Consider the following 142,680-nt stretch of genomic DNA (forward strand, 5'->3'; position numbering starts at 1 on the left):
GAGACCCAACAAAGCCTGACCCAACAAGGGGCTCTGGAGCTCAGTGGTTCTTCAGAGTTGTCCTGTTGGACTAAGATGGCCAGGTCTTTGGATGCCTACATAGATCAGTCATTGGGTGTGGACCACCCCAGAAAGGGGTACCACTTGGGCCAGGGCATCTCTTCAGCTGAAATTATGCCCAGAGTTGTTGCTGTGGTGTCTGTGCTCTCAGCAGCTGGGAGATACTTCACATCTGGTGGGCTTCTCTATCAACATGAGAGGCAGTGTTAGTGCCTACAATATTTTGGGGTCCCAGAAATATTTTGTTTCCAAAATTGGAAAAACAGATATAGCCCATCCTGGATTATTTTAGTCTTTATGAAAGCATATGATTATATATTTTTTATATCTATATGTTTTATGGAGGAAGAGGCCCATGAAGACAACAATAACTGGCCATCATGAAAGTCCTAATGTAGCTCCAATCATGAAAGCTCCTAATGTAGTCTTTCATAAAGGACAGTATTCTTCACAATCATTGAAGGCAGCATTTGCTTTTGGCCATTCTTGTTATCCTTTTAAGATAATTTCTTCTTCTTCATTTTACTAAATCTTTTGATATGTGATATGGTCAACTTCTATTTTGACATATATCAATATGCTCACACTGTTTTTTTGCTTCTGTCTATCTAGTATTATAAATTATAGTTCCAAGTTTCCCAATGTTAAACAACCCTTGAATAACCCAGTTGGTCAAAGGATTTTGCTCTTTTTTCTTCTGTATTTTATTTTCATTAATCACTGTGAAATTGATTCATAGCACAGATGTAGACTGCTAAAAAAAAACCCAGCCAAATGTATGTTTCTGTGTCTTTGTGAAAATAGTTTATATCTTTAATATAAAAATTTCTTATGAATCAACAGTGATAGCCAAGCAGGAAAGTACAAAAACGAGTGAAGGATGAGAACGGGCAACCCAGAAAGAATCAATAAACCTAAGGACTAGCCATCAAATATTGTATATTAAAATAGTCCTACCTATTAAGCTATGAATTGTTAAAATCAAATCCTAGATTCCCAAGCTAGTTATGGATCATAAGAGGGATGTGTGAACAAAGGAATTTACTGTCTCCTGTTTCTACAATCTGGAAGTCAGAGATCAAGATGGCGGCAGCATTGATTCCTCCTGAGACCTCTGAGGGAGATTCTGTTCATGCCTCTCTTCCAACATCTGGAGGTTCATAGAGTATCACCCAAGAATCTGTGGCTCATAGAAATATCACCCAAGTTCTGCCTTCATCTGCATGCCAAGGTTTCCCTGTGTATGTCTGTCTCCAAATCTCGGCTTTTTGTTAAGAACACCAGTCATTTTGGATTAGGGTCCACTTTAGTCCAGCACAATTCTCTCTTAACTAATTACCTGCGACCACCCTGTTTCACATTCTGGGGTCACATTCTGAGGTAATAGAAGGTAGGAGACTTAGAAAGATTGATGTCTAGACAGCTGGACTCCACCTGGATATTCTGCTGTCATTGGTCTTGGGTGGTGTATTAGTTGGGCTTCTCCAGAGACAGAGAACCAATAGTCTGTCTGTCTGTCTGTCTGTCTACCTAGAATACTGTCCCAAGGGGATTGAGTTGTATGATTATGCAGGCCATCTGCAGTCTGGAGACTCTAGGATGCTGATAGTATGGCCCAATCCAAGTCCCCAAACCTCAGAAACAGGGAAGCCAATGGTGTAATTCTGAGCCCAAAGTCAGAGGCCTGGAGTCCAAAGACTGGAGGATGTGGAGTTCTGATGTTTAGGATCAGGAGGAGGGTCCCAGCTCCAAAAGAGAGGGGGGAAACTCTGTACCTCTCCTTTTATCTGCTCTTTTGTTCTACCTAGGCCCCCGGTAGACTGGGTGATGCCTGTCCACCCCAAGGGTGGACCTCCTCTGCTCAGTCAACCAGCTGGAATGCTGATCTCTCTGGAAACACCCCACAGACACAGCCAGAAGTCATGCTTTACCAGTTCTCAAGGTTTTCCTTAATCTAATCACGTTGACACCTAAAAACCATCACAGGTGGCCTGATACTAGTGTTTGTTTGTTACTTTTTAAAGCTCTCCAATGACTGCAATATATAGCCTTGTTTTAGAATCATACATTAACTCATTTTATACTTCACAATAGAAAAGTCAAGTACCATTTTAATTTTATTGGTGAGGCTACTGAGGCAGAGATGCAGCTTGCCTGGGGTTCACAGCAAGACCGTGAGGGACTTAAAGCCAGACTAGGAAGTCTGGTTCCCATCACACAGCGTCCCTCATGGTCTGGGAACCAGACTTCCTAGTCTGGCTTTAAGGCTGACCTCTTGGGCAAGATCTGCCCAGAAGTGTGTACCTGTGCAATGCCAGCTCCCTGGGTTTAGTTTTTATCTACTGTAGCATTTAACTGAAACATGGGTGAATAAAGGGCATTCATATTCAAAAGTACTTTGTTACTGACAAGGAACTATGTAAATATGAGAAATTATTATTTTTAGTCTTACTAAGTCCCATTTGCAATCTTGTTCTCTTGCTAAAGGAATGAGTCTATGACCAACATCATTTGCTTCATCCCTTTTTTAAAAAATAAATTAGGTTTTCAGTCCTATTTTTTTTTCAGGCTATTATTAATATTGCTACCAACTAGCTAAGTTTGACATGAAACTACATTTGTTAGAAAATTTGGGAAAGGAGTCTAGTGTGAATCATTTGGAGAAAAAGAGTTCACACCCCAGGATTTGAGGCCAGCAAGGCATGTGTGAGCTTGTCCTCAGGTAGGGCCTTCTCCCAGGGCCCTCCAGGAGTTGTTTTCTAGCTCTCAGTGATGTACATTAATTACACTACACATACCAAGCACTTTCTCTGTGACTCTCTGCAAATACCAGGATGCACAAGACATTGTTTAAACCCTACCAGTCGTGACACAGTGGGAGAGCCTGAGGGTGACATGGCAGTTACTGTCACCAGGATGCATGGCCCAGGGAAATAAAAGATGGGAAGAGACAGGGGCCATCTGAGAAAAATTCTCAAAATAGGAAGTGCTCACGATGGAGATAGACCCACCAGGACTGAGTGAGAGATGGCCAGGCAGAGAGGAGAGAGAGTGCTGGGGAGAGAGCAACCACATCAAGAGCATGGAGGAGGGAAGATTCCAGGCGAGGGGAGTCCTGGGGTTCCGCTCCCTGAGTCAGGTTCCAGGCCACAGTGAAGGGAGAAGGCACTGGTCATCAGTGAGTGGGTCAGGGTCAATGCAGCAGGGAGGTTGGGGGAGCTTGTCAGGTGGTTGAGCCAGTGGGGGGCTTGTCCCCTTGGTGGCCCAGGAAGTCAGCTCGTCTTGAGGTCATACGAATGCCCCTGTTGCTGCACATGCCATTCCTGCTGTCTTGGCACCACCATCTCCATCTCGAATGTTTTTCTTAATTCTTCTTCCCTGGAATTCAGGAAGTTTCTGTTCAACATACAGCTGTCACTTTTTTTTTTTTTTAATCATTAGACTCAAGAACAGAAAACAGCACAATAGTAGCAAGAGTAAGACAGCAGGAAGTTAACTATCGCCAACCAGATCTGAGTTTTGAGTTTTCGTGTTGTTGGTGCTGAGGACCCACTACCACCCCCTGTTTTGGTGGCTAGATGTCATGAAGAAGCCTGGGAAAGATCATCTTATGTTGATGGGTGTGGCCAGGGCACCCAGTGGGTCATCTAATCAGCCATATGTCTGAGTCAGGACTGTTCCTACCTTGTCCATCATTTGTGTCCATCAATGTTCTCAAGAATGTTCTCAAGAACAGCATCATCTGTGCAGTCAGAGAAGCTAATGGCAAAAACATTGTAAAAACTCACGCCATAACTTTAGGGGGCGAAAGCTGGGGAAAATAACTTTGTTTTAAGAATCTGATTGGTTTTTTTTATCTTAAATGCTGATTCTTTCTTTGCATGTCAGTCATAGGAAGAAAAAAAAAATCTTGAAGTGGAATCTATAATCTGTCCCTTTAAAGAACACGTTTCAGCGCCCAGTCCTAAGTGGTTCTAAGCACACAGCAGCACAGGGCTTGATTAATAATTGATATAAATTAATGGCCAATGAAAGAGACACAGCCAGCCACACTGATCTGTAATTACTGGAAGCAGCCTCATATATTTTTCATTAAAGTGTCATTTCATGGGTTTCTTTTTCTCTAAATTCCAGTGTATTTAGACTTTAAATGGCTTTCAATAATTGCTTTCAACTGCTTTCAGAGGCAGAGCTCTTCTCCATGTGGGCATCTGAGGAGCCTGGGATTCGGTGGTCCGTCCTTACCTTCTCTTCCTGCCTTTCTAAATGGGTTGGTGACACCAGAGAAGAAGCAGGGGATGGCCAGGAGGCCCTGGGGCACCCTTCAGTGGACTGTCACTCCCAGGAGGCTCCCACTGAGCCTCCACAGAAGGTTGTTGCCTCAGAAACCTGCAGAGCACAAGCCAGCACCGACTGGCTCGGGGCCAGTGGACAGCCCAGACAGTGTGGTCCGCCGGGGAGGCCTGGACCAGGGTTCCATAGGGAGTGAGGCTTTGGCATGTTTTGGATTCAATGAGATAGTCATCGGAAGAACAATACGACGTGCAGGCAAGTGGTAGCAGCAGTAATGGCCACCTGGTCCTGATCAAAAAACAGATTTTTTTTTTCATCAGAAGCACAGTGTCTAGAGCATCAGGCAAACTGTGGTTCCATTGTTTTGGCTCTGACACTTGCCAGCAAGCTGAGACTTGGGAAAGTTATGTTATATGTTTGAGTCCTGATTTCCTCATCTGTGAACTAGAGTCATGATACCTGCTTCACAGGGCGATCCAGAGAATTCCATGAACTGAAATCTAGGGCCTTGGTACATTCCTATGAGCATTTGAAAATTAATCAGGACAACCTACACTGGAAGTAAGAGAAAAGATCTGAACCCAGGGTGTGCCACCTGGCCCTTTGGTCCGTATGTATCATATAGGGACAGTAATAATGAGCAGAGGCTCTCTGGACAGTTAATGAGTCATCCCAAAACTACAAAGCTTTAGAAATCAAACTAACCCATGAAGACTAGTTTGGAAAACACAAATTACAGGTTTCCTTTCAAGCATTATGTGTTAGTTTTCCATTTCTGGGACAAAATGCCCAGTGAACAACTGACCAGAAGGAAAGGTTTATTTTGGCTCATGGTTTCAGAACTCAGACCTGTTGCTTTGGCCTGTGGTGGCACAGTACCCCATGGTGGGAACACGTGGCTGAGGAGGCTCGTCACCTCATGGCAGCCAGGAGGCAAAGAGGAACAGGAAGGGCTGGGCCCCCAAGGACACACTCCCAGTGACCTAGCCCCACGTTCAGAGGGCTCACCACACCCAAGAGGCTGGAGCACACCTTTGCCACACAGGCGTGGGAGGACACGCAAACCCAAAATATAGCAGATCATGCTAGACAATTCCATTTTCTGCTACCCAAAATAATTCCTTATCCTCTCCTAGGCAACTTCCAACATTATAACCTTAGCCCGAGGATTTGACTATTCCTAATGTGAACAGGAATTCCAGGAGACAAGTGTTTGAGCAATAAATTGTGTTTTTTATTCTTATTTTATTTCTTTTTCTTCCTTCATGATTGGCCTGGGAAAGTGAATCCTTGGTATCTAAAGAGGAATTTGTCCTAATGCTGATTTTTCCATGAATGGCGGCTGTCATATTGAGGCCACCGAGGCACAGATGTGGAGCCTGGAACCACTTGCTTTCTGGCTCTGGGTGGAGACCAGCTAGTGGATGGTGAATCCCGTGTCCCTTTCTTCCTGTTGACTCAGCAGAACTACGTTTCCCGGCCTCTCTTCCAGGTAGGTGTGGACATGGGCTGATTTGCGGCCAGTGTGGTAGAGTTAGGAGTGATGGCTGCCCCTTCTAGGCCCACCTCCTCAATTTCCAGCTCCTCCTCCTTGTCTGCTGGGTGTATATGACCTTACAGGGGCCTCTAAGGTCCTGGGGGTGCCAGAGCCTCAGAATGGAGGATTCTGCATCCTTGAGCACCCTGTGCACAGATGCCTGCCAGACACTCACATTCACCTGGGACGTGAGTGAGAAACAAACTTTTTTTGTGTCACTCTTCAGAAATAAGGATTGATGTCACAGCAATGAGCCCTCACTGACAATTACAGAAGGGCCTCCAGGTTCTTGTAGGCCCACAGGCCTGTATCCTCCTGAGGTTCAGAGCCTTGCCCAAGCCCTGTGATTGATGTTTTGCTAAACTAAAGCCAATCCCCACGTCCCGTGGACCCTCTGAGAAGGTTCCTTCCATTTGTTGACTGGTAGAAAAGGATAGTTCAATACGCATTTTTGTATGTCCCCTTTATGTGAAATACTCTGCTAGGAATGGGGACATAGCAGAATATGTCCCCAAAGATATTTAGTTCAGCTACACTGAATTCTTGACGTCTAACTACAATAGTGTCCAAAATCAAATATCTGCCAGGACCAGAGTGGTATCCGTTTGTAAATCAAACTAAGCAAAAGAAAGAGGTCTTGCTGAGACTGGGGAGTGGAGGAACCAGCCGAAGGTGTTAGACGTTACAAGTAGACATCTCACACACCACACTGACCTAAGAGGACACATCTCTGGGCTGGATTCAGTCCTTTGGCTCCCAGTTGGTGACCCCTGTTCAACAACATCCCACAGGGAGGGCTCGGGGTATTTGAGTTGCAATAGACACATGACTCCGGCTGGGCTGACAGAACCCTAAAGAAGTCAAGTCCAAGCCTTCTGTTTGTGTGGTCATAGGTGGACACTCTTCTCCCTGGTTTTTTTGTTTGTCTCTGAGATGATGTTAGACCTTAGCTGATTTGGCCATCTTGCAGCTACGAGTGGAAAGTTTATCTGAAAATGAACCAGAGAGACAAGACTGGAGCCAGGAGAGAGAAACCAGGCCCAGAGGTTGGCAGCTGCTTCTTCAGACACCAAGCCTGTGTACTCAAGCTAACTTGGATGGGCAGGTTGTTTGTTTACTTGGACACGGATGTGCTGCTTTCTTGAGAAGATGTAGTGAATATAAGGTCTTCACTCCTTAAATACAATAGATACGCCACAGAGGGGCCAACGAGTCTGAGATGAATGTTGGCTCAGTGGTCATACTGAGGTTGACAAGAATTCCGACACATTGATGCAAGTGAGAGGAGAACAGGAACAGTAGGGAATGCTGGGAGGCAGAGGGGACAGGGATCATGCTGGTTGCAGAACTTATTGGAGCCTAGGTTATTTACTCCATTGCAGATGAGCCCAGGTTACTTGCCCCTTTATAGATTAGGAAAAAATTGATCAGGGGTTCCAAAGTAAAACACACATGAATGCAGCTACTGTCCCCAAGACTCCATGTTGATGTGATTTCTGTGTTGGATGTCAGCAGGGCTGTGACCTGTCTGGTGTAAAGGCTAAAGGTGGGTAAGCTGGAGCCGATTCTTAATCCACAACCTGCAATTGGCCAAAGATGATGTATTCAATGTTCTGTGGTCTTGTGGTCTCTGTTCTGAAGGACTCTGGAGTGGCTTCAGGTCATGCTGGCCCTCTTCCTGTGTCCTCCCATGAATGCTGGGAGAGTCCTGCTTGCGCTTCAGCTGAGCTTGGCCGAGCATCTCCCACCCCCCATGACAGGTGCTGTGCTGGGTCTTTGCAGGGACATGATCTTGGGAGCATAGAGACATCCCAGGGAACAAAGAGAGACCGAGTGAAACAGTATTTCCCTACATGCAAAACTGACCCAGTCCAGTCACACCTGTGAAGGAGCAGGTGTCACTGCTTCTGCTCTGCAGGGGACAGCATGGGTTCCTGGAGCGCTCCTGGGCCACCCAGAGCCAGCATCGGGGCAGGGGTGCTCAGGCTGCCATCCTGTGACCCTGCTTTGTTGACTTCCTTCAACCAAGCACACAGCTGGCAACAAATGTACTGCCTGCCGTTTGTACATTTTCCATCTTTTCTCGGTTATCACGATTAATGCAGTGATGGCAATCAAGGGGAACTGGCAGAATTAATGAATTCATTTCACAGAAGCAGTGTTGTTAATTGGCCTCCACTTAGCGAGTCACCAGATGTGATACACTCTGCAGAGGTTGGCCCATAAAGCCCTAAACCTTGGTTGCTACTAGTCGCTCTCCAGAAAGCCTTTGAGCTCTAACCACTTAAAGGGTCTGAGGAAGCAAGAGGCAGATATGTTGCTTCCGAATGTCTGTTTCTGCCAGCTTTATTTGATGTTATAGTGATGTAAATTAATTAAATACTCCAGAAATAGATGAAAAATGAATGTGGGAATGAAAGCCTGCTGCTTCTATGAAACTATATTAATTTCATGTTGCTGCTCTAACAAATGGCCACGAATTTGGTGGCTTAGAATATCACACATTTCTTTTTCTTCTTTAAATTCAGTTGGTAAGTATGTACTGAGCATCAACTGTGTGCCAGGTTCTGTTTCGGGCACTGCAAATTCAGTGGTGAACACAAGGGACAGGCTCCTGCTCCAGAGAGCTTGCTCTTGGTGGCGACAGGACGTGGACGGCAGCAGAGTAGTGTGGGTGGTGGTCAGTGTCGTGAGGAGCTCCTGGGCTCTGGGGCCTGCACAGGCCTAATGGCCACAAGTTTCTTTGTGATCCAGTATCGCCCTTCACACTTCAGAGGGGAGAACCTGAAGCCTGTGGCTCTTCGTAGCCTCCACCTTGCCTGATGCCATCACCTCTGTGTGTGCTTCAGGAAGGGAGGAGGAAGGGGAAGGTGAGAGTTTGGAACACACTGCGTTCTCTCACCAGCAGTGGCCCTGCCTCGCTCTTTGCTTGTCAAATGCAGAACTAAATTAAGAGGACACCCTCACGTTGCATCTGTCAGCCTTGTGATCCCTGGAAGTGGCCTTGAGCATGAGAAGGTCACTCGAAACAGGTGAGGCGACGGGGAGCAGGAAGGGCTCTGTGCAGACCAGGACTCGGTCCTGCTCCACCAGGTCTCGTGGGGAGGTTTGGAGGAGGTCTTGTCACTTCCTTATTTGCGAAACGTGAGATGAGAACTGCTCCCGGAGTGAGGAGACCAAAGAAGGTGGTGCTGTGGTTTGGATGTATGTAGTGTCCCTGGTCCTCAGGGCGGTGCTATTGGGTGGTACCATGGATTGCAGGGGAGGTCCTCGGGTCACTGGGAGTCCCCTCAAAAGAGGTTCTATGTGGGATCCCCGTCTTTCCTCTATGTTCCCTGCTTGAGATATGACGCTCCTCTGACATGTGCTCCTGCCATCAGCTCACGAGGGGTCCAGGGACTTGAAGCCTCCAATGCTGTGAGCTATTTCTCCATAAGAAGCCTGACTCAGAGATTCTGTTTAGTAATGTGAAGACGACTAATTAGGTAACGTGAGAAACCTTCATTAACTGTAAAACAAAGGATCCCACCATCATGAAACTGACTCAGTGTGAATTTCCCACTGTACAGTTCTACCTGCTGTTAGAAGTCCAACATGGGTCTGGTCGGGATAAAACCAAGGCTCTGGCGGGCTGTGCCATTCTAGAGGCCCTGGGGTGAGTCCATGTCCTCGCCTTCCCAGCTTCTCAAGGCCACCTGGGTTCCTGGGCTCTCGGCCCCTCCTCCTCCTCAGAGCAGCCCTGTAGCATGTGGGCGCTGCCAGCTCCCGGGCCACTGTCTCCTGCGTCCCTTCTCACTGTGGTTCCGTTGGATCTACCCAGGTTATCCAGGTCATCTCCCAACTTTAATATCAGCAGATTAGGAACCTTAATCCCATCTGCCACTTTAATCCCCCTTTACACCTGAGGACAGGTAGCACCACAGTGAACACGGTGATCAAGGCAGTGACGAAGATTGAGACAGGCAACAGGCTGCTCTGACCAAGAGCAACAGAGGTAGGAGGCTGGGGGGACTCTCATTAATGGTCGACACCTAGAGGAGGAGAATGATGTGGAGAGTGTGATATTGACCATGACAAACATTTCTGAATGCTTGCTGGGAACCAAGCTTTTTAGTGCTTTCCATGTATTAACTAATAAAATCCTCACAAAATACCTAGGGAATGTGTAAATTATCTGCATTTTATAACTGGGAAAACTGGACACAGAGAGGTAAGTAACTTGTCCAGAACCACACAGCTAGTAGTGAACAATAGTCTGAACCTTCAGAGTCCAAGGTCATAATCAATCAAAATGATGATGATGATGATGTGATGATGATGATGATGATGAATGATTCTAATAGCAACAGCAAACATTGCTTCAGAAAATCATTGCTCTAAGTGTGTAATGGAGTTGAGAGGAGCTGAGAAAAACATCTGAGACAGCTTTGACTTTTATTTGAGTTTCAGCAGGACCAGCCTGCCCCGGTGTCTTACTTTGAGTAACTCTGCATGCAAGTGTCTATCTGTGTGTGCCTGCATGTGCCTCTGATGGTTCAGCAAAGGGATTAAGCAAAAGCTCCCTGGAAACAGACAGCCTGCATTCCACCCCTGCTGGTCATGTGACCTTGGGTAAGTCACTCAATGTCTCTGTGCCTCAGTTGCATCTCTGTGCACAGGGCTGGCGGTGCCGGGGGCACCCACCTGGGGGGTTGTCGGAGTTTCTGTGACTCAGCTCATGTGCAACACTGAGAGCTGCCTGGCACTTACTAGACACTCAGCAAGTGTCAGTGACTGTCACAGAGAGTGTGCCCAGTGTCAAGAGACCAGAGAGCCTGTGGCTGAAGGCTTGTTTGAACAGGAACTCTGGTGAAGTACGAGTGTGTGTGTGTATACCCTTAACCGAAGCCTGCCCTTGGTCGTTGGATGGGATGTCCCCACATAAGAGACCAGGATCTTTTAACGCAGGCACCTGTTTCTTCCTCCCTATCGGTTTGGCCTGAGTTCCCTGTGTGTGGGCTTCCTGCAGGTCTGTCTGAATCTGCAGCCCCCAGCCCAGAGCCTGCACCAGTCCATATTGAGCTGATGAATGGGGACAGGGCTGTGAGGGCCGGTGGACCCGATGCCCCTTCTCCTCTTGGAAAGTGTCTTTCCCGTCAGGTTACTTTGGGGCATGTGTTCAATCACCGTCTGGGGTCGCTTGGCTATTTTTGTCTCTGGCATTTGAACCTTCTGTGCCCAGAGACCACTCTGTGGGCTGGTAATACTTCTAATAATCCTAATTGTCCATAGCTCTCCTGTGCCCTTCCCATTACCCTCGCCACCAGCCGGCAGGCTTTTAAGCAGCCATCGGCCTCTGCTGAGTGGGAATGGGTTTCTCGTGGCCCGGCTCGGAAGACAGACGCAGCAGTGCCGCTGTCGGAGCTGGCCTGGCCGCGCCATGACCACACAGGAGTGGTCAGAAGTTGCTCAGAACTTACTTCACCTTCTACAGCCAAGTTTCGGTCATTTGGATAAAAGGGAAGAATGTGCTCTTATTGCATGGGGCTCTAAAGTGGGACCTGCAGGTCAGATAGGCCGAATTGACCACGAGTGAATTTTTAATACACAAAGTAGTTTCGTTTTCTGTCCCACTAAGAGCACTTGGGCTGGAAGCAGGGCAAAATTAGTTCCCCAAAAGCCGGCTCCCCACACCCCCTTGGCTTTGCCTATTTGAAGCAGGTATCTGGACGCCATTTCCTCTGAAGTCCCTGTTGTTGGGCATCTCTATTTTCTCTCTCTGTGTCTCTGTCCCTCTCTCTTCCTTTCTCTCCTGGGTTTCTGTCCACATCCCCTCCTGTTCCTTCTCATGTCAGTTTCCAACCCGGGCTCACAGGAAAACCACTGAGAACTGTGTGGGCCCCGGGTCTGGCGGACCTGGGGAAGAGTCCCCGGGAACATGGCAGCTGGAAGCTCCTGCTTCTCACTGTGGACTTCTGCCCCCGACTCTGCTTTCATGCTGCTCCTCTTCTGGGCTTTCCCAGCTGCACCTCCACCCACAAGCCCCCAGTGTCCCTCCCCAGCCTATGAGCACACTGTGCCGGCTCTCTGCCTTCACCATAGTCCTGACCTGAGGACATCACATGCCACATGACCCCACCCTTGGAGGTCCAAGACCCTCTCCTCTGGAGCCGGGACCACTGCAGTAGCACAGAGCCCTGTGAGCACCCCCCTAGTCACCTGTGCATCCTGCAGGCAGAGGGCTCTTTTAAAAACTAATCAGATCACTCTTTCTCTAATTAGAAGTCCCCAGGGGCTACTGATGTTTATCAGAATAAAAGAAAAATCTTTCTAAGGATCTATCATGTTCCACACAATGACCGTATTTATTCTATCGTGATGTGTGTATTTGTGTATTTTTTTTCTCTCAGAGAACAAGTGAGTGGGTGAGAGATCAGCTTTCCTTTGTGCTTGTTGAAGGAAGGAAACAAACTCCAAGTTTGTTTTAAAAAAGGGTTTAGAAATAGAACAGCATTGAGTTAAAATGAGAGGACAGGGGCGAGGGGACACTTCTGTGGGTGCAGTCATAGAATTCAGGTACATTCTGAAGAGTAAATCAAATTTGTCAAGCTTGGATAGAGAGTAGGAGCTGGAAGACGTTGTTACACTCCCACTTGAAAGAAGAAATTGTGAAAAGCTCATTAAAATGACAGCCATTCTACAAGAATAAAAGGACCCGTCTCCATGTGCAAGTTAGAATGCCATACTTTATCCTTCAGACTCACGGAGAGGGCTTTAAAAAAAAAAAAAAAATATATATATATATATATATATATATTTATTTATTTATTTATTTATTTATTTTAGTTGGACACAATACCTTCTTTTTAATTTATTTTTTATGTGGTGCTGAGATCAAAGCCAGGGCCTCGCACGTGCTCGGCGAGTGCTCTGCTCTACTGCTGAGCCACCCCCCACCCCCTGAGTGCTTTGGTTTTGTGGCACAGGTAGAAGTATATTTCCGGTCAAGGTTCCCAAATCACACAGTGCAATCTATAGAGAGACGCTGCCCCTACGACCCCTGGTCTTACCCACGACGGACTTGGCAAGGGGCAGAGTTTAAATAAGGGGTGGGGGAAACCCAGGGCGAGGCTGGTGATGGTCATCTCACCCTGAACCTGAGTCAGCACTGGAACAGGACCATCCTGCTGGAGCCCAGCAGGGACTAGAGAAGGGGCCTGAAGCCTAAACTTGAATTTCTCAGGGAAAGCTCAGTTCCTGGGGTTGGGGAGGCCTCTGAAGGGCCCCAGAACCCAAGGAGCCTCTTTTCCCCTGGGCACAGAGGGTTCTGCTTCACCAGCAGCTTTCTCTGACCACTGTCCTGGCTCCTGCCTTTCTCCTTGCTGCTGGCCTGGGAGCTGGCCATGGTGCTGGCAGGAATAGGACGCTTTCCCATCCTTACTGTTGAGCGTGTTCTGTGACCAGCAGCTCCAACTGGCCTGCGAAGAGGCTGTGGAATATGCAGCCTTCTCTGTCCCCCTTCACACCTGCTGGGCCCACATCTGTATCCACCAGATTCTCAAGGGATTGCAAGAGAGGTTGAGAAGCACTGCTCTATTACTCCTCTGCAGAAGCCCTGGGCTTCAAGGGAGGGCTGAGGGCACGGGGTGTGGAGTTGATTTTGCTCGGATTGATCCCGAGGGGCCTGGTGTGGAGGGTCCTACGGATCTGCGTTGGCTAGAAATTTATCCAGGTTCAAAATCAATGCGTTTCAGAGGAGGAGTTGGGATGGAAGCTACCGTTTCTATGGGATGGTGATTTTGGTGGTGAATTTGCCTAAATCATAAACGATTCTGAGCTGGTGAGATCTGCCATATTGATCTCGGGAGCAGGGCTAAGAATCTGGCTTCTTTTCTCTTAGCCATCATTGAAGGGATCTTGGGTGGAAAAGGGAGGAGCACTTTCTGGGACCCAGATGGTGAGGGCTGTGCTCAGCATGTCTCTCAGGGTTTACTACACCTTTTACTGGGGACCATGAAAGGGATTGAGGAGCTGCGACTTGGGGACTGAAACAAGCAAAGAATATGAGAAGCTTGGCCACCAGGGGACATAGAGGGTGTTGTTGCCGTGGGAGGGAGGAGCTCCGAGATGGGACACAAGAGCACCCTCAGGCTATGCGCAGAGAACCTCAGGGTGCTGGGATGGGTGATGCTGCCAGCCTCCTGCACTGTGGCCAAGCTTGGGGACCAGTCTAGTCCCCGCCAGTGCAGTAGTCTAGCACTTGTGTTCGGCTCTCTCAGCCAGCCCCCTTGGGGGAGCAGATGCCTATGCTTCCTGCCCTCAGGGTCACGCTGAGACGTCAAGGTTAGCCACAGGTTGTGAGTGAATACACTCACCGGGAGGGACTGCTGGCCCCACATCTGTTGGATGTTTGCGCTTCTGGTGCCATGGTCACCTTTCTCCTTCCTCAGGAGTCACACCTCCTTCAGAGGTCGCAGAGGGTCAGTGGCTGGAGGACGCAGGTGGGCCAAGCCTGGCAGCTTGCAAAGTGACAGCCACACTGCTACCCATCCTGGAGAAGGCAGGATCTTGTGTCTCCTGCCTGAAGATGGCTGAGGACAGCACCACTCACCCTTGTCTAGGGGATGGGTGGATCTGTGGGTCAGTGGGCTCCACAGTTGGTGTGCTCGTCGGCTGCGCCTGTTCTCCCTGGAAGTCAGTTTGCAGCAGGTGAGAATCCATGCCTCTTGAGCAAGGTGACCTGTTATCACCAGTGTGCAAAATCCTCTCCTGTGTTTGGCCAGAACTAAGATTCAGTGGGAGAAGCAGAATGGGCAGGTCCTCCCTCTGTCACCAGACTGTGGTCTTCCACCAGTGGGAAGCAGCCTCTGGGCCACAGGCCTGCTCAACTAGACCTGAGGCTTCGTTCCTTGACAAAGCCTCCGGGGGGCAGGAAGCCTGGGCTCCTGGGAAGGGCTGGGCCAGGGCCCATAGGGACCTGGATGGAGAGAGTGACATAGCTCATGGGAAGTCACAAGTGTGACCTCTACATGAAGGACAGACTTTTCACGTGACCACCAAGGGGAGCTTCCCTGCCCAGGACCAGAGGGCCACGTCCTTTCAACCAGCTCCCATGGAGCGAGCTCAGCCAGAGGGTAGGAAGGCTGTGCTGACCGTGGGCCATCTCCATGGTGGGGAGGAGTCCGGCCTGGGTGCCTGGGGCAGCGGGGAGCCAGCAGACCCAGAATCCAGGGCTGCAGTGGGAGGTAAAATCCAGAGGAGCAGTCTGGGGAGTGGGAGGGGACCCCAGTGAGCATCTTGATCCCTGCTTGTGTCTGGCTCCTTCAGGGCCTGTGTCCCCTACAGGGCTAGTGGCGTGGGAGGCCCCTGGCTCTGAACTGCCCATTCAGCAGAACCGGAGAGGCCATCTGATGCTATCTAGAGGGGTTCTGGGGGTGTACAAGTGGCCTAAGAACATTTCCTGTGACCCAGGGGTTTCAATGTTGAGACGTATCGTGCAGAAGAACTCCAAGCTCGGGTGAATCACCCATGTTGACCTTTTGGTTCTCTTCTCTCCTCTTTATCTTGGCCTCCCCAGACCTCGAGTCTTGGGGTGGAATTGTGGTCACTTCTCTGTCACTGCCCTGTTCCTTCCCGCTCTGCCCTTATCCCAGGAAGTGGGCGGAGCTTTGCCTTCTTCCCTCTGAGTGACAGCCTTTCTCCTGATGGCCTCTGTCTCAGAGCTATGGGTCTTGGACCCTGCTGAACCTGAGCTTCATGGGGTCCCTCAGGCCACCCCCTCCCCAGAGGTCCTGCTCGGCACGTCCAGGGTGAGCCCCGGGGTTTCGTTTTCAGCCCACGTTCCCCGAGGTACTGGTGGAGGTTGGCCGTGGGCTGCCTGATGACATGCACCACTTGGGGCTCACAGATGATGGCAGGTGGATTCCTCACTGTCTCAGAGTGGTGCTGGGCAGCCAGAAGGAAGGCCGCTCTCCCTGCTACCCTCTGCAAAACAAAACCCCAGCACACAGACACGGAATTGCAGGGGACAACAGAAATCAGGGGGAGGAGGGATTCTAATTCAGAGTTTCACACAAAATCTTAACCTGGCCTGAGACACAGGTGACAGGGTCCCCTCTTATTGAGCTCTAAGTTACTGACTATGAGTAAGTCCTGGAGGTACGCAAGTGTCAGAGCCCAATTCAAATTGAGAGCTGATTTCGTTCAACCTTAGAAAATGTTATTTTTAGCTGGGTGTGGTGGCACATGCCTGTCATCCCAGTGACCCAGGAGGCTGAGGTAGGAGTACCTCAAATTTGAGGCCAGCCTCAGCAACTTAGCAAGGCCCTAATCAACTTAGCAAGACCCTGTCTTAAAATAAAAAAATAAAATAAAAAGGGCTGGAGATATGGCTCAGTGCTTAAGTACCCCTAGGTTTAATCCCCAGTATAAGCAAACAAACAGATTTATTTTCATTGTAGTAAAACATGCATAGCTTTGGCTAAGTGTGTAGCTCGGCAGGATCCCGTGTGCTCTCATTGTTCTGCCATCTCCAGTTCATGCAATGTTGACAGGTGTCCTCATGGCACAAACACAGGGGAAGCGAATGCAGAGTCTGGCTCTAGAAAGTTGGCAGGGAGCAAGCTGAAGGCTCGGCTGGTCTCAGAGGGGGAACGGGCTCGAGAGAGCCAGGCCAGTACCTTCCCGCCTCTGAGAGCTGCTTTGAGGATGTCGGGGGTGAAAATGGCTCTCTCCACTGACTTCCCTGGGAGCAGCTGCCTCCTGGCATTGGAAGGTAGCACATTGAAAACCTCTCCTGTCTGCCCTGCTGGGTGGAGCTGGGCTTTCTGTTCACTGCTGGGTGAAATGGCAAATCTGTAGGTGACCTGCCTGCACCTCCCCTCTCTGCCTCTCTCCTCCGTCTCCCACTCTCCTGCTCTGCAGATGCTTGCTGGCTGCTGGGATCCCCTCACACACCACTCTCGGGTTTGCTAGAGACCCTTGGTTGGACCTTGTTCAGGCCAGAGCATCTTGTATTTGTTGTAGAAAAAACAAGTTTGGAATTAGACTGAAACCTGGGATAGAACAAAGAGCTTGACTGTTCAGAACCCAAAAATGAACGAGAAAAGCCCACCCTAGCTTAGCTAATTCCACTTTGAGAACAACAGGGTGTCGCTTGGCTCCTGATATTTCTGTGGCTACGGTGAAAGGCCACATCTCTGTTCTCAGGAGGAGCTGCCCCCTGTGAAGAGGTGGCAGGGGATGGTGCCAAAGCTCCCATTGTGATTCTTTGCCTTTCTCAGGCACCTCTGGGGGTCCTGGCTGTCCCACGGATAGGCTTGGTCAAGTAACCTACACTTGACCTTGGAGCCGTATTAGTTTGCTAGGGCTGCCATAACAAAACACCACAGACGGGTGCTTCAAGACAGAAGTTTTCTTTCTCACCCTTCTGGAAGTTGGAAGTCTGAGATCAGGTTGTGGTCAGGGTTGGTTCTGCTGAGACTCTCCCCGTGGCTTGCAGATGTCTGTCTTCTCCCCGTGTCCTCACAGGGTCTGTCTGGGTCAGTCTGCCCAGAGGGTCTCTTCTATAAAGATACAAGCCGTCTTCCATCAGGACCCAAGCTCATGGCCTTAGGGATCCTCAGTCAGCTCTTTGAAAATCTTGTCTATAAATACAGTCACAGCCCCAGGTTCTGTGTCGGGCTGGGTCCTCACCGTGTGACTCTCAGAGGACACAGTTCATACCATTCGGGGGCCACTCCAGCGTTCTGGGGAGCAATGAAGCTGAGCTACATTTGCAGGAAGCGTGAGGCAGGTGTGTCACCCAGGCCTCGGGTTGATTTGACACACCTTCCTGACTTGCAGTGTGGACCCTCCAGCTCATCTCCAGGTAACCGTCGGTGTACACCCCCCCCCCCAAATCAAATCCAAGTCCGCAATCTAGTCTCCAAGTTCCCGTCAGCCTTTGATTCCTCAGAGCCACGACAGCCTCCAGACGGCGCTCCAGAGCCCCCAGCAGAGCCCCCATGTTGCAGACCCCAGGGACAATCTCCTTTTCTTTCTCTCTGCATTATTTTAAACCCAAGGGGAAATTGTGCACCCTGTGTCGTGACCTGCACCTCCCACTGGGCACCTTCCTTTGAATCTGTCCTGGAAATGCAGCTGCAGATCAGTGTGCTCCGCCTTGCCTCAAGCAGGGGTCGTTCTTTGGCCATTTCTCTCATGCACACCTCCCTGTTCACTCCCTTCCCACCACCCTGGGACCGTTGCTTACTGGGAGTGTTCCTTGGTCATTTTAACCTGATTTTGTTTTCATGGTACCTGAGCCTGCAGTGTAGACGCAGGGCCTATTTGTCTTTCTTTCTCATCCTTTCTGGCTCATTGGTTTGTTTTTCAGACTGGGATTTGGGTTCTGCCTTCTGAATCCTAGGCAGGATACCCGAGGATACCTGGTGGGCACCGGCACACTGCAGGCCAGGGAAGAGAGGCCCGGTCCACTGCCTGGTCAGAGCATGCATGTGCAAGAGGGTGTGGAGGTGTGGGAAATCAGGGGGCCATGGGAGCTTTGGGGCCGAGGGTCTACTTTGAGGCTGATGTAGAGATTTGCTGATTCTCTCTCCCCGTCTCTGGCAGGACCTTTTCTCACACGGGTCTTCATTAGAGTGTGGCACCACTGGTTCCTGATCGGCACTGTCCCCACCCTGACCTGCTGGCCTTGCACATGGCCATGGCCTTCACCTCCATGACCTGGAGCACGTGATTGCAGACCTCTGTCCTAAGTCCTTCCTCTGTCGTCAGTGAGGGGTGAATTGGAGAACTTCCTGGAGGGGTTAACACCAACATCCCACCCTTCCTTTCGGCCCCTGCTCAAATCTCTCTTCACTAGAATATCCCCTGACACTCATCCTGCTTAACCTGTCATGTTTTTGCAGCTGGATTCCCTGTGTCATTGACTTTTAAATTACACCGTCCTTTGTGAACCTGGTATAGTGTCTGCTTCACAGCGTGAGAGAAGTAACAGCCGACACTCTAGAAATGGTAGCCAACACTCTAGAGATAATAGCCAACACTAGGGCCATTAATTAGAGCCAAACTATTATGTTCATACTGCATCATTTAATCTGAAAGTCACCAGTGGCAATTATTTCTTCTCTTCTGGAAGAGTTTTTACAAAGAAAATAGTTTAAAGGGGACCTAGAAATAACTATGAATTAATAAAGCCAATCATGGCCTCCTCTCAAGCCCTGCCCAGCTAGCCCCATGCTGAATATATGTTGCTGTAGAGAAAGTTAACAAAATCTGGAAAAAAAAAAAGAAGTCAATGTTGTTATATTTCCTCTACTTAAGGATTTTTTTCCTAACCTGTTAAGATTTTTTTAATGTATTAATTAATCTTGTCATTGCTTTCCAAAATGAGCATTTTCCATTTCATTTGCGGTTTTTAAAATATGCCATAACTGTAGAAACTAAAACGTGGTATGATTTAATACTATGGTGCTACCGGCAAGCCAGGGTGGGGGGTGTCACTGCCTTATTAAGCATTTAAAATGCCACCTTCTGTGACTGTGCTGCGTACTGTGGCTGTAAGAATCCTCTCTTAGAGTGTTCAGTTTTTTTTCTTCTCTTTAGAGAACCTCAGAGGAGAAGGCGGGGCAGAGAAGGCTCCAGTTATAAAAGCCTCCCTCCTCCTGAGAGGGAGCAGACAGCAGGCTCCTTGGGGTGAAAGGAAATCCTGCCTGAAGCCACCACTGATGGTAGGTTGTCAACTTTCGCTTTTCTTCTTTCCATAAGCATTACCCTCCCTGTTACTTGCAGCATTGATTCATGTTTAATGTCTCTGGGAAGGATGTCACTTAGTTTTCCTGTGAAGATTTGAAACGATTTAAAATTCCTTAGAGATGGGGGCATAAGCAAACTGCAGCTGGCAGACACCTCTCCTCATTTGGACTTCTTTAGAAGTACCTAAGTCTCTGCTAGATTTATGAATGATTTTAAATATGGCTACAGAGTCCTTCTTCTGATTGACAGAGTTTGATATTTCCTCAAGTGAGCTCTAGTACAAAATTCACCGTCAGCTTGGCGACTGACCACCTCTCAGTCTATGTTCTCACATCAACTGGGGTCAGAGTTTAACTTTTTCTTAAATCAAGACCACGGTGAAACATAGTGACCTTTTTGATGACCCAGGAGAGGGGCATGTGCACCTGGCTCTCACGTGCTGTGGTTCCTGGAGTCACTTTTGTGATATTTAGAAACAAGACCGAAGCACTTGCTTGGGTGAATAATCAAAGGTTTCTTTCTCGGTGTGTCTCAAGAGCTCTGTGGCTGTGCTCGCTCTTTTGGTGTTAAGCTTCTTAAGCCGAAGGTAGAGCTTGTTCCTGAAGTCTCTTCTCTCTGCTAATAGAAACAGACCTGCGTGCTGGGCGGTTCAGCTGATCAGATCTTGAGTGGGAAGAGCTTCCTTTCAAGGTTGTGGCTTTGGGTTGATGATTCTTTAAAGTCTGGAACCATGTTGTTACCCTTGGTGATTAATTTTCCATCTTGCCTAAGGATTGATGTCATTCTCAGCTCCCGTGGAGGTTGGAGGGTCCAGGCTCCTTGGGGCCCCTGCCTTTCCCCTTGTTCCAGGAGGCTGAGGCCTCCTGAGCTTCATCTGCCGTCTGTCCCCCTCCTGTCCCCTGCCTCTCTCTTTGGAGCAGGGCCTCTTGGGGTCAGTGACCTTAGGAGCCTCCACGGGCTCTGGCCTTTCTCCAGGTTCCACCTGTTTATTCAAACCTCAGAATTCTGGCTGCCAGAGGTAAGCGGAAAGCCAGGTTCTCCTCCTGCCGGGGGACAGAGGAGGAGGCCAGGTACACGTCCACCCTGCGGGTCCCTGTTTCACACCACCACCATGTGTTGGGATGGGGAGGAGGACAGCTCCAGAGGGTGTCATTGTATTTGAAATTCTGCAAGTGTCCCATTCCCTGTCAGCATGAGTAACAGAAGGGAGTGGAGGAGGAGAAGGCGCGGTTTGGTGCTGGGCCCTTTGGAACACCCTCCCCTGAGCTCTGTTCAGCACTATGTAAGGACGCCTTTCTTACAAAGGGACTGTGTGCTTCTTGCTTGAAAGTGGCATCTTGGGACTGGTTTGGTCCCTGTGAGGGATGAGATAAAAGGCAGTTTTAAAAACATGCCAAATCCTATTTCATTCTGGGACAGTAACAAACCAGACTAATTTTTCCCTGGGCTTAAAGAATGCAAGAGTCTGCTGTTAATGGTGACTTCTAGATTATTGAACATTATTTGTGAGCACCAATAAAAAAAGCAGCAGTGGCCAACCTTTGCTCCAGCAAACAAATGAGGTTCCTAATTATTTAGAGTTTGGTAATATATTAATACAAACGAAATCACAATATATTCCTTCCAAAAGAATCATGGAAGTGGAACAAAGTGACTTAAAGTTTAAAGGTTGGGCCCTCAGGTCAGCCTGCATGGATATGAATCCTGTGCTGGATTTGAATCCTGTGACTTTGAGAAAGTCACTAGCCTCTCTGTTTTGTTTTTGAGATGACAATTCATTTGACTCACAGGGAGATTGGAAGAACTGGTGCATGAAGAGAGAGCACAGGGCTTGGCACACGGAGGGCGTTATGGTGGGGGGGGGCGGCACATGGAGGGCGTTACAGGGCACAGCTGCTGTTGGTGCCTGAGGTCTGGACATGCTCCTGTCCCGGTGGAGGTGTGGTTTTCCGTGCTAGCAGAACCAATTGCATTGTTCATAGATCCAGGCTGTGATTGCAGAAGGCCCCTGTGCTGAAGTTTGCCCAAGGCTGCCTCTTCTGCAACCCTTTAGTTTCGTGCTTGTGTTTCTGAAATATCTGATCATGAGTCATGAGAGCTTTTCATGGCAGTCCTACAATGAGGGGGTGGCTGGCATTACTTGTAGCACCCTGCTGTGGACCATGGTTCTCTACGTGGGGCCCTGAGACCAGTGTCCTCGTCAGTGCCTGCAAACATGTGTAGATGCTGACCTGGGCCAAGCCCAGAGCTCCCGAGCACAGAGGGGGCCCAGCCATGGGGTTCAGTGAGCCTGGGGAGTGAGCCTGATGCACTTACCTGCGTCCTGGGTGGAGGTTGGGCACATCTTCAGCATCTGTGATGAAGCTGTGAAGACCGTGGATGGTGTTTCAAGAGCCCATTTGATGGCATTTTGACTGAGGGCACCCACCTTGGTGGTGGGTGATCAGATTCCGCTAAATGCATTAGACACATCTGTGGTCCTTGAGACCAAAGGTGATAGCAGAACTAACAGAGGTGTGGGTGAAAACAGGAAAGCAGAGGTTTCACATGGTTCGATAAGTCCCAGGACTGGTGGGACTCTCAGGTCTCTCCCTGGGGGCCCCCTGCTTGGGCCTGATATTGGGAGGCACCCACTGAGTGTGTGTCGGTGAAGCCGCTTCAGCCTGCACTCAGGGTGTTAGAAAAGACGGCCTCACTCTAGGTAACCCACGGTGGGGCCTAGGACGTTTCTCACCAGGAGACCCAGTGTGTTGGACAAGCATAATTTCCTTCCAATTTCTTATTTTGAAATCATAATAGCTTCACAGGAAGTTGAAAAGAGAGTGCACTGGCGTTCCCTGGACCCTTCACCCAGCAGTAACATCCCGCAAAACCACAGTATTGTGCCAGGACCCAGGGTTGTGCGACTGGCACCACATAGTCCCAGACAGTTCCTCACGTGCTCATGGTGTGAGCAGCGTTTTGCCCACAGGAGGAGGAGGTATGGGTCATCACCTCTGCAGGCCTGAGTGGCGTTTGCCCATCACTCAGAGCCCCCGTGTCACCCCTGTGTCACCCCTGTGTGCTCCCCAAGCACCTGGCCCCAGCTGCAGGTCTTCCCAGCTGGCCTCTCCAGTGGCCAATGTGGGTTTCGTGTTCCTTTACAGGGGCCCTGAAACTTGGCAGTTGACCATGTCTGTCCCTTTGTTTTGGCCACCAGCCAGGTTAACATACAATTTCTAGCACCTTCTCCTCCCCAGGTCCTTAAAACAGGCTTCCCATGTGGCTGGGTGAGCCCTCACTTTCCTGGTCTCTTATTTTACGCTCTGCTCATTTCTTTCCCTCTGGTTCACTGCAGGCCAATGAAAATTAATGTGAAGATAGCTTTACTCTCAAAGGCAAAGATATGTTTTTTTAATCATATGTTAATAAAATATAATTTTAATAATATATTTAAAATATAATTTTAATCATGTGTTTAATAAGAATAGCTTAATAGTACCAACATGGGTCTAGTCCCAGATGAACTGACCACTGTAGGGATGTTGGGTGACAGGAATCAGAGACCATGACAAGCAAGCACTGACTCAGCCTCGGGGGCATGCAGTGAGATGAGCTTGGGGCCTTTGGAACACAATGTGCTGTGTGAAAAAGATACTCAGGTCAGACAAGACAAGAGCCCTGGAAATCCACTGAAGATAAAAGGCGAGGTGGCTTCCAAGATGGCTCCAGGGACGCCAGTGGGGTCCTCTCCTTGAGTGCAGGCTCTATCTAGTGACTTCCCTCTAATCAGGAGGCTAAGGCAAGGCAATGGCTTTGTGGCTGTGTCTTGCTGGCACACTCTCTGGGCCTTCTCAGTGCTGGGCTTTGACAACCCCCTGTAGCCAAAACCCCCGGGAAGCCTCAGGCCCACAGCTGGTGAGGTCTGAGGAGGCCCCCAGCCCTCCAGGAGCCGTGTCCTGGGAAGCACCGTGGTCTTCATCAATCTGTGCTCCGGCCTCTCCCTCCCACTCACAAAGCTCTTGTGCTCACGGGCCCCTTCCTCTCTCACCACCTCCTTCCCCCTCCACACTTCTCCTATGACTGCTTTTGCTCCTCAGGGAGCAAATCTACTTGGCTTCTCTACATAACTGACACCTCTTCATTCTGAGGTCAGACAAGACAAAAGCCCTGGAAATCCACGGAAGGTAAAAAGCCAGGTGGCTTCCAAGATGGCCCTGGGCGTGGAGAGGGTAAAGAGCAGTCTTTGAGGTCTGCTGCTATGAATTTCCCCAACCCCTGGCTTTCCCCAGACACCTTACTTACTGTCTCAAGTCCTAATACTAGTAGAGCAGTAATGCCAGAGCTCTGACTTTCCTGCCGTTCAATCCCTGGGCCAGGTCTGTGCAAGCTGCTCCCTCGGCTCATGGGAAGCTGCCGGGTTACATGGGGAGACTCTAAGAGATCAGGAAACCAAGACCCCAAGAGATTCAGCTGGGGGCTGGTTGGCCGTGGAGCGCAGCCTCCCCAGCTGATGGAGTAAGTCCATCAGCTTTAACCTCTGGAGCCCCCTTCTAAGGAAGCCACTGACCAGCTTTTTTTTCCTGGTGGTTCTCTTATTTATTCCAAGAGACTGGAGCTGCAGGAGTCCCCCTGACTGCCTGGTCAATTAGGTGACCGAGTGGACCAAAGGCTCCAGAGCAGAGGTCCTTCTCCAGGAAGAACCTTCTAGAACCACAGATGCATAGCCTGATAGACACAGCACTGCTCCTGTGGTGGGGTAGGGGTCTGTGAGTCCCCAGCAGTGGGGTGGGGGCTGAGAAGCTCCTTTTAAACTGCTGCTCTAGTCCTGGCTGATGACCGAGGCCCCCAGACCTTGTAGTGCTCCATCACGCCTCTGCTATGGGCAGACTTGCGGTTCTCTGGAGTAAGAGTTGGATGGTCCAGAGGAAGGTGTGGAAGGAAAGTATTTTCCACGTCCAGGTGAGATTTCAAAGAATATGATGGGAAAAATTCAGAGTTTCCCCTCAGTCATGACTGTGCGAGTGTTGACCGTCTTTCCCTTCATCTTCACTTTCTTTTAGCTCCCTGCTCCCGTCCACCCTCATGGACTCCTCCTCTATGCTCTGCCCTTTGCCCAGTTATTTTATGATGTCTCCCCTCCTTGGTCTCTCCCTCTGCTAACATTCAGACACCTCTTCACAGCAGACAGAGCAGCCTCGACCCTCAGCACCCCAGCTCCACCCCGCCGTTGCCCTGGGGAACGAGCCACCTAGGACATCAGGGCGTCCATGTGTTATCCCCATCCTCTCACCTGCTGAGACGGACACTGTGAGGTCACTGGTTAACTCCACCTGGCCCAGCCTCTAGATATACTTCCTACTTATTCATTGTATTTTCCAGATACAAGAGATTGAGAAAAAAAACATAAAAAGTAAAAGGATAAAGTTAAAACCACTCGTGGTCTCACTCGCCCCGTGTAGCGGTGGGTGACCTTTCAATGCGCTGGCTCCACGTATCTGGAGCTTCTTGTCTACATTTGCTTTGGCGTAGTAACGATGGCAGGGGTGCCTCCTGGGTAAGGAGCTTCTTGCTCAAGGTTGAACCCCAAGCTCCAAAGTCAGAGCCTTCACGTACCAAGATTTCTTGCTTCCGTGTCCTCCTATGGCCACTGCGATACTTGCTGTGACTTACTCATCACAGTCATCTTTCCACATCATTTTACCTCTTGGGTAGAATCCTCTCCTACTGATAGAAATTTAGATCATTTCCAATTTTCCCTTGTACAAATGTCTCAGCAGCAATCATCTTCTGGGTGACCCGTCTATGTGTTTCTTCTGCTGGATTCTCCACAGCCAGTCACTGGGGCGACATGATCACGTCGCAGTGTCTCCCTGCATCACTGGCAAAAGGCCCTGCACGGAGTGAAGCAGCTCTCCTGGCCTCCCATCCGATCACATGACCGCTCATGGTCTCCACAGTGTGCCCATTACCTGCCCCGACAGCAAATGCTGGCATCCGGACCCTCCTTGGTGTTCACTGCTCACTGGGAGGGTCTTCATGTGGACTGGAGATCTGTGTTCCCTTGTCTGGTGGACCTGGACTCTGGCCCTCTGCCTGTCTTTCCCGAGGGGTTAGGGTCCTGACCTGCGGGGGCTTCTGTTCCTTGGCACAGACAGGTTGCTGGGCTCCTTCCCAGAGCGGCTTCCTCTGCTCTCCTGCCTCCTGGCTCCAGCCTTTCCAGCTCTCTCCTTCAGGGAGTTTCGTCCTCTGCTCACCCTCTCCGGCGCCCTGGGGCCCTCTCTTCTCACTCCCCCTCATCTTTTCCCTTGGGCCTTGGGCCTTATGGCTCTTCTTCCAAAGGCCTGGCTTCCCTCACTCCAGGGTCTAAATCCTGGCAGAATGTGTTGGGAAGAGAAATAGCCTGTGCACCTAGAAGCCTGCTGTGGAGGGCGTGGTGCAGGGTGCCCAGACCCCAGGGCAGCAGGCACCAGCTGGCCTCTGAGAGCCGGTGAGAGGCTCGTGCCTGGGAGATGTCAGGCCAGGGCTGCGGCTGCAAGTCTTATGTGTCTTATGTGGGCTTTCCCATTTCTCGTTGGCAGAAATGTGATTCAAAGGCCAGAACACACTTTTGCCTTTGTAACAAAATAAGCAGTTTTTCATTGTGAGGCAGATGAAATCACTTTCTAAACCTTGGCATTCCGCTTAGGAGCAATTTGCTGTATGGGAGTCACTGTGAACAGATACCTTGCAGGATTGATTTGTGGTTTTACCATAATGTATGTAAAGTACCAATTAATACTCAAGTCTCTTGGAAATGCCTGGGGAGAGAAGTAAAAGAATCACTCAGGGATTTAAACAGTCGGGACCGCCCATCATGAGTGGGTTTTAAAGAAGTGTCCAATCTCTGTGGCTCAGGAGAGTTTGCACCTGGTCTGGCACCTGCGATCTGCATGAGGAGTCAGGCTTACGGGCCCAGAGGAGAGGAACAGAGTGTGGGTGAAGATGCTTCCTGACGGTCCTCACTGTTCCCACACAAGGACACTCTTTTTTTTTTTTTATTGGTTGTTCACAACATTACAAAGCTCTTGACATATCATATTTCATACATTAGATTGAAGTGGGTTATGAACTCCCAATTTTACCCCAAATGCAGATTGCAGAATCACGTCGGTTACACATCCACAATTTTACATACTGCCCTATTAGTAATTGTTGTATTCTGCTGAATACAACCAGGACACTCTTGTGGGCAGGTGTGCTCTGCACCTGGAGGTTATGGGAGGCAACGTGAGGATAGTTCACAGACCAGAGGAGGATTTTCGAGGGGGTGTTGACTTGTTCAAATGATTCATGCAATAAATGGTGTGCGGATTTACCTCCTAAGCTGTGCTGGGCTCTCAGAGTCTATGCTGAGCCAGGTGGACATGGTTTTGGCCTCTGCAAGATAATAGGGTCAGACAGATCACTGAACAAGTCTTGATGCTAAGGGCATGCTGTCTGCCCAGCATGCACAACCTGGGGCGTCTCCCTGGAGGGAGGACGGGTGAGCCTAGATATGGAGGATGGGTGGGAGATGGAGCCATGGAGGAGTGTGGGCCACAGATGGGGATGAGGGGCTCTGGGGAGAGGCGGTGTGTGGTTTCAGGCTGGGGAAGCAGCCAGACCCCTAGCTGCATCTGTGGGCAATCAGAGAGGCCTAGGGTGGGCTGAGTGTGGTGGGGACAGACAGGGAGGAATGTGGTCCTTGGAGGAGGGGATGCAGGGCGGGTGTACAGGAAGGATGATGATTTTGTTCTAGAAATGTTCTGTTGACCGCATCTGGTGGACAATTTGGGGAAGTCTGGTCAGAAGGTTTTTTCTGGAGCTTGGGATGCAGGTCCAAGTTGGAGCTCAGGAGACAAGGGGGTCTCCGGAGCTTGGACAAGAGTGTCCTGGTGTGGGAAGAGTGAGGACAGTCAGGAAGCATGTTCAGGACACATGAGGTTCCCTGGCCTGTCCCTGAGCACAGGAGAAAGTGCCGGCCTCCTGGGGCCCATCCAGCTACTTCAGAGTCTCAGGTCGTCCTGGGGCACATATCCTCAGGCCCTCTCTGGCGCCCTCTCTCAAGGTCCCTTTCCCTCTTTGCTTGACTGGATCAGATCCAGGATTCTCCTGGCCCAGTGGTCATGTCCTCTGTCCATGCAATCTGCTAGGTACATCACATCCATCGACCTAGCAGGTAGCTTGTGTGAGTCCTGTGAGGTGCTCCAGGAACGAACCAGACAGTCTGTTCCCCAGAGCGCCCAGGCTGGAGGGAGTTGCAATGTGGTACCATGTGCTCTGCCACTCTGGGGGCTCACCCAGGGGAAGACGTGCCAAAGGGCAGAAAGGCCAGCTGGGTCTCAGAGCCTGAATAGGAATTGGGCCAGGGGTACAATTTCCCTGGTGGGTTGGCCAGAGTGTGGGATGCATGGCAAGGGGTGGATGAATGGAAGGGGTGTCGGGGCTAAGCTCTGAGGGAGACCCTTTTGCTGGGTAACCCACACTAATCCCCAAATCTTCCCAGGCAAGATGTCCTTCGAGGGCGCCAGGTTCAGCATGAGGAGCAGGAGGAACGGCACTCTGGGCAGCACGCGGACCCTCTACTCCAGCGTGTCTCGGAGCACGGACGTGTCTTACAGTGAAAGCGTAAGTTGGAGCGCCCGGCCCCTTGCCCAGAGCTTGGGCAGTTAGGATCATTTGGTGACTTGTCTGCCTTCTTTACAAAGAGCCTCTCACTGTCCTCAGGGCGCCATGCCAGCAGGACGCCATCTCCCAACATAGCTCCCTCCCGCAGCCTCTTATACTCTCTGGCCATCTCAGATGCTCTCACTCGCCAGGAAGTAAAGATAACCCTCCAGGCTGATGTCCAGTTCCCTCTGACTAGAGTTAAAGTCAGGATGTTGGCTGGCTTCGCAGACTGGGAGGAGCAGGAATGGGGAGGGCGGGGTGCTGGTCAGATCAGTTTGCTCTGCCTGGTGGTTACTCAGGCCTGGCTCTGTGCACAGCTAAAGCCTCTGCCCTCCTCCTCCGGCTGGGGCCCGCCAGGGCGAGTGCGATGCTCAGGTGTGAAACGAGGGAGGCGCTGTCCTGGGTTGCCGCCCTGCACTTGCAGCCCCCAGTACTGAGCACCTCTTTAGTGCCTGCCCACATCTCGACTTGGTCCTGCTCTATGAGAAGTCCAGTATACAGAGGCTGCGGTGGCTTCCCCGCTGCTCCTACCCCTTGCTCTTCTTCTCTGACCCCAAACAAAGAAGTACCCCAGAGGAAGGGCCCTGGCTGGGTCCACTCAGCCTCAGGCATTGGTGCCCTGAGAGCTGGACCAGGGCTGTCTCCTCACCATGCTCCTGTTGCCCCTGAGGGTGGCCCTTCCCGGGTGCAGGCAGCCCTGGCAGGTGGGATTGCTGAGGCCGCCCAGGAGATTCTCAGTTCTGGGAGCTCCTGTTTGCCTCTAAGCAGACACATATACCTCTGCAGAGTGCATTTACAGAGGAAATGATCAGAACCAGGCCATTTTTATCATCCGCCCTCTGCTGTGAGCCTGATTCCACAGCTCGCAGGGCTGTTGACTGTTCACATCGTGGGAGGTAGTCTCAATTATTTAAGTAAATAAAAAAATATTACGAGGAAAAATGGACATCACAGATTTTCAAAATTCTTCCATATAGATGAGCATTGGAACTATTTTTCTGTGAAATCCACATGAAATTTCCAGCCTAGAGGTCACTGGTAATGCCCGGTACCCACTACCAGCTTGAGATATGGGATGTGGCCAGTGTTTCGGACGCTCCCCTGTGCCCTCCCTGTGGGAGGTCAGGCCTTCGCCTCAGAAGTCATAACCACTGTCCTGAATGTTGGGTTACGGTTGCTGGTTCCTGGCCTTTTTAGGGACACTTTTTGTATTCATGGGATTGTATTGTAAAGATTTTTTGGTGAGTTCTTTACATTGGTTTTGAGATTAGTGCACACTGATTCCAGCTGCTGCTGCTGATTCATTTCCCCGCTGTGCAGAGTTCTGCCACGTGCATGTGTCTGTCCAGCTGGAGGGCTGGACTTCCGGGTTTCTAGCCTTTGCTATGAGGATTGACACTACTCTTAACACCCTTGGGTGTGTTCCCAGGTCTCCTGAGGCATGTCCTTTGGTTTGAGACCAGTGAGTGGAAGGTGTCTATTTCTCCTTCATGGCGTTTGGGTTTAAGAAACAGAATTTGTGGGGGAACTTAGGTTCAAAGGATGGGAAGAGGAAGATGTGGTGCCCATTCTCTATTCCTCAGGACTTGCCTGGGCAGGGGATGGGGTGTGAGGAGGGACCTCCAGGAGAGGGCCCCCATCCTTGTGTACTGCTGGTGAAGGCCTTGCCGTGGGGAGGAGCCAGGCCTGGCTTTGCTGCCGGCCCCTCTGTGAGGTGACTGTGCAGGAAGCAGCCTGAGCTCTCTGACAGTCAGCACGGGTGCTCTGCAGGGCGTGGATTTGGAAGAGAAACCCCAGCAGCTCTAGCTCCCAAGGTCAAGATGATCTCTGAAGCCACAACCCCATCACCAGGCATCCAGAGTTTATGGGTCACTGTGGGAACCCCTGCCTCTCTCCACAAGGGCCTGCTCCCCAGGGAAATGACTTGATAGGCAACAGTGGACCATTTTCTGCCAAGTTTGTACCAGTTTTTCCACCCTGAGACCCACAGCTCTCCCCTTCACCCTGCTGGGGTTTAATGTCTTTTTCACTGGGTGCATGAAATGAGATCCCACTGTGGTTTACTTCACATTTGTTTCATTAGTAATAAGATCCAGCTCTGTGTGTTCATGGGTTATTTGTGTTCTCTTTCATTCAGCGTCTGCTCTTGTCTCTTGCCATTTTCCCCACAGGATTATCTGACGTTCTCTTACTGAATTATTATCCTTATATATTCTGATCACCAATCATATGATGACCAACATATGTTGCAGATATCTTCATTCATTTTTTTCATCTGTTTTCAAATAGCTTGCTTCTGCCAACTTAAAGGCAATTTTTTGTTTATAAAGGCTTTGGTGTTTATCAGAATTAGCCCCAGATATGCCTAACCACCTTGCCCACAGGGGAATAAATACAACCATGGAAGGAGGTTTTGAAACATCTTTTAAAAAGCAAGCAGAAGATTAATGGAAACCTGTGCTGATACTATTTTTTTTTTTTAAATGCTAGACTATTATGCAGTGCTTACTCTTCCTGGTAGCCTTAGAGACAGAAAAACATGATTCCTAGGTACAAGATAACTCTAAGTAACATTTGGAAACATTTGCATTTAGTTATAAAAATTTAAATGTATGCTCCCTTTAAAACACCACCACCACCACCAACAAAATCCTGGTGTAGTCCAAAGCATGAGCAAACGTTGGCTGCCTGGGGGGAGTTGTTATAACCTTTGAAGTAGCTTGGATGTATTTAGTATTCATTCATCTCATCAGGAGGCATGAATAAAGCAGTAATGTGTCATCCAATGTTTTTCTCCAAAGGACCTGGTGAATTTTATTCAAGCGAATTTTAAGAAGCGGGAATGTGTCTTCTTTACCAAAGATTCCAAGGCCACGTAAGCTACTGTTTCCCTCCATTTTTGCTTCCGTGTTTAAAAATTAATTATTAGCCACCATTACAACAAACAAATAAAAGCCCATTAGTGCATTATAAAGGTTGTTTTCATCTTGTAATTCCCAGAAAGGGTGTGTGATCAAGAGGATCTGGCAAGTATCTTATAGTTCTTCCCTAATTATATCATTTCCTGTGTATTTTTAGCTTTGATGATACAGCAGCTGTTAAGGTTGCTGAGAGGGGCCATCACCCCCTGCAGTACTCCCAGGAGCCTGGGAGCCCACCCTGGGGGCCTTGGCAACAGACATGGCTCAACCGCAGTTGCCAGGCAACGACACATTTGTGCACATGTGTCAATCCGAGTGGCCCTTGTTCCCAGCTGTGGTCTTTGCGCCTTCCCTTTTTACTGGGCTTTCATCTACTCTGAGTTTGGGCACATCAAGGCTGGGTTACAAAAGGCACCCTGGAGCCCAACACCCATGAGCGAGGGAGTGAATGCATGGGTGCAAAGCTGCTGGAAGACGTACCTGGATCTCATTAAACCATTCCAAGCCTAAACCTGCTCTTCTTGTTTCTCTCTGCTCCTTCTCTTTTGCTAGAGGGTAGCTGGTAATGGACTGGAAGCCAAGGCTGCAGTTAACTGGAGGATTGGTCCTCTGTGAATGGAGGCAGTGAGCAGAGCAGCGATGTAGGAATGGCAGAAGCTTTAGAATCAGCTTTGGTTCCAAACTTGACTTGGCTGCCCCTCACTGTGTGACCTTGAGCCCATTGTATTTTTCCTGAATTAAATTCTCTCATCCTAAAATCCTAGCAAAAACAAACCTCAGGGGTTTTGGTAAGGATTCAATGAGGTAGCACATAAAATACCTACCATGAGCCTAATAGGTTTCAATAGGATGTGTTTTCTGACTAGGTTTGAGTTAGAAAATGAACATCAAAGAAACTGGGAGATCTCTGCTTTGTCGTTGGTATAAATTTGCTCCTAAGGAATCATTCTGATGAGTGTAAATTCCGCCAGCCAGCTATCTGTTCTTCAAATGCTTCCCTGAAGGACTCTGCTGTCAATCTATTCATTTGACTGGTAGAGAACATAGTTTCATTCATTCAACATGTATTTTCTGAGCATAGGCTATGTCTTAGGAGTATATCTACATGATTTATAACATCACAATGCCCCTGCAAGGTAGCTGTGATTATCATTTGACAGATGAGTCAAGTGGGTTCAGTATTCTTCCATGATCATATGGAAGATGGATAGTGATTTGAACTTAGGCTCTCTGATTCCAAGATTGTACCTTTTCTTTTCTCCCCAGCTGCCTCTGTTTTTAATAATGGCAGTGCTTCAGGCAGGTCAAATTCATCAACACAGTCTCAGTTCCAGATGTCCAGTCTCATGAGCTTCCATGGATATAGAGGGTCTGTGGGGTATGATACTGGTGTCTTATGGCTGAAAAGCCCAGCTAGATCCAGGGCTCCCATGATGTCACCCTGTCCCTAGTATCCCCACCTGTAGATTTTGTCCTTCTATGGTGAGTAGGCTCTTCACACATGGTGGATAAATGGTCTCCATTCTATGGCTTATATGTTTATAGCTTCCCATTGTATTAGCTGGGGGAAAGGACCTAGAGGTTCTTCCAGTATCCTACACATATGCTCATGGCTTTTATTGTCCTAGCTTGGGCCTTATGTCCATTTCTCAGCTAACTCCTGGGGCTGGAATATGAAATATGCTGATTCCAAGTTGAGCTTGGGTGATGTGACCTCAATGACTCAGTGTAGAAAGGGAGGCTTCCTCAGATGAAAATCAGGGTGCACTTGCTAGCGGAAGAGGAAGTCGATGTAAGTGAAGGACACGTATCACTGTCCACCTTACAGGGCTGGATTACATCTCAAGGCTGGGTCAGAATGATGGTAGGTGTGCTAAGCTGTCGCAGATCTCAGCAACACAAGCAGAGAGCAGGGATACCCAGGGCCTACAGTTCCCATTGTACAAGGAATGCAGAGTATCCAGGGGAAAGACTCTATAAGCTTTGAAGTTCCCCCTATTTATTATTTCTAACTCTCCCTAGGTAATGTGAATATGCCATCAGACAAGTGAATCAAGGGAAGTGATTGTAAATATTGACACCCCTATTTAGCTGCAATTTTCCATACTAGCTGACCAGCTGCCTAAAGTCTCCCCAAAGAGACCCTGGGGTTGTCACATATGTGCCAAGTCCAGTCAACTCTAACCCCTTGTGGGTACCTGTTTCTCGAGAGGTCATTGGAGGGTGATGCTGGACCATTGCCCCTGCTGGGTATGCTCTGAGACATGCCACCTAGTGCTGGCACTCTTGAGGTGGTATCTCCTGGATCTGGTTGCTCCCCTCAGTTCTCACTACCTCAGCCATGCTGGGTTCCAGGCAGAAACAGAAGGTATGCCACTCTCATGGCACTGTGCAGCAGAACTTTCCAAGGTAATGGAAGTATTCTTTATCTGTGCTGTCCAGTGTGGAAGCCAGTCATTGTGGCTACTGATCATTTTAAATGTGGACATTACAACCTAGGAACTGGATTCTCTAATTTTATTAAATTCCAATGCAAAATTAACCACATGTGGTTACTGGCTGCCATATTGCCATATTGGATAGCATAGCTCTGTAGGACTCAGCCTTCTTCATCTGAGAGCTAGACCTAGGGTCCTGATGCTCACTGTCCTCTTCAACTCTTCTTTCCCATCCCTATTCCTCCTTCAGATAATGTGCAAACCATCTTCTTCATCTGTATCCAATTCATACAAATTGGTGCTGAAAGCCAATAAACCAGACAACTCTCATGGTTAAAGTCACCTGAGACTCACTCCGACCTTTAACAGAGAAAAGGAGTCAAGAGTCTGTCTTCAGTTGTGGCAAAGACAGGAGGGAAGGAATCTCTTCCCATCCTGCAATGAAGTTGGGTGGGTGAGGACACATCTAAAAGGATGGAGACAGGAAAGGAGAGTTGGGTGTCAGCCACAGCTTGGGAAGTCCCCAGGGACTTTGTAAGAGAAAGGGCTGAACAAACCGTGCTCAATTCTGTGTGACGTTTTTCTTGGCCAAATGGAGTGGTGCCCTTGGGAGCTGTTCTGGTTGGAGGACAGGGTGCTGCTGGAGAGGCAATTTGGGAATCTGGTCTCTAGCCCAATCTTTATAGCTCTAGCAAATATTTAATATTTTGACAAATATTTTGAATAAAGGTAATTTCCATACTCTATAGTAATTAAGGTTTTTGGTTACAAAAAACTCAACTAGTTTAGCCATAAAGAAGGGATCTGCTAAGGAGACAGGAATGCCACGTAAGAGAAGAGTGACTGTGAAACTGGGCCTCTAGGATGGCTGGGGACCATGACTGTACATGTGGGGATTCCATAAGTTCTGTCTGTCCATCTCTCATCTCCACCTCCTGGGCACCTACAGATTGATGCTGTATTGCCTGGTCTTCCCTGTGCCAAGCCTCGTCCTGAAGGGAGGTGGGAGCAGTTCTTTTAGTCCCATATTCCCAAGGAAAGAACTACTTTTCTTGGGAACATCCCGGAGGAATGTTCTGTTCCTGGGCCTATCCATTGTGGACAGTTCACAGGATTCAGAAGCTGATGGCATAGAAGAGGCTGTGAGTTATTTCAACACCCCCAGGATCCACGTCAAATGGGTAATCTCCACTAGGAGCCCCCACTGACCTATCAGTGACAGCCTTCCCCTAGCCATTTCCCTTAGGGGAGCCTGTGACTTGTAGGACCCCTGCTGAGATGATTTTCCCCCCCGTTGCTGTATCTCTTCAAGGATGGCTTTGGTAGTGACCCTGGGCAAGTTTTATGATCACACTCTTGTTGTCCTCCTCTACTGGCCCTGGTCCCTCAAATTCCTACTATTCTTCTGAATCCTGTCCAAAGATTGATGAGAGAAAGACCAGGAGAGACAGAACCAAGGGGTGGGACAGGCAGAAAAAAAAACAGGAGGAGGATGAACAGTTGTTTCTTTGTTGCCAAATTAGAACTTCTTTTGTTACTGTCCAACTCTTTGGGAATCCAAAACTAAAGAAGTAACTAGCTCTGGACAGAGGTGTCAAGTAATCATAAATGTGTTTTGGATGTTTTGACTGCATTTTTTGCTTCTTTTGGGTTGCTGCTTCCTTTGTTACTTCTTGGCTTGCATGCTTGGCACCCCCAACAGCTGAGGGTCACCTGTACAGAGCACACACTATGAACCAGGCCAGCTACACACCTGGCCTTGTTTCCAGCCCTCAAGTCAGCCCCACAGGGATGGGATTATGCCAGGATCAAAGGAAGTGTTTTTCCTGTTCCTCGATACACTTGGCCAGGTCTGTGCTCGGCTGTTCCCAAGGGATCATGAGCATCTTGAAGACAGGAATTGCATCTGGTTCATTCTGGAATGTCACAAAGTGCAGTCCGGGTCTGACTCAGAGTGCAGTTTCAGTTAATATTTGTTGAGTGATTACAGTACATTGTGGAAGGAGAAGAGGAAGAGGAGTTATCACTATTTTTCTGTACTCTTCCAATTTCCTGTGATGCGTGTGTCATTTAATGGACAATTATACTTAGTTTTGTTGTTCTAATGGGGAGAGCTAGTGTTTATTGCAATACTCTCTGTCTCACCCAAATTACTGAAAGTCTCCCAAGTAGCTAACATCTGCTATAGAAGGTGGGTCTCTCTGAACTCTGGAACACTTGGGCCCCTTCTAGGGGACTGTGTAAGCCCAGTGAGTACAGCCCTTGGGAAGGACTGCTCACCTCACTTTGGCAGAGCAGGACCGGCCAGAAAAGTGGTGGGGTTGGGGCTGAGGCCTGCCCCAGGGCTCCTGGGTGTTATGACCTAGAGGAGAAGCTGAATAAATCGACCCCTGGTTTCAGAGACCAATCCCACATTAGCCCCACGCCTGCTTGCATGGTCATTGGGTTCCCTGAGGGCTGGGCTCTGCTCTCCTACCCCAGCTCCTGGCACAGGGCCAGTTTGTTGGCAAATGGAAAATCAACAGGAATTAGACATCAAAAATAGTTTCTGTACAAACAACATAGATAAGGAAATGGTCTGAAAATAAAACATGATGGTAGAATTTCTTTCTGTGTTTAAGTTAATAATGCATGGTTATTCCATGATGTGATACTTAAGTAGATTGAATGAAATCTGCTCCTTCCTATCAATATCATTGGTTCAGGGAAAACGTGTGCAGATGTGGCTACACACAGAGCCACCACATGGAAGGCACCCAGATCAACCAGAGTGAGAAATGGAATTACAAGAAACACACCAAGGAGTTTCCCACAGATGCCTTTGGGGATATCCAGTTTGAGACGCTGGGGAAGAAAGGCAAGGTAAGTGTGGTCTTCTATGTAGCTAGCTAATTAGAATGCTGAGACAACTTGAGCTACCTTGAAGTACTGCTAATTGTCTAATGGTATGGAGGAGGAGTGTCCAGAAATGGCAGCAGAAAAAGATACTTTTTGCAAAAGTCACAAAGTAGTGACCAGATTATGCTCAGCTGGACTAGGTGGTCACCCAGCTGTCCCTGCACACACACTGTGGGTTTCTTTATAACACCCATGTTGGATCTCATGCCACAAAAGGTCAGGGAATACTTTTGTAAACTGTCCACTTAGCTTGGGTGTGAGAATACATGTGTCCTGACAAGGTGACATGCCCCTCTACCTGCTCCCGTTGTAAGCTCTCAAACAGAGTTTTGCACAGGTGTCCAATGGTTAGATGAGGTTGCTCCCTGTCTCCATGACAGTGCTGTCCTCAGACTGCTCTGGCTAGAAGCCTGGGCCTTGGAACCCTCTCGGTCCCAAGCCCGGTCCTGGTGGCCCTGAAGGCCACGGGCTCCCTCCACTGCTCTCTTCCATGGCCTGTGCCCAGGATGGCCCAGCATGGTCTCCTGCCTGCGCACAGCTCTGCCCACCCCAGCCTGGCCCCTTGATGTGTACCCCACACTGCAGCGGGACTACGAGCATCTGCCGCAGGTACCCTGCTCCGGACACCTCCCGGCGGGGGTGGAGGCCCCGGGGTGCACCGGGTTCGGCCTCAGGGCCCAACTGGTGCCCTCCACCGCACAGCCCCGGGGTCCAGACACCATCCTGACGCTTTCCCTCCCGCACAGTACATCCGTTTGTCCTGCGACACGGACCCGGAAACCCTCTACGAGCTGCTGACCCAGCACTGGCACCTGAAAACGCCCAACCTGGTCATTTCCGTGACGGGAGGCGCCAAAAACTTCGCCCTGAAGCCGCGCATGCGCAAGATCTTCAGCCGGCTCATCTACATCGCGCAGTCCAAAGGTGCCACCCGCTGGGGACGGGTGTGGGTCTGGGTGTCGCGCTGTGTGGTGGGCTCCCAGGATGAATCCTCCGTGCAGCCACGCGATTAACCACCGCTTTAGTACTAGTAGCATTCTCAAATGGACAGACAGGGGCTTCACCAGGTAACCCTTTCTATCCCCCTTAAGGGGCTTCCTCAGGATGATTTTATTTTATTTAAATCTAAAGGTTTCATTTTATTATTTACACATATAATTTTTTACCCAGAATATTCTGGTGCACCCAAAAGGAAAACGTGATTGTCTTTTAATTTTCGAGATCAATGATACACTTTTGGAAGAAGAGAGAGTGCAAATTCTAAGTACCATGTAAGCATTTGAGATAAAACCATGGTGACTTTGTTACTTGAAATATTCAACTTAATATTATCGTCCTTCTTTTTAGCTTTATTTTGAAAATTTTCAAATCTACAGAGAATCTGCAAAAATGATCCGATGAACATCCTCACAAGCTCCTCCTAGACCCCCTAGTTGTTAACATTTCCCCACGTGTCTGTTCTTATTTCACAAATATCTACATGTTATGTTTTTGGGGGGGCAGGATCTGAAGTAAGTTGCAGGCTGGTGGCCTTAGCCCCCAGTTCTTCAGCATGCCTCTCTCAAGAGCAGGCACCTCCCTCACCCCGGTGTGGCCTTCAAGCCCTGGACAGTCAACACTGACTGGTGCTCTTATCGGATAACAGCCATCCCTCACATTCCTACAGTGTCTTTTAGATCAAAAGTTGCCTTTCGTCCATCTGCACTCCAGATCCATGGAGCTTTCAACCAATGTCTTTTCAGTTTTCCTACGTCTTGCATAGGTCCTCAGCCCTTCTCTGACCTCCATTGCATTTTGCAGAGTAAGTGCCAACAGCTCGGGGGATTGACCTTCAGTTCAGGCTTGGACAGTGTTTTCTTATAAGCAGGCTAAGTTTCTCTGAGTTCAACATTTTGCATTTTCTTTTATGAAGATAATTTGACCGACAGAACTAAGGAGTCTTATTTAGATGTGAATTTTTCTGTAATGTAGAAAAGAAATTGTGATCCCCCCATTTATTCTTCTCAATTTCTTCACCAATTTGAGTGGTCACTGTGTCAGACACTTTGTTAAGGAATTAAGCAGTTTAGCTTCCTTCCTACTAAATCCTGAAAATACACACACACACACACACACACACACACACACACACACAACATTCATTCATTCAACAAACATTTATTAAGTGCCAACTCTGTGCCAGAATCATTTTAGGTGCTGAGAATGTAGCAGAAGAAAACAGAAAAAATCCCTGTCAAGGATGAGGGCCTGTTTCACTTTAGGTTACTGAAGTGGCCAAAGTCTCTTCAGGTTAGTGAGGTGACCAATAGTCTCCTGGTCCTCCATGTTGGTCATTTAGGGGGAACGTCAGCCCTATGAGAATTAGCTGAAGGAAGTGGGTAGAAGACTTGTAAGGGCCACAGCAAAGTTATCTTAAAATACCGAAAGGACTCCGAAGGGGAAGGGACTGAGCTTGTCCCTCTTTGCTGATTAGATCCTGGAGGCAAATGGTAAACAAAATACCTTCTAACAGCCAGAGGAGAGGCTGCCTTGGAGAGCCCCTTCTGGGGCTTCCATTGCTAGGGCTAGCCCCCAGAGGCCGGTCACTACTCTCGGTGGATTCCTGTTCGAGCTGCAGATTAGACCAGTGTCAATTCCATTATGCTAAATAATATTTTGTAGGTATTTTAGGTACTTCAGTTTTGAACACACACACATGCATCCTTTTGCAAATCCCTTGCCATTGTGATTATCAAATACAGACCTGACCCATGTGCAAAATTATAATTATTATATAATTATAAAGCAAAGCAAAATTGCAGACACTAGGGCCATTCCTGGATGATCCCACTCCAATCTGACCTGCAGGTTCTTCGAGCAGAGTAAAACTGCTGTCCTTGGCAGAACCACCTAGCTCACTGGAAGGCTCAGGCCAGGCTTTTACTGCTGGTAAAGATTCCCCTGGACACTGATTGCAGATGCAGACTTGCTGACCCTACGCCCCAGAGAGGCTGATGACACAGATTTAGAGTGGGACCCGAATCTGTTTCCTGAGGAATGCTTCTCAGGAGCCTGGGGGACGTCCCTCACCCATCCCATGGCCTGGCTGCCAGGGCTGCATCCTGGTACTCGCCAGGGTCTGGGAGCACAGCCTGGAAACCTCCCCTGGTACCAGCAGAACAGTTGCTTTCCCCTCGTTGACAGGTGCTTGGATTCTCACGGGCGGCACCCATTACGGCCTGATGAAGTATATCGGTGAGGTGGTGAGAGACAACACCATCAGCAGGAATTCGGAAGAGAACATTGTGGCCATTGGCATAGCAGCGTGGGGCATGGTCTCCAACCGGGACACCCTCATCCGCAACTGTGATACAGAGGTATGGGTGGGATGGGGAGGTGTTGTGGGAGAGAGCTGAGGACATGGGGCTGTGGCCTGGATACCAGGGCTCTGGGGTGCCCAGGGCAGCCTTTGGAGGCCTGCCTTACAGGGATGGCCTGTGGGTCTCTGGATTGCGCACAAGCATGGCATGCTTCAGGAACTCCCCAGAACCGCCTGACGGTGGATGAGCTTTATTGGTTACAGTTCATTCCCAGCAACCTCATGTTAGGGTTGGCTCCTTCATTCTTTATAACCAGGACCTGAATCCACCCCAAAATACTGCAAATGTTGGTGTCATACCTTCATTGCTCGGCTACACCCACAGGCATGCAAGCCAATTACTGTGCTCCCTACTTAGTTTGGCATTGAGAAGGCTGTGAGACCCACCTGGCTAATGTTTCCTGTGAATGTATCCGGGAGGAATCAAGGCACCTTTCAGGTTCAAAATACAAGGAGGCCGCATGGGGTCTTTATCAAGTGTGGAATTTTTCAGACAGTATTTCTGGTGAGTTGAGGACCTTAAGCAATGGGTGGTCCCTGCCAGAAGCTGTTTAGAATGTTTAGAAACCTTCATTTAGTCTCCACCTTCTTCCACCGAGGGCTCTGTAGAAGTTCACGCAGTAAATATTAGGGAGTTTCAGGATCACTATGGTGCACCAAGGAGAGTGGTGCACCAAGCGTCCCCACGAGGCAGCGTGGTAGAGTGGAGGAGGGTGGAGAGGAGTCTGTGTGTTGCTCCTTTCCCAGGACACAGTCTTGAGCCAGGTCCCTCTGTGACTTGTTCAAATCACAGCCTGCATAGTCACGGGGTAAATTTATCTAAATGTCTCAGTGAATGGTGGTTTCTATTATTACTAGATGCTCAATAAGCAATGGCAAAATGGCCTCACAGTAAATGGTACCCTCAGGGGTGGGGGCCTTGGATCAGGGTTTGAAGGTGGCAGCAGGCTGGGTGGGACTAAGTGCCATCTTCTATCAGCATCGCTTGTCATGCGCAAGGAGCCACCTTAGAGTGGGTAATTATCCCCATGGTGAATACAGTACAGATGTTAATTTGTAACATCTCAAAACATCTCTGAAGTTTGTGGTTTTACCCTTGAATTAGAATGAAAAGACTTCAGGGTTTCCCTGGAGGCTGTGTAGGGGGCCCTTCTCCCTGGAGGCCGGTCAGGGGGTTCTTTTCAGTCTACAAGTAAAACATGAGATGACGTGTAAGGATTTAATGGAAATGTCCATCACTCAGAAATGAATAGACAAACAACCAGCCATCTGGAAAATAAATACTGGGTCAATAATTTACTTTCCAGAATATAATTTAAGGAACAAATGGAGCTGAGAAATTAGACATAATATTTAATATTGAGAAAAATTCCGAGAATGCCACATCTAGTTGTATATCAATAAATCTAAAAAATCTCATGAAAATTGATATTTTTTCTATAAAACTATAGTTTTCCAAAGTTGATTTAAGAAGAATGAGAAAATACAAATAGAGGAATTATCCCTGAGTGATAGGTAAAGGGCAAGGAAAATTTACCTCCCATATCACGCTGAGTCGGGTGGTTTAAGCCAGTGAATGATGATGCAAGTCTAGCCATTGCTGATTTAGAAAATGTTTAGAGCCTTCCATTACATACAGAAACATGGGGTCTTCATAAAATTTTGGATAAAGAGCAAACCTATGCTATCTGTATCTAGAGCATAAAACTCTTCATATAATAGGTCCAGCAATCAGACTTGTGAATGTATCACTAGAGAATATAATACTTGGGCAAAGATGTTCACTGAAACATTTCTTATAAGGCAAGGGTTGGCATAAACCTAAATATCAAGCAATTCTTATTTCTCAATTTCTATTATTATATTTTTATTATCTGATAACATTTATTATTAGATGGGGAAATCTTTAGGTGGGTACTTTGCAAATATGAGGGAAAAATCATGGAACTATTAAAATATATTATTTCCAAAGGTATTCTGATAGTTTAAGAAGTATAATTTTTTTTAAGAGAGAGTGAGAGAGGAGAGAGAGAGAGAGAGAGAGAGAGAGAGAGAGAGAGAGAGAGATAATTTTTAATATTTATTTTTTTAGTTCTCGGCGGACACAACATCTTTTGTTGGTATGTGGTGCTGAAGATCGAACCCGGGCCGCACGCATGCCAGGCGAGCGCGCTACCGCTTGAGCCACATCCCCAGCCCCAAGAAGTATAATTTTTTAGTATGAAATTATGAAATATATTTATACATATAAAACATAAATATACATTAGTTACCTAGAATAATACCTGTTATAAATATGTGTTATATCTAGAAAGAACTGAACATACTAAGCTATTGATGTGTGGGTCATGGAATTAAGCATAATTATAATTTCCCTCTTTCTTCCTTTATTTCATTTCTATGATAAATGTGTTGCTCTTAGAGCCGTGGGGTGCTAGCTCTGTTAATGACACTCTTTGGTGATGTCATGTGGATTCACAGCACGTCCCACGATCCTGGGGCTGGTTTCCTGGTTTCTTTCCTCTTCCCCTGGGTTGCAGTGATTGGTCTTTGGTGTCCTTGGACCACCTGTTTGTAATAGCTTGGTGGCCACTCATCCTCTGGTTTCTACTCAAGGCTCCATGGCAGAACCCACCACCCGACGTCCAGCTGACCTAAACAATGCGACGCCTCACAAACAGGATCTCTTTCAGTACTCGCCCCCTCATCCACAGCATCTGCTTTTCCTGAGGCAGTGCTGCACTTTAAAAATCATTGTGGCACTGTGTGTGTGTGCGCATTAAAAAAGATGCACAGGCATCTCCTGATTATTCTTGTTCTGCAAATTTTTCTTTCCTATTCATTACCATGCTTTTTTCCATATAAGTTTGGGAAGAACTTTGTCAGATACAGTCATAGGACAAAACAAGAATAATAATGCACTCGCTGAGTGTGATCATGTTAAACCTTAAATTGATACTGGAAAAGTTGAAATTATTATAATACCCCTTCTTATTCCAGTAATATATGTCTTTAAGCTTTTGCAAGTCTGAGTCTTGGAAAATACTTCTGCAGATTTCTTTGTCAGGTTCTATGTTATTTCTAGGGATTTTATATTTTTATGGTTATTTAGTGTAATTTTTGAAGTAATTTTTTGCAGGTACATATGAAAGTATTGATTTGCTTATTGTAGTTTTGAATCAAGAGACTTACTGGACTCTTCCTACTTCTAATAATTTTTCAGCAGATTCTCTGACTGTTCTATGTTTACAACCACATTATTGTAAGTAAGTTAAAAATTAAAACAACTCTTTCATTTAATCTTGCCCTATGTCTTTTGCTTATCATCTTGCATTGGCTAGAATTTTCAGAATAGTGGTAGTTATGAAATCAGGGACCACAAGAGGCATCCAGCATGCTGGTCTCATAACGAGGGGCAAGGGTTCTAGTATTTTACTGATCGACATGATTTGGCTAAGGTTCAATATGCACCTACTTAACACAGTCATAAGAATCATCTTTTATTTCTAGTTTATAATTTCTTAAATCAAGAATGAGAGCTGAGTTTGGAAGATCTTTTGTGTTTATGGGTTATGAACTCATAATTGAAGAGGCTGACTGCCTTTAATTAGCCAGTGATTTTTTTGGTGGGGGAGGTTGTTTGTATCCTTATACATCAGATAAATGTATGTATAAGGTCTTTGGCTTTTTCTTCTGATTCTTTTCCAGTCATGGTTTTGGAATCAGGGTGTATTCTGGAAGAGCGTAAAGGAAATGGGAATTATTTGTTCCATGAAAGTTTGTGGGACTTCTGTTCAAACTCATGGATGTGCCCGTTTTGAAAATATCATCTCACCTGTCACAGTCAGGAGTTTCCTGCTTGGAGTTTCTAACTGGACAAGGGCCACTTAGAGAAGAGATTATGCCATTGGAATTTTACTTTCTTTCTGTTTTAGCTAGGATAGAAATATAAAAAACTGACCCACTAATTTTGTTCTGATTTCATACACATCATTAGTAGAATCAATAGCTTTGCTTTCCACATTGGGTTTCCAACTCACAGTCCATTCTTGGAGTCAAGGTCGTAACACCTTTTACTACAGCCCTGACAACTTGGGTGGACTAGAGAGTCAGGAATGCTCTTGGCAAGGATTCTTCTCCTGTTTTTTCCTCTGGTACTATTGGGAAAAAGTATCTATTTAGTTACTTTTTAAGGGTCTTGTTACTGAGCGCTTCTCAAGTGCAAAGACTTTTATCCATTTCCCAATCCCTTGACCCTGGCCAAGGTGCCAGTATATGGTAGATTCCAGACAAACAGGTATGTGCGCTTAACAGTGTCTGCCTCTGCTTGTGTATCCAGACACGTAGACATGTGTGCACGTGTGCATGTGCACACGCTTACACAGTCACACACACATGGGTATGTAATTTTTTGAATGCTATGCACTCTAGTGAATTTATACAAAGGAGCCCAGGGCAACGGACCAAGAACTGGATTGGGAATCTGATCTTTATAGTGCCACTGGTCATATATGTGACAGTGGGTAAGTTGGCCCAGCCATTTCGAGCCTTTATTTTCCTCTGTTTATAAGGAAGCCTGCACCACCAGATACTCATGACTCTTCTGAACCTAGGGATCTGGGAGGAGGCATCAGTGTAGTTGAGCCAAAGGATTAGCTTTACTGTGACCATAAGATGTCGTCATGCATCTCGGTCAATGAATAAAATCTCAGAGACAAGTCCCCTGCACTTTCCAGGGGTGTTTTTCAGCTCAGTACATCATGGATGACTTCACGAGGGACCCTCTGTATATCCTGGACAACAATCACACCCACCTGCTGCTTGTGGACAATGGATGTCACGGACACCCCACAGTTGAAGCCAAGCTCCGGAATCAGCTGGAGAAGTACATCTCTGAGCGCACGAGTCCAGGTCAGTGCTCAGGAAGTGTGAGTCTCGATGTCCATGGTAATAGGGCGGCACCAACAATCGTGTCTGCCAGCTGTGGAGTGAACCTGAAGACCCCTCCTGGGTGCCTAGGAGGAGCCACGAGGTCTCACAAGGGGAGGCTCTGCCTGGGTCCTTGTGAATTATGCCCTTTGACATGCTGAAGGCATATCTAGTGCTGTCTCCTCCACTCTCCTTTGTCAATATAGAATGTCTGCCATCTTTTCTTCCACTGGACAGCACTTAAGAACAAATAAAACCCATGATGGCAAATATAGTTTTAAAAGCAATGCCTTTAGTTAGGATAGAAATGATAAAAATCTGACCCACTTATTTAACAGTTGGATGGTTTGAATCTTAGCTCTTTCTGTGAACGCAACCACTTAAACATCAGTCTTGAGGGGACAATGCAGGGAAAGCCTTTATCTGATGTCATAAGTGACATCCACTTTCTCTTCTTGTAGACAAGGTGTTGAGATGTGTCCTGCCATGGAACCAGATTACCTGGTGACTTAGTGACAGACCCTACCACAAGGACATCTTGGAGATGTTCCCACTTGTTTTCCTTTCACAATGGGATATATTTACATGTACATTAAACTCTATTGAGAGAACACCCCACTGGGCAAATGAGAATCATTATTGTAAGATAAACTTGAACCTACTCTAATTATATCAGCCAAAGCAAACAAGCACAGACTTTAGCATTTTAAATATCAGTAACAGATTGCAAAATGGCTCCAAGTCATACTATTCCTAGTTTGGTGCACCTAAATTCACCATTGTGGTCAACAAGTCGTGTCAAGGTCAAGTCCATGGGCTGAGCATCTACTGCCCACATCCTTCCCTGGGCTCACAGGGAAGAAGCTCTGGGTGCACCTGCTCCTCAGGTAAGGGAGCATTTCTACTGAGTCCAAAGTAAAGTTTACTTTTTATGTTTTGCAGATTCCAACTATGGTGGCAAGATCCCCATTGTGTGTTTTGCCCAAGGAGGTGGAAGAGAGACTTTGAAAGTGAGTCCTCGTTTAGTTTTCAAGAAGATTGGTTATCAAGCTTACTAAATATTTGTATTTTGAGGGCTTTTGGGTTTATCCAGTCTCTCCTGACTAGTTTCTTCTGTGACTACAAGAGGGAAGTGTCTTGTACCATATGCTGTCTCCTTAACAGACACAGGTTGTTCCTCAGCAGAGGAGACTTGGGAGGAAGATTGGAAGTGACATGAGTAGGCTGTGTGTTTAGCATCAGCCTTGACAGTCAGCCTGCCAAAGAGGACAGGTGCCACTCACTCAGAAAACTGAAGGATGGCAACTCGTGTGTGTTTTGGAAAACCGACTTGCGTGGAGAGGAGCTATCACACCCCCACGGCCACCAAGTCAGATATCCCCAGACCACCTGTAGCCCTTCCCATGAAGGGACAGGGCACCTATAACACTGAGCTCCTGAGCAAATCTCAGCTTCTCAGCCCCCACGTAGGCTCTGCATATGGCTGAGCTCCTCTTGCCTGCAGCTGGGCTTCAGTTGGTCTTTATAAGAGAGCATCAGGCTGACTGTATTTGAGTCAGTGTTTGAAGAGATCATTTTTCTAGAAATAGGACATTGTGTGAAAGTCCTGTTTAACTCCTCTGATTAAGTAATTTCCATGTTGATTTGCATATAGCCCTTCTCCATCCAATTTGTACCCTGATCTTGGGTTAGATTGAAAATAACTCTAGTCGTTCACCTGCTCCCCTCCTTTGGCCAGAGAACATCCCGTTGCAGGAACTTGCTGGCAGAGTTATCTGGAATCCTAGTCCAGCTCCTCTCTCTATGCTTTTCTAGAACAGTGGTCTTTTCACTCCTTCGTTCAACAGGTATTTAACAAGTACCCACTGTGAGATCTGCTCTTGAGACCATTGTTGAACAAAGGTCCTTCAGGGAAAGACTTCTCAGGAAATAATTAAAACAGACTTTTTTCCCAGTGTGAACTGGTCACCAGTGAATACTAAAGAGCAGGAATACTAAAAAGAGGAAGAGGTGGAGAGAGAGTTACTGAAAGGTGGCTGCATGTATTATGCTTCGCTCACATTTTAGATTTGGAATGAAGATTTCTTGGCTTTGGATGGAGGGGAAGATCAGAGAGCCCCTGCAGGTCTAGGGTGGCATTTCCATAGCATCAGGCACAGAGGTCTGCTTAGCTAGCTCACAACCCACAGAAGGGGCACAGGAGACCCGGGGAGGGGAGAGAGCAACAGCCGGCTGTCTCCAGCTCTGCAGGGAGCACATGCCCCGCACCCTCCTCCAGTGCAGGCACAGGGCTCCCAGCCTGCTTGCTCAGCCGATAGCTGGGCTCCACACCTGCCTCTAGGGGACACATCTTCCCTATGAGAATCATTTAGTCTTGGAGGAAAGGGTCTCATAGTATCTCTGTGCCCAGGTGCAGATAGATCACTTTATTCTGCTGTCACATGATTAGAATTCTCATTCCCCTATGCTGACCTCTGCAATTACTGTAAAGAAAATAAAAGTAGGGTACGTGGTTATTTTTTTTTAATAATAAGGGCAAACTAAATTATTCAAGAAGGGAAATATATAATGAACAGAACACAAAATCTGGGCTACTGCTTTTAAGGTATTTTCAGACCTTCAAAATATGAGTTTTAGTAACTTCTATCAGATAAGATACCAACAGTAATGATAAACAGAATCTTAGTCATTGTCACTTAAAGCTATATCAATGTTTGGTTTGTATGTAAGGATATTTTGAAGCACCTGTGGTGTCACAGGAGTCTTTGTTTTGGAAGTTGATGTTGACACAGGATGCCGTAGGGCTCCTTACTGTTCTTAAAGCAGGTACAGGTATTTCATTTGCTTCTGATTTGAAATAGAAGTCTCCAAGGAATAAGTGCAAGGACGATGGGTTTTGTTCACTGACCTGCCTTAGAACCTCAGTTCCGAGCTGGGCTCTGGATGACCCAGGTCTCTGATGTCTGCTCAACTCTCTGCTCTCCCAGGCCATCAACACCTCCATCAAGAGTAAGATCCCTTGTGTGGTGGTGGAGGGCTCGGGGCAGATCGCCGACGTGATTGCGAGCCTGGTGGAGGAGGAGGATGCCCTGACATCTTCCATGGTGAAGGAGAAGCTGGTGCGCTTTTTACCCCGCACCGTGTCCCGGCTGCCCGAGGAGGAGACTGAGAGCTGGATCAAATGGGTGAGCTCAGGGGGAGAGGTGGAGAGCTGAGGGAGAAGAGGCTGAGCTTATGGGAAGGGGGACCTCACACGTCCCACTCCACTGGTTGCTGCAGGTGCTTGGTCTGTCCTCTGAGACTTTGAGGCTCTGCTTTGGCCCACACCAAGTGTTCTGCTGGAAATTGAAATGTGGATGAGCTAAGTGACTCTGCAAGCATCCACTCCTTCTAAAGAGTTTAAATGCAGGGCAGTTCGCAAAGCTTGTAATCTGTCTCTTAGGCCATGATGCCACAAATGTGCTTCTGTGTTTTGTATGTAGTGGTGACGGCGAGGGAGGAAATCCCTGGTAATGACATTTTCGAAGTGCAGACTCTAATTGAGCCTACATCTACTGAAGAAACTCCCTCCTGACTAGTTGCCATTCTGCACTAACTGCCTGAGTTTCAGCTCAGAATCTCTCACCTTTCTTTCTGGATTATATGAGAAAGCTGAACTTAATGGAAAACTTACCAGGCTATTAATGGCTAGGCTTATAAAACTGTTTGAACATGTTAGTGCTATACTTTCTCATTTTTCTTTGATTCATGATTGTTGTTGATTTGGAACGACTTGCTTTCCTACTGCTCAGCTCATTAGAAGGTCCACATAAATGTCAACAGGTGCCTTCACATCAACCCATTAAAAAATGGCCTTAGGTATTTGGATATTTTTAGGACCATGAGCTGCCACTTGGGAATTTTCCCATAAAGAAAATAACAGACTCAGACACAGAATTATTTTCATAATAGAGCCCATTTCATCATGAGACTTGAAGGTTAGATTTAGTATGCATCATAATAATGATGATTCTTTCACTAGATTGGTATTTTAACAGTATTTAATTCCAAATATCAAATGCAGCAAATCAGCATCCTGGAATAGGAGAGACACTTTCCTCTTGCTTATGGTGGCCTTTGTCATTCTTATGACAATTCAGGGCAAACCAAATCCTAGTAAACAATGATAAGAGTCAACCCAGCCTTCTTGGCACCAGGAAATGGGACCCTTGTGTTCTTCTTTACTTTCACACAACAGGGATCCTAGCTGGTCACCCTGGTGCAGGGGATATTGAAATGAGCAGGATACAAGTCCTGTCTGGATTAGACCTCACTGTCTAAAACTCAGAATGTAGAAAACACAGATGGACCTTCCTCCCGTGGCTGGAAAGTGGCATAGATGCTGAGTCGGCCCTCTCTAATGTTTGTTTATATGATATTTCTACTTGAGATATCATATTTTCCAGACTTTACTAAAGAAGCTAAAATGGGTAGTTTTATATGGAAGTTTTCACTTAGATTCTTTTGTGTCTGATCCAAGTCCAGTTGAGAGATATAAACAAGAATCAGATTGAGATGAAAACTGCAGCTTTATGGGTGGTGAAGACAAAGTTGAAAGATGAGGTGTACAGTTGCCTCCACCACAGGCCTCCTTATGCCTAGGCCCAGGTAGGAGAGGTGGGCCCACCCAGCACGGCAGCACCAGGGACCTTCTGGCCTCCCCACCAGGCAAGGCAGGTGGTAGATGCAGACCAGAGCCCTAGCACTCTGCAAGGAGCAGATCCCAACAAGATAAGCAGCCAAGGGCTGGTTAGGCAAGGCCAGTGTCACTCCCCACCCTGAGTAGGTGAAGGGTGAGAGTGCCAGGGGACCAGTTCCGATGGTGCTCCCTGTGTGGCAGTCTGCAAAGAGGAAGGGAAGGGTCACCCTCCTCTTGTTGACTGATTCCCTACATTCTCATAACTGAATAGGTTGAGTCAGTTATAAACATATAAATAGACCGATCCCAATGGTCTTGTATCAAAGCAAGATGTTGCATATTGATCTCCAGTTTCAATGTTCTCTGTTGGGTGGGAGAAATTCAGTGGTCAGTGCAAGGATATTCATGGGGAAGGAATAGGAAACTCTTAGTTTATCTATCAAAGGTGGCTCAGCTCCATTCTAGTAGTGACTTTCCTCTTATTCCTTGTACAAGTTGACATGTGGGATCTGCACCATGTCATGTTGAAGAACAGAGGCCATCTAATGGGTTCTCCAACACTTTTGAGGGATTCTTATTTCTACTTCAAGAAAACACAGACAATTCATCTTAAACTAAAAGTTAGGCACATTTTACCCCTGTGTTTTTATTATCCTTTCTGGGATTTATATCTAATTCACATTCATATCTAATGAAATACATTTATAATCATGTCAATCAGAAGACATACACCAAAAATGAAAATCATTGCATTTTAATTATACACTCCTAAAGGGTTTCATGGAAACAGATTTCCTAAAAGACCAGGCTCAAAAGTGGGATTATTAGTGAATGAATGTCTACATTTAGTGAAGCATAGAAGCAATCTTCCTGGGTAAGATCAATCTTCCTCACTGATCATGTGGATGTCCAACCTCAAATCCTGAACTCATGGTTTATTGACCTTTCCAAAAAAATCCCTTATACTTCTTCTACTGGGACCACACTTTCTTTTCCTAATACTTCTCCTACTAATTCTCCCATATCTGCTCCTGAAGTTCTCAAGAACTTAATCTTCTGTAGTATCCTAATCCATCAGCCAATCTAGATATTGTTCATTCATTCATTTTAAACTATCTAATTGGTATTTATTGAGCATATACTGTGTGCTATATTTTGGCATAGGCACTACAGAAAAAAATGTGTATACAACAGTCTGTATTCATAGAGGAAGAAGAAGTTGAAAAAATTTTATGTTGAATAATTACAATAAATGCAGCATATAATTTCAAATTTAAATAAGTGTTCTGAAGAAAAATAACATAATAAAAAGGACATGTGCCAAGGGAGGTGGTCCTGCTGTGGGGCTTTGTGAAAGGCTTGCAGAAGAAGTGATATGGGAGCCAGTGTGTGAAGGATGAGAGTGGGTGAGAAGATGGTTGAGATTGTGTTGGTGGGAATGGCAAGGCAAAGGTCCTGGGGGAGAGGCTGGTCTGACATACCCAAGGAGCTTAAAGATGGTAGTGTGAATGGAAGCCGAAGAGTTCAGAGGGACCCAAGTAGCCAGCTCTCTGTATATTGTTTTGAGGTTTTAGTCTTTATTCAGGTATAAAAAGATGCCATTGAAAGCCTGAAATCAGGGAGACAATGTGATCAGAACTGTGTTCATGAAAGTTCAAATTGTCTGTAGTGGGGGCACAGGATTGGAGGAGGCAAAAGTGTATGGGGAGGGAGATACTAGTTAGGAGGTTCCTGAAGTTCTCTCTGGCTCTCACCAATTTGCTCTGTATCCATATTCATTTTCTTTTCTTCCTTTTAATTTCAAAGGAAAAGATATCTCACCCCTTGGTTATTCCCACTCTGAATTGTGCTCTATAATCTTGGAACCTGGATCCCTCTTTTTGCCTGTCATATCTAGCTGGGGCCCTTTCTTTCAGCATGAACAAAGGCTGCAAAAATGGTGAAGATGGCTTTCTCCTCCATGCTCTCATCTTGCCCCCCTCAAACTCTTTATGTTTTGTGTTTTCCTGCCATTTTCATTTATTTTCTCATCACATCTGGATATTGTATCTTCTGAACCAAGACCTCCATCATCACCTTTCCCAGGAAATAGAGGCCTTAAAAGCTCACCTCCTATTTTCTAAATTCAAGAATCCTTCTTATTTCACATCATGCCATCTTCCAACTTTTTTCTCCCACCCAGCTGAAAATCTGCATTTCCAGGTTCTCATTTCCAAGTTCTGCCAGAAGAATCCACCATAACTTCAAACTCAGTCCAACTGAAGTCAGATTTTCTTTCTTCTCCAGCAGGAAGCAAGGAGCCCTTTCTCACTGAGCTCCTACAAGGCTCACCAGTACTCCCAAACTTTGAAATAGGAGGCTCTTTCATTATAAAACATGATTAAAAATTTAAAAATATAGGAAGATCACAAAGGAGAATAAAGAAAGTTATTCATTTCTTTACTTAATCACCAAGTCCCCTTGGTTCTTTTTTGCATTTAAACCTTTTCTGATGCTTACATCTTTATGACCACACTCAGATGGTTTTTATGGTTTTCTTTTGCTCTTTCCTCATTTAGTTACTTATTCAACAATTGAGATCTTTAATGTGCTAGGGTTGGTCACACATACATTCATATTTCTCTCTCTCATTCTTTCTCTTCCCTAGTAAGCTTTTTTTTTATAGACGTTTCTATGTGTATTCTTATATAACCAGTACTTTATTGTCTTTGAGGTCAAGGACTCATTATTACAATTTAGAAGTCAGAAGCTAAGGGTTCAGATGTTGGAGATAAGAGAAAGAGATACAGAACCCGCTTTAAGTGGACATTTAAAAAATATGGAATAAAAAGATCTCTCACCAAAAGAGAGTTTATGTTTTTCATGTCTGAAATCAGCTGATTGACAACTTTGTTCTTTAAATGTTGCCAGCTCAAAGAAATTCTTGAAAGTTCTCACCTGTTAACAGTTATTAAAATGGAAGAAGCTGGGGATGAGATTGTGAGCAATGCTATTTCCTATGCTCTGTATAAAGGTAAGTGAAAACAGCTCCGTGGGCAGTTTTAGCTTTGTGTTGTTTTCTGTGACTTTTGGTGGCATGTACTTCTTTTTAAAAGAAACTTTATTATTATTATAAACTTATTACACACTTTATTATTTAAAAGAAATTTTATTGAGAATCTCTACTCCAAAATCCCAAATGAAAAAAATCTAAAAAAGCTAAAAAATCTGAAACTTTTTAGTGTTGATATGATACCACAAGTGGAAAATTCCATAATACCATGAAGCTATTTTACATACATATACAAAGCTATTACGAATGCTTCAAATTAAGGCTATGTGTATAACATGCATATAAAACTTAAGTAAATTTTATGTTTACTCTTGGACCCTGGAAAATCTCTTTATATATATGCAAATATTCCAAAATCTGAAAAAAATGAAATACAGACCATTTTTGGTTCTGAGGAGTTCAGATAAGGGATACTCAACCTGTAATATCTTGCACTTGATTTTTATTATCATAGTTGGAAAGATAGAATATTATTGCTGTGGGGAGGGGGATATGTATTTAATGGAATAAGAATTTTTGCATCATGAAAATTCTGACAAAATATGATCACTATACTTTTCAAAAAGTTATTTCTAGCAGTGGTTTGAAATATTGTTTTTGAGTTTCAGACTCCTCTGAGAATGTGATGAAAACTGTGGACATTTGTTCTAGAGTAATACATAGTTGCGCACAGACTTGAAACACATAAATAACTTTTCATTCAATTCCAGGGGTTTATAAATCTCCTGAAGCTTATGAATGAACCTCAGTTTAAACAATTCTCCTGTGTGGCCTTTGCTGTCTTAGAATTCCATCAGAGTGGATGCTACCTCAAGTAAATAGGCCCCAGGCCATCTGGAATGGAGCTGCATGGTTAATAAGAGGAATGCATACACAGTAGGGTCAGGCACGTGGGACGTGCAAATCAGACCTAAACTACATTTAGAATCATTCTAGTACTTTCCAGAAATTTGGTTATCATAGTATTTACTAAATTGAAATTATGTCTGTATAGATGCCTAGATGTAGAAAATATTAGATGTGGCAAAGGCATAAAGAGCACTGTTGTGATATGGTTCATTACTTGGTAGAGTCAGATTTAATACATATCAGACGTGACCCTTGAGGCAGAGCTCAGGCTGCATCTGAGTCTATGTGGAAATGTCAGTGTGCTATGGCAACATGAGAGAATATGTGGGGAGAGGCTGTGGTCTGAGTTGGTCTTTGTTGCATACTTCAGGGCAGAGGCTGTGGGTGTGAGTGAGTGACAATGGAGGGAGGCTCTGATTCCAAGAGCAGACTGAGAATCGCCTTTGACAAATGGCTCTGGTGGTTGGCCATGTGGAGTCTCTGACCCTCTTATGTGTGGGCCTTTGTTCTGCCTGTTCTTTTCCTGCCTTCTTACAGCCTTCAGCACCAATGAGCAAGAAAAGGACAACTGGAATGGGCAGCTGAAGCTTCTGCTGGAGTGGAACCAGCTGGAGCTGGCCAGTGATGAGATCTTTACCAATGACCGCCGGTGGGAGGTAAATGAGGGGCCACCTGGGGTCTCCAGGGTCAGGGAGGACAGTGGTCTCAGCAGTGAGTTCCTGTAAGGGTTGTTATTTTTCTCTTCTGTGGTGTGGGATGATAACATGACTTATAGGTTTGTTGTGAAGAGACAGTAAAGCAGAAGGCTGTGTCATCAGAATATCCACCCACCTATGCCACCTGAGGTTTCTAGCCCTTTAGCCTCCATGGGAGAGGGGGCCTTCTGTCTGGCGTGGGACTGCAGATCTGCTCTTGGAAGTGGATAGGCAATACAGGTGCAGGATTTTGTACTTTCCAGAAATACTATGATAACCATGGGCAATGCTATGATGGATGGGCAATGCAGGTGCAGGAAGTATGGAAAATACAGGTGCAGGATTTTGGAAAGTAGCTTGACTCAAAATCAAGACAGAAGCACTGTGTTTGCTCACCCCACCCCACTTAGTCAAATTCTGATAAGAGATTTATCAGCAATGAGATGCAGAAGAGTTGATTGAGAACACCCCATGAATGCCTTACAGCTTCTCAGAATCCCCAGAGCCAAGTGAGCATCTTGGATATAGAATTTGCACATGCAATAAAAACCATCTTGTCCAGCAGACTGCCTTTCTTGCTTTTAAATCTGACCAGATTTTTAGGCCCCTATTTTCTAGTGGGGACTGGTTATACACAGCGAAAGTTCAATCAGCCTTAGGAGTTCAGCTTGACAGGAATAATTACTAACTGTAGGCTTGCAAGACTGCTTCTTTGAAGTTTAAGTTCTTCTGAATTAATTGAAGTCATTAGTGATTTATTTAATTTTCTACAAGTAGGCATTGATTTGAAGGTATATATATACCTCATATCTTTCCTCTTTAGCATCCAGGTTCAGAAAACACTCTCGGACCTTTGTTTAATCAAAGACTAGGACTGGATTTGTATTCCATGTGATCAGTTTTAATGATGGCAGTACAAACAGAGTAATGGCTCATGAATTTTTAAAGTTATTCACTCCTTTGGCAAACATCATCTTGTATTTGTTCTGTACCGTGTAGCAAGCCCTGTTCCACATTGCAGGCTTTAGTTAAGAACTAGAAATAGATTTATTAATTGAGTCCTAAATGAATCCCTGTGTGTGAAATGTTGTATTTTGGTAAGTTTAGATGGTACAAATAAACATAAACTCAGTCACATATTGAATTGTACACTCAATTTGATCAGCTCAGATAAAGACTGTTAAACATGAAGGGCACAGTGGTTGAGAATGTTCTCTGGAGCCAGCTCATCTGCATGACATGGGCAAGGACTGTGTCTCAGTTTCTTCGTACAATGGTGTGTTGAGCCACTTTGCACTGACTTGCAAGAGCTGGCTGCTAAATATTTAGGGATTTTGTGAGTTAGTTGTTATATATAGTTATTATTAAAAATCAAGTTATGTGAACTTAGATTTTAATAAATTTAGTGAAAAGCAAAGGTAAGAATCAATCAAAACTCAACACTAATTCTTTTGCTGCATTTACCACTATTGTGCTCTGGAGGTTATTTCTGTGTGTTGCTTCTGCCTCCTGGAAATACTACATGTGGTCTACTTACTGATTCTGCAGTCACTGACTTGACACTGGTAGCTGAAACTTTGCCACGGTGGGAGTATTTACACCATGGGAATTGGCAAACACTACAAAATAGGGCCTACAGTTCTTTCCAAAAGCTGGTGTTAAACCTTTACCGGCACACCTTTGCTTGTCTGAAGATGGAGATAACAGCACTACCTAGCTCACTGTGTTGTCATTACAATCAAACCAGACGATGCTTCTAAAGGACTTAGAACACTGGCACTTATTAAGCACTGTATAAATATTTGTTTAAACATAAAATCTTTGGAGTAATGCTGGTATTTGTCTAAGCGTCCACGGTGCACAAAGCAGTCTCCTTGTGTTAGTTGATTTGCTGCTCACATTGATCCACGGCAAGATGATCTCCTTTTGTTGGTTGACAAACCAGAGCTCTGTGGGCATTGCACAAGGGGAAGTTCTGATGACTTATTCAAGGCCTGCTCTGAACTTGAACCTCTGAAAGGAGCTTGACCCGTACAGGGAAAGGTAACCAAAAACCTGGCCTAACTGCCAGTGTTCTGGTGACTTAGGGTAGGGAACATGAGCAGGTACTTGTTTGGTGGCATAGGGTTCGATGGACCCCATTTTGCCAACTGTCTCACTTCACCTTCACAACCACTCATTTCAAAGAAGAACAAACTGAGGTTCAGAGATGAAATCTTAGCCTTGGTCACACAGCTGGAAAATGGTAAAATTGGGTTGGAACAAAGACATGTCTGACTGCAAAGCCTTTCCCTTTCCCATGTGCCAGCCGTGCTCGTGGTATGTCCCAAGGCTGGTGGCAGCATAACTGGCATGACCCGGGAACTTGTTAGCAGGACTCCACTTCAGACTTGCTGAGTCATCCCCAGGTGACTCCCCACGTTCTGTATTTCAGCAAGGCCCCTGGGTTTGAGAGCCACTGCTCACATCTCCAGTCTGTGACTCGTGGAAAGGGAAACGTGTTTAGAGTGAAATATGAGACGCTGGGCACAGGGGACACTTGCCTTGAGGCAGAGGAAGCACGCTGTCTTGTCCCAGGGGGAGCTGCTTCCGGGCTCAGCCCAGTCGGATGCACAGGGCAGGGACTCTCAGGACCCTTGACGGTTCCCTCTCTAGGCAGCATGTGATCCTCTGAGACCAGCACTGGACAGAAACAAGAGCCATTAACGCTGCCATCGGCAGGAGATATTCACCCGGATCAGGGCTCAGGCGAGAAACATAAGCAGATGAAGTGGGTGGGTGGGCAGCAGTGGGGAGCTGTGGGGACCGAGGGGACAGAGAGCACTGTCCCCAGACTGTGGCACAGCAGAAGCACTCAGTTAGGGTGTGGGTGCCTGGGAGCAGCAGCTGCCACCGGACTCTAGCTGATGGGTCCCATGTTGTCAGGGCGTCTGGTTTCCACTCCTAAATCTTGATGCTGGAAGTATAGATTTTGATGAATCTTTGAATTTTTAAATGTTGACAATGGAACCAAACTGCCATAAATCCTCTGGAGGACACGGAATGTGTCTGGGAGCTGGCTTAGTCTGCAGCCTACTGGCTTGTGGCTGAAGTCGACACTGATGACTTTTCTTAAGATTCTCAGTAAGTTTCTATGGTATTAGTTTTATCAGGAGTTCAGAAAGTGGAGATAAAGGTAACTAAAAATCAGGTCTAACTGCCATGTGTTCCAGTGACTTGGGGTATGGAACACCAGCAGATGCGGGCTTGGTGGCGTGTGGTTCCATGGACCCCATTTTTCCAAGTGTGTTTGAGAATCGGGTTGCCAGATGAAGGTTCGTGGGCACGTAGGAAGCACAGTAGGTCCCAGGCTGCACTGGTTGGCTGATAATCTGTGTCTGCTGTAGACTCCAGAGAGAGGGTTCCGGCTACACTGCTGCCACCCACCCCTACCTGGGTGCTTCTGCTGTGCCAGATGGTGGGGTCCATTCCCACACGTGTGAACCTCTCTCTGCTCCACACAAGCTCAAGCCCAGGTGGCATCCAATGCCCACAGAGGGCCAATGTCACAGACTCCACCCACCATGCTGCGTCCCCCAGGAGTCTAAACTATAATTCAGTGATGTGTTGAAAGAGAGTTGAGTTCTTCTAACTTGGCAGCTGGAAATACGATGTGGCTGAGGGAGGTCGTTGCCTCGTGTCCTCTTTGGGACGGAAACTGTGAGTGCGCTTTCTGCTTCCTCCTTAGTCGGCGGACCTTCAGGAGGTCATGTTCACGGCTCTCATAAAGGACCGGCCCAAATTTGTCCGCCTCTTTCTGGAGAACGGCTTGAACCTGCAGAAGTTCCTCACCAATGACGTCCTCACCGAGCTCTTCTCCAGCCACTTCAGCACCCTCGTGTATCGGAACCTGCAGATTGCCAAGAACTCCTACAATGACGCCCTCCTCACGTTCGTCTGGAAGCTGGTTGCAAACTTCCGAAGAGGCTTCTGGAAGGAAGACAGAAATAGCCGGGACGATTTGGATGTGGAACTCCATGTATGTACTGTCTGCTTAAATTCTCCCATCTTTTGAGTTTTCTTTGAAAAACAAACAAAAAACACCTCTATCTCTTTCCTACTCCCTCCTCATTGCCATAAGGTGGTCAACAGATTGACATAAGATTTTTTCTACTGCCTTTATTTTAGATGCTATCTGATGAGTTTTCTGATGTTTTGCTCCACGCTCTGCTTTAAACTGGTCGCAGCTTTTCCTAATCATAAAGCTTGGTGCAGCATTCAAGGCAGTTAGTGGGGAGCAGGGGCGAACGAATGGCTGCTGGCTCACTTCTTGGCTACCGGGCATGAGCTGGTTAAAGTACTTCCCTGCTGCCCACATAAAGGACTGAAGAACTGCTGGGCATAGAAGGGACAGTGACTATTTTCCAAAGGATAATCCAGGTGTCCACTTGAAAGGGTGTGTGGATGTGCTCCTGGGCTGGCTTGGGTCCTCCATGTGAAGTGAAGGCAGACTGGGTTCCACTGACCAGCACCAGCGACTGTGGCTAAACGCTTGCGCTGATCAGAGCCCAGTGACTGGTCGGTCATGCCTGGGGCAGTGTTCTGCCTGAACTTCTAGAGCTGTCCAGGGGAGCGGATCTCCAGTTCCCACCATGGCAGCATGCTTGATTCCACACTTTTTGTTGATGTCTCTCTTTTCATGTCTCATTTCCTCACTTTCCTACTGGTTTCTTTGGGATCATTTCCCAAACAACCTACTTACCTCAAATTCTTATCTCGGGATTGCTTCTGGGGAAACCCAAACAAGGTCATTATCTTTTGGAATTCTGGGATTTTTAAGTGTGTGTGAGTTAAAAATCTGAAGAAGCTAGGTGTTCTCAGGAAGTCGAAGTGTCCAGAGAGCTTCTTTTGGACACTGTTTATGTGAAATTTTTTTTTTGCAGCACAACCCCTAACTACACATTATGCATGTAAGACTTTGGCGAAACATGAAAAGAAGTCGAAAGGGAATATATACATGTTTTCTATCAGGACAGGTCTTGAATATATCCTGTTTTCTATCAGGACAGGTCTTGAATCTTGAAGACCAGCTGGGATTTTAATTGATGTATTAGGAGTTGAATCTTTGAATAAGAATCCAAAGAAAGAAGCACATTTTATGTTCTGATAGTTGAACTTTAACCACAGGAAAGATAGAATTTAATCTGAACAATTTTCCCCTAGATGAGAAACAGAGTTATATGATGAGAAGTAATTGCTTTCTCTCTGGCTTGTCAGAGGTCTTTTAGTTTTTAAATTGCTCTTAGCACTTTTTTTCACTCTTGATACCTTTTCTTCTAGTTGCACGTTATATTTTATGATAGATGAAAGATTTCACATCAAATTACACCCCCTGGAGGGTGGCAGAGATGGAAATCGCGTCACTCTGCTGTTCCAATGGCCCAGCCACAGAGCCTCCAGCACAGGGCGCTCCCCTGGGCTTCCTGACCCCCTTTTCCTGGGCACCTGAAGTGATTTGCATCTGCACAGCTGACCCTGTGCTCTGCCCCCCCCCCCCAGGATGTGTCTTTCATTACCCGGCACCCCCTGCAAGCTCTCTTCATCTGGGCCATTCTGCAGAACAAGAAGGAGCTCTCCAAAGTCATTTGGGAACAGGTAAATGTCCAGCTTGAGTTCACACCAAAGGCATGCTTGGATGTAACAATTCTGACCTCAAATCTCACGTGTACTCTAAAACATCACCAAAAAAATAATGGCCACAGTTCTGCGACTAGTGAGGCCAAATTAGCAGATTCCGGTGAGAGACGATGGGGATTAGGAAAATAAAAACTCACTTTATGGACTCAGATTTTGAAGATAATGGCTGGGATCAGGTGGAGCTCTACTCTCTGATGGAGAAGCAGGTCTAAGAATTACACCAGCCATCTTTATTTATATGTGCCTCATTATCAGATTAAAGACTGTACAAGCATTATTCTTTGTATTCATGAAAGGTACAGAGTTAGCAACATTATGAAGCTTATTCTGCTGTTATATTCTACAGTTGCGATGTGCAATGTTAGGAGCTTTGTGCAGCTCTCAAGAAAGTCCATTGTTCAGGGGCTGGGGTTGTGGCTCAGCGGTAGAGGGCTCGCCTAGCACGTGTGAGGCCCTGGGTTCGATCCTCAGCACCACTTAAAATAAAATAAAGATATTGTGTCCATTTACAACTAAAAAATAAATATTTTTTAAAAAGAAAGTCCATTTTTAAAGTTACCGTTAGGCAGGCAGGTTCAGGAACTTGGTGACACATTGTGGCTGTCTAGCAAGAGAGTTCCTCTATTCCCAGGAGCTGTGTGCCTGAGAGCAAGGTTGAGGCTGATAAGACTCTAGCACAGAGCCTTCTTATGGAGGGTGTTACCATAGCAACTAGACATGCTGCCCCTTTGCACAGAAACTTTCCCAGGCACCAAGCATGCGACAGTCATTAAGTCGTCAGAGACCCCAGTCTCAGACACTGCTCTCCCATTCTCTGTCACTGCTCCCACACTGCAGATGCCAGGTGGTCATGGCTGTGCTGCATGTTGATGGAGGTGTGTTCAGGAGGGTGGTCCTGGAGAGTGGGTTTGCCTTGGGGGGCACCTAGTGGGCACCTGATTCTCAGTATGTGTGGGTGTGTGAATATTTCCTCAGTTGGTAAGGAATTGAAATTTAGTTTAAAAAGTTAATTTTTGGTTTTATTGCCTTTTGAACAGGAAATAGGGCTTGTAAAAAGTCTGCTTTGGAAAAATTATTGAAAACTTTATGTGTGATTTAGCACGTAACACTAGCTTCTCCACTTTGAGAGCATCAGGTTGGGTGTGGACTGCTGAATTCACACATATGGCCTCTGGTTACATAGTTCAGGTCCTTTATGTCCTTACCCACTTGTCCCCATCTGGGAGCTCTTTGTGCAGCCCGACAAAGCTGTAATAGAGGACTGGCTGCCGTCCCCTGGCAATTTCTCGGGGCATTTATCTTGATGTTTTTCTTTTCCTGCGCTGCTTCTTCATCTGAGTAGCTTCAGGCTCGAGGTCGCCCTGTTTAGGACTGAACATATTCAGGTCCAAGACTCTTGTGCTCATTACGAATTCTACTTTGAAATGTTACACATAGTTGGGACTTTGCCCCTTCCTGCTCATGCTCTGAGTTCATCCTTGTTCACCATTAGTGTCCACTCAACTGCTTCAAGGGATTCTGAGTTAACCTAAGTTTCTCCACCCCTTGAAAAGACCAGGGGCTGTACTCTGGCAGCCCTGGGAGCCAGCAAGCTTCTGAAGACTCTGGCCAAAGTGAAGAATGACATCAATGCCGCTGGAGAATCAGAGGAGTTGGCAAATGAGTACGAGACCCGCGCAGTGGGTAAGTCACAGCAGAGGGACTCCAGGGGAGGTGCAGGTGGACCAAGGCTCAGACTGGAGTGTCTGGGCTCCCCCTGCTGGCCTCACGGAAGGCTGCAGACCCATGCAGACCCCCACGCTGTGTACAGGCTTCCTGCTCCAGGCACTTGGGACTTTTCCCAGAGTGAATGTGAAAATCTTGAGTACTGTCATTGCAGAGCTACCTGGCTCAGGCCTAAGTAGCTCAACACCTCAGGAGGTTTCAGGGTGTTTTTTGGACATAGTTAAGCACTGTGAACAAGTGAGTCTGCATTTCGTGTATACATAAATGCTCTCAGAAGACTTCAGGTCCCTGGGTCTGATGCAGAGTTGGTTTTAATGGCAGAGGCAGCAGTTGGGTTTCTAGGCCTCAGTGTCCCACAGGGGGACTCCAGTGATGGCTGGCAAGTAGGTCCCTGAAGGTAGGAGCCTTGGAGCTCCAGGAGGGCTGGGGGAGATCAGCCACGGCCTGGGATAGCAGGCATTCCTGAGCCGTCCTCTCCTGGATGCCTCGGGACCGGTCATCTGGCTGCTCTTTGCTATCCAATCCTTAATTAAAGCTGGTCAGTGCCCTTTTTGCAGAGGACAGGACCATGTGCGAATGGGAGAGTTGGGAGCAACTGTCATCCAACAGCAGAGAGCTCTGGGTCTGCTCAGTGTCTCCCTTGTTCCTCTGCAGCTTTAAGTTTGCAGGGTGACATCTGCATGACACCTTTGTCTACTGTCTAATCTAACGTAACAATGTGTTCAGCTTCTTGGTGTTGGAAAAGAGGTGTGCAGCCATTTCTTTCAATATATTAATTTCCAGGTGACCTCAGGTGGCCATGGTTTCTATTTTTACTTTAAAACATTTCCTCTGAGGTTCTGTACAGCCGTCTCTGTCACTGAGCACACCTGAATGCTCCAAGTCAGTGTTTCTTCCACCTTCTATGGTTTATATGCTGTGACTTATCTGTGAAGAAATCTTACCAAGAAAGCACAGAAGCCCAGGGGATGGAGAGTCTGTGCTAGCTAAGGGGAGGCAGAGGGTCTCCTGTCCTTCTGCCTGGACTGAGACCAAAGCCCACCAACGAGGGAGACTCCTGTGTCTGATCCCCTGAGCTCTGACTGACACCCACTATCACACTGGCCCTGCAGGGTGTGGTGCGTCTTAAAAAGCTCTGTGCTGGGTAGTGACTGTGTTGTGATGGCTTTTCTGTGCCTTTTATGAGATTCTCGTGCCCACGCTGTCCTTGGATTGGGGGTCGGCTGGGGGCCAGCTGCTCCCCGAGGTGCCAGCCCTGATTCTGGCTTCCGTCTCTGGTGATGGTGCAGAGCTCTTCACGGAGTGCTACAGCAGTGACGAGGACTTGGCAGAGCAGCTGCTGGTCTACTCCTGCGAAGCTTGGGGTGGAAGCAACTGTTTGGAGCTGGCGGTGGAGGCCACAGACCAGCATTTCATCGCCCAACCTGGGGTGCAGGTAAACACCAGCCACAGAACTAGGTGCCCAGAAATAGGCCTTGACATCAGATGCTATTAGCAGCTTTAAAAATATTGAAAATTAACCTTCTGCAACATAAAAGCCATAGCAGAGATGTTGGGGGATGATGTGGGAGGTGGCTGCCTTGGGTGGGGGCTGCCTTGGGTGGGGGCCGAGATCCTCGCTTCAAGAGGGGTACAGGAGTGTATGAATCAGCTTTCTGTTGCTGTCACAAAATATCTGAGATAATCATCTTATAAAGAGAGAATGCTTCCTTGCTCACGGATTTGGAGGTTCCTGTCTGTGGTTGGTTGTCCCTGCGGGTTTTAGGCCCGTGTTGAGGCAGCACACCTTGGCAGGAGACATGTGGCAGAGGAAGCTGCTCAGCTCATGGCAGCCAGGAAGCAAAGTTAGAAGAGGGGCTGGGGTCCCACTGTCCCCTTCACAGGGACACCCCTGGAGACCCACATCCTCTCACTAGGCCTGGCCTCCTGGACATTCCACCACCTCCACTAGCACCAAGCTGGGACCAAGTCGTTAACACACGGGGTGTGTGGGGGACATTCAGTGGGTGGGGCCTTAGGTTCTGATGGGCAAGTGGGAGACCGTGGTGGCTGTGGGGAGGACTGTGTGCGGGTTCAGCCAGAGACGTGAAAGGGCCGGTCTCCACACTAGCTGTTACTCTCACAGTGACGGGCAGTAGGGATCGAGTAGAGAGACTATGAATGGGCAGAGTCAATCCTGCCGGCTTCTGCTCTGAACTGAGCAGCCGCCCACACCTGGTGCCCAGGCTTCCCGGGAGGGGTGTGGGCGTGAGATGGGGCGGGAGGGGCGGAGGAGCGAGTGACTGCCAGGCACACCTGTTACATGCTTGGTATCACAGCCCTCGTGGAGCTGGTGTCCGCCTTGCTGATGGGCTCAGGGCTCAGGGTTCTGGAATGCCCCTGCTTGCCCAGCTAGGGAGCAGCAGGCTGTGTTTGATCCTACCACGACGCACACGTTTCGCGTGCAGCCTACGGTCTCACCAAGTGTTTATGAGCGAGTCCACCTGCTCCTGTGAGGGAGCTGGATCCGACACTAGCCCTGGGCTGGGACGAGGACTCAGGGTCTCATTGGTCTGTTTTGGCCTCTGCTGCAGTGGGCGGGGTTGGAGTGAGGCTGGCCTGGGCTTGGGGTGCACCTGGCAGGCTGGGCTGGCTGCCCGGGCAGTCCCTCTGCTCACGACCTCTCAGGCCCCAGCTCGTCTCTCTGGGGTCTTGGATCTGGGGTCTCGGGGGTGACTGGCTGGTGCTCCTGTCCCAGGGTTTGGTCAGATCCAGGTCTCTAATGTTCACTGGAGATCCACCACTGGGCCCACGGGGTCCCTGGTGGCTCCACCGGGGAAGGGACCTTGCTTCCTGCAGTCAGGTTGCTGTGTGGGGTCAGACCATTGCTGGTGACCGTGACAGCCAACCAGCGCTGCCACTGGGGCCTAATGGGGCCACAGGGTGGTGGCTGGGTATGCTCGGCACCAGCAGGAGCTGGGGAGTGAGGAGGTCTGACCTCTCCTTGCCTTATTGCCCATCCAGTGGGCCCCCAAGCAAGGATTGGCAGGCAGTGCGTTCCACGGGGAGTCCCTGGAGGCAGACAGCCGCGAAGTGCTGAGGAGGAAACTCACTCAGGCCACTGGGGCTCCACCCGCTGGGACCACTGGAGACCCTGTAGAGTGGGCCTCGGTGTGGCTCCTCCGGGGATCCTCACCCACTACCTGCACTTGCTGCTCACTGGGGGCTGCTCCTGGGGTCCAGCCTGCCCCTTCTGAACAGAGGGTCACAGAAGCCCTCTTCCTCCTCTGAGTTTAGTGGTCCTCATGCTCCTCCTCCTCCTTGAGGAGCTGTGGGCACTGCTGGCCAGTCCCTGCCCTCCTGGTGGGCACCGAGGAGGCCCCAGCTCTCCCTTTGCTCCGCATCCCCCACAAGCTCCTTCCACTGCCGGGCTCTTTTCTGAGAGCTGTGGGTCCCTTGGCTGTGGTCAGGTTCACCCTCTCTCCTGCCCCAGCTCTTTCTGATTCCCACCTTGGAGGAACAGCCCTGCCCACCTCCAGGGGCCGGTACAGTCTGGGCAAAGCTTTGGGAGCATTTTAGCTTGAATGGTCACTGACCTTGGTCTCTTCCTCCCTGATTCCCTTTCAGTTTCCCAGCAAGACTGACACCTGCCTGTGTCTGGAAAGGGATCCCTGGGGGCCTACAGACAGGGTTGGCCATGCCCGCGAATTTGTGATCATTAGAGAAGAGAGTCAGAAGGATACTGGTGTGGACTCACGTAGTGAGAATCAGCTGGTTGAGGATCCATCGGTGTATTGAACTCGCACTCCCGTGGCTGTTTGAAAGCTCACATACCCCAACTTAGAAGAAAACCTAAAATCAAACAGGATTTTAAGTTGTTCTCTCATAGCCCTCACGAGTCCAGGCAGCTTATAAGAATACTAACTTAGATCTGTTTTGGGGAGGCGTGGGGGCTGGGGGAGAGGTCACCTGCGTGAATCAAATCTGTGTTGTCTTGGGTCCTTGTAGAATTTTCTTTCCAAGCAATGGTATGGAGAGATCTCCCGGGACACCAAGAATTGGAAGATCATTCTGTGTCTGTTTCTCATTCCCTTGGTGGGCTGTGGCTTCGTGTCGTTCAGGTAGGAGCTGGGGCACCCCCGTGTGTGTGTGTGTGTGTGTGTGTGTGTGTGTGTGTGTGCACGTGTGCAAGTGTGAAGTGTGTATGTGCGTCCACACCTGCACGCTCTTGGATAAGGGATGGTTCACTGCAGGGAGGCTTTTCCTGGGTCTGGTTTCAGACGGCGGGTGGTGGGGTCAGTTATCTAGGCGGAGTTGTCTGGCGGGCTCAGTCCTGGAGCCCTGTGTGGTCCCTTCCTGGATGTGTGTGTGTCGTCAGGGCTGGACCTGACCGCTCCACCGCGTGCCTGGACCATGACGTCTGGCCTCTCCTTCAGGAAGAAGCCCGTGGACAAGCACAAGCGGCTCCTGTGGCACTACGTGGCCTTCTTCACCTCCCCGTTCGTGGTCTTCTCCTGGAACGTGGTCTTCTACATCGCCTTCCTCCTGCTCTTTGCCTACGTGCTGCTCATGGACTTCCATGCGGTGCCGCACACCCCCGAGCTGGTCCTGTACGCACTGGTCTTCGTCCTGTTCTGTGATGAAGTGAGGCAGGTAGGAGGGCTCGAGGGCGCGGGCCATGTCCTCCTAGTGCCCAGCAGAGGGGAGCCGCTGGGGAGCTGGGGCTCCAAGTCAGGACGTCAGTGTTCCTGCTGGCTGGTTGCCCGTGAATCTGGGGTGCATTCGCAAACTGCTGGCGACCTGGGGAGATCTGCCAGCCCCGTGTTCTGCCCTCTGCCTGCGGCTAATCGATGACGATGGGTCAGTCAGGGGTGGGTGGTGTTCAAGGGACAGAGACCTTGGTCTGCAGCCCCTGCCATTATCAGGAGTCATCCGTGTTCCTACCGTGACTGTCGCCCTGAGAGGGTCAGTGTAGCAGGTGGCAGGGTATCTGGGGGGACTTTCCAGCAGCTAAGGGCATCGTGATGCCCTGTGTCGGAGCAAAAGCGGGGTTCCCTGTGGGATTCAGGGAGTCGGTGTGAAATGATGATTGGGTTTTTCTTGGTTTCTGGGCATCTGCGGTTTTGGGCTTCCCCTCTCCACTGTTGAATCCAAAACTTGAGCCCTGGCCTCACCTGTCGCAGGTGCTTAGTTATAATTCTCAAAGAAATCATTTGATGGTGAAGAGTGGGGCTGTCCCTGAACCTGTAGGCAAAGCCGTCTGAGAAACCCTTCAGATCGGGGCTCACAGCTTGTTAGGAACTGCTGTTGCTGCCACTGCTGTGGTCCCTTCTGAGCCCAAGCCTCAAAAGGTGTGGGCTCCGCAGTGTGTGCCGGGCCCTCAGAACGTACGGGGTGCTTGCAGTTTGGGGAGTAGTAGGCCCAGTGATAGAAGATGCTGTCCTGTCCGTCACAGGGCCCTGATGACCCTGAGAACCCCTCGTTGGTCTGACAGCCTTTCCCTGTGTGGGTGTATGGTTTCCAGGACCCTGGGGGGGAAGAGTCTGAGGGCATCTGTTCTCAGCAGGGAGCATCTTGATCCATTATGTCTGCCAGGTGGGAGGAGTGGGAGGTCCTGGGCCAGTGCCCTGCTCCTGTCTTCCTGTGCCCTGAGGTGGGAGGTTTGGGTGGAGGTGAAGAGGAAGGGCTGAGTGACCATCAGTGCTGGACGTGGCCGATTGCCGGGCTGTCTGACTCCTGCAGCTCTCCCAGGTCCTGCAGGGGTGCAGAGCGTTTTCCCGATTTCACGACAGCCCCATGGGAGCCCCATGCTCTGCCTCCTGAGGCCACGGCCCTGTCCAGGTCATGCTTTGTGATGGTTTGTAAGGCTGTGGTGACAAAACACCATGGCTTGGTGGCTTCAGTGGCACGGGCTCATTGCTCACAGTTCTGGAGCCTGGAGTCTGAGGTCAGGTGTGGGCGGGGCTGGCTCCTTTCCCTGGCTTCTGTAGTTTGGGGCCATCATTGCTGTCCCTGGGCCTGTTGATGCAACACTGTGACCCTGTGTCACATCCATGTGGTGTCTTCCCTGTGAGCCTGTCTGTGTTCTGATTTTGGGTGGGGGCCCTTCTGCTTCACTCAACTCCCTCCTGACTCACTCAGTCACATCACCGTGACCCGTCCAGACGAGGTCCTGCTCCGAGGTGCTGAGGGTGGGACTTCCATTTGGGGTACATGATTCAGCCCATCACACGGTCCATGCGGTCTGCAGCAGCCAGCCTTGTACCTAGTTCTACTCTGACTTACTGTGTGGCAGCAGCAAAGGGAAGCGGGAAGTGAGTCGTGAGGACGGGGCCGAGCAAGGCACCCGGAGGTGCTCCCTGGCATCAAGGTGCTTGGGGCAGCCTTCCAAGCGGAGGGGACCTTGGTGCTTCACCTTGGAATGTCGGTAAACAGTAAGAAATGCTTTCCTGCTTCCGCCACCCTCATCTTCTCACACGTTCCCCCGCCAGTCTCATCCCTGACCCTGCTCCCGTCCCATTAGGACACAGAAGCTGCCAGGCGGGTCCTTAGGCATCTACAGGAGCCATGAAGCTGAGAAAAGGGCGTGTTTCTGTTTGTTGTAGAAGGAAGAGCCCAGCCTGGCTGGGACCACAGGGAGACGTGCCTAACTCTGGAAGCCCAGTCCCTTTCCATGTGTCCTGTCTTTCACCAAGTATTCAGTGAGCACCGACTGCGTGCGGGGCCCTGCCCGAGACCCTGAAGATACAGCAATGAACCAGACAAATACCTTTGGCCCGTGGAGCTTTCCCCTTAGGGTGACTGGTGGGTCACTTCCAGGAGCTCTTGAGGAGAGCTGAGTGGGGGCCAGCACCGTAGGACAGGTTGGCCCAGGGGAACTGCTGCCATCACAGACATCTCCATACAAGCACCGTGTGCGCATTTACCCACTAAGTCACCTGTTTGGCCTGTGGGGGGAGACCCACGCAGCTCTCCTGCTTGGAGAAGGCCTGGGGCAGGTTAGGCTGAGAGCAAGGAGGGCTCAGGGCAGGGACATGGAGTGTGAGTGGACAGAGGGCAGGGGGTAGGAACATGAGAAGGGAAAGTGGGCTAGAGACTTCCCTGGGGCTGCTGGAGGAAGGGAGGCCGGAGAGCCCCTACCCTCTGCGTCCAGAATGGGGGTGCTTGGTAGGTGGTACTGAGGGTGTCCAGTCAGTGTTCCTGGTCCAACACTGAGCCTGTGTTAACTCAGTGGTCCTGCCCGCGGCGGCTGCGTGGCCTGGGATCCAAGGAGTCTGCAGACTGTAGCTGTGAGGGGCTTGTTGTTAAAGAACCTGCCACTTGGAGTCGCTGTTTCTCTTCTTGTCTGCAGCTGGTGCCTTTGGACTCCTAAGGGATTAGTTTCCCCCAGGAAGTGGCTCTGCTGGCCGGGTGTGGTCTTCATTAAACTGATTCACATTTGTGAGAGGAAAACAACCCCGAAATAGAGGCCACCTGATTTAAATTGTGTCTGGGAGTCAAAGAGCCTTGCTCTGTAGCGTCTCCAGGTGACCTCGGCCTGGAGGCAGATACTGATGTGCTGACTTGGGGTTTTTAACCAGGACAGTCAATAGCATGGCACAGTTGCTAAATCACCTGGGCTCTGCTAAGCAGGCACCATGAGTGTTTGCTTAAGATGGGGCAAGTCGCCTGCACCTTCACAGAGAGCACCATTCAACCTCGAGGCCCACCGTGTCCCCAGATCCTGAGAGAGAACCTGAAACACGGTGCTGGTAGTTTACAAATTCAGTCTGCCTCTGCTCTTATGCTCAGAGAAGAGGCCTCCTCTCATTGATGATGATGACGATGATGAAGAAGAAGAAATAAAAAGAGCTTTCTCCCTGCACTGGTTCCTGGAGCCCTGGAACTGGCCTAAGGTGTCTTTGCATGAAGGCCAGGGTGACTTCTGAAGGTGACCGGGGCAAGGTCGTGTAGGCTGTGTAGGCTGCTGGTATCTGCCTGGGTCCCGGAGGGCAGGGGCAGACCAGTGACAGGGCAGACCCTCGTCTCACCAGGCACAGGAAAAGCAAATGGCAGTTGGAATCATGCTGCCCAGCCAGGTGGACACCCCTGCCACCTCCCAGCGGTCAGTTCCCAGCACGCGGTCCATCCAGGGCTGCTCCAGCCGTGGCCTCCCACGGGTACTGGTTCCCAGCAGCCTCCTCTGTTGCCCACTCAGCTGCTCTTTCCACTCACTCCTGGGGAAGGAGGTGCCCGGGAAGTGGGCTGTGCCTCTTGACTCCTCCCGGTGGGAGCTTGAGGGGCCTGGAGATTCAGAACAGGGAGGCCTGTGCTCGGGGCGGCGCCTTAGCCTCCAGGCCTCCGTGTCGGGGTCAGGGTAGGAAGCAGGACCTGAGTAGCGGCCATCTCGGGTGGAGAGATGAGTGGGCCTCGCCCTTCGGGGCCCTCTTTGCCATGGCTTTCTTGGTGTTCACCGTGAATATGGTGGCCCTTATCTGAGCTTACTCCCCGGTGAACTTCTGTCTTCTCTCCCATCCTCTTCACATTTGGTTTTAACATGGTTTACACCTGTCTTTCCATGGAACAGCGGACTCCTTGAGGATCGGTATTGCACCCACTGATCTCTCTGTGTCCCAGGAGGCTGGCCCAGGGTTTGCAATCCTGTGGGCCCTCAGGAAACATACTTGGAGTAGGAGGACAGATGACAGGTTAGAGGACCCCCCTGGGACTCCCCAACTCCAGTCTACTGTGGCTAGAGCGGCGCCTCCTCCTGGATATCCTTTAGTTAAGGCCTTTTACTGTCATGTGCCAGACAAACCTTAGGTGGATACGGAAGCCGACAACGAGCCCAGCAGGGATAGCCCCTCTGTAACTGTGAGGTGTGGGACTGTGCTGCTCACCGTGCAAGGTGGCCCCGTGCTTCCCAGGTGCCCGGGCAGGTGGTGCTCGCCCTCTGCGGCTTCATCTTGAAGGAGGACCAGGAGACCTTCCTCCTGACCGACCAGCAACACATGAATAGCAGAGCCGCTGGCGCCCAGCCCAGCCTTGGGTCCCCGGGTGGCAGGGGCGTGTTAGGGCTCTCTTGGCACAGAGCGGACCTGGGGAGGACGGGAAGCACACGGTGGTCCCAGGCTGCTGACACCTCTCTCTTCCCCTGGGCTGCAGTGGTACATGAACGGGGTGAATTATTTTACCGACCTGTGGAACGTCATGGACACGCTGGGGCTGTTCTACTTCATAGCGGGGATTGTATTTCGGTGAGTTATCCTCATTGCTTTCCCTAATTTTCGATGTTGTGGGCACCAAAGTGGAGACAAACTCTTGGGACCCTATGAGCCCATGGGGACTGTTGCTTGGAGTCGACTGGGAAAGGCCCCCATCAGCTTGGGCAGCCTGGTCAGCCTGGTCAGCCTGGGCAGCTTGGTTAGCTTGGTCAGCCTGGTCAGCCTGGGCAGCTTGGTCAGCCTGGTTAGCTTGGTCAGCTTGGTCAGCTTGGTCAGCCTGGTCAGCCTGGGCAGCCTGGTCAGCGTTTCTTCTCTTCCCTCCCGGGGGTGTGTGATCTTTCCTTTTGGCCTTCTAGGCTTTGGGGAGAGGGAACTACACACCGAGGAGAGTAAAGGGTGACGAGGATGCCGATACCTTAGGCTACTGGTTCATTTGGGGTGTGTAACCTAAGACACGTGTGACCTTAACCTGAAAACCGGCCACGGAGCTGTCCTTCAGCTACCAGCACAGTCCTCAATCCCGGAGCCAGAGTGGTCAGCAGACAAATCCAATGCTTCCCCTGAGGGCAAAACACCAGCCGCCCTCCCTGAGGAAGCGGTTGGGAAGCCCCAGGCGTGGTCCATTGCCCACGTCCCTCCAGGCCAAAGGGGAGGCTGCGTCATCGACAGGCACACAGGGCGCGGCTTTGCAGAGGAGCCGACCTGCTCCCTTTTGCCCCTGTGAAGACGGTGCTCGCCCTCCACGGCTAAGGGGGGAGCACGCCATTTCTTCCTCGATCCTTCCTGCTGGGGTTGAGGATCTCAGTATCGACAGGGGTGTCCTCTGGTAGCAGGGCTTAGCTAATCAGTGTCAGGGAGACCCCGGTGAGTTTTTGAGGGAAGTTGGCAGAGCCAAGTCCAGGGGTTGGGGTGGGGTTGGCATCATCTTGGACACCTCCCTGTGATCCAGCAAAGATGGTGAGGATGAGGGACAGGGAGCCAGGAGCCTCCAGAGCTCTTGGGGCCTTCTTTGGCGCCCACGTGGCAGAGGGCAGTGGTGGCGCTCCTGTCCTGTTCCACACGCTCAGCTCCTGGCTCTTAGCTGCTCCCTGACTCTGGTTACTTTAAAAACTCGATGTTGTGATGCTTTGTCCACATCTCACACATCTGTTCTCCTTCTCTCCACAGGCTCCACCCCTCTAATAAAAGTTCGCTGTACTCCGGCCGGGTCATTTTCTGCCTGGATTACATTATATTCACCCTAAGGTTGATCCACATTTTCACTGTCAGCAGAAATTTAGGACCCAAGATCATAATGTTGCAGAGGATGGTAAGAGCCAAGAGTCTCTCTAGCCACGGTTCTCTTGCTCCGTTCAGTTCCACTAATGATTGACAGGAGGATTTCTCCCCTAACGAGACGGTTGCTTTCTTCCACGTGTCCTCATGAAGGGCGTCCCCCAGGTTGAACTTTCAGGCTGGGAGTAGGAAATAAACACCCGTGTTCAGATGCACACTTTACAGTGTGCTTCCAATAGAGTCTGAACAATTTGCTAAGAGCGTGGGCAGGGAGGGGAGGATTGGAACCTGACCTCAGACCCTGGGACACATACAGGGAGGACCCCCCCACGCTCACATTGCACCGGAGGGGAAATCACACATGGCGGTGGCTCCCTAGGCCGATTCTCCATGTGGCTCAGACCTCCACTGTCTGTCTTGCAGCGAGATGGGCCTGGATGAGCTCATCTGGACGTTCCTTTCCAACACCGAGGCTGAGCTTGTGGTTTTCGCTCAAAGCATATCTGAGGCAGGGAGTCACTATGAAGTCATGCTGTGTGTGCAAAAACTTTAAAAAAATCAAATTGTCCATTCTTGTCTAATAAGAACTGCTTTTGTTTCCCAAGGAAAAGAAACCTACAGAAATAATTTAGGGGTTTAAAGAATGCAAGTACGTGAGGTCTAGACACCGAGAGGTCCTCCCCATAGGTCTTTGTATGTTCTTGAGCTGGGCTGTCACTCAGCGGCGGGTGCCGAGCTGGTTTGGAGACTGGTGGACACACATGCATCCTTCAGGTTTAATTCTGGAAAAGCGTTGTCCCCAGACCCAAAGGTGATGCGGGCCATTTTTTAAAAATTAGCAAGTGAGCACAGGTAACCTAGAGTTTCAGGGCCCTGGGACCAGGGCTAACTGAGAACAGCCAGGCTGCAGGCCCCACTGCCCGTGGGCATGGCTCCGACTCTGTTCTGATGTCCTTCCTTGGCAGTTGGTCGATGTCTTCTTCTTCCTGTTCCTCTTTGCTGTGTGGATGGTGGCCTTCGGGGTGGCCAGGCAAGGGATCCTGAGGCAAAACGAGCAGCGCTGGAGGTGGATCTTCCGCTCCGTTATCTACGAGCCCTACCTGGCCATGTTCGGCCAGGTGCCCAGCGACGTGGACGGTAAGCCGATGTCGCTCAGGTGGAGATGGGGCTGGGAGGGGGCCAGCAGAAGGCAGCCTCCGGGGATGACCCTGACCGCAGTTCCATGTGTTCACTGAGCGGGAGCCAGAGCCACAGACTGAAGAAACAATCCTCAAACCTTGTCTTTACTCCTAAGCAGGATTCTCCCTGGTCCCCAGCATTTCACTTTTCAAACCTTTTGAAGAATGATTTCAGAGTAACGTGGCGGCTGGAGGAACCCCGCTCACGAGCTGTGCTTTCCTACAACAGGGTAACGGGGCACCTACTTGTTTCAAAAAGAGCATCATGGAGAAATTTGCACTGAACCTGGAATCTAAACTTTTACATCAGCCCAGTGCCAGCTGGTTTGGGGAGGCAGCCATGGTGGCCCCATGGCTTAATTCGCCCATACCCGGCGCAGGCGAGCAGAGCAGGGCGTGTGCTGGTGCTGGCAGTGAACTGTGCGAAGCATCTTTATGGTGCTGACATCAGCCCGGCCGTCATTTCCTGTCTGCCTGTCATAGAGGATGCTGACGGCCTCCTGGAGCCAGCGCCTGCCCTGATTGGTGCCACCTCTCAGTGTCCTGTGGCTCTCTCTTCTTCAGTCTCTCCGGCACCCTGCGCTGGAGCCTCTTTCAGGACTTAGACACACGGTTCTTCCTCCTCTTCATCATTATTATCCCGTCTGCTCGCCGATCTTGCTGTTTCCCATAAGCCATTGCGTTTGTCCTTGGGATGGTCCTCCATGTTGGTGTTTTGGTCCCACTTGGGAGCATGCATGGTGGCCAGTGGGGCAGCAATCTCGGCTTTTAGTGTGCTGTGTGCCCTTTTGGGGGCGACTCCATCTTTCTGTCTCAGTCTCCCCACCATGAGCTCAGCTGTGCACCCCAGAGCCTCGATGTCATTCTTGATCCTCTTCTGAGTCCACCCCAACATCCACGTCCTCAGCTGGCTGTGTGGACTTTGTCTCTAAGATGCTTTGACATCCTGCTGCGTCCCCACCCCCAGCCCATCTTAAGCATCCCATTCTGTCTGCCTGCACCCTCCTCCCAACCTCCCAGCTCCCTCTCTGGCTCCCCCCATCCACGCTGCAGCGAAATGAGGAGAGTCTGATGTGTTGTCCCCTGCTTAAAACAGTCTGATGGCTTCCTGCTGTTTTAGTGTAAAAATTTAAAAAAGAAAAAAAGGTGTGTCCGGTCGCTGGGCATCTAGATCTCTCGTTTTGGGAGGGGTGATGTGTTCAGTGATGCCCACGCCGCAGGCCTTGGCTCTGTTGGGATGCCCTAGGCATCTGCTCCTCCCGTTCGCCCCCGTGGCCGGCTCCTGCCCAGCCTTCTGCTCTCAGCTCAGAGACCCTTCCCTCTGGGTGGACTGCCCCCGTCTGTGGCCTCAGAGCCCCTGTGCGTGTCTCACAGGCTGGACCTCTAAGCTCTGTGCCTGGGTACCCGCTGACCCGTGGAAGCCATGGGGCCTGTGCCCTTGCTTTATCTTGACCTCAGTGAAGTCCCTAAGGAGCAGGGAGGTAGCTCAGGAAGCATGGAGTGGAGGGACAGGTGACTCTGAGGTGTGTCCCTTGTTTGGATATCCATGACTGCGTCCTGGTTCCCCGGTGTGCCAGGGCCCTGGGCCCTCTGGAGGGGCCTCACTGGGCCTTTGGTTCCACCCGCTCAGGTACCACGTATGACTTCGCCCACTGCACCTTCACCGGCAACGAGTCCAAGCCGCTGTGTGTGGAGCTGGACGAGCACAGCCTGCCCCGCTTCCCCGAGTGGGTCACCATCCCCCTGGTGTGCATCTACATGCTGTCCACCAACATCCTGCTCGTCAACCTGCTGGTCGCCATGTTTGGGTATGTGGCCCGTTATGTGTTCATGGGGGTCCACCCCACACCGGGCAGGCCAGGAGGGCCGTGAGCGCAGCAGCCAAGGGCTTCCCCGGAGGGGCTGAGAGCAGGGTCTTCAGGGCTGGGGCCTTAAAGGGACTTAAAGCACCGTTAGGAGCTGAGCCTTAAGTTGACTCCAGCCACCTGTGACAAATGGAGGCCGGGCGTTCAGCATCCATGAGCAGTGTCCCCAGGCGCCCGGATGCCGGCACAACGGTGACCCCGGGGCAGCTCTGCTCCACTCTGAGGTTGCTTGTGCTCTATGGGACTCGCTGGTGTAGATTCTAGCGTTTACAGGAGCTCAGTTGCTGCTTTAAACGGTTCAGTTTAAATGGGAGTTCAGGGAGTGGAGCCCGGAGAGCGTCTTCTCTGGGACGCATGTCTGACGAGGCTGAGAGGGACCTGCCAGGACCTGACCATATCTTTATTGGCTTAGGCAGTTCTCTTTCATACACTTAGAAAACGCAGTTGTGCATTCATACTTCATCTTCCCAGAGGGTTTCAGAGTCCCCTGTGGTGGTGTCAGTGGGGGGACTTGTCCTTTAGGGTAGACGGTATTTCAGCCACACCAGTTCAGATGTTTACAAACAAATACACAAATTTAACAAATTATTTATTACAGCTTGATGTGGATCAGAACCCTTCAGTCAAAACCAGGAACCCAGAAGCTATGAATGACAAACTAAATAAACACAGTTTCATAAAACAATTTTTTTAAGTTAAAAGAGAGCTGAAACGAAGTGGTAAAGACTGGGGAAAATGTTTTTGATGCATATGGTGAACAAAGGCTTTTAATTCCTAATAAAGGAAGAACTCCTGAATTTATAAAAAGATGATCCCAGAGAAAAACTGCTAGAGACAATGACCGTGCAGTTCAGAGGAGGAAATTCAGGTAGCTAAACGCATGTGAAAAGGAGCTCGACCCTCTGGGAGGGGAAGTTCAGATTAAGACAGATGCTGGTCTTGCACCATCGGATGGGCGGAAGTTGAAGGGAGCCTGTGGGGTCACAGATGAGGCTGGGAAGTGACATTGCTGCTGGGGCACAAACAGCCACCAAGTCTTTGGAAAGTAATCTTGATCATAGCTACTAAAGGGAAAAACACACAGGCTTTAATCAAACCTTCTCACACCTGGGAATCTGACAGACTCGCATACAAAGGTGTTTCCTGGGTCATTTTTAATACCTGTCGGTAGGGGAATGATTGAATAAAGCGTCTTTTATCTGTACTATAGAATATTATACAATCCTTAAAAAGATAAAGTAAGTTCTGTGTTTATTGAAGGATGGCATTTTAATATAAAAAACAAATTGCAGACTAGTTTTAGGGTGTACTCTTATTTTCTAATCACTAACACTAATATCTTAAAACTTCAGTTATACATTTCACTTGTTACAACCACCTACTGCTTTTTAATTTAGGAAGAGAACGAGGACAGTCAGTTGCTACACAGAGGCCTGAGGCTGTGAGAAGTACTCAGACTACACAGGAGGGTCACCTGCTTTGTTTGTCAGAGGCAGGCACATCTATGTGGGACATGTGCCTCTGGGGACATCACACGGAGTGGCCTTCTGGTCTCCCATGGTCCAGTGCATCCCTTGCTCTGCTTAGAACCCTCGAAGGATTTTATTTTAATTCCAGACACCTCATCTTCCCCAGGGGCTGTGTGACTTGACCCTGGAACACATCGTCAGGTCCCCCTGCTGTCTGGTCTGCCCCCCAGGAAGTCCCCCTGTTCCTCCCTAAGCAGGGCCACCTGCTCGGCGCGATGCTTTTGTGCAGGCTGGTCCTGCTTTCGGACGCCCGGCTCTGTCCTCTCCTTTCTTTCCCTTCATGAACTCAGCCTCCCTGATGACCTCTCTCCTTTGTGGAAAGGGTCCTGAGACCACGAAGCACGTTTCTTCTGGACAGGAGGCTCCGAGGGTGGAGATTGTGCCTTGATCTCAGCCCTGGGACCTTGTGGGTTTGGTGAAGGAGGAGGACAGTGTCCTTTGCACCTCCTGGTCACTCATCAGCTAGTGGTCACGAGGCTGCTTCCTGGTGTGTCACTGCTGAGGAGCCTCGTGGTGAGCAGCAGAGCAGGAGATCCGTCACAAAATGTACAGCATCTGCTCTGTGCACGTGCCTGGCCCACAGAGGCCATGTGGCCACTGGTGTCCCAAGTTCTCCCAGAGCGAATGTGCCACCCTTTCCCTCCCACTCGTGTCTAGGGAGGGACTCAGGAACCCAGAAGCTTCTCCCTCAGCCAGCCAGACAGTGTCACGGTGTCCAGATGATGTCTGCATGTCAAAGGGGCCCACCGTCCCAGCCAGCAGAGACGTGGCAGGTGACAGGTAGCGATGTATCACAAGCAAGGGAAGAAGAGGGGGTCCCAAACCTGAGGAAGAGGGCGGTGGAGGGGGGCTTGGTGCTCTACAGTGACAGCAGATTCCATTGAGCTTACCCTGGAGAGGTGCAGCAAAAACCGGAAGTGAATATATCTGCAGAAATTAAACACAAGGCTGTGACCCGTGAGTTGCACCAGCTCAGTTGGTCTCAGAATCTGTGTTGCAAATTGTTCACAAAAGCCGTTTACGAGGGCCTTGCCGTGTTTGTAATCCATTATCTACATCATGATCATGGATGGTAGGATTTGGAGTTCAAAGGGACGTGAGCCCAAACTGACACAGGTGGGTAAGGAGGTCAATCCGCAGCTCACATCTGGGCCAACCCCAGGGGTCTGGCTGGACTCATCTCCTTCTGTGAGCCCCCAGCCGTGCCCTAGCGGTTCTCGCCCCTCTGGTGCTTCAGAGTGAGAGCCAGTGACCCCCTTCCTGGGAGGCCGGATGAGCCTGGCTTACCCCAGGGCCTTTTCCTGTGTTACTCCCTGGCTTGAGAGCAGCTGGAGGGGCCATTGTGGTCCCTGGGCTAGGTTCTCAGAGCACTGTTTCTGGTCACTTTTAATGTTGCTCAGGGCTTACTGTATGAGCTGTCCCTGACCGTGACCCCCGACTGGTGCCACATCAAAACTCTCCTTTAAAAACTCCACCGTGCCCAAAGGCCACCTTATGAAGGCACTGTACACATACCTTTGAGTCACACAGGCAGGCTGCAGGGCTCTCAGGACAGTATTCAGTAGCAAAGGAAATGGTTGCAAACATCTGTGATTATTTTATGTTAAAATGCTCTGTCCCAGGCCCTGTGTGGCTTCTCAGAGGCGCGAAGTGAACTTGGAGTGGCCCTTGAAGCACTGTCCTGAAGGGGAACTCACCCACTGCAGCTCTGGCCAGGACCCATCAACCATGGGGTCTAGACTTATTTCCGAGAATGATTACTTACAAATCTTAGGAACAATGTATGCTTATTATCAACATGCAGAAAAGTAGGAGGAAGAAAATAATCCCCCGTGTAGACTAAAGGCTTGCTGCTACTTCAACAACATGTGACCTTATGACATGATATTATATAATATGATATCATAGATATCGTTATGATACGTTATGACGTAATCTGATCATCATGGAAAAGCTGTTTACAGGGGAGGGAGTTGTGACGTGAGATGGAATATTGGCAGTGAGCTGGTGTCAGCAGTGACCAAGTGGAGGAGCCGTGCTCAGAGGTCCTGGTACCCGGAGCCCAGAGAGCCGTGGGGGCTGGAGAAGCAGGGGCGATGAGTGAGGCTGGGAGGAGGTGGAGAGGTGGGCAGTGGATGCAGAAGGTTCTTTTAAAGACCCAGGCATTTCCTGCAGGTGAAGGAGATTTCCTGGGCCTCCACACAGTTGCATGGCACCATCTTGGTTGTGATAACAACACTATGGACTAAGTTGAATTATCACTTGAAAGCCAGTGAGTTGACATTATTGGTGCCACTCCCTGCTGGGGCTGCTGGCTTCCTGCCGGCCCCTCCCCTCTCATCTTGGGATAATCACACTTATTTCCTCTTATCAGCCACATCCTCTCAGATCTTACCTAACCCACTTCAGATCCACCCACACCCTTGCCTATCCCTCGTATTAAGTCACTTCATTTCAAAAATAGTGAAACTAGGATATCTTCACCATTTTCCCTGACTGCTGCTCAGTTGCCTTTAAGTTTCAGAAAACATGGCGTCTTCTTTTTTCCCAATCCCCACGTGATAATTGTGCATGTTTGTGGGCACAGTGTGACGTTTCACTACGTGTACATGGTGTGTAGTGATCAATCAGGATGATTAGCATATCCAGTTTCTCAGGCATTTACCATTTCTTGATGTTGGTAAAACAGATTCCTCTCTTCTGGTTATTTTGAAACACACTGTTATTGGGAATGAGAGGGAACCGATGTGTCAACTGCCCCCCACACAGCTGGAGGGCACATAGGTGGCCCCCAGGCGTGGGGCAGTACTGGATAGACATGGCGGCTGGGCTGCCCAGGAAGGTTGGGATCAGCCGGGAGCTGGGAGGGGTGTCCACTAAGCCACGTCCAGCTGACCCGCTTCTTGTGCTTGGGGTTATCCTGAGGTCCTGCCATAGGATTAGCATCTCCTCTTTCTTTGTGAAATTTGCACAGACTTTGCATTCTGGTGTAATCAGTCTTTCTATTTTGGTTTTACTACCAAATGGCTTTCATTACTGAAATGTTAATTTTTTTAATCATTTTAACATCTGTTGTACAAGTTCTCATTATTCCTATTCCAAGCTTTCCTGGCTGTTCTTGTGTATTTAATTGTGTGGAGAAGCTCAAAGCCCATCTTGCAAATCTTTTCTTTTTCCTTCCAAAAGGAAAAAAAAAATCTTGTGAATTTTACTGTGAGGATGCTGACTTTTTATAATTATTTAGGAGAAGTTGGCCTTACTATCTAAAGAAAATAGTTGATCTCTGTGTATTCAACTATATACAGTTCTCAGTAAAGTCACCTGGGTTTCTTGTGGGTCTGGCAGAGTTTTGTTAATTTATTTCCAGCCCTTTATGGTTGTGAACAGAATTGCTATTATGTTTTTTCCAGTGGCTACTTTCTGATGCGTAGGAAGGCTATTAACGTTTTGCTTATTTCTTTTAGAACAAGTCTTCTTCCTGAACTGTCTCTTTTTTCTTTTCTTTTTATCACATTCTGGGAGTTTCTTCTTATTCCCTATTTATTAAGCTCCTTTCTTCTTCTCTTTTTCCGAATCAGAAGAGGATGTTGGGCATGGCCAGAAGACTTTCTAGCAGCATTGGGGTTGTATTTCCCTTTTGGTCTAGTATTATGATGTATCATACAAATGACAAATCACAGAACTGTTCTGAATATTTAGTCATCTTTCCACCCTGTGGTCACGGCATATTATTCTTTTAACATACTTCTGGGTTTCGTTGTGCACAAGGCTCTCTGAATTCTAAATGTCTGTTATCTGTTAGGGACATTGCCAGGCTCAGTGGATTTCTAAAAATTTGGCCTTCTGTGGGGTTTCACTTCCTCTTCTTGCCCTGCTCAGCTGGGGCTGCTCAGCTGGTCTCAGCAGTTGACTTTGGTCATCTCTGCTCACCTCCAGCCAACAGAAGGGTTACCAGGGGCAGGACGCTCAAGGTCACAGGCACCATGGACATGTGGCATTGAAGGGAAAATGGCAGGCTGGGGTCAGCGGTTGGAGGGGAGACGGGAACCATCCGTAGGGTGGTGAGACCCTGGGCGTGGCTGGTCCCTAGGCCACTCTTACACGTGTGTGGCCCTGGGGTGCGGTGTGCACGTGCTGACACCAGAAAGCCCTTCTCTATGAGTACCCTTTGTCCTCTACAAGTATGACATAATGGCTAAACAATATATAAATTACTTTAGCAAAGCAGTGCCCAACTATCAGCCACCCCCGGGGGGCCCTGTTCTATGTGGCTCCAGCTGGAACTGACTGGGGGCTGTGGAAGCTGCCTTCATACAGGGAAGGTGGACCTCAGTGTCTAGGCCAGCTTCCGCGTGGCCAACTAGGGTCTGTGGGGTTTGAGCAGAGACGCTCTTGGGATTGACATCCAGGCCTCTGCTAGCTCACCCTTGCCCAGTGGGAAGCCGAAGCAGGTTGTTACCATTTATGTGGGGAAAGGGTGCTGGTCCTGGAATCTACACGTTCCCCTGAGGTGCCGAGGAAGCTGCTGTTACAACAAGATGTCCTTGGAGGTTTCCCCCAAGGAAGAAATGACCCAATGACACGCGAGGCAGAGCTCTTTCAAATGGAGAATGAAACAAACACAAAGCCATGTTTTTCAGGCCCTGAGTCAGGGGTGCAGACCTGCTCTGTCTGGGCAGCTGGGGTCTCTGCTTTGTTCCAAGCACCCAAAGAAGCAGTGCCCCGTGAACTTGCACCCATTTGGTCCCTCTACTCCTCTTGGCCATTCTTAACTCAAGGATGGTAAAAATACAGGTGAGGGGCTGGACTGGACCCTGGTTACAGTTTGCCAACCCCTCCTCCTGCAGATCTAGAAGGTGCCCGATGTTTTAACCGACCCCCAGTGACCAGGTAAGCCACAGCGCCGTCTCTTCCTGTGTGGCCCTTCCTGGTAGCAGCTCTATTCTGAGCCCTAAGAAAGGGAGGGAGGCCCACCTGCCAGAGAGGCCAGGGCCCTACTGGAAGCTGCAGAAAACGTGCCTCCCTTCAGCCGGACTCGTGAATTTCTTTCAGATAAAACCTCTGCAGACAGCATCTGACCAATCGAAGCAGATGCAGACCTTTTTCATGTGCGTTGGTGTTTGGGCAGTCAGTATAATCCATTCTGGACAAGATAGGTCAAATTTCAAGATGTTTTTAGGGACAATAACTTGGGCCAGTTGTTTGGCACAAAGTCTGAAACTGTGATTTCTAGAAAGTTCTTAGGCTGGATGTCATTAACTTGGGAGGTGCCATGGATCTGTCTTACTGCAGCAGCAGCAGCAGTACACAGTGTCCTTTGTGGGCATCAGAACCAGAGAAGGTGGGTAGCGCAGCTTGGTATTAGCTTCCAAGCAGCCTGACCTACATTTGGAAGAAGTGCAAGGCTGACTCTTGGATTCAGTGTGCTGTGCTATGACAGAGCATGGAACTGTCTGTCTTCCACCTAAAAAAATCTACCACATAAGGTTGGTGGGAAGATCAGTCAAGTGACCATTTTATAGGCCAGGTATAAGAGCTTTCACATAGTAGGTGTTCAATAAACACAAACTCCTTACCCTTAAAGATCTCACCATGGTTCAGAGGCACTTGCCACAGATAGTAAAATGCTTTGTAGTTGTGAAAAAAGCTAAGTGATCCAATCTGATTAGTTTGAAATAGAGTATAGCTCAAACCGTTTTTAAAAAAATATAGCAAAGCTATTAAAACATTTCATGTTTCACTCTGCTGAGGCAGAAAAGACACTGGGCTGGATGGCTGGTCTAAACCCCTTGCTGGGGGCTCAGACAGTTTTCGTGCCCAGCTGAGCCTCAGTTCCCTGACCTGTCAGTTGTAGATGATGCTATAGAGTTATTTGTAGATTAAATCAATTAATTTAATTGATTGCTGAGGATGAGTCCTAGTGTATCCTGTTACCTATTTTATAGTTTTGATTCAATTCAATTGGTATTGTCAGTTTTGGGTTAGAACATACACTAGGCGTTTTTATAGTGATTCACACTGATTGTAAGACACTTGGAAAGCAGAAAAGAGGAGAAAGGACACCAGAGGTAGTGCTGGAGATGACCCTGACTGGGGACAGTCCCCTTTCTCCCTGTGTGTGATTTTCATAGATCAGGTGGTAAGAACTAGTTCAAGGCTCGTCATTGTCCCTTACATGAATCGTGCAAGCAGCTCTATAAACACGATCTTCAAAGCTTCTTGAAGAATCTTATTTTTTTTTATTGGTTGTTCACAACATTACAAAGCTCGTGACATATCATCTTTCATACATTTGATTCACGTGGGTTATGAACTCCCATTTTTACCCCAAATACAGATTGCAGAATCACATCGGTTACACATCCACATTTTTACATAATGCCCTATTAGTGACTGTTGTATTCTGCCACCTTTCCTATTGATAAGCTTATCTCACAATATATTGTCTTACTGTTAACATCAGGTAGTTCATTTCTTCTGGTCAGGGATGAGGACAGCGGTCACCTGCGGTGCCGTGGCCAATAGCCCTGTGTGTGTCTCGCCATGGTCATGTTTTTTCCTCAGTATCTCCTTCTTAGGTTGAATTCCCAGAAGCGAAGTCCCTGGGTCAAAGGGAAGGTCATTTTTAACAGTCTTGATAAATACTTGCTAACCCTTTCTCCAGACTGCTTGATTAGGCATGTTTAAGGGGGGCAGATTCTTCCTAAGGGGTCGACATTCTGGGCCTCTTTAGCTAACACAATAGCCAACAAGTGGAAAAAGAGAATCCTTGAAGTATCTTGACGTTAAAATGATTTCAAAGTTCATTGGACATGTTTTTGTGATTAGCAAAGAACAAAGCAACAGCTAGACACTCTTGGGGCCAGCGTGGACTGAAGGTGGCCTGGAGGCAGGTCACCTGGTCCTTGTGTCAGCATGGACTGGGTCCCATCTGGGCCTCGGCAGTGGTGGGAGTTGTTTAATGTCACTGTTACGGGGTTCGGGGTGGTGGACACATGCCAACGCTAAGACTTGCCTTCCCCCTCCGGCCAGCTACACGGTGGGCACCGTCCAGGAGAACAATGACCAGGTCTGGAAGTTCCAGAGGTACTTCCTGGTGCAGGAGTACTGCAGCCGCCTCAACATCCCCTTCCCCTTCGTCGTCTTCGCCTACTTCTACATGGTGGTGAAGAAGTGCTTCAAGTGCTGCTGCAAGGAGAGGAGCGTGGGATCCTCCGCCTGCTGTGAGTGGCTCAGCCTCAGGGCTTGGGTTCAGCGAGGGACTCGGGGGGGGGGGGATGTGGGGTCCACATCACAACAGGAGGGATTCTCAGTTCCCCACTCACATCAGCACATCTCTAAAGACGAGGCATGGGAAGATGGGGAAGGCATTATAGATCTGCAGGGTAGCCTTATTTTGGGGGAATAACTTTTGGACAGACATAATCATAACATAAATAGTATGTTAATAAAATAGGTAAAACAATTGAACTGACTAAATAGGATATTGAACTGGCAGAATTCATGGGACAGTATCAAACTGTGACTTTGGTTTTGCATTTCATTGGTACACGAAATTCATAGCCCTGACTTCAGCAGGGTGCATGACTTTTTGAGTTGCTTATCTTTGTCAGCTTTCTATCACTGTAATGAACTACCTGAGGCAATTAACTTATGAAGAAGAAAGGTTTATGTAGCTCACAGTTTTGGAGGTTCCATTCCAAGACTGGGTGGCTCCATTACTTTGGGCCTGGGGGGGGGGGCACTGGGTGGCAATGGCAAGGAGCACATGGTGGAACAAATGCCTTACATCACGAGCCAGGAAGCAGGAGTGATTCAGAGACGGGTCCCGTCATCCCCTTGGAGGGCGAGTTCCCAGTGACCTAGGCCCCTCCTATCAGAGGTATCCCCACCTCCCAACAGTGCTGCCTAGCTCTGAGGGTCTTGCTGGCTGGACCTGGGGGCACCGGGTGCTGGCTTCTTTGGCACTGGTCTCTTCAGCAGCCGAGCCCTCGTTGGCTGTACCTGGAGAGCCTTTTGCTATTCTTTCCTGGCCGCCTTGCAAAATTCCCAAGTCTTTCTGCTCTGTTCCTTTTTGTTCCTGATTCTGACTGTAAGTCTGGCTGAAAGCAGCCGGAATGTCCTTGCTACAGCCTGAGTGCGTCCTCCCCGGCTGAGCCAGTCCAGCCCTTCCAGGTGTGGCCCCCCTCAAAGTCCCAGGGGAAGACAAACACGCAGAGTCTTTGCCGTGGTGTAACAAGGGTGGCCTGTAGCCTGTCCCAGGACAGTCCCCCTCCCATGTGAAGCTCTGTCTTTGCTGCCCACTGTCTGTCCACACCACTCTGGTTTTCTGAACACCCATCAGAATTGCCCGCTCCCCCGGACCCCTCCAGAATCCCCTGTAGGCCACGTCTGAGGGCTGTCCCTCACCTTCAGGTGTGACCAGGCAGTGGCCGCCCCTCCTCACTGGCTTCCTGTCACTCTGAATGCCTGAGGCTGAACCTAAAAAGCTTTAATCATCTCGTGGTGGTGGGTCCAGTCAAGATGGGGCAGCCCCACGGCTTTGGGCCTCTGTCCAGGGCCCTGGGTGGCTCTGCAGGGACCGTGTGGTGGAGAGGACCACTTATGTGGTGAACCAGGAAACAGCGCCTGAGACTGGGGTGCACACCCCCTCAAGAGCGTCCCCAGGACCTGAGGACCTTCCTCCGTCTCTCTGCTCAACTGTCCCTCCACCTCCCGATGGTGCCACCTGGGAGCCAGCCTGCAGGAAGGCGCAGTGCCACAGGCACCTGGGCTTGAGCACCCAGCATGGGGCCCGCTGTCCCTCCGGGTCCTCACACGCCCAGCCTGGGAAAGGAATAGCTCTTTCCTCTTGCTCCCTTCTCAGCTCACTGCCCTTTGCCCACCTCTGAAGTCCACTGTTCTCATGAGTAGATTGAAGATCCGATTTTATTTCCATCATTGGAAAGGCCTCCCTGGGCAGGACCTGCGGGCGCCGCGGATGCCGTGGAAATGCACCCACTCGGATCCAGAATATGGCCTTTGGCAACTGGGACAGAAGGGAGCTCCTTGACCTGCGTGAAGTTATGACTGATCCGGTCAGTCTAGTGGCCGTGGAGGAGGAAGGGTACCTTTCCCTCTCCCCGTCTCAGGTAGTGGCTGAGGCTCCTGTGAGAAAACACCGTCCAGCCACAGAAAAGCCTGGGCCTTTATTCCATATGGATTTCATGTGGCCCAGGAGCCTCCTGAGGAAGTGAAGGTCGGGAGAGACAGACTGGAGATTTATTTTTATAGCAGGGTTGATGAAGAGTGGAGGGTGGTAGGGAAACAGGCTAGGGCCAGGGGTCTCATCTAAAGGTGATGAACTGAGGGACACGGCAGGGCCTATGGCTCAGCCTTCTCTCTGTGCCCCCACCCTCAGGGGCTGGGATGCCTCTCTCCTCCCCATGAGGATGGCCCATCTCACCTGGGCTCTTAGGCCTGCTTCAGAAGTGAGTCAGAGGGTCCTGTCCTGGTTTATGACCTGCTTCAGGGGAGAAGGGCAGGGAAGAGTCAGAGAGAAGGTCCCACAGCTGCTGCTCCCTAAATCCCTCCAGTTTGAAATGCCTAACATGCCAGGTGCTGTCCTGGGGCAGCCTGTCCTGACTCCCACCATCATTTATCCAAGAGCCGGTGGAAATGTTCTCATAAAATGTCAAAGAGGGAGAATTCAAGCTAGAAATGGAAATCGCTGGGTTCACGTACTTTCCAAAAGCCAGAGCCTACCGACTTCTCTTCCCACCATTCTCTTTGGGAGAGTTTTTATGAAACCCCACCAACGTTTACTGAGGATCTGAATTTAAAGATAGACGAAGAACGAGGATGGATGGGAATTGTGGGTAGCAAGAAAAGCTCAGCATGAGGGGGCACACCCCTTCAGCAAACAGGAATTGGGTACCCTAAGAGCAGAGCTGCAGCAGGAGGCACTTGGTCCTGCACACGTACCGACTTCGGTTCTGGAGGCACAGCCATGAAAATGGCCCGTGGGGCTGGGCTCATGGGAGCCGAACCAGAGATGGGGCAGAGTACTGTGGGGGGCCTGTGGCACAGGGGGAAGGGGGCCCAGGGGCATCAGTTTATCCAGTCGCTGGCGCTGTGGACACAGTGAAAGTGAGAGAGAGGCTTTCTGTGCCCTCACCCAGGGCCCATAGACTAGGGGTTGGAAACGAAAACTAAAAAGCCTTAGTTGAAAAGCGTGGGAATTGCTCCTTTTGAAGAGTGAATGTGGGGGTGGGTAGCCCGTAAGGACCCTTAAGCCCTGGACTGCAGTGGACCAGGGAAGACCTTCTAGAGGAAGGAATAGACAGGCTGAGACTCAGAGGAGGGATTGGAGTGGACAGGAAGAGGCGGGGCTGGGATGGGGCTGCAGTGAGGAGTGGTCAGAGGCAAGTCAGAGGTCAGAGGAAGTGGAGGGCTGTGGAGGCTAACATAAGGCCTCTGCGTGTCCCCCAGCCAAGTTCTGGATCCGGCTGCCCCTCCCTGTGCCCCAGGCCCTGGTGCCCCAGTGCATCTTCCTGAATCCCAGAGGAAAAAATGTAGACAAGAGACACAGCTAGAGACAGTGACAGGGTCACGGAGCGTGGCTTCCAAAACCTGGTGGTCACTGGGCCTGCTCTCTTCAGGTGACGTGAGCAGAGGACCTGCAGGCCTGCTCTGGGGCTGTCACCATCACCAGGGGACATTCTGCCTCTGAGTTCCTGATGCTCGTTCTTGTGACCTGGGAAGAGTAGCCCCTGAAGAGTGGAGGGGGCAGATCTTAAGATCTTTCCTCCCCCCGAGTACGGGTCTTCATTATAATGGAAAAAAAACAGGCGTTGAGGACAGTTTTTTTTCCACATTTTTATTGGTGATAATGGTTATACATAATGGTGGGATTTGTTGCCACATGTTTGCACCTGCATGTGACCTGACGGTATTTCCCACCTCAGCTGAGGGCAGTCTGGACGGTGGAAATCTAAGGGAGAATCCAGTCTAAGCCCCTGGAGGGACATGGTCAGCATGTTCTTTCCTCCTCTTGGCTTTTTGCCGGGTGAGCTAGAGTTCCTCCCACTGCTGACTTGTTCCTGCTGCTAGGTGTGCGTGTCCAGTGGCTGCTGGACGTGTCGGGTCCTGTCCCTTCCTCGGTGTTAGGCAAAATGGTCGCTAGCTGCCCTCCCTGGGGTTCATGTTCCGTATTGAGCAGAAAGTAAAAATATGAATTTTACTAACCTAAACATGATGATTGATGACAAATCGAACTTACCAAGAACCATAATTTTTTGTAGTTTTTTTCTTTTACGTAGAAATAGAGGCCAGATATACATAAATATGGCCTTAAACATTGGTTTAACACATTTCAGGCTATCCCCCGAGCTCTGACCCCCTACAGACAGGCTTCCGGAATGTCAGTGTACCCGTCACACTCTATGGTGTCATGGTCACTTTTCACAGCAGCATTATCAAGGCACCAACTGTATCTTAGGGGATGTCATTTACTGTGACCCACAGGAAGTTGCCTTTCTACTGGAAGGTGTGTTGACAGTTTGGAGAAATTGCTCTCTCTTCCCATAATTTTGCCTCAGAAAGCAAAGTGAGTCACTTCCCAATAAAAGAAGGAAGAGTCTTAGCTGAGACGTGGGCATTGGAAGTCCTGGTCTGGAATCTCAGGGCACTAAGACCATATGCAAGTCGCTGGGGCACGTAATGACATTCCCTGGGCTGATGTGGCTCTGTCTCGAAACCATTTCATAGACGAGCATCCGTAGGACCTGGGAGAAGACTGAGGGAACCAACCCATGCCGTAGGAAGGCTTATTGAGTTTCTTTTATTTGTTTTCCTCAGTGAATTCAAATAAAAAACAAACAGTGGATACAGGTGGCAGTGAGGGTGATTTTGACTCAGTGTGAAGAGAAAGCAGTGACTGCGTCTCGTGCTGTCCGGAAATGAGACGAACGGCCCTGTGAGGCAGTGAATGGCCCCCCAGCACCGGGATTCAGGGGGGCAGAGGTGGGCAGAAGGGCTCTAGGGGATTAAGTCCATTCTCCAAAGGTCCACAGCACTCAGCCCAGGATCCGGGGAACCAGGAAAATCAGTGTGTAAGGAGACCCCCAGATTCGGGCCAGGTTGAGAGAGCAAGATAAAAGCACTGCCTTCCCCCATGCGTGTCCAGGGCTGAAGCGCGATGTGAGCGCAGCGTGGAATCACGTCCCCCAACTGGCCCCAAGTGGGACAGAGCTTCAGCTCAAGGAAGCAAACAGATGGGCCAGAAATGGCCGATGTTGACGTGGCCCGTCCTGTGATGAGCCCCAGGGGAGTGTGACTGCACAGTAAGTGGAGCACCTTTGTGAGCTGCGGGCATTCTGCTTCTTCCAACGGTTCTTATTCTCAGGAGGGAGCAAAGAGATAGAGGGAAGGGGAGTCCAGAGCAGGCCAGGGTCCTCTCCACCACAATGGCCAGTGAGGATGGAGAGCCAGTGTGCTGCTAGAGACACCCAGGCTGCCTGGTCCTGCCTGCTCATTTGCTTCTCGGAGATTCCAGAAACCACAGCATTCTGCCATTGCCAGAGCCGCCTGTTGGCAATCCTCTTCCTAAACGTACTTTGCATTTGCCTCCAGATGATGGGGAAGTCTTGGTTTAATTTTGAAATGGCCCTTCTTTGGAGGAAAGTGCAAGATTTGTCCAATAACTTTCAGGAAGGCTGAATCCAAACTTTCAGGTTTGGGGACACTTTCAAGTAATAAAAAGTATGCTACTCAGTAATTGCATTTCTATAAAATATATATTTTTTTGTGATTAAGATAGCAATCCATATTCATTACAGAACATTTGGAAAATACAGAAAATCACAAGTACAGATCAAGGGCACATGTAATCCCCTATTCAGAGATCAATATTTTCAGCATTCTGGCATTTATTCTATTACTCTCATGTGGATATGTAATTATTGAGTTATTCTATGCTTATGCACTCTAATTGAATTTGTTTATTTACTAACATTACATTGTCAGCGTTTTCAATATCCATAAATTTAAAATATATAATAATTGTGAACTGTGGAATATTCCAGTGTATGGCTATATAATTAAATTAACCAATCCCTGGTTGTTAAACATGTAGGTTGTTTTGACTCTTATTAGCATATGATATGATGATAAAGGATTTTATGCAATAATTTCCCAGCACATCATTAATTTTCTTTGCACATCATTAATGTTTTTTTCTAGAGTAACTCTAGAAATAATGATTTATAGAACCAGTTTTAGAAATCATTTCTAGAAAAGAAATTTCCAGATAAAGAATATGCATACTTTCAAGCTTGTGCATTGCCTGTCCCACCTCCAGCTTCTCATCCCATCACCCCAAAGGCTATAGTAGTGACAGACTTTTCCATCCTGTGGGTGGCCTGCTTCTCCACATCCTTGCCAACACAGCACGTAGTCAATATTTTAGACCCTGCTAATTTTGCAGTGGGATCAGAGAAAATGCTATGTCCTCAGGCCAGCTAGCGTTTCTCTGTTAAAGAGTTTGGTCATTTGTCATTCCTGTTCTCTGCCCACCCATGGTCAGGAGCCTTGAACCTTTCTGTGTTGATTTTTAAGTATTTCTGTTGGGCTCCTGCATAGACTCTAGTTTGAAGAAATGACATTGCCAACTACTTTGCTAGGAAAAATACAATTGAAGAAAAATTGGGTAAGAATGACTTTGTAAAGTGAGTAATCAGCATCTAGAAATGAATTTGCTGTGGAGGATTTGCTTAAGTCCAGCCACTTGCATAGTGATCCTTTCTTTGGCCCTAATTAATTCTATTTCAATCCAGAAAGATATTATAATCCCTGAACTCTAACATGAGAATTAATACCTGTAAGTGGTAAGTTAAAAGTAAAACCTACATAAATCCAAGTGGCCACCTGCACAAACCTGTGCTTCCTGAACCCATGAGTTTACAAGGAGCTTTGATGTCCATTGTGGCATGGTACCTAAAACCTGGGTGGCATGATGACGTTTGCCTGACATCTGAAAGGCTCAGGCACCTCAACAAATTGAACTAAGAATCTTATGGGGACTTGTCCCAGGCCAGTTTGGCAGCATATCCTGGCTTACAGGGAAAGGCCAGAGGTAAGGGGTTTCTTTGAGGTCCACTCCCGGACTGCATGCTTTGGAGGACAGGAACAGTGCCATGTGCTTATGTTCCTCTCCCTCAAAGCTCCTACCCTGTTTTTAGGTTGAGAATTAGTGAACACTATTAATTATTCAACTGAGTGGTTGAGTGTTGTAATGTCATCAAAATGGAAGAGGAGAACCAAATTCATCAGTGGGATGATTTTGCTGAGTCACAAAACACAGAGACAGTGTCTGAGCAGATTCCTACTTAGACTATAGGTGGCATTCTCACTTCATGCAGGCAGCGCCAATTCCTCAGTGTTACCAACACATCATCCCTATTGCTCTGCTGCCGCGGCTAGTAAGTAGCAGTCACCAGTCGGCTGGTGCAGGACGCATCTAATCCTCCTGGTTCCAGAGCCTCCCAAAATGCTTAGCAGGTGTTGATTAGGAAGCAAGAGGAAAATGGAACAATTCAAACATTTTTCTCTTCTTATTATTCAAGGTTTCAGAAATGAGGACAATGAGACTTTGGCCTGGGAGGGTGTCATGAAGGAGAATTATCTGGTCAAGATCAACACGAAGGCCAACGACACCTCGGAGGAGTATGTCTGTCACTCATTTCCGCTCTGCAAGGCCCCTTTTGTATACGTAAGCTGGAGGGATGCAGGCAGCTTATGTGAGCATGCTCTGTAAGGCTCAGAAAAGCTTGACTGAGAAGCTATAGCACCCATAAAATATTATCCACCCCCTGCCTGGCTATCCTGATTGTCCTTCAGGGACCTGGGGGAGAAAGAGGTATTTGGAGCATGGAACCAGGTACCAAGAGCCAGGCCTGCAGAAATTGCTTCCAGGAAGAACTCGGGCAGTTGGCATTATCTTGCAGGGACAACTCACCTGTTTATCTCTGAGATGCAGAAGTACAGAGATTACAAAATTGAAATGTTTGGTTGATCTGATACAAGCTGTCCCTGAAAAGTCCTGAACATTATTTTTGAATTGTATGCAGTTGTTATGGATGTCCGTGAGATCCACACACACGGTCACTACACATCTCCTAGATAAGCCCCAGCTCAAACTGTAGGTGTGCATAGAGTGTGTGTGTCCACAGAAGCATGCTCTGCTTATGAAGGTCAGCTGTCTTCCCTGACAGCTGCCACTCTTCCCAAGAGTTGAGAACATGCCTAAAATTTGCTCTAACAAAGTGTGAATAAATACAAGCACAACTAGTCCCTTGATCAGGTTGAACACAGCTCAGGAGGCAAGGGCAGCTCGCTCTTTCTGAACAGCAAGGTGGGCGCCTGGAGGTGCTGGACTCTGAGATCTTGGGTGTGGAACTGGGGACAGACAACAGCAGGAACAGCATTTATTTGCTGTCCTTTTGATTGGGGTGAGAAAGGAATTCTGACTCGTTTGGGTATTAGGAAGGAATTTAAAAAGGTAAATGCAGTGCACCCTTAATGGAGCTGAAAATGAACAAGCTCCGGTCCCTGTCCTTGGAAAGACTCACACAGGGCCGAGGAGCCTTTCTCTCTCTCACTCCTCTCCTTTTCTCATTTCCTCACTTCTAGGATGAGGCATCGGTTTAAACAGCTGGATACAAAGGTACGGCTCTATTTGTAGTTTGGGAGCTGGGTTTTGTTTTTTTTTAATCTTTAATATCTTGGGATTTTCAACTAGAGGCAGTGGTCAGAAAACAAAAGAAGTTAATTATTTTTTTTAAAAAGTCAGATGCAACTATTTCATGCTCAGCTGTCTCCTCTCACTGGGTAGAGCTGGGGGCTGCGGCTGGGGAATGGCCGCTCCTGCTCCCGGACCCCACGGAGAGAAGTTCTGAGTGCTGCTTTCAGGAACTCCCAAGACGGTGTGCGTCTTTATCTTTCTCTCTCTGATGTGGAGGAGATGTAGGCCACTCCAGGGAAGCCCCAGGAGCATCTGGAAGGAGCTTTTCCCCCAGTCTGCCTCCTTACCTACCTGACTGGGAGGGACCTGCCAGCCCGTGGGCACACGCAGGGACACACTGGCGGCAGCCGGCCGGGCTCAGCCTCAGCAGGAGCTGGAGTCGAGTCCTAAATGCAGGATCCCTGCCAGGCTCTGAGGGGGAGATTTAGGGTGTTTTACCCTGGTGCTTTGAAAATGGCATCTTGGATGGTGACATCTATGTACTCGCATGGTGTTGTGCCGTTTGAGAGCTGACGATACCCCATCTGGTTTGGCAGGACCCCCAGCACCCGGTAACCTGTTCACATAGGGGCTCAGTAGTGTTTGTGGAATGGATGATGAAGAAGCGCCGTAGCCCAGCTCATCTGGAGAACTCTCCGTTCGTGATCCTTGTTGACTGATTTATGTGGCTTCCCACCCTTTAAACACTCAGGGCTGTTCATGGGCCTCTCCTGTTGGCCCCCTTGGGGCACCTCAAAGACCTGCGTGGTGGTCTGAGCCTGGTGCTGGGTCTTCCTGCCTCTCGAGTTCCTCTTGCTCCCTCCCCTGGAACGGCCTCTGTGTTGGAGTAACTTCTCAGGCGGTGAGGTGGTGGTGCTGACAACTGAATGCATTGGTCACCATCTGGTTGTCCACTGCCGCATCGTGGTGTGGCTTCAGACAAGCATTTTCCTCATGGTGCTGTGGGTCAGGAACTCGAGAAGGGCTCAGCTGGGCAATTCTGCTTCCTGTGGTCCCAGCTGGGTTTACTGGGCTAGGTCAGCCGATGGCCAGGCCAGAAGCTGGTACCCACCACATGGTGTCCCATTTGCTAAGGTCTCCATGTGGCTGGGTATGCCACAGCATGGGGTCCTGGAGCAGCCCCCTGTTTACTGGGAGGGACCTGCCAGCCTGGCTTCTAAGAGTGAGAAAACAAGCCTCCTGTGCTTCAGAGGCCAGGCCTGCACCGGCAGGGTATCCCTTCCAGTACAGTGTCCCAGCAACCATGGGTCACCAGAGTCAGGTGAGGGAGGAACAGATGTGTCCCCTTGGTGTGGGCGTGGCCTGCACATACAGGAGAGTGGGCTGGTGGTGGCCATCTCTGGAGACTTGCTATCACACAGTTGCATGTTTTGTTGTAGCCACGTGGGTTTTCCTGAGGGTCTGGGAAGACCCCAAGTCATTAGAGCTGAGCACCTGCACACTGGTGATCATGCCAGGATGTGCCCCATGATTACAGTCAGAGGAGAGAGGAGAGCAAAGCTTTGCATGTTTTGAAGGAGTAGAGAAGACTATCAAGAGAACACATGAAAGACAGAATAGGAGATTGGATTCTAAGGTTGGGTATTTACATTAGACCTTTATAGAACCTTCTATAATAATCACACATTTATATTTAAGTGTGTCATTTGCTGTATCTGCATGTGCACCACACGGCACAGAATGTTTTGCTGAGTACTTGCTATCTACCAGGCATTGGGCTGAGTCTCAAACCTGGCCCCTGAATTTTATGAATTAATCCTTTATTAAACGGTTTGGGTATCGGGGGATCATTTTCAAGTTGACTCATGTAGGAATAAATGGTAATATCAATGCTTGCAGATTCAGGCAGGCATGCAACAGCTTGCCTGGGAAGGAAGCAGGGCTGGGCAACTCTGAAGATCTAGGACAGAAGTGAGGATTGTTCTAAGAGCTAAGGAAGGACAGCAGTGGTCAGGGGAGTGGGGTGGAAGGAGGTGGAGAGACTGAGGTGATTGCATATGGAAACCCACTTGCCTCTGTGGAAAGCTGAATTTTACTTCCATGCAAAAGAAGGCTCTGGGGAGATTGAACACCAAGGGGAACGTGCCTGTGGTGCTCCTTCCCCTGGCACTGAGTTACAGCGAGGCTGCATGGGAAGGGCTTGGGCGATCTGGTGGGGCTGTCAAGGTGCTAGGAACTTGTCCAGGCCTGGTGTTTGTAGAGACACTGTCTGTGTGTGTTAGTCGTTTGTCTTTACTTGTGGATTTATTGGGGTGGAAAGCCAATTTAGGGATTGTGATGAAGCTACCCCAGGCCACACCTCATCCAGACCGTCCTCTGGGACATGCACAGAATAGACAGAGGGTGCCAGAAAGGAACATGGCCCGGGTCTTCTGAGAAACCCGGTGCCCTGGAGTCAGGAGAGTTGAGAGTGTTGGGGACACTGGACAAGCTGTCCAGACTCTCAGGTTGTTTGTGGAACTTGACCCCTAACCTGTGAGGTCACGGGGGGCGGTGGGTCTGAGCAGTGGGGTCATGGTGGTGGTGACCTGGGGAGTCATGGAGAAGTGAAAGCTGTCCCCATAAACACCTGAGCCAGGGATCTCTGTAGACCTTGAAGACATGGTGCAGGCTGTCCACCCCCTGCATCCACCTGGATGGAGCTCAGCCCTTCTCTGGTTCCCCCCTTCAGCTAAAGTAGATGGGTTTGTTTCTAGGTTCTCTATACCAGGCATCTCTTAGGTCTGGGCAGAATGGAGGCTGATCCCAGGAAGCCTCAGCTGTAGAGCGCAGAGCCCGAGCTGCCTCGGTGCCTCTCCCCCTCCTTCCGTGTTGCCCTGACCCCCTTTCTTACTTCCTCCTCTGTCCCCCCACCCTGAACAGCAAAAGTCCCCTCCTTTCCACTTGCAGAGTTTCAGGATCATCTTTTGATGTTTTATTTCTTGAGCAAGGTTTTGGAGTCTTTTTTTCTTTTAAATTAGCTTTCTTTTAAAATGGTTTGATGGAGATGTCACTGACCTAGAAATTGTGTCTATTTAAGGCAGATGGCTGGCTGTTTGATGCGTGTGTGCCTTGTGAAATGATCACCGCCATCCAGCTCTTTCATGATTACTATTTGTGTGTGTGTATGCGGAGACTTAAGATAAGGCCTGCCTCTCGGCAAATTTCACATACACAATGGAGTGTTGGTAACTCGTGTCCACATGCTGTCCAGCAGATCCGTAGCACTTCTGCGTCTTGCATAACTAAACTTCATGCTGTTGGACCAACATCGCCCATTTCTCTGACCCCAGGCCCTGGCAACCTCCCTTCAACTCTCTGCTTCTATGAGTTTGATTATTTTAGGTTCCTCATGAGAGTGAGATCATGTAGGTTTTATCTTTCTGTGTCTTGCTCATTTAACCAGGTACAGTGCTCCCTGGCTCCATCTCTGCTATGGCAGATGGTGGCATTTCCTTCCTTCCTTAAAGGATGAAGAGTTCTGCATTCTGCACATCCAGCACACTTTCTTTATGCTTTGATCTGCTAATTGACAGGTTGTTTCACGATTTTGGCTATTGCTGAGATAATGCTGTAATGGACCTGGTAATGCAGACATCTCTTCATAACCCTGATTTCAAATTTTCGGAAACTTACCCAGAACTGGGATTGCTGGATCCTACGTAGTTCTGTCTTTAATGTTTTGAAGAACTTCCATGCTGTTCTCCATATAGTGATACAATTTCTGTTCCCATCAACAGTGCACAAGGGGTTCCTCTTCTCCACATTCCAATGTCTGTCTTTGTGATGATAGCCACCCTGAAGGAGGCATCTCGTGTGGTTTTGATTTGCCTTTCCCTGGGGATTTGGGATGCTGAGCACCTTTTCACATACCTGTCAGCCATTCAAATTGCTTGTTTGAAGACGTGTCTAGTTGCACGGGGTTATTTGCATTTATGCATGGATTTCCTTACAGATTTCGGGTGCTACCACTCATGGACACATGGTTTGCAGATGTCCTTTTCCTGGATGCTGCCCTTCCTCTTGCTGACTTTCTTGTGCTGTGAAGAAGCTCTTGTCTGTAATGCACGTGTCTGTTTTTCCTTTTGTTCTGTGCTTTTGGGTCTGTATCCCAAAAACTCATTGCCCAGAAAAAAGATGTGGAGATCTCCCCACACTTTCTCCCTGGAGCTTTACAATTTCAAGTCTTATGCTTCATTTAACTCTTTGATCTATTTTTAGTTGTTTTTTAAAAACCCGATTTCATTCTTTTGCTTATAGATACCCAGTTTCCCCAACATCATTTGGTGAAGAGACTCCTCTTTGCCTTCTTAGTCTTCTTGTCAAAGATCCTTTGGCTACAAGTACATGGGTGTTTTTCTAGGTTCTCTATTCTAGGTTTATGTGTCTGTTTTTATGTCAGTCCCATACTGTGTTGATTACTTTAGTTTTGTAATGTATGCTGGAATTAGAAAGAATGTTGCCTCTGGCTTTGTTCTTGGGCAGAATTGCCTTGGCTACCTGGGGTCTTTTGTGGTTCCATATAAGTTTCAGGCTTTTCCTCCATTTCTGTTAAAAAATGCTTTTGGGCTTTTGATATGGATTGGTTTGCAACTGTACTTTGAACAGTAGGGACATTTTAACACTATTTATTTTTCCAATCCATAAGCATGGGTTGCTTTTCCATTTATTTGTATCTTTTAAATTTTCTTCATCAGTTATTTTAATATTTGGTGCACTAACTTAACTTTGATTAAGTCAACTCCTAGTTGTTTTATCCTTTTGGTTACTATGTAAATGATATTATCTTCCTAATATCCCTTTTGGACAGTTAATTCTTGGTGTATAGAAATGCTACTGGTTTTTGTATGGTGATTTTGTATCCTGAAATTTTATTGAATTTGTTAAATATTTCCAGCCTTTTTTTGGTAGAGTCTTAGGGTTGTCTACATATAATATCACCTGTAAATAGATTTGGATGCCTTTTATGTCTTTTTCTTGCCTGATTGCTCTGGCTAGTACTTCTAATATTATTTTGAATAGCAGTGGTGAGAGTGGACATCCTTGTCTTCCTTCAGATTTTAGAGGAAAAGCTTTTGTTTTCCCCCACTTAACATGGCATGATACATCTCTCCATCTGTCTTTGGAGAAATGTATGTTTCTATGTAGATACATAGATAATAGATATAGATATGCATCTATTTTATTGTGTCACAGTAAATTCCTTCTATGCCTATTTTGTTGAGTTTTTATCATGAAAGAATGTCAAAATTTGTCATCTACTGTTTCTTCATCTATTGAGCTTGATTATGTGTTTTTGTCCTTCCTACTGTTAATGTGGTTCATCACATTGATTAATTTTCATATGTTGAATCATCCTTATATCCCAGACATAAATATCACTGGGTGTATGATCCTTTCAGTGTGCTCTTGAATTTAGTTTGCTAGTATTTTATTGAGGATTGTTGTGTCTTTATTACCAGGGATATGAATCTGTAGTTTTTTTTCTGTTGTCTTTGTCTGGCTTTGGTGCCAGGGTGATGCCAGCTTCAAAATCATCTTTCCTATTTTTTTTTTGAAGAGTTTAAGAAGGGCTGGTATGAATATCTAGTAGGATTCACTCATGAATCCATTTGTTCCTGGGCTTTTCTTCCTTAGAATTTTTTTTTAATTTTTAAAATTTTTTCTAGTTGTTGATAGCTCTTTATTTTATTTATTTATATGTGGTGCTGAGAATCGAACCCAGTGCCTCACCCATGCCAGGGCTCACTACCGCTGAGCCCCAGCCCCAGACCCATCCTTAGAAGGTTTTTGATACCGATTCAGCCTCCTTGTCTGCCATTGGTTTGCTCAGGCCTCATGTTGCTTCTTTATTCAGTCTTGGTAGATTGTATGTGTCTTGAGAGCCCCAAGCTAAACTGAGGCTCTAGACCAGAACGGTTGGGAACCTGCACTAAAGGAAATGGTGAGATGCTGGAGGAGTGTTCACAGAGGGCCCCTTGCAGGGACAGCCTATTGCACAGCTGTCTGACCTGTCACCAGGAAGTTCCTGACATGGGAGACTTGTGTGTGCCGGCAGAGGCTCTGTGGTTCTTGTCCACCTCACGTCTCATGTGCCTGTTGACCATTGCTCTGGGGCTGGGAGCTGACTGTTCTTTCCAGCATGGGGTCTGGGTTGAGGAAGCCCCTGGTTCTTCAAATGGAAGGTGTGAATTCAAGATGCCACCACAATAGGAAATAAGTTTTTTCTTAGTCTGAAAGCTTATCAATTTAAAAAAAAAAAACACACCAAAATCTCTTTGTTTTGCTGATTCTTTTAAAACTGTTTTTCTGTTCCTCATTTCATTTATTTTGCTCTTGGAGTCTTCTGCTCTACTTTAAACAGCTTATTAAAGTCAATTCACTATTAACAAAATCTCCCATAGGATTAAAAAATTTCTCCATCTCATTATTTCAGAAACAAAGTTACTTACAACTGACCTTAAGTATGTAAATAGAGATCTTACTGTGCCCCATTTTAATTTTATTTTTTGTCAGGTATCCATTAGTTCTTATGGTTTCTTTTTCTTCATCTTCTTTTTCTAAGGTAAAAGAAGAGGTTATTACTGAAAATAAGTTCAACTTAAAGAGAGATTCTTTAAGTGAATGGTATACCAAGTTACTAAGCCAGGTGTATAGAAATAACATTATGAGGGGCTGGGGATGTGGCTGAAGTGGTAGCATGCTCGCCTGGCATGCGCGGGGTGCTGGGTTTGATCCTCAATACCACATAAAAATAAAGATATTGTGTCCACCTAAAACTAAAAAAGAAATAACATTATGACCATGAACTTTAATCAAATACCAATGTGACATGTAATTTAAAATGACTTCATACATTTTGTGTAATAGAGTTGTGAAACATATGTGCATAAGTAATAATTTTATTACTTAGTACTTTTTATTTAAATCATGTTTTAATCTTTAAACTATTTGTGGGTGTGTTTGGGGAGGAGACTTCATTGACAAACATTTTGATTTATTAGTATCATCACATAATTTTATCAGTATCATACTTTCTCAAAGCAAAACTAATAGTATCTGATGATATTTTATATAACATTCTTATTTTTACATCTCACTCCTTTGTATCCTTGCAATCTGTTTTTTTCTGTGAAGGAACCACTAGTGATTGGCATTTGAGTAAAGATAATATCAATTGGTTTACTAATTGGTTTATAAATTTCTAGTGCTATGATCTCAGAAAGTAAGCAGTAAACAGGGTTTGAAATTTCATGTGCTACTCTCATTCTTCCCTAACCTAAATGTCTGGAATTTGCTTTCAATGTATCTCTGTTTTATGGAAAAGCCATAGAGCAATCATTTAAAATTGAATGTTGGAAAATTCATCTTAAGAACATATTTTTTTTCCCTTTTCAAGCTTAATGATCTCAAGGGTCTTCTGAAAGAGATTGCTAATAAAATCAAATAAAATGGCCTGAACGTGTGTGGAGAAAAATCTAATTATGTCAAGGTGAGTTGTTCTAATGGGTTTTTTCTTTGGTCTGAAAATTTATACTTTAAGTCGATTTTAAAATCTTGATAATAATTTCACTTGCTTTATGTTATGTTATCATATTTGAAAATAAAGCGTTGTGCAAAAACCAAAAACCAAATAACTTAGGGCTACAGAGATGAGCACGGGGGAGCCTGTCCCCACGTGTCCCTGCCTACTGCTAGCTGTAGGGCACCAGTAGCCTTCTGGAGCTTGGAAAGTGCTTGCTGCCTATTCCGCTATTTGACATGAATTAAAACGCGGTCATGCTGTTCTAAGACTTGCTACTTTTTTCTCCCTTAACATTATATCGGAGATAATCTTTATACATCAGCACCTAAGATGTACATGTCTTGTAATTCATTATTGTCTTTCTTGATTTGGGATATATAAATGGAGGGTGATGGTGTTTTCTAGCTCAAAGTGCTTCAGTGTGGTAGTCAGGGGTTTTAGCAATAGCTCCTCTGCACCATGAGGATGTGATTAGGGTAACTGGGAAGACAGAGCTCACGGCTTTGCTCCAGGGTCTTACCATGTTCTCTAAGTATGTTTCCTGTTACCTACCTGTCCAAACCCTGGGACCAAATGTTAAAGGACGTGGGACGTTAGGGCAAAACAGCTGTGGGCTTATTACATTTCAGAGAATGGAAACAAAGAATACCCCCCAACCCCACCGCCATTATTACTCAGCGAGTGGCTGCTGGGCGCCCGGAGCTGTGTGGTCACCCGCACTGACCCTCGCACTGAGGGCTGTGCATTAAGCACTCAGACCGCAGCTTTTCCATCTGTGGAGTGGCTGTGCTCCGGGGGACATCGTGGGGCATTGTGGTCCTTGCCATCCTCCTGGTCACTCAGCTCTTTCCCTTGAGTGCTGACACTTACACTCAAGTTAAAAGCCCTTCATTGTGGAGAGCTTTGTTAGAAATGGAGGCGTATCTGACATAATCTGAAAGGCAAGGACGTCTGGAGCACTCAGGAACCAAGCTGCGGGGGCTGGGGGGTAGCCCAGTGGGAGCACATCTGCCCACCATGGAAGAGGCCCTGGGTCCATGCCCTGCACTGAAAAATGAAATAAGACAATATAAATAAAGGAAATAAGCCTTGCATATTCAGGAATAACATTTCAACTGTTCACGCAGTGTTCCATGAAAATAATAGTAAACCTGATAATAAATCATAACTTGGATTTTGAAATACTTGCCATTTTGTTTTATGGTCTAAAAGATAGGGGATAAAACCCAATCATGAACAGATAAAACAATTCAGGATGGTTTTTAACAATCTAGTGGTGATTAAGGAGTTGTAATAACCAGGAAAGACTCAAGTTCAGACCTGCATCCACCTCTGGAAGCTCTGGCTGTGGTGAGTGGGCGATAGATGGGCTTCATCCCTGTCCACTGCCCTCTGCTCGGCCATAGACCTTCAGTAGTATGTTGAGAGTTAATTAAATGGTGAGCAGAGATGAACTGGGATGGCGTCACCTGGTTGCCGTGTGTGCCGGTGTGTGTGAGCACACATCTATGAAAGACAGACGAGGGTAAGACAGCGTGCGGGAGAACAGGTAGAGAGAGGTGTCCCACCCGCCCTCAGCCACTGACATCTTTGGGAACAATCTTTGGTATTGGCGCATCTAATTTTTGTGTACTTTTTACCTCTAGATATAAGATAATTTTTTTGGACATTTTCTGTCTGTTGTATCCTTAAGAATTTTGCTGAAAATTTGATTTCATAGGCATCCAGCTACAGGTGGTTAGAATGTTCCTCTTGAGGTGCCTCCCGATGCCTCTGTCTCTGAGGAGTCAGGTGGCTGCCTTTCCCTGGGCCTCAGTCAAGGGAACCAAAGCTCAGCTCAGGAGACCGTGAGCTGGCACAGGTCCAGGCAGGGCAGACCTGACCTGGGACAGGCCTTTCCCAGTTCTCGCATCTCTATCCCCAAATCAGCCTTTCACCATCTCTGGGGAGGGAATAAACAGAGGGCTGTGTGTTTCACACTGTGGTTAAAAGGAAGGAAGTCCAGGGTGAGAGGTGGCCATGCTCCACCCGCTTTGTACCTGAGCAGCGTCTCCAGGAGCCAGGGAAGGGCTCCCTGAGATGGCCTCTCCCCACACAGCGCTCGCCTTCTGACAGCCAGAGGATCTGAAGTTGTCCTGGGAGTCTTCTAGAGCTGCATTTGGGCGGGTTCTCCAGGGCTTCGCTTCACTATCAACTCCCTGTTTTTCTTGTGCAGAAACCACTGAGTAAAGAACGCGCTCAGAGACTTCCGGGGTCTTGACCTCGCTGCATGAGTCGAGCCTGAGCATCCTACCTAACTCTCTAGTTCACCCCGGCCACTGGCCAGAGCACACATCCTTCAGAAAGAAACCGTCTTGGAGCCACTTCAACACCAAAAGAAACCCCTCGTCTGTGGTGGGACGCGTGGCCCCTGTCCCAGCGTGGCATGCCACGGAGCAAACCCGGCTGCCTGGGAGCGGAGCGGGCCTCTTCCCACCTGGGCTCTGCCTTTGTTTTCACAGGTGACGCCACCCTCCGGCCAGGCAGGTGCAAGGGAAGCTGGTCACCATCCTGCTATTGGCTGCTCCATGAGAGTTCCCAGGTTCCTGGACACAGAGCGGGTGGTTCTTAGTCACTCCAGGGTGCCGGGACCTGAGAAGCAACATGAAGCCCATGAAAGGGGAGAGACTCCTCCAAGTGCGTCTGCCTCGGGTGCCCCTGCTCTGTGTCCCGAGCCTCCTGCAGAAGAGTCTGCGTATTCTGGACTCGTCCTCTTTCCCTCGCCTTTCTTACTCTTGACCACAAGCCTATTAGGAGAGCGTCCCCCGTGCACAGAACAGCCTGGCTGCCTGACTCCGTGTGGTTTTCTTGTTTATTTCCAGTTGGGTCCTTACCGTTTCCTTTTTTGTATTGTGGGACCGATTTCTTGACCTATTGTTAAAAGTCTCCCAAATCAGGTCGGATTCTAAAATGTGCTGTAGCCAGAGGACCCCGCTGTGCTCAGGGGGGCTCTTTTCACTCCTCCTCCAGCTTCTCAGCCCTAGGACAGGGGCCTGGGGTGACTCCCTCTCCACCTGGCGGGGGTGCTGCTGCTGAGGGCTGCACTGCTCCTGACCATGTGAACAGTCACCGGTAGTGGACCCTCCAGAGGCGCTATGATCTCCCTGGTGCTCCTCTTGCTCCTCTGATTTATTATTTTCCTGGATAGAAACTTTAGAAAGAACACCAACACCTGAAGGTCATCACCGTTCATGTCTGTGGGAGTTTCTCCAAGTCTAGTTTCTTTCTAAGCACATTTTATTTCCCTTTCAACATGTTAAATAATGTCATTATCTTGCATATATGGTTTTGTATAAGCTTTTCCATATAATATTTCATCAAAGATGTTTCCTTTATATTCATGGTATTCTTCGATGTTGTACCAGTGATTCCACCATATTCCACCTCTATCGATGCCTCTACTGTTGGTCATTGAAGGCTGTTTCCAGTTGGCCATTGGGATGAACATTTTTGTGCATGAATCTTTTTCTGCATTGGGCCAATTCCCCAGGGCTTAGATTTCCAGGAATATCTATAGTGATTATCAAACCACTTCTAAGGCTTTCTCATAAATGTATAGCAAATAGGAATTGTTAACTTGAGTATATGACATGAGACACATGAAGCTACAGCTATTAAAATAGTATATTTAATCCTTAGTTTAGGAAGAAGCTCCTATGCTTATTTAAACATTATGGGTGGTGAAGGCATTGGTATAGAGTTGAGAATTCCCTTCTGAGCACACTTAGTCCTGTCTTTTTCTGAAAGTGGTGGTATCTGAGCTCCAAAGAGAAGCACTGGAGGTGTATCAGGCAATTGAAATGCCATAACTGGCTTTTCAGCTTTGAATAGACTATAAATGCCATGGCTGAAGAAGGGAATCCTGGAAGGCAGCTATTCAATGAACAGCTAATTAGAGAAACCACAAAGCATTGGCCAAAAAAAGTTGAGTTTCATTTTGTATGGGTAATATTTAAAATGACTATTCACCACCTTTATAAGGTTTTCAGGGAATGAATTCAAATAGAAGGTGACTTTTTACTCAACCCCAGTAATGGCCTGAAAGGGAATCCTCTTCAATAGGGTCTATCAGATCATGGCTTCGGTGAGGGAAGTGGATGGGACAAAATTTACATGACAAAAATGGTCAATGAATAGAAAGTTCAAAATTTCTCCCTTAGAGAATGTCACTTGCATGTCACCATGGCAACTTGAATACCTGCTGTTTCTGACTCCCAGGAAGGTCATTCCTCTCCATGCTGGTTGGAAAAAAGAACGCTATGGCAAACACAGACTGTGCAGGCCAAAGAGCGGCTCAGGGAGCCGGTCCCTCAATTCAGGTGGGGAATTTGAGTGAAATCAGTAAAGCAAGTCAGAACTCCCAGAGGTGAAGGTCAGCGCAACCTATTTGCTGGTCACCCCCTAGAGGACTTATTCATATGGTTTCCACTGCGTCTCGTCTGCTGGACATTTCTGCACAGCTGCTCGACGTGATTTTTGCTTATGCGAAATCGTTTCCAGTGTAGCTCATGAAAACAGCACACATATGGAAATTCCTTCCTCATTCAAGGTGCTACATCCCCGTGTATGATCGGTGTGTTCTGTGGTCTTAGGCACAACTGGAGAACTCTGTGGCTTGATCCAAATGACTGTTAATAAATAACAGAGGAATTGTCTGTTGTGTGTTCCTTTTGCTATTCTACTGAGAGTGGAAAAAATAAAATTCTTTCATTGAGTCCGAATCATTTTTGAAGGGATTTGGTTCTCCCAAGTTACGTGAGGTGCCATTTCTGAGCGGGGGACTGGAACGTTCTGGTTGCATGCCAGTGGAAGGAAGCCCCCTGTGGTTCTGGTTCTTGTCAGCAGAGGCACTCTCTGGATCTTTGGTGGGTTTATGTTTAGGGTTACATCTGTAACCTGAGTCTTCAGCTTCACTCACCTAGAGCCACCCTGATGTGACAGCAGTTATTTCTGAGGTTGCAGGGGTCTCACACACAGGAGCACAGGCTCTGTCTTGGGGCCAACATGGAAGTCCGTTGTCCACCATCCCACCCCACAATGGAGCCTCCTCCAGTGTGGGGCATGCTTTCCTTGCTTAGGTGGTGTCCCCTTGTGTGCTTTTAGGTCCTTCTGGTCCAGATCCATGGATATCCCTGGAAAAATTGGGAAAGCCTGTCTTCCCCAACTGCTCCTCCTTGGTGCACGGGGAACTGAGTGTGTGGTTGTCATGGAGACGATTGCCACCTACAGCCTCTGTCTCAGAAACAAAGGCTCACAAGTCAGGTCCCCCAACCCTGTACCCCAAGTGGGAGCTGGAGATGCAGCCATTCGTGGTCCACTTTGACCCTTCAGCCCATACATGAAGACACATATCGTCCTGAAGATGGAAATCTGCAGAAAAGCACCCTTTGGGACCCGCCCTCTGTGTTGTCACTGAATGTCTCCTGTGAACACTTCTTTGGTCATAGAATTGCAAAATAAATGAAAGGAATTGGCGGGCTCAGTCTTCTACCGTTTACAATCTATGGAGTAGATGAGGTGCATTTAAAAAAGAGGATTCATGCTGAGAGACATAGGACCAGATTCCAATGCAGAGGGACCCTGAATCAGGAGGTTCTGGTGGAGGGATTAGAGACGTCCCTGGAGACACTCATCCTGGCTTGTGCAGTGGGTGCAGAAAGTCAGCTCCCCTGAAGGGGGATTTCTTCCACTGGCATGCAACCAAATGTCCTCTCAACGGGCAGAAGTGCCCCACCAACACCTCATGGTGGAGAGCAAGACGTAAGCAGCTAAACATGGTCACCACCTGCTGTGACGGGGCGGGCGAGGCATCTGAGGCTGCTGGGGATGTTGGGGAGAACTGAGTGAGAAGAAGAAAGAATACAAAGGTGGGGCAGGCTAGAGGGGTGAGTTGAGGAGCATGTGTTTGGGGGACCCCTCTCTGTGATGGTGCAAATTTTCAGAAAAGAAGTATACGAGTCTTGTATACTTCTCAGCAGTAGAGAGTTTGCCTAGTACATGCTAGGCCTGGATTCCATCCCCAACACAGCAGAAAAACAAGCCAAACGCTCAGAGCCTTCCAGATATGGATCACACCATGCCTGAGCCTCCTGTGGCTCGCATCAGACTGGATCACAAGGTGTCCTTCAGGCCCACGTTTCCATCAGAGTTCTCACCGCTCCCGTTCATTCTCACTGTGGCCAAGAGCGCCATCTTCCTGGGACCCGGGAAGAGCCTCCCCCTCCTTGCACATGGGTCATCAGTGGCTCTCCACTGAGTTCTGCCTCACTCCCAGGTCAGGGAGTCTCGGCAGCCTGGCCCTTGCTCGTCTCAGCAGACATCACGCGACCCTGCCTGCCTAGTTCTCAACCCGGGGGAAGCCGTGTGGGCAGCGACTTCTCACCAGCCCCCATGGCGGGCCCATCCTGAGCCATGTGTCTTCTTCCTGGAAGGTTCTGACCCTGGCTATCCAGACTCTGTGCCTTGGGGAGGCCAAGCTACCTGTGTTGTCCCCCCATCATGGGTTTCTTTCTCTCTTTTGTTTCTTGTCTCAGTGGACTTTCTCCTAGGAGCAGTGGAGTGCCGTCACTTGGAACCATGGGACAAGTTTCTTTGCTGCCTGCTGGCTCTGTGACTTTGAGAAGGTCACATGGACTTCGTATGCTTTGGTTTGCTCATCTGTGAAATGACCGCAGTTCCTCAGAGGGTTGAGGGGATTCCATGGGGCAGTGGAGAGTCCCGAGGCCCAGGCCTGGCCCACTGGAGCTGCTCCGCGAATGTCAGCATTCCGAATCGTCACTGTTCTCACATGTCCCCACTGTCCGGAGTCTCCTCCTCCACTCTCTCTTACAAACTCCTGTGCTACTGTCAGAGTCCTGCTGTGACCAGCCTGTGCCTCCAGAGCAGCCTCTAGCACCTCTGTCTTCCACTCCTGGCCCAGGTAGGCACCTGGGGCTAGAGGAGGAGTCCTGGCCACAGGCCCGGCCAGGTGCCACCTGCCGGCTCAGCGCCTTGGTGTTTCCATCAGCTCTTCCTGGCCAGGCGTGCTGACCAGGAAGCTGCGTTACTTGTCACCATCGGTGCCCATGGCTGGGTCTCCCTCCCATACATAAATATCATACATAAATGGAGTGCAGCTTCCCATTCTTCTGGTTGTGCCTGATGTAGAATCCCACCAGTTGTGTAGTCATATATGCCCACAGGGTCATAATGTCTGATTCATTCTGTGTTCTTCCTACCCCCAGACCCCCTCCACTCCCTTCACTCCCCTCTGCCTAATCCAAAGTACCTCTGTGGGAGGCCGTCATGTCATGTGACCAGCGTTTTCCTCTCCTGATTGGTTGAGGTACTGTCGGTCACTCCCTGTGATCTGGTGCTTAGAAGTAGCTGAAGATGGTAGCCCTGATCTTGAGAGTAGTAAAAATGCAACCAAATGTGTCCTCCTGTGTGGGTGCGCCTTCCTGCAGCCCCATGGGTCGAGCTATGCTCACCTGTTCCTTTGTGATATTACCCCTTTGACCTGTTTGGGGCATGTTCCATGGAAACACCCTTTGTGTGTCCCCTTCTCTTACTGTGCCCTTGGGTGTGGCCTTCCTAGATGTCAGTCAACCTGCTGACAGCAAACATCACAAAGCTAGACTCAGCCCCCTGACACCTGACCCCTGGCCTCATTTGAATGGCTTCTCCTCAATAAAAGGGGTCAGCTCTCTCTCTCTCTCTCTCTCTCTCTCTCTCTCTCTCTCTCTCTCTCTCTTTTTCTCTCTCTCTCTCTCTCTGGACCCTTAAGGTCAGAGGAGCCATCACAGAACCCTCAAAGAAAAAGGTCTCTGTCTTTTGTGTGGTTATGTCATGCAGCCTAGTTAGCCCAGTTCCCCTGGAGTGACCCTGAGTGTTAGTCGCGTGGAACGCGACATACCTCAATTCTTCCTTAGCCCCCTTATTGTGAGTTAGCATCTGCATGTCAGAGAAAGCATTCAGCCTTATTTTCAGGTTTGAGGCAGGAGAATGATGTTTGCAATAGCCTCGCTGAGATCAGTTGGCCGTTTTGCTTTTCAGTAAGCACCTAAGACCAAAACCCTGCCACCAAGTGCTGCTCCCTGTTAGGTCTATGGTGACTCAGGTCACTGCCCACACAGAGCCAGGGAGGTGGTTCAGGGCCTGCCCCACTGGGGCTCTCTCCCGCTCTCTGCCCTCACTGCCTCCGGCTTCGTTCTAGTCCTAGGACACTCATGATGCTGCTCCCTTTTTCTTTTTCTTTTCTTTTCTTTTTTTTTTTTTTTCCTGAGATGAGTGAAGAACACAAGAAGCCACTCTTCCAGATGGATGCCTTCCTTTCACCTCTCCTGGCCTCTGGATGAATCTCCCCGTGGAGGCAAAACCACTGCAAGATGAAAACCCCCCCGGGGCGCTCCCTGCTTTGCCTTGAGCCTGCTGAGCTGCAGCTCGCTCTGGCTGGACCTCCTGGCCAGCTCTGCTAGCTGTCAGTTTTTCAGATGCCTAACATGATGCAGGATGCTTACCCTGAGTGGTGCACCTTCAGTGACCTGGAACTGCGGAGATGCAGGAGTTCCTGGCCCGGTGAGGGGGAGCGGCTGAGTGCCCCTGCGGGTCTCTGCACAGCCCACCCTCTGGGGAGCACCCAGGGCACCAGCACCCGGCCTGTTTACTGCAGAGGTCCCGTCCTACCCAGCAGACCCTTCAGAGCCCAGCAGGGCTCTAGGGCATTGCCCCCTCTGTCCTTTGGAATCTTGGGAAGCTGCAAAAGTCTCTTCCAAGTGAGGGCATGTCCAGGTCAGAAGCTCTCTGCACTCCAGCTCCAGAGCCCGGATTCAGGTCTCTTATCTGTGCGGTTTCCTCTTCTCTCCCTTCTGTAATTAGGTGGCACAGTTTCTCGCCCTACTAAAGACGGGCTTTCATTTTCAGACCAGGGGTGCCGCCGACTTGAATGGCAGTGCTTCTCAGTGGGGGAGGGAGGATGAGCTCCTGCCCCTGGGGCGCGCCCTGCTGGTCTCTGCAGCTGGTGTGCCCTGAGCTGTCCCCAAGAGAAGGCACCATCCCCACCGGAGACCCATCAGGAGCCCTCCCTGGGCGTTAGCCTCCTCATGGGGGAAAGGAGGAGGAGTTGGACTGTGAGCCGCTGAGGCTGTACCCTCTTGGGTGCCCTCATTTGCTCACTCTCTGAAGGGGGAGTCAGGAGCCCCCGCGTCTGCTCTGCCTGGTTATTGGGCTCCCTTCCGTCTATGTCTGCCAATGGGGCTGAGAGGAAAGGCCGGATGCAGAACAAGGAGCTCTGGAGACCGTCCTCCTGTGCCCTCTTCCAAAGATCCCGGGAGGCTGAGGTCCCTGCACAGTTCATCAGGCACCTTTGTCCGGAGACTGGACCTGGTGGAGGAAAGATGAGGGGCGGGCAGGCGTGGAGGGGGAGGAGGCTGCAGTGGGCCTGGGAGCACCCTGAGGGAGTGTGGGGAGGAGTGGCGTGGGCCCCCCCTGCCCGCGTGGGTGTCGCCACGTGTGTGCCATGTGTGAGTGCGCGTGTGGCCCAAAGCTCCTGAAACTCCTGTGCTTTTCTCTGACCCTTGGCTCATCCCCGTTCCCCATCGTCCTGTGGACCTCCTCTGCCCGGTCCCGGGGTCTCCTCCCACACCCTGGCAGATGACAGCCGTCTCTCTACCTCCGTCCGCGTGGGAACCGCCCAGCCTCTTCCCCTCGCAACCCAGCTCTGGGGTCTCGCCCCTGGACGGAGGCGCTGGCCCTGGTCTTCACCGAGGTCAACCCCCTCCTGTGCTGCGGATGCCATTCCTGGGGATGGGCTCGGGACCTGCGTGCTCTTGACCCCTCCTCGCGCTTTCCTCTCTTTTCCTCATCTCCACCGAGTCCTTTCCACTGGAACGATTTCACCTTGTCCAAACCTCTTGCATCTTCAAAATACAAACCCCAACCCTGCATCCTCCTCTGGCCTTTCTGTGTCCTCTGTCGTAGTCTGGAGTTGTCCCGTACCCCCGGTCTCCGTTTCCTTCTCTCTCTGACATGATTCAGCCTTCCGTCCCCTCAGAGCTCTCTCCCCAGGGTGGCCAGTGATCTCATGTCCTTACACCAGCGACCTTCCCCAGTCCCAGGTCGACGACCTCCTTTTCCCGAGCCCCTCTTCTGGCTTTCAGGAACCCAGCATCTACAGACTTTCTTCCTACCTTTCACGACAACTTCCTAGCGCCCTTTGCGATTTGTTCTGCTCTCTCCCTGAAGCGTGGCTTTCTTCCCGGCTCTCTGTCACACCCCCCACCCCCGTCATCTCCCATGGCTTCACTTGCCATTCAGATGCTGGGCATTCCCAGGTGTACAACTCCAGCTCGGATTCTTGCCATACCCCACGCCGGCTGTGCATGTGCCCCTCGCGTGGCCACTTAGGCCTGACCGTCTCCTCAGCCTCATCTTTGGTGTGCTCTCCTCTCTCTCCCTTCTTGTGCGGTTGGTATAATCCTCTGAATTCTTCCGAAACCCACACGTCTCTTCCCCCCTGCGGCTGTCACTCTGGTCTAGCATGGACTGCCGCCATGGCCTTGACCATGGTGGTAGACTCTGGCACTTCCCTGTTCCCCTGCACTTCCCCCCTGACCTCTTCTCCATACCCAGACCAGAAGCGACACCTTCAAAATGAAAATCTAGTCGCCTGCTACTCTTGTTTAAAACTCTTTCACTGCTCCCTGATGCTCTTGGACCAATGACCAAGGTTGTCATCGGAGCTCTACAGCAGCGTGGGCTGGGCTCTGCTTCCCTTCCTGGCCTCCTCTGAGATTACCCCCCCTCCCATTTCCTCACAGGACACCATTGGGGAGGGACAGGGATGCCATTAATGGTCAGCATTAACAGAGGCATGAAATAGAACTACTTTATGGACCTGTCACAGGTGACACTTCTTCCTGCTGCAGGGCTTTGGCCATTCCATTCCAGCCACCAGGGCCCCTCTGGCCTCTCTTCTTTGTGCCATTAATTCTGACTCGACATTTAGCTCTCATCTCAAGACTCTCTTCTCTGGGAGCACGGTTCCTGGCCCCAGACCTCAAGCCCTCCTGAGGCCCCGGCAGCACCTTCCACATACCCTCCCTTCGAGGCTCTTCGTCTCTGTGGTCATTTTGCATGTTTGGGAGACTCTTCGAAGATCACTGATCTTCCCCTGGAATCATGGAGGGGCTGCCCACCAGGCTGTCTCCAGCAGGCAGGTCAGAGCCTGGCAGAGGATTCCTGGAGAATTGAACAGGTGGGTCAGGAAGAAATGAGGTCCTGGTGGGAGAGGGGTCTGCATTGGCTCCTTACACTTCTGCACAGCTTGTCAGCAGACACTGGTGGGCTTCATTTCTGATTCCCTCCAGCCGAGGATTTGGGTATAATTAACAGGCTTGGGAGAGAGAGATGGGTCCTTGAAGAACAACGGACAAACGCGCTCGCTTTGCCACATAATAAAGATGACATCTTCCTTGGACAAAAGGGGGTCATGCTCACTAATGGTTTGGGTTCCTAATGTCAGTGATCTTCCGCTGCAATGTGATTGGCTCTTCCCCTGTTGCTCTGTGGGACCTGTGGCTTGGGGATCACTGCATAAGGTGCTGGAGCTCTGGCTCCTGCTATGAGTGACAAACTCTCCCTCCTCTGTGACGGGGGGGGGGGGCTGTGTCTTCTAGCATCCATTCCAGCTGTGTGTTGGGACAAGTCTCAAACCCTTCACAATTCTTGATATTAATTAGAGTGATGACCATTTATTCATTCTGTGTATTTCTTAAGATTTTGGTATCCTGGTGCACAGAGATGAAATGCATACGTCTCAGGTACAAGTCCCTATTTAAGTCCTGTTTGCAGGATCGCCACTGTGTGGGAATCTATAGTAAGCAAAAGATTTTCATTTCCTCTCTTTTTCTGTGCTGTTTCCCTCCTGTCTTTAATCTCTTTCTGTTCCCTTTCAAATGGTTACAGCTGTATTTTATATGGGGCTCTTGGAAATGGAAATATACCCACAGTTTAGAAAAATACAGTAGAAGCAGCCCTGGGTCAGAAGTTGGAAGACAGAGCTTTTCTATACGTGCAGGTACAGCTAAGTAGGTGAAATGATGCAGCCAAGAAACTCCAGCGTCTTTACCTGGGCTCATTCACTCACTCATTCCCTCAAGGTCATTTACTGAATTATCTGCAATACCTGACGTCTCACCCTAGGACCACGGCAAGCACCTAGAGGAAGGCAGCACCCCAAGGAGCTCAGCCTCTACCCAGACCCAGCCTCCCCTCCAAAGGGGCTCTCCACATGGGGTAACCATGGGGCGTTAGGCACTGTCCTGGGCACGTGGATCCCAGCTGTGTGGCCTGGGGAGAGCATGAGCTGGCTTGCAGGTTGGGAAATGGAACAGGCACAGGATTTGCCTCAGGCCTGAGCATCTGGAGCGGAGGCCAGAAGTCCACAGGGCTCCTCGCTGCGATCTTGCTTTTGCTTCAGAGGATGATGTGTGGCATCTCTGTGCGTGGAAAAAGGAGAGTCTCTATTCAATATCAGAGGTGTTTCCTCCCAGTCTTGAAAACTTTAATTCCTGTTCAGAATAACGTCTGTCATTGGAAAGTCTAAGGGCACCACCGTGAAAAACAGAGACCCTCGCCTCCCATTCAGACCTAGCAAGAGTCTTTTGAAGAAAAGACTAAACTAAAAACTAAATGTGTTTTATTTTCATATTTCTATGTAATAGGTGTATCCTGCCATTTCTAGGTTCTTCTGTTCTTGTGAATGCCTGTTGTGGAAGAGGAAGACTGGCTCTTTGTGCCCTGTCCCTGTCCCCACCTCTGTGTCCCTGAGAGTCAGTATTTTTAGCTGCAGATGGACACAACTTTGCTTTATTTATTTAGTTTTTTTTTAATGTGGTCCTGGGGATGGACCCCCGTGCCTCACACATGCCAGGCAAGTGCTCTACCACTGAGCCCAGCCCTAGCACCCCCCCCCACTTTTCCTTTTGCAGGTGTCACTGGGCTGTGTGGCAAGTGTTTGATTCTCTGGGTTTAAGTCGGCAGGACTTCTTGCCCTGCTCCCTTTGAGGTCAGCTGGGGTCATGTGACTGGAGTAGCCGGGGACACTGCTGGCCAGTGCTTTCTCTTGCCAATGTGGACCCTCCCTTGTCCCTCCCTCCCACGTGCCCACAATGATTTCACAACCCTGGGTGGTTCCCTTGGCAAGAGCACCAGGAGCCAGGCCCAGGGTCCTGCACCCCAGCTGAGGGCAAGGCCAGCTGCCTAGAAGTCAGGGATGGCACCCTCTCCCTTTCCCAGGCGTGCCCAGGAGTGGGCAAACCGGCCCCCAGCTTCTTCCGGGGAGGAAAAGTCTGGACTGTGCAGCTAATGGTCTGGTGGGTTGGGGGTGGGGCTGCCCCGGGGCTGTTTCTGGGTCACTCGCTCAGGTGCCCATGGGAGCTGGCCTATTCCAGATGCCCGGGAAGGGCTGAGAACACACAGAGCTGGGTGCCCCGCTGTGGCTCCAGGGGACCTGCCTTTGTCCTCCTTGATCTGAAGACACTGTGGCTGCAGGGGACCTGCTATGGCTGAAGGGGACCTGCTATAACTCCAGGGGAACTGCTGTGACTCCAGGGGACCTGCTGTGGCTGCAGGGGACCTGCTGTGACTCCAGGGGACCTGCTGTGGCTCCAGGGGACCTGCTGTGGCTGTATGGGACCTGTTGTGACTCCAGAGAGCCTGCTGTGGCTGTAAGGGATCTGCTGTGGCTCTAGGGGACCTTCTGTGGCTCCAGGGGACCTGCTGTGGCTTCAGGGGACCTGCTGTGGCTGCAGGGCACCTGCTCTGGCTCCAGAGGACCTGTTGTGGCTCCAGGAGACCTGCTGTGGCTATAAGGAACCTGCTGTGGCTCCAGGGGACCTGCCATGGCTCCAGGGGACCTGCTGTGGCTGCAGGGGACCTGCTGTGACTCTAGGGGACCTGCTGTGGCTCCAGGGGACCTGCTGTGGCTCCAGGGGACCTGTTGTGACTCCAGGGGACCTGCAGTACCTGGACAGCCTCTGGAGCCAGCAGGAGATGAGCTCAGGAAGGTGGAAGCTCACGAGAACACACATCCACGGGCGAGGGTTAAGAGGCCCCGGATTCTCAGGCTGATTGTCAACACAGTACCCCGTGTCCAGTGGCAGGCGGAAAGTCCAGGCAGGTGATTGATAAAGGAGCAGAGGACTGGACACTGCAGAAGGAATGAGCTGAGCAGGCACAGAATGTTCCACACAACAGAAGCGGACATACCTGGAGCATTCTCCAGGACAGAGGCCCTGTGAGGTCAGAGAGCCAGTCTCCACAGGAGGAGGACTGGGGTCCAGCCAGGCATCTTTTCAGACATAACGGAGCAAAACCAGAGTCAACAGCAAAAGGAGAAGTGGAGAATCCACAAAGGTCAGAACTTAGACAGCACGCTAGGCCAGCGTCCCTGATGAGGATGGCCAGGGGCCAAAGGTGAGATGGGGGGAGAGTAGGAAATATTGATACTGATAAAAAGGAAAGCGTGACACAGCAGAGGGTGCATGCTGCAGTGATAGCCGGGCGGGGAGGACGTTATGGTGATGACTGGCCACAATGTGGAAGGAGAGCAGTCCTAAGTGACAAACCTAAGTTTATACTCCAGGGGACTAGGACAAAGGCAACCAAGTCCCAAGTTAGCAAAGGAATGAGATAATAAAAACTAGCTTCCATGATGAAAACAATCAGCTAGTCAGGAAGGAAATTGCCTCACCATAATGAAGGGGGCGTATGAAGATCCCACCACTAACATTATGCTGGATGCTTAAGGTTTTCCCTCTCCAATCAAAAATTAGGCCAAGATGTCCACTTCTGCAATCTTTACCCAACATGGTACTCCATGTCTGAGCCAGAGTAACAGGAAAGAAAAAGAAATAAAGATTCCAAACCGGAGGGGAAGAAGCTAAACGGTCTCCATCCACAGATCACAGAAGCAAGTCCTGAAGTTCTAGCAAGTTCTAGCAAGTCCTGAAGATTTCATGAGAGAAACATCAGAATTAACAGAGGAACTCTGCAAAGTTTCACAACGCAAAAGCAACATGCAAAAATCAGTTGTGTTTCCATGCACTAACAAGGTGCACTCGGAAAGGAGATTAAGAAGTCAATCCCGTTCAGGATAGCGTCAGGAAACATAAAATTTGGGAATAAACTTAACTCAGGGGCCAAAGACTCACTTACTGAAAACTGCAGAACATGGTGGACATGAAAGAAGACACAGATAAATGGAAAGATGCGTGGGTTCATGGACTGGAAGAATTCATACTACATTTTGATCTGCAGAGTCAATGCAATCTCTATAAAACTTCCAGTGACATTCCTACAGAAATAGAAAAGACAATTCTACAATTGATGAGGAATTGCCAAAGACCATGAATGGCCAAAGTCATCTTGAGGAAGAAGGACAGACAAAGCTGGGGCCTTTGTCCTCCTTGATCTGAAGACACTGTGAAGGATCCGTGATCAAAACAGTGTGGCTCTGGCACAAAGAGAGACATGTGGCTCAGTGGATCAACAGGACAGAGGGTGCACACAGACAGATCCTTGCAAGCTTGGTCAGCTGATCTTTGACGAGGGTGCTGGGTTGCTGCAGGGAAAGAGCTGTGTCTTTACCAGTGGTGTTAGGAAAAGTGGATATACACGTGCTAAGAATCACACTGCACCCGAGTTCTAGAGCACACTCAGGAATCAACTCAAATGTAGTGAAGACTTAGACACAAAACCCAAAACTATAAAACTCCTGGAATAAACACAGAGAAAGACTTTGACACTGGTTTTTGCAACGCTCTCTTGAATACGAGGCCGAAAGAAAAGAAGATGAGAAATCAAAATGAAACTCCATGGAATTTTAAAAGAACCTGGGAACAGGGTAAAGGAGATGATTAACAGAAAGAATAGGAAACACACCAAATGAGGGGAAGTATCTGCAAACCATACGTTGGATTGGTCAATGTCTAAAATGTGTAAGGGACGCCTGCAACTCAAAGGCAGAAAATCCCAAACAACCCAATTTAAAATTGGGCAAAGGACTCCAGTAGATATTTCTCCAAAGAAGACATGCAAATGGCCAACAGGTGTAGGAAAAGACACTCGGCATCACCAACCACCAGGGAAACGCAAGTCAAAGCCACACGAGATGTCACCAGGGAAATGGAAAACAGACAGCGAGGAGTTGCTGACATTGGGCCCCTTGAGTGCTGCTGATAAGGAGGAAGGGTGGGAAGGGTCCCCAGAGCTTAACAGCAGAGCTACCTCATGGTCCGGCCATCTCCTGGGTATTAAAGATTTGAAAGCAGGTCCTTGGAGAGATTTTTGCATGCCATGTTCACAGCAGCTGAGAGTGAACAGTGAGCTTCCCCCACAAATGAATGGACCAAGAAAACGTGGTACATCCCTACAGTGGAATATTACTCAGATCTAAAAAAGAAGAAAATCCTGCCATGGGTTGTAAACCTTAGGGACGTAATGCTGAGTTAAAGAAACCAGTCACAGAAGGAGAGACTAGCCCCATTCCACTCATGGGAGGCAGCTCCACCCTAGAGGCAGAAAGCAGAATGCGGGTTGCCAAGGCCAGGGTGTGGGGAGAGGAAATGAGACTCAGAGTCCCTTCCTGCAGGAGGCAAGCTCCTAGCCCTGCTGTGCGCTCTGGTCTCGACGCTTCGCAGGCTGCACTGCTTTCCTGAAGTGGTTGTGAGGGCAGCTCTCGCACTACCTGTTACTTACCACAGTAATAAGTAACGGTGGCCCTGCACGGCCCTGGGTCCTCCTGTGATCATGACCAGCAGAGCCTCCTCTCCAGCTGTGGGCCATGACGTAGGCAAAGGATCCTGGAGGTCAACTGCAGCTGCTGCGGTTTGGAGGCTGCCTGCTGCTGCACTGTGACCAAGTCTTTCCTAACTGATCATCATTTCCCAAACAGATGTCTGTTTTTCCTGGAAATAACCACGTTTCATCTTTAGAATGTGCTTTATGTTCTCTATGAGAGATTCAGACTCTCCACCAGGAACAGAAGCTTCTTCTTGCTATTCTTCTGTGGGGACGCCGTTAACTCCAGCTGAACTTCGTAACCCTCCATCCCAGGCTGCCCCCAGCCCCCCGCGGCGCTGTCTTCCCGGAAAAACCCTCTCACCACTCTGGGGTGTAGCCTAGAACTCCTGGTTCCCCCATCTCAAGCCGGCAAAAGTGATTGCTTACTATCCACCATCTCTCCTCCCACGAAGCCGCTCCCTTTCCCAGCCTCCCCACAACACATTAGCTCTGTAACTTAATTTTGACCAATGAGATAAAAGACCTTTAGGAAATGTCCTTAAAGGGAGGAGGTTCACCCTTCTTTGTCTTTTGTTCATCAAGCTGTATGGAATGGAATGTGATGGCTGGAGCTCTAGTGGCCATTCTGGACTAGAACAACAAGAATCATACTAGGCTCCTGATAATGGTGGGGTGATCCAATAAGCAAAGGGATGCCTTCTGATTGGTGTGGCATCGTTGTTGGTCACTCTGTGATCTGGTTGCCTAGGTAACCCAGACGATAGCCCCAATTTTTAGGGTGCGAGCCACTGTGTCTTTGTGCATGGGCGTGCCTTCCTACAGCCCCATGGGTGGAGCTACACTCACCTGTTCCTTTGTGATATTACCCCTTTGCCCTGTTTGGGATAGAATGTTCCATGGAAACGCCCTTTGTGTGTCCCCTTCTCTTACTGTGCCCTTGGGTGTGGCCTTCCTAGATGTCAGTCAACCTGCTGATGCAGACATCACAAAGCTAGACTCAGCCCCCTGCGCCCTGATCCCTTGCCTCATTTGAATGGCTTCTCCTCAATAAAAGGGGTCAGCACGTGCTCTTGCTCTCTGCAGACCCTTAAAGTCAGAGGAGTCGTCACAGCGACCCCAAATAAAACGGTTTTTCTGTCTCTTGTGTGGTTATTTTGCACAGCCCAGTTAGCCCAGCTCCCCTGGCGTGACCCTGAGTGTTTAGTCACGTGCAACCCGGCACTGATCTTCACACTTTCTTTTTGTAAGTGAGAGAAATAAATAAATTAAATGTTATTTAATTTTTGGTCACACTAGGGTGGAGCTGATTCAAACTAATTCTTGCTTTTACTTCGCCAAGTCCCTCGTCTTGGTGAAGCACAAGTTCTTACCAGTCATGGCTTCTTCAGGAAACAGAAGTGTGACTCTATATTCCAAGTAGGAAGGTCAACATGGTACGTGAATTGCTAGACCATTATTTCACAACTTATATCAACATGGTTTCAAATGGATCAGATATTGATTGTAGGGAGAGAAAGTATAACATGGAAGTTCACATTTGTATGATTCTAGCTGGAGGAGGACCTTCTACTGATGTCACTGGCAGAACCCAAAACTGAGTTTATTTGGGTTTAAAACAAGATAAAATCTTTTATAGGACATAAAACACCTAAAGTAAATAAAATTAACAAAAGCTCAAATTTTAAAAATAAACAAAGTAAAAAATTGGGGGGGGGGCAGTACTTAGCACACAATTGACAAAGAGGCAGGTATCATTCATATAGAAAGTACTCCTGCCACTAGCTTTTAAAAAAATATATTTTTAATTGTAGATGGACACAATATCTTAGATTGAACCCAGAGCCTCACACGTGCTAGGCAAGCACTCCACCACTGAGCCCCAGCCCCAGCCCCCTGCAATTAGGTTTTAAAAGCAGAGTAGGACATGTGAAGCCACGGGCAATTCAGTGCTGAGGACCAGAGTGGACAACACTCTGGAAAAAGCGTTAATGATAAGTGATAAAAAGCAACGCACACATAGCCGGCCCTGAAGGGCGTGCCCACTGGGCTCATTGGCTGTTTGGGCTGTTTGCAGTCGGTTGCAAAGACTGCTGGGCTGGCGTGGGTGGCTGGAAAAGCAGCATCTTGCCCACTCCCGGCTCTTCTAGAACTCAGCAGAGTGGGAACCTCAGGGCTGGCCAAGGGATTTCTGGTCCCTCCCTGCAGCTCCTCGGGAAGGAAAGCAAGCCTCCGGGGAACTCTGGGGTGCCCACCGTTAGGATTCACTGCAGACCCTGCATGCGAGTCACCCAGGGGTCCTGGAGGAGAAACTGCTCCCCTCCCCTCCCTCCGCTCCCGGGATTCCTGAGCTCGCTGGGCTGCGGGACCCAGGTTGTGTCTGTGTGCACCACATCACCTTCCGCCTAACAGCTCCGAGGACCTGGGCCAGCCTCTGGGATTTCATTCTCAGTGGCATTTGGACCAGAGACCCCTGCTGTGGGAGCCGTCTGTGCAGGGGAGGCTGTCCAGCAGCACCTCCAGCTCTCCTGCTGCATGCCACTTGCACCCTGTCCTGCAGGAGTGACCACTGAAGGTGTCTCCAGACACAGCTGATGCCCCGGGGCTGGGCCTGGCTGGCAGCCACTGCTCCGTTCATGCTTCTCCAGCTTCAGCCGGAGCCGACTCCCAGCACCAGGCTCCTCTGGCACTTTGGTCTGGGGGTGCTGGGTGGGGGTCGAGGACTTGCCTTCTCAGTGAGTCCCAGGTGGCACTGGAGCAGCTGGTCAGGGTGGCATTTGGAGAACTCCTGCTCTGCCCTGCAGATGAACACCTCATCGCCTCTGGAATAAATGCAACAGCGGAGTTGACACCGGCAGGGCACAGAGAGGGTGGCTCCAGATCGTCAGCGTGCGTCTTGATGGTGGCCCTTTGGGAATTTAAAGTCTGCTATTCCAGGAAATTGGAAGGCAGCTACGGAATTTGTGATGTATGCATCGGGTCAAGATTTGGTTTTCATTTGCTCTAAATTCAGTGATTTTTCTCAAATAAAATCAACATGCAGATGTCCAAGATGAAAAGAAACAGCCTCCGGAGAAGTGATGGATGGAGATGATCACGAAGAACCTCAGTCTGTGCCCCAGCTGCTCACCATGCAGCCTCGTCTGCACATCCCTGGTTGCTCTGGCTAGTGGCTTCCCGTGAAGAATTTATATAAATTTCCAGGGACTGCATAACCCAAGGCTAGACAACACTCTTCACCGAATCATGCATAATTTCTAATCCCTTACTTAATAATTACTTAATAACTTGTGTCAGCACAGCAGAAAGTGGCTGGAATCAGCACTGCACACATCTGTGCAAATTGGAGAAAGAATAATAGAAGAAATCATCGAGGCCTGAATGTCAGTGGAGGGCTCGCGATTAGTCTTCTGGGTTTGCTGGCTGTGACAGAACCGTGCACAGGCCTTTGTAATCATAGGTGCCTGTCCTGGTGCCCAGAGAATCTGAGAAACACAGCCCTCCATGCTGGACCAGCAGACCCACAGCCCTGTGCTGCTGAGGGGTTCTGCTGTGTCTCCTTCACCGCCCCCCCACTCCTTTGCAATTAGTTTTATTACTTCTCTTCACTTGGTGAGACCGGGGAGTTCTGGGCCAGCCAGTACCATGAGTTGAATCTGGAAGATGCTGATGGTTGAAAGTCACAGAGTCACACATTGGTGTCCACCCCTCATGGCATGCTGGCCCGTGTACCCGTTCCACCCCAGAAAGGGGGCCAGCCTCAATGGACAGATTTGGGGACAGACTCAGAGAGACTAAGCAGATCATGACATTCCTATCTGGGTGCTTCAGGACAGTACAGGGAGACAGTCTGGTCCCGGGCCCCTGGACCTGGAGTCCATTAGGGGAGAAAGATGGGGGCAAACAAGCAGGCAAGGGAGGGAGGAGGGGCCGGCGTGGGTCGAGGGCAGCCGGGTGTAGGCAGGCGGCAGATCAAGGACCCTCTCTGAGGAGGTGCTGTTTAAGGTGCCACTTGACTGATGGGGGGAGCTGACCCTGGGAGTTGCCACATGTCAGAAGGGATGGCACCTGCAGAGGCCTTGGGTGAAGTCCTCCGGTGTCTGTGTTAGCCAGCTCTCCTGTCCTGTCACAAGACACCCGAGGAAACCAAATTATAAAGACGAAAAGTTAATTTGGGTTCATGGTCATGGAGGTTTCAGGCTTGTTGCTTGGTCCAGTGGCAGCACAGCATTCCACGGCGGGTGCCCGTTCACAAGGAGAGAAATGAGAGAGGGAGGGCAAGAGTCTGGGATCCTCCCGTCCGCCTCAAGGACACACCCAGTGAACTAGTACCTCCCACCTCGGCAAGGCTTCCACCCTTCCGATGATGCTGCAGGCTGCGGACGCAGCCTTTACCATATGGGCCTTGGGGGACCCTCCAGACCCAAGGCATAGCAATGTCCTGGGCAGCCGGAACGTGGTGAGGGAGGAAGGGTGGCCCGAGATGAAGCTAGAGGGTGGTCAGAAACTGTGGGGCCAGAGTGGAGGTTGGGAGGGACGCATGGCACTGGACACCAAGGTCATCCAGGGATTTGGAATGCTCCTTTGAGCCAGTGTGAGGGGTACATAAGGAAAGATGCCCGGGCACCGAGCTCAACAGGAGAAGGGCAACGGCCCGTGGCCCCGGCTCGGAGAGCTCGTTCCTGGCCCTCTGCGTGCCCGGGTTTGCACCTCTGTGGCTGGGCGGTGCCTCGAGTGCAGGTGAGCCAGCTCTGAAGTCGCCGGAGATACTCCCTCCACCGGTTACCGCAACAGAACAGACGCCAAAAATATCTCCTGAACTCCTACCAGCAGTCCGTCCTGAGCAATGAACTTGCCAAGTAATACTCTCGGGGCTCTTTCCTGAACCCTTTGGTGATGGCTAATAGTGGGTGACCACTTGGCTGGACATACACATCGTTCTCATCCAACACTTTTCCACCTGTTTTAAATTTTTTTTTCATAAGTTGCTATTTTTTATTTATTTTTATTCTAATTTGTTGTACGTGACCGTAGAATGCATTACAATTCATATTACACATACAGAGCACAATTTTTCACTTCTCTGGTTGTACACAAGGTAGAGTCACACCATTTGTGTCTTCATACATGTACCCAGGGTAATGATGACCATCGCATCTTTCCTACTCCCACGTCGTCCCCTCCATTCCCCTCCCTCCCCTGTGCCCTATCTAGCTTCAATGTTTATAGCAGCACAATTCACAGTAGCTAAACTATGGAACCAACCTAGATGCCCTTCAGTGGATGAGTGGGTAAAGAAAATGTGGCATCTATACACAGAGGAATATTATTCAGTAGTAAAGAGAATAAAACCATGGCATTTGCAGGTGAGTGGATAGAGCTGGAGAATATCAAGCTAAGTGAAGTTAGCCAATCCCCCAAAACCAAATGCTGAGTGTTTTCTCTAATTTAAGGGGGCTGGCTCATAATGTGGTTGGGGGCTGCGTGGGGGGATTAGGTGAACTCTTTTCCACCTTTTTGTGAAGGTGTTTTTAAAATGAGATGAGATTTTGGATAAAGCAAAGGAAGGACTGTCCACTCTGTGTGTGAACCTCATCCAACCAGCCCAAGGTCTGAACGGAAAGAGAATGACCCCCTGTTCTCCCCAAGCAGGAGGGGCTGTGTCAGCAGATGGCCTGTGGCTCCAAACTGCTTCACTTCTTGGTTTTCCGGGAACAGATTGTGGACTGGCCAGCCTGCCCAACTGGTTCCTTAAACTGCATCTCCTCTCTCACTTCCTCCCTCCATCTTCGTGCTTCTCTTTCTCTGGAGAACCCTGATTAATACACACCTGACATCTACCCATTTATGCCCATCTGACAGAGGAGGAGACTGAGGTTCAGAGCTGTTCAATACCGTGCCCAGGGGCGTAGAGCAGTGAGCAGGGAGCCAGGATGCCGGGGCAGGTCTTTCTGGGCCACAACACAGCACAGCTTCTTGTGTGTTCATTTATGAATGAGAGCGCAGCAGCCTACCTGTAACACACTGCATTTCCCATGGAGTACTTTCCCTTTTTAGTGATTCACAAACCACCGTGGCATCTCATGGCACATGAGAATCATCAGTGTTAATACCTTATCAACCAGGCAACAGGCAAAAATGCCCGACAGCAGAGAAGGTCACCCAACAGCATGGTGTGTAGAGGCTTCACTTCACTTTGCTTAGCATATTTAGGACCCTATAAATGCTCCTTATATTCATAATTAAAAAAAATACTCAGAGTACCCATATCATTTCATACACATCTCAAGCACCATGAGAGGGAATGACACTTTAAAATTAACACTTTAAAATGACACTTTAAAATTAGATGGTCACACTTTAAAATTAACCTGTTTTGCTGGGTGCGGTGGTACATGCCTATAATCCTGGTGGAGGATTACAAATGCAAATGGAGGCTGAGTCAGGAGGATTGCAAGTTCAAAGCCAGCTCAGCAACATAGTGCCCCTGGGTCCAATCCCTAATACACCCCTCCCCAAATTAACCCATTTGTTGAAGAGGCAGTGATATCTCCTTCCCCCAGAGAATGAAATTTTATTAATGATTTTAATTAATTAATTGATTGACTTTTAATGCACACGTCGAGTCCTGAGCTGCTCCACGTCTTTGGCTGTGGGCTAAAGTCCCCTGGTGAGGTCTCAACTTCAAAAGTGACCCCAAACTGGATCCTTTCCATAGGAAAAGTCAGCAGTAAACATTGACCCCAGGATCAATTGTTTCTGTTTAAGTTCCAGATGTTCCCGTGGGAGGGAGTAGTCGGGTCACATTTGACAAAGACAACAGCTCTCAGGAAGGGCTGTCACCCTGGAGCTGCAGAGGGACAGTCTCCCGGCTCTGAATTAAAACCTTCTGCTCACGATGGTGCTGGCCATGAAGGTGCTGGTGATGCTGGCTCTGGGGATGGACCTCTGGCCTTGCTCAGGTAGGGAGCTCGACAGGCCACCTGCTCTTGGGGACACGCAGCCTTCCCCTCTCACGGTGGCCCGTGTGCTTGTGTGTCCAGGTTTCCCCGTGTACGACTATGATCCCTCCTCCCTGCGGGAAGCCGTCAGCGCCGCGGTGGCCAAAGTGAACGCTCAGTCCCTGAGCCCGTACCTGTTCCGCGCCTTCCGAAGCTCCATAAAAAGAGTGAGTGCCCCTCGCCCGCCTCCTGGCTTTCCGTCCTGCCTTCGGTCAGTTTGCTGGTTGGACTCTGGTTTGTTTTTGTGGTTTAGGAAGGTCACTCCCTTCACACTGGTTACTTGGGACAGAGAAAGGATCTCATTACAATTTGTCACAAGGCCCTGGGGTGGCTCTGGGGACAGAGCCTGCTGCGTCCTTCCCTCCGACCCTGCCCGGTTCTCTGCCTGCGACCTGGGGAGAGCGGTCCTCGCTGCTCCTGGGCCCCCAGCGCTGCTCACTTATTAGCAGTGAGCCTCCTTTCCACTTCAGCGGTTCTGCTCTGAATGCTGGCAGGAAAAAGAATCCAGCTTTGGAGATGAAGAAATCCACCTTCCTTTGTCAATTTGACAATTTCCTGTTTCTAACAGCCCGGGAACTTTAGTGAGAGAGGAGTTTGTATGGGTTTCCAACGACTGAGTCTGGAAAGGCAAGGAAGAAACCCTAGATGCTCCTTGAGAGGAAGTGAGAAGCAAGGCCTCGGTGGCCTCCCTCCTTCCTGTCCCCAGGCAGCTTCCCTGCCTGGCTGTCATCTTAATGGGGCTCTGGGGAGGCAGGGACAGAAACGCCCTCAAGCTAATTTAGGGGGTTCTTTAAGGTTTCCTGTCACAGGTGACATCTGCGCAGCCAGATTCGCAGCAGCGAGAAGGGAGACGGGCAGCCTCCAGGCCTCAGCTGAGGCCCAAAGCCCTTGCTCTCCCGCTGCCTCTCGGTCCCCTGCTCTCCATCCCGGGGCCCTCCTCAGCTCACACGAGGCTGTTCCCCCCACTCCACAGGGCACGCGGTTCCTGGCCCCATCTTCAAATATAACAGCCATCTGGACCTCCTCCTTGGAAACTGCCTCAGTTTCTTTTTTTTCCAAATTAATCGATCTTCCCAGTTGGCTTTTCTAACTGGGTCGTAGGTCATGAAGAGTAGGGCTAGGCTTTAGGTGGGTGCCTCTCCCAGGCCTGGCTTTCAGGGTCAGAGTGGGGCTAGGTAGACCTGGAGGCTGTGCTGACGAGGCCCTGCAAGGTAGGCGTGGTCAGCCTCTGAGACCAAGGCCCAGCTGCAGGAGGAGAGCTGGGTCAGACCCAGCCTCTTCCTAGTCCACTGCTGCTACCTTGGCCCCCAATGCCACATGGAATCCTCGTGTAGTGTTGTAGAATCCATGTCCCCTTCCAAGCTTGAAGATCAACAGTCGACATTGACTTGTAGTTTAACTATTTCTCTCTATGGGACAAAGTTAGTGGTTAATTAACTGAGTCAGAGCATGAGGACGTATCCCAGGGGGACTGATGAGGAATATCATGGAGATCCGGCCTGCGGAGACGAGCTAGTGTGAGGCACGTTCACCCAGGCACATCCCAGCACATGCGCCATCTTGATGTGGCTAAGGGACCTGAGCCCAGATACGTGCACCTGAAGATACATTGTTAGATGACATGTGTGGTCCCTGCAGGTACATAAGTAAGAGACCCCTGTCTGCCACAGTACGCTGCTCTTCCCCTGGGAAGTCTGCCTGTTTTTGCCTGTTCTCAGTCTTTAATGATCACTCATAGTCATGGGTCAAGCTACATACACCACGTTCTATCTTTGAAAACTTATTTTTTCCTCTCTCATTTTAAGAAAGACCCTCTTCTTTGATCTCTCCTGGTGAGACTTGTCTCCTCTTGGAAGTGCCTCTCGTTTTGCTCTATGTTGTGTGTGTCAACCATGTCTTTCACAAACACCCTACAGATGACCCCAAATAGACCAATTCTCTGTCCCCATTGGGTGAGGGGCGTGACTTTAGCAGTGACATCATATTCACCCAGACTGTTCCCTAAGTGGACACAAGTGGAGAAGGGAAAGGTGGACACAGGCCCTGTGTTGGGGACATGGAATGAAGAGGACAGATTCTCCTGGGGAAGGAGGAGAGGCAGGTCCAGGATAGGGAAGGGCAGGTGCTGTGGAGAAGTCCAACAGGCAGCGCCCTCATGAATGCACGGGGCGTTTTGTTATAGCAACAGACAATGGACTGAGACACAGACTGACCTACCGCCTACCCGGGCCCATACCAGCACCTCTCCAGTCTTGACTTCTTCCCTGCAGCCCACTGTACACAGCAGCGGGGCTGATGGGTGAGGCCAGGCTGGGGCAGCAGTCAGCGGCGAGGGTCTCCATGGAGACCGTCATGCCTGAGACTCACCTGAGTGATGAGAAGTTGAGGCCACGGGAAGACCTTTAGGGGGAGGTTTGGAGGGTGCTGGGCAGAGCCAGGGGGACAAAAGGCCCTGGAGAGACTGGAGCCCTGTGAGCCAGGGAGGGAAAGATGTGAAGGAAGCGAGGTCAGAGAGTGAACATGAGTTGGGAAATGAGGTCTGGATTTTGAGGTGTTAGGGCCACAGGTGGCCACAGGGAGCTTTTAAGTGGAGAAGACATTTGCATTTGTAGACCTCACTCTTAGGCAGCAGGGGCTACTATACCAAAGTACCATGGACGGGGGGAAATATGAACAAAAGAAATTGGCCTCTCATGGTCCTGGAGCCCGGAAGTCCTAGATCGGAGCAGTGCCGGTTCTGGGAGGTCCATCTTCCATGTTGCAGAAGGCCGGCTTCTCCTGGTATTTTCACATGCAGAAAGAGAGCCAAGCTGCCTCTCTGGCCTCTTCTCCTAAGAACACTCGCCGTTCCTGAGACTCCCCCCGAAGACCTTCTTACCTCAAACGCTCCCCCTCCAAAGGCCATCACAAGGGGCCAGGGTCTCCACATATAAATTGGGTGGGAGTGAAACATCGAGTCCACTGCCGTCTCGCTGGCTGCCATATGGAGTGGGGGTCAGGGGAAGAAGTGAAGATTGGGGAGATGTTAGGGTGGAACCCAGGTAGACGGGTGCCTTAGTCTGTGTCTTAGTTCATTTTCTGTTATTATAGCAAAATGTCTGAGTCAGTAATTTGTAAAGAAAATGGGTGTTTTCAGCTCAAAATTCTGGAGGCTGAGAAGTCCAAAAATCTCCCCAGCGTTTGGTAAGGGCCTTCCTGCTGCGTTGTCACATTGGAGGCATCACATGGCCAGAGAGCAAACACGGAGATGGCACGCTTAAAACAAAGCCACCCCCAAAACACTACGTTAGTTTGAAGGGACGAATCCACGCAGGAGGGTAGACTGCTGAGCACCCAGTTATCTCCCCAAAGGTCCCTGCTGCCAACACTGCTATATGGGGCATCAAGTTTCCAAATCATGAATTTTGGAGGACACTTTCCAATTATAGTGGTCAGCTTCCTGTTAGACTGCAGCAGAATCCCTGAGACTGGGCAATTTACAAGAGAAGAAATGCATTTGGAGTCACATTTGGAGGTCACACTCAGGCAATAGCAGCAGTGATGGCAGCTCATCCGGGGACGGCATGGAGGAGGGGACAGGTAGGAGCATCCAGGGTACACTTAGACGCAAAGTCACAGGAAGCCCGTGACCCTTAAAGTGTCTAGGCTCATTTTGGTCCATTTTTTGCCTTTTATTGCATTTTTCGTTTTCTAAATTATTCTCAGCCAGTTATTTCTGTTCATTACTCTTTGTCCGTTAATAAGGGATTCACTTAATTCAGGATTCTCCAGAGAAACAGAACCAGGAAGGTTCAATGCTATTGCTAGGGTTTAAATTTTGGTCCCCAAAATTCATGTGTTACAAAAACGTCCTCAGGGGGCTGAGGGTGTAGCTCAGTGGCAGAGCGTTTGCCTTGTGTGTGTGAGGCACTGGGTTTGATCCTTAGCACCACATTAAAAATAAAATAAAAGTATTGTGTCTGTCTACAACTAAAATAAATAAATAATTAAAAAGGGTGGATTAAAAAAAAGAGTTCTCAGTGCAGCTGTTGGGACAGGGACCTTCATAAGATGCCAGGGTGGAGGGCTCTGTCCTCACGGATGGATCGAGGCCGTCATTAAGGGACTGGCTAGCTGATGCAGGACTGGGTTCCTGACGAAAGGATGACTTTGTCCCTTCCGCCTCTCCTGTGGGTGCTCTTTTGCTGGCGATGCCTCTGGCCACGTTATGATGCAGCTCTAAGAAGGTCCTCACCAAGGGACACCCTTGATCTCGGACTTGGAAGCCTCCAAAACTGTGAGAAAGAAACCTCTATTCTTTGTAAATGACCCAATTTTGGAGATTCTGTGATAATGGTATGAAATGGACTTAGGCAACTGGTGCTGAGATGGGAGCTGTTGCTGTATTAAATGCCTGACATTTTGGAAGCTGCTTTGGAGGTGGGGAACGGGCGGAAAATTTGGAGATGCAGTTAGAAAAGGCTGAGGTCACCATGAGTTGAGGATTCGGGGGAATTCGTGGGTGGCTGTCCTGCGTGGAGAGCCTGGATCTCAGGTCACCTCAGGGGTTGTAACCAGAATGTATGTTGGTAGACAGATGGACGGAGAAGGCCATTCTCACGAAGCCTCAGACAAATGACGATACTGAAGGTACTGGAAGCCAAGCTGGTGATTTAGCTGCGAAGTGCTGGGCTGAATCGTGACCCTTTCCTAGGACTGAGAGGGACGCAGAACTTCACAGTGATGAGTGGGAATCTAAGAAGAAATGTCTCAGCAGCAAGGCATCCAAAAACCCGCACGGCTTCTTTTGTCCACTTGTGGTAGGAAGAAAAGACAGAGGTGACTTAGAGATAGAAATCTAGCTGGCAGCTGAACAGAAAGATGGGGAAATCCCCCAGCCTGGTCCTGGAAAGAATAAAGAGGCGGCTCAGGAGAGAATCCCGAGGGGTGGCCAAGTAACTGTTGGATGAAGAGACCAATGTGGACAGCAAGCAGCCTGCGTCGGCTCTTCTACCTGAGCACCTTCCCAGGGGCTGCAGGACCTAAGCCGAGGGATCCCTGGGTCTCTCCAGCTCATGTGAATGCTTCTCCCCACGTTCGAGTTGCTCCAGCCTCGGGGTTGGCCCTGCCCCAGGGAACTGGCTTTTCCTCCCATGATGGGCTCCTTCCCATCCCTCAAGTCCCCGATTACCTTTTCCTTATTCTGGACTTTTCTTGCACTTTCTCACATCACTCTTCCTCCCCAAGCTCCGTTGCTGTGCTGCTGATCTCAGAGCGCTGCACCTCTCTGGAATGACCCTGCTGGTTTCCTCCCAGGCATTCGGAGGGTGGTGCTCACTCTGGAAGCGAAGCCGCAGGCAGGGGGGCATCCTTGCTGGGCTGCCTCTGGTGCTGAGCACCCGGGCGCATTCCGAGCCGCAGTGCTTCTGTGTCATGAGAACTTCTCAGATTTACCAGGAAGCTTGGAAGATTGCCCCGGGATCCTGTCATTGGTAGAAAGAAGTAGAAGATCATGTGTGTTTGTTCATAGTTGGGACCTCTCAAGCAGGAGCCAGGTTGGACCACACTGTATACAGCAGAGATGCACTTGTTGCTTAATTACTTATTTCAGTAATTATTAAGAAATGATGGAGTGTTCTCTTAGGAAAACGACACCTAAAAATCTGTACGGTTGGGCTGGGGATGTGGCTCAAGCGGTAGCGCGCTCGCCTGGCATGCGTGCAGCCCGGGTTCGATTCTCAGCACCACATACAAAGAAAGATGTTGTGTCCGCCGTGAACTAAAAAATAAATATTAAAAATTCTCTCTCTCTCTTTCCCTCTCTCACTCTCTCTTTAAAGAAAAAAATCCGTACGGTTGATTCACATCATTTGTGGTATTTTTGATAGCTCCACAAATACTGAATTTGCAGATCCTGAATCATCGTTGCCCCTGGGGGAGCACGGGGCTGGGTTCCTGCAGGACTCAGGTACATTTTAATCCACCCATTAACAGGTTACCTTGATTTTGTGAGCTCCTGTTCAGAACGGCTAGTTTAACATCCACTGCAGATGCACTGACTTTGAACCCAGTGCCAGGGGAGCCAGGATGCCCACAGTGCAGAGCTCATCAAATGCATGTATCTTCCCCACCGGGCACATCCCTGTCTCTTACCCTTAGGAATCCTGAACAGCTCTTCAGAACTAGGTTTGAGGGGCCAACATGAACCACAAAAATCACAAACAATGCAACAACAAAATGAAAAACCTGTGACACTGAAGAGACCACACAAAGCGTGTTTGCTTGTGGTATTAGCACTGGGAGAAGAGAGCAGAGCTTCCTGGTCTGGGAACGTGCACACTGGGACCCTCAGTTTTTGCTGCTCTGCACAGCAAGAGTGAATTTTGGGGTTATAAGTAAAGTGCAGCTGGGGGTGAATCCCAGCAGCGGGGTCCATGAATATTGGGGGTCATCTATCAGTGCAAATTTTCAGAAGCCACACGCCTGAAGAGGACACATCGTTTTTTTTGTTTTCTTAGTGGCGATAACATTTTATTGGTTTCGTGTTTGTCGGGAGTATCCTATGACTTTGGCGAATCACTTTTTCTCTCTGGTCTTCAGGATGTGGGCGGGGCCTAGCCGATGCTAAGATGGTTCATAACTTTCATGGTGGTGACTCTGTAAATGTTTTCTCACTGGGCAGAGAGCATCGTGTCTAGACCTGTGGTCTTCATAAACACATCTGTTGCAAACTGACTCCTTGTTTTCATGAAGGTCAATGTTCTGGATGAGGACAACGTGATCATGGATTTAGAGTTCAGCATTCGGGAAACTACGTGCTTGAGAGATTCCGGAGCAGATCCCTCTAGCTGTGCCTTCCAGAGGGGCCACTACATGGTAAGTGCCCCCCGGTCCAGAAACCAGTGTAAAGAAGAGCCTCCTCCTTCCGTGACCTGGGGCTGATTTTCAGTCACAGAATGAGCCTGGCCACCCCTGCCTGACACCTGGCTGCCCTGCTGTGTGGTCACAGAGTTGCCTGGGATAAGCGGTGTGTTCAGTGTTTGAGGACATGAGCCCCTGAGCTGGGGAGTCAGTGGTCCTGAGTGATTTTGGAAAATTCTTTGGGCCTTGGTGCCTCCGTTTCCTTCTTTTTAAAATGAGGATGAATTTTTATCATGTAAAGTGAATACACAGAGGCCAGCCCCGAAGTACGACTCAAGATGTGTTTCAAATTCTGCTACAAAACATGCAAACTGCGGCGTGTGCTCCTGGCACGTGTCAGGTCACCTCGTGTTGACCCCGGTGCACAGCATCTTCCTACAAGGTCAGGCTTGTGAGTCCAGGGACACGGCGTGTGTCCCCTGTGATCAGAGCAGGTACGACAGTCCACCCCGTGGCAGGAATCCCCTCCAAACAGTGAGGCTGCTTCCTGCAGTGTTTGTGTTTAGACGCCCGACTCCTCCAGGTTGTGGTACGCACAGGGGACTGGCTGTTCTGTGGTTTATTTCATGAAACTTTCACTGTGACTATGTGTTAGGAAGGACCCAACCAGAGTCTCCCAAGTATTCCTTTCTAACAAAATCTGTCTTCACCGTGTGTGTGTGAGCGTGTGTGTGAGCCTGTGTGTGAGCATGTGAGTGAGCGTGTGTGTGAGTGTGTGTGTGGGTGTGAGACAGTGGGTGTATGTGTATGTGGGAGTGTATGTGAGTGTGTGTGTGAATGTGTGTGTGTGGGGGTGGGTGTATGTGAGTGTGTGTGTGTGAATGTGTGTTTGTGACTGTGTGTGTGTGTTGAGTGTGTGTGAATATGTGTGGGTGTGTGAGGGTGGGTGTGTGTGTGAATGTGTGGGGGTGGGTGTATGTGAGTGTGTGTGGATGTGTGTGAGCGTGTGTGAATGTGTGTGGGTGTGTGAATGTGGGTGTGTGAATGTGTGTTTGTGAATGTGTGTGTGGGTGTGTGTGTGAGTGTGTGTGAATGTGTGTGTGAGTGTGTGTGAATGTGTTTGTGAATGTGTGTGTGGGTGTGTGTGAGTGTGTGAATGTGTGCTTGTGAATGTGTGTGTGGGTGTGTGTGAGTGTGTGAATGTGTGCTTGTGAATGTGTGTGTGGGTGTGTGTGAGTGTGTGTGAATGTGTGTGGGTGTGTGAGGGTGGGTGTATGTGAGTGTGTGTGTGAATGTGTGTGGGTGTGTGTGAGTGTGTGTGAATGTGTTTGTGAATGTGTGTGTGGGTGTGTGTGAGTGTGTGTGAATGTGTGCTTGTGAATGTGTGTGTGGGTGTGTGTGAGTGTGTGAATGTGTGCTTGTGAATGTGTGTAGGGGTGTGTGTGAGTGTGTGTGAATGTGTGTGGGTGTGTGAGGGTGGGTGTATGTGAGTGTGTGTGAATGTGTGTTTGTGAATGTGTGTGTGAGTGTGTGTGAATGTGTTTGTGAATGTGTGTGTGGGTGTGTGTGTGTGTGAATGTGTGCTTGTGAATGTGTGGGGGTGTGTGTGAGTGTGTATGAATGTGTGTGGGTGTGTGAGGGTGGGTGTATGTGTGTGTGTGAATGTGTGTTTGTGAATGTGTGTGAGGGTGGGTGTATGTGAGTGTGTGTGTGAGTGTGTGTGAATGTGTGTGTGGGTGTATGTGTGAGTGTGTGAATGTGTTTGTGAATGTGTGTGTGGGTGTGTGTGAGTGTGTGTGAATGTGTGTGTGGGTGTGTGTGAGTGTGTGTGAATGTGTATGTGGGTGTGAGTGTGTGTGAATGTGTGTGTGTGAATGTGTGTGGATGTGTGTGAGCGTGTGTGAATGTGTGTGGGTGTGTGAGGGTGGGTGTATGTGAGTGTGTGTGTGAATGTGTGTGTGGGTGGGTGTATGTGAGTGTGTGTGGATGTGTGTGGGAGTGTATGTGTGTTTGTGTGTGTGCAGGTGAATGTGTGTGTGATGGTTCAATGGGGACGATGCCAGGCAGCTGCTCAGCGCTCGAGCACAGAAGGCCTGAGTCCCCCGAGATGGGCCACATGTCAAACCCGAGACAGTGCAGTCTTTCATGGTCTCTCTTGGGCCTTAGGAATTTTCCTTCTGGAGAGTTGAACTGCCTCTGAGCCTCTCCCTTCCTGCTGGCTTTGGGAAGGCCCCAGGTGTGCTGGGCGGGCAGCACCCAGGCCAGCCCTGGCAGGAGCCGCTGGTGTGACTCCTGGTCCTCTTTTCCAGCCCGTGGCTGCCTGCAGGAGCACAGTGCGGATGTCGGGCCTGCAGGCGCAGGAGGCGTGGGCTCACTGCCGCTGGCCCTCCACGTCCGAGTCTGACAGCAGCGAAGAGGTAGGCCCCTCCCCGGTCTCCTTCCAGACAGGCCTCCGAGGGTCCGTGTGGCCTGTGACGGGCAGAGTGGCTTGACAGGGTGGCTGCTCTTACTAGACTGTCCCTCTCCTGTAGGCAGGGAATGTTCGCTTTTATCAGCCTAGGACACTGTCTGGTACCCAGTAGGTGCTCACTAAATATTTGTTGAGTTAATGCAACTGGGAAGGAAGTGGTCCAAAATCCAATATGAAGAGGAGGCCACTTGACTCCAAACCAGGGTAAAGACATCACGGTTACACTATGTGTTCATTCAAAATAGGTAATATTCTTGATAGGTATTCAAAAATTCTTCCACTATTATACAACTGTATCCATCTAACATATTTCTCAGCACTTTCTATTTTTATTCAACTTTTGAAAATTTAATTCTGCAGTGCAAATTACATTAGAAGAGTGTAAAATCTCTCAAGTTCAGGAACTACACATAAAAGTTTATGTCCTCATGTTATTAACCTAGCCACACTGTGACAATTTTGCCTGGAAGTCCATTTTAGAATTAGGAAGCAATGAAACTCATATTGCGTGGGATGCTCTTCCTGGTGCAAAGGGGAAATAAAATTCAATTCATAAAATTGAGCATCACCTTATGGGCTGACCTCCTGCATGCTGGCAGCTTCCAAGGGCCAATTCCCAGGTCATTTCTGAGCTTGCTTGTCCTGTCCCTTAAGGATCTTTTCTTGGTGTGGGGACAAGTGCCAAGTGGCTCCTGGTGTACACTGTTAAACTCATGTCAGTCTTCACAGTGTCGCACACATGGCCCTGCTCACCCAGAAGCAACTAGGACCAAAGCATGTCTCCCACAGCAGCTTACGTGGGGGAGGAGGCGGGGAGTGAAGCAGGAAGGTGCTGGTCCTGGTGGAGGTTTTATAGTGACCTGGGGAAGGTGTCCACCATGTGGGGATTACGCTGACTATAGGCAAGCATCTGGGACCATGTGGTGACAGAAGGAAGACCATGCATGGTGGGCAGACAGGGCAACCCGAGGAACTATGTCCAAACCAAGAGTCAGTCTGTGGGTGGAAGCCAGAACAAGGGGCAGGATGAGCAGGGGCTTCCCAGCACAAGGAATCATTTGGGGGTACCCCAAAGTACCTGGGAAGCTGATGAGTTAAAATGGACAGAAATCCATGAGGAATGGAGTTAGCAAAATGTAGGGGGATGGGCACAAGTGGGGATAAAGAGGAACAGCAGCCAGTGGAGGGGACCTCAGGGTCCAGCCAGGTGGAGGAGGGGCTAGTGGTCATGTCCACCATTCCTGGCCTCCTCCTAATGATCAGGGGATACCAAAGGATCAGATCAAGAATGGATTGGCACCAGGTGAGAGTAATATGGAGTGCTGGGGGTGGGCACAGAGGGGAGAGGGAATGCTGGCAGGGGTTGGGCTCAGCAGTCATTGCAGGGAGAAATGGATTCTAGTTCATTCCATGGCTTTAACACAAGTGAAGTTCCTTTAATAAGCATCCACCTAGCTTAACCCCTCTTCCATTTTTGGTTGGGAAAGTCCATTCTGACTGTGCAATTCTCCACTCTATTCCAACTTTCTAGCCGTGTGGTGAGATCATTCTCTTCCAATTCCAGGTTTTAAATTCTGATGTTAAACTATGTCAGCCTCTGAAACAAGATGAAGTTGAAAATAAACTCTCGGGTTTCTTGCTCTTAATATTAGAGGATCATAAAGAATTATGAGCAAATTAAAAAGAAAAGAATTTCCACACATTCAAGGAAGTAGTATAAAGGGAAAAGAAGAAAATTGAGATTTAAAATAATACCCAAAAACTCTGAAATGGAGTTCTTTTAAAATTTTTATTTTAATTGACAAATAATAATTGCACATATTTATGGGGTGCAATGTGATGTTTTGATCTATGTATGTATTAAAGAAAGATTTCTTACACAAAACAGAGAAAAAGGTTAGGTAATAGCTGTCAGTCACTTTCAGTGAAAGTACCTGATGATATTACAAACATGAAAGACCACCCACCAGGATGAATTCAGTCACGGAATAGAAAAATCACTGTTAAAGGTAAAAAATGGAAGAAATAAAACTAAATAAGAAAGCCCCAGAATACGGATAGTAACGATCATTTGACAAACATACGTAGAATACAGAAGAATTTCCAGAGTGAGGACTATAACATCAAGAAAAAGGAAAGCCATGAAAAAGAGGCTCCAAGCCCCAAATGATGACTGACAAAGACTGAAACCAAGGGGGAAATGTCTGGTGAGAATATAATAAGAGAAACGGTCCTGAAGACGAAAAGTCTGGCCTTTCCCCTGGTTTTAAAAAGAATGGTAACCGGAAAGGAATTGAGAAAAGAAGCTTCTAAATTTGTAGACACTCTCCTCCTCTCCTTAACAAACAGGCTGTGAATTGAGGGTAGTCTCTGTCTTTTTTTTTTTTTTTTTTTTTTTTTTTTTTTTTTTTTTTTAGTGGAGTCTGTAGCGCAGGTGGGAGAGGAGCACCCACTCAGCCACACCCTGGTGGCAGCCATCTGGCCTGCGCTGCGGGGCCCTGCCAGGTGGGTGCTCCTTCTCCTCTCTGGCCTCCTGGAAGCCAGCTTGACCGTAGACATGCCTCTGACTTGGAAGGGGGGTGGGTGAGTTTGGCAGAGCTTCAGCCCAGAGACCCCCAACCATCCAGAAGAGAGGGGCCGAGGCAGAGTCATAGCAGCAGCCCTCGGCTCAGGGAAGGAGTGATTGATTTGCTGCTTTCCATTTCAAAAGATAGAAATTCAAACACTAGTGCAAATCCAAGAAGACAGAAATAGGCTAAGCCAGGAAGGGATGATTCCCTGGATCCCATTCCCAGAAAGGGAGGGAGGAGTTGGCCTCACAACTGACTCACCTAGGCGCCGGCCTCCTGCCCCTTTCCTCCCCCATTCCTCCTCCTCCTCCTCCCCCTCCCTCCACCCCCACCTCACTCCTCAGGCAGAAGGGCTTTCTCCTTGAGTCCGGAGGCAAGCACACGGTGCCTCCAGGTTCCCCACCTGAGCATCTGTTATCTCAGGTTGGAGGACTCTCCTGGCCTCCCTCACACTGGCCTGGCGTGGGTCGCGTGTCCCCTACTCTGTACACATAAATTTACTGTTTATTTATTGATTGAATTTATTTCCGATGTGCAATGTGATGGTTCTTTTTTGGAAGGTGAGAATTGAACCCAGGGCCTTGCACAACCCGGGCAGGTGCTCCACGCCTGAGCCACATCTCCAAGCCCTAATGTAACCCTCAAATAACACCTTTCTTGGGAGGTGATTCCCGTACCACACTATTCATGTCTTTAATGTGCATAGTTGGGTGGTTTTCAGGAGATTCACAGGCTGTCGCACTGCCAGCACGGTCTAAATCCAGAACACTTCCATTTCTCTGAAAAGAGACTTCTGGACTGAGTCATTATCTATTCCTCAGTATTCCCCAGCCCTATCATCAGTCACTGATCTGATTTTTGTGGGTGAATCTTTCCATTCTGGCTGTTTTCTGTAGGTGGAAACATACATGACCCTTTGTGACTGACTGGTTTAACTTAACATGTTTTGAGGGTTCATACATGTTGCAGAATGTATGAACATGTTCATATGTAACCTTTACAAAGGAATAAAAGGTACTTTATTTCTTTTTATTGTTGAATAATTTCCCATTGTAGGATATGCTACATTTATTTGTTCATTAATTGATCAATATGTGGGTTGTTTCTACTTTTTAATTATTGTGTATAATGTTCTGAATAGCCAAGTCACATCTTTATGAGGGTATGTGACTTTAGCTCTACTGAGAATTGAACTGCTGGATCACAGAGTAGCTCTTTAATTAACTTTTGAGGAACTGCCAAACTATTTCTGGTAGCAACTGCACCGTTTTACATCCCTAAAAGTGGTCCATGAGGGTTCTAATTTCTACATATTCTTGCCAACACTTGTTATGGACTGTCTCTTACTTTAGCCCTTCTGGTGGGTGTTAAGTAGAATCTCAATATGGTTTAATTTTCATTTTCCTGGTGACTAATGATCAGCCATTTGTATATCTTCTTTGGAGAAATGTCTATTCAAATCTTCTCCCCATGTTTTAATTGGGCTGTTTATCATTTTCTTGTTGAGTTATTCACAAATATTTTATCTTACTTTGTGTGTCTTTTTACCTTCTTGATGATACCGTCTGTTAAGTCCATTGTTTCTCTTTTGTTGTCTGTGTGAGTCTTACATTTAAGTCTGATCTATTTTGACCTGGTTTTTGTATGTCATGTGAGGAGAGGGGTCCAATGATGTTGACTTTTTCTCGTTATTTCCAGTTGTACCAGCATTAATGTTGAAAAGACCATTCTTCCTCCACCGAATTGTCCTGGCATGTGCCCCTGCCCAGGGCCACCCACCATGTGGGACCAGGGCACTCCCATGGCTGTTCGGGAAGGAGCAGGCAGCAGGTGGGCAGGAAGGTGCTTCTGGACACCTGTGTGGACGTTCAGTGGTTTCATGAAAGCTACTTGTAGATGTTAACACCTTGTTCTACTGAAGAAATTGTGGGACTGTCACAGAAAGAAAACTCCAGAATCTGACTCATATTTAGTCTGTTTGCAAGTTGATAAAATAAAATTCCGTTTCTAGTCTGCAACATTTGGAAGTATGTTCCAAGTCACTGACGGCTTTGGAGTCAGTGTAGACTTCACCCCGTGGCTCTTCCTTGCGTGCTTTCTTGAACAGGGGTTGGGCGTTGCATGGAATCACGTCATACAATATGCATTCTCATTGCATTAAAAAACATTATAGCTCAGAGTCCTCTGGATAATATTTAGGATTTTTTTAACCATATATTTTCTTTTTCATGTGCTGACACCTACTGATATTGCTTACATTTCTTCAGATGATTTTTGGGGACATGATGAGGTCCTATAAGTGGAGAAACAATTATCTACTTGGTAAGTTGAGAACTGTTCTTTTTTTCCCCTGAAACAATTGCATATCGCCTTTCTTTGTGAGTCATTTGAAAGTGGAAACACCTAGGTACAGCCTTTGATCAATTGCACTAGCTGCAGAAAATAAGCATTTCCTTTCACTTTGCTCCTTTCTTGTCACTAAGTAGTAGTAGTAGTAATAATAATAATAATACAATTATTCCTGTAGGTATTTCTCTGTATTTTTTCATAGCTTTTCCATATCCAAGTCCATGTGGTGACCCCACATCTCTGCAAACAGATGAGGCCAAAGCTGATTGCCCCTCATGAGGGTGCCATCATTTGAACACCCTTGTTCCCCCTGGTGCACTCTCTGGGTTGCGGGGCCCGGGTGGGCACTGATGTGTAGCTGGGGGGATCAGGACTCACCCACATCTGACAGATCGGGGTTGACCTCTGTAGTCCCCACTGTGCGACTTGAGCTGACATCTCTGAGTCTCCTGGTTGGGGGAAGAAAGGTCTTCTCTTCTGGCCTCTAATTTGAAATGGGGTTGGCTAGTGTTCTGAGACTTAGGAGCCATCTTTATGTCTCTGATGCTTTTTCCTGTTGGTGCTAATGGTGCAAAATTCTTTGGTGACCTCCTGAAGCTTCTTCGTTTAACAGGCATTTTTGTGGTATCATTTACACAATACTAGAACATTCTGGAAGTGGGCAGAGGAGCCTCGTCTTATGGCTCTTACTGTGTTACAGGTCTCATTCCTGAGGAACCCAGAAATGAGCAATATTATGATCCCTCGCTTGGTAAGTGGTTTATTTCCTTCTGTTCGACACCATCAGACTCTTTTCTGATCGACCCAGCCTGTGCTAAAGCCATTCCATAGGCGTCAGACACCAACATACAAAATATTTTAACTGAAAATGAAAAGAGTAGTGATGCAGGAGGCTGCTTGGCACATCACTGGAAAGGTAACATCGAGGCACCAGCTCATTTGAAAGTTATCAAGAATTGAAATGCTCCTGTGCCACCCCAGAGCAGTCTCTGAGCAGTCCACCATGATAATCTGTTCGCCAGACACAACCCACCTCCTCAAAAGTGGTGAAGCTAACTTGGTCCCTTCCCATAGCACCTGCTTTCCCACTGAATCTTTGCAATGGCTCTGCAAACCAGCTATGCCCCCTGTTTGTACAGGTGAGGGCAGGAGAGGTAATGCAGGGCACGGACTGGCAAATGCAGAAGCTTACCCTACAAATGGCTCACCCCGTTCCCCGCCCCACATGAGGCAGCTCTGTTAACACCTTTTGTAGGTGAACAGGCTAAGGCGGTGCATCCTAACTTGCTCAAGGTCACACCGCCAGAGTAGGACTTCCATCCAGGCTGCTCATGGCAAACAAGGCTCTGGGCAGGTCTGTCTAAACCTGTGTCCTGTTTATTTTCCAGAAGCCTGATGAAGTTCAGAGTCTCCTAGGTTCAGAGTCTCCCACTAAAGTGCTTAACACATGCTGATATTCTGATGAGCTCAGTCTGAAGATTAGGCTTATGATGATTTATTTGAGTGCTAGGACTTAAACCTGAAGCTTATTTTTGAAGAATGCCTGTCACTTTGGGAAAATATGCAGTTACTTTAACTGTGACCACTGCTGAAAATGTTCTTTTAACAGTCATTTGGGAATTATTTTCAGACTATCGATTGCTGTGTCAAAATTTCCCCAAATTTAGCAGCTTAAAATAACAAACTCCATCTCCCAGCTTCTGGGGATCAAGAGCCCAGGGGCAACCTGGCTGGGGGGTTATGGCTTGGGGGTTACAACAAGGTTGAGGCACACTGTCAACGGGGACTGTGATCTCAGCCGGAGCTTGACTGGGGACGGGAGATCCACCTGCCAGCTCATGCACGAGCTTGTAGGAAGGTCTCAGTTCTCCACGGGCTTTTGGCCTGAGAGCTACAGTTTCTCACCATATGGGCATTTCAGTGAGGCTGTGTGAATGTCCTGCAAAGATGGTGGCATTTCCCCGATGACGATGGAGATAGATAAATATATGGGGGGGGGGGGACACGAGTCTAAGCAAGGGAGGGAATGCTGAGAGGCGCGGTCTTTCATAACCTCACCTTGCCAGTGGCCAGCGATAGATCTTCACTACTCATGCAGACAACCCTGGCCTGGGGAAGGGTGCTGACAGGAAGCATGAACACCAGGAGGTGTTGGAGGAGGACCCCTGTAGATGCCATTTGAAGATGAAAAATATTTTATGGATTAGATTAATGTGACCAATCCTGTTATATATCTCAGATGGGACCTCTAAGCCAAATTCTAACCCCTCTTGGGCCTTGGGAGCATCATGGGTGCAGACTTTGAGCCATCTCAGAGGTGGCTGTGAACTGGACCATTCAATTCAGTTCAGTTCAACACATGTCTGACAGGACAGGGCAGATCCCACAGAGAACTGAGAGAGAAAGGTGACAGTCCCTGCCCTCGGGTGCTCACAGGGATGGCTGAGACAGATCCCAGGAGGCGATGCAGGTCAAGGAGAATCACTCTGGGCTCCGCTCTAGCCCAAGGCCACAGGGAGCCCGGGAACTTGATGAGGAAGACAAGGGATGGGGCCCCCGGGTCCTCTTGGCAGTGAGGTGGGGATGCTGGGCACAACCCTTCTCATTAATTCATACTCACCTACTCTGTGTCGTCATCACATGACTGATGGGCCTGTGCTTTCCTTCCTATCTTTAGACCTGAGAAGGAGTTTTCCTCCTGGAAATGGAAGGAGCCCACGCTACCAGCACAGACCAAGAGCCAACACTGGCTTTGAGTAACGGCCCTGAGGTGAGGGGGACAGTGAAGTCTGCCTGTAGAAGCAGAGGGGACTTGGAGTGAACGCCTGAAGCTGGCTGACTCCTGGCCCCTGCGGTGTGCGGCCCTCGCCACCTGCCCTTCCTCCTCCTTTTACCTCCTCTGGTTATTGCAGAGCAATGGTGTCCTGAGTCCCATGCACCCTCCCTTGCCTCCCAAGCTCCCCCACTCCAAGAGCAAACAGACAAGGAACAGAGAAGACAGCCCCCTCCTCTGACCTGTCTCACCCCCACCTGTGCCCTCCTCCCTGACCGCCCCACGCTCCTCAGCACCATGTGGCCTGTGGCTGCTGCCCCAGTCTCCTCCCTTCTCTGCTTCTTTGCAACCCAGATTTTAATCCTTCAAATCTGAAATCTGATCAGGTCTCCCTTTCTTGATCTGTAATTAATACTGGCGACATTTGAATGAGCTCCTTACCCAGTGCTTCCCTGTTCTTTGGATTGTCATCTCTTCCTCTTGCTTGACTTTAACCGTCACTGAAGTGTTTTCAGACATGTGTCTCTTACCTCGCTCTATACGGAGATCCAGGCCCTATGTCACCGAGGCCGTTAGGTGCAGGTGCAGGGAATCTCCGTGGCCTCCTGAGACTCAGCTTCCCGCCACGCTTCCTTTCTTGATTGATGGCATCACCAGCCACCTAAATTGGCTGAGGGTCTCACTAAGCTTCTTCATCCTGCGTCTCCTCCCAGCATCCACAGGGTCCAGCCCTGTTCACTTCACCCCGGGTTTTCTCTGCTGCTGGCCCTCATTTCTGCACACCACCCCTGAACCCCTGATTGCTTCTCGCCTGGGGTCCTGTTCCCACGCCTTGCTTGCTGCCCTTGTCTTGAACACAGAGGAGACCCAGGCCCTTCTCCACCTGCACTCTGATGCTAGCTTCTCTTGTGGAGGAAAGCAGAGGTGTGAGGAAGCCAGACGGGAGCCCAGCAGAGGACGGCCTCCACCTTTCCCGGGGCTATCGGGAGCTGCAGACAGGGCCCTGCTGTGTCACACCAGAGTCTCCCCGGGACCTAAGTTCCCAGTGTCTAGGGATCAGAGCCAACAGAGCTAGGTGCTTTTTGAAGATTTCCAAGTATTAAAGGGGCATCACGAATGGCACATTTGAAAGGAATCTCAAGATGCAATTATAGATGTTGATTTAGTGTGTAGTTATGCTGCTCAGCACTCTCTCTCTCTCTCTCTCGCTCTCTCTCTCAACACATACTGGACAGTTTATGTAACACTGCATGGTTTCAAGCATGAGGTCCAGATGCCCTGGCATGGTCCTCAGTGGCCCCTAAGCTCCAGCATTACTGAATCCCTGCACCTCCTCCTGCTGCAGCCCCTAGATCACCCTGGCCAGCTCTGCCCCTGTGTTCAGGCCTCGGCTCAGCTGTCACTTCATGATGCCACAAACCACCAAAGCCGAGAGGGTGATGTGCTTCCTGGGGTTTCCATAGCCTCACTGCAGGACATTGCAGTAGCTTGTCTCCTCTGCCCTTCAGGCTCTACCAGACTCCCCGAGGCAGGGCTTGGGACCTTCCCCTGCCCTCATCCCCCAGGGCCCTGCACCCAGCCTGGGACACTCAGTACATCAGCGTCAGCAAATATTTTATGAGTGGATGGTGGCAAGCTTCACTTCGGGTTCTTGAGAGTTTTTTGAAAAAAAAAAAGTCTATGTCTATGAATCTGAGTCAAGCATAGCATAATTAATTTTTAACCACCAGAATTTAAAAGAAGTCAACTGACATTTTACAAAAATAGCAGGAAAACTCACCAGCAAGGCCGTCTTAGATAAGGATGCAAGTGGTAGATTTTCTTTTTCATCTATGGCACATGCTAAAAATAAAAACCAGCTTCATACTGAGATCAAGAAACTATTCACTATGAAGAAAAAGTTTCATCATATTTCTTTTTTATAGATGCGAATTGCTTTTTTTTTTTCCTTGTGAAGCATCCAGGCAGCAGGGGGGTAGGATTCTCAATGGACTGGCTGCGTGGTATATTAGTAACATGATTATGAGTT

The 142,680-nt window shown here is 48.9% G+C and overlaps 2 protein-coding genes across 2 annotated transcripts; both read left to right on the forward strand.

Annotated features, from left to right (window-relative positions):
• Positions 1 to 28,138: 28,138 nt before the first annotated feature.
• On the forward strand, positions 28,139 to 102,966 carry TRPM8 (transient receptor potential cation channel subfamily M member 8; the record flags this gene model as incomplete). Its single annotated transcript, XM_081260638.1, has 25 exons — positions 28,139 to 28,255; positions 31,099 to 31,172; positions 36,362 to 36,518; positions 37,301 to 37,478; positions 39,738 to 39,910; positions 44,649 to 44,823; positions 45,784 to 45,851; positions 47,829 to 48,026; positions 52,430 to 52,532; positions 53,958 to 54,076; positions 57,843 to 58,133; positions 59,654 to 59,749; positions 61,345 to 61,474; positions 62,806 to 62,951; positions 65,504 to 65,616; positions 65,932 to 66,148; positions 70,640 to 70,731; positions 71,866 to 72,007; positions 72,939 to 73,110; positions 74,782 to 74,959; positions 83,578 to 83,768; positions 91,149 to 91,248; positions 92,215 to 92,248; positions 99,705 to 99,797; positions 102,046 to 102,966. 24 exons carry the CDS (start codon positions 28,139 to 28,141, stop codon positions 99,753 to 99,755), a joined length of 3,315 nt encoding a protein of 1,104 aa, XP_081116764.1. The 3' UTR covers positions 99,756 to 99,797; positions 102,046 to 102,966.
• Positions 102,967 to 123,506: 20,540 nt separating this feature from the next.
• Positions 123,507 to 140,845, forward strand: SPP2 (secreted phosphoprotein 2). Its single transcript, XM_081261695.1, has 7 exons — positions 123,507 to 123,610; positions 123,692 to 123,816; positions 130,382 to 130,504; positions 132,799 to 132,906; positions 137,797 to 137,851; positions 138,579 to 138,629; positions 140,556 to 140,845. The coding sequence occupies exons 1-7, from the start codon at positions 123,547 to 123,549 to the stop codon at positions 140,636 to 140,638; spliced, it is 609 nt and encodes a 202-aa protein (XP_081117821.1). The 5' UTR covers positions 123,507 to 123,546; the 3' UTR covers positions 140,639 to 140,845.
• The last annotated feature ends 1,835 nt before the right edge of the window (positions 140,846 to 142,680 follow it).

This window comes from Spermophilus citellus, assembly GCF_964194105.1.
Source record: "Spermophilus citellus genome assembly, chromosome: 11".
NCBI classification, from domain to species: domain Eukaryota; kingdom Metazoa; phylum Chordata; class Mammalia; order Rodentia; family Sciuridae; genus Spermophilus; species Spermophilus citellus.

Bases quoted from the DNA above. Each gene is read 5' to 3' on its own strand.
- SPP2 (XM_081261695.1), top strand. From the start codon at position 123,547: ATGGTGCTGGCCATGAAGGTGCTGGTGATGCTGGCTCTGGGGATGGAC. The intron at 123,611-123,691 runs GTAGGGAGCTCG...TTGTGTGTCCAG, and splicing joins GGACCTCTGGCCTTGCTCAG to GTTTCCCCGTGTACGACTAT. The intron at 137,852-138,578 runs GTAAGTTGAGAA...ACTGTGTTACAG, and splicing joins GAGAAACAATTATCTACTTG to GTCTCATTCCTGAGGAACCC.